Consider the following 144179-nt stretch of genomic DNA (forward strand, 5'->3'; position numbering starts at 1 on the left):
CAAACTTAAAAAAATAATAACTACTAAAATAATCAATACATTTTATATAATTAAATTACTTCCCACCCTATTCCCCTATAAACCCACAACCCGCTACGGAACTAAAAACGCAAAATTCAAATCAAAAAAAATTACTACTAAAATGTTAACACATATAATAAACATACATCCAAATCTTATACAAAAAAGCATACATCACACACTTATAAATTATATACTAAAATACATTAATAAAAAATCGATATTTTTAACAACTATATTTTTGCAAACTATATTAAACACTTCGATATTTTTTACATCGATATTGCTTACCTAAAATTGATGTTCTTGACCACGAGAATTTGTCTGTCGATATTCAGGACCCACGATTTTTAATACATTTATTTTTATTTTCCAACAAAACAAATAGCGCAAGACGGGTGTCACGTAATACAATTGCAGAAATCAATCGCAACAAAGTACAAACAATATAATTAATATCGGGGCCATCTGTCCCCCTCCCTCTCAATCTGATCAAGGTAAGATTCGCCACCAGTGTCTTATCGTTCTGTTCCTGTCTCGTCGCCGTAAACCCAGGAATAGTAATGAGTGAGTCGCAATGAAGGGTGCCCGGACTCCTGCACTCTTTCGTCATGGCAAGGTCCCTTGTGTGGTCTGAGTGTTGGGTTGTTGTGTGTCACCTCCTATTTCAAGTCTGAAGTATCGGCTCTACGGACTCAAGATCCTATGAAATTGTTTTGGGCCTCCTCTACTACGGTATGTGGTATGTTCAGCCGTCATATATAAGTCCATCCCCTTCGTCCATTCCTGGATAGTCGGTTTGTCAACTACCCCCCATTTTCTGGCTATATCCCGTTTGGCCACCACCAACCCCAGGGAGGCAAGAGTTAGTTGCATTCTGGTGATGTCCACTTCACTTGGTATTCCCAGTAGTACAAACTTTGTGTCCACTGGCAGAGCCACCCCTAGGACTGTTCCCAACAGTTCAATTACTTGCTGCCAGTATAACTGTATCTCAGGACATGACCATATTGTATGGAAAAAATCCCTGGTCGCGGCACAAGTCAAACAGGATGGTGATTCCTCCTTACCCATCCTGTGCAACCTGGCCCTGTCGTAATACATTTGGTGCAGTATTTTAAGTTGAATAAAGCGAAGTCTCGCTTTTATGGCGACTTCTCTGGGGTGCATTAATGCCGCCTCCCAATCTCTGTCTTCCATAGGCCCTACTTTCTCTCCCACCATGTCCGGAGTCCCACCAGTCCATCGGGAATATTGTTATTAGTGGTCTTGTATGTGAAGGACATCGCTTTGTGTTTCAATTCTTCCTGCAAGAGTCTGACTTCCAGGGGTGCGTATTATGGGAGCTAATCACAGGGGAGGTTCTCTTCCTGCCAGGCATGGCGCAATTGTGCATTTTTAAGGAATTGGGAATTGTGCATGTCGTATTCCTTTTTGAGTTTTCCTTGTTCGAGGATATCCCCCACTGTGGAGATCCCCAGGGTATCCCAGGTCCCAAACCCCTTAAGCCTGCTTAGCTCCCGAAACCGTACTCCCTCCCATAGCGGTGTGCTTTTCGTGATTTTCCCCGTCTACCCCATAGTATTGGTCGCCCTCTCCCACGCTATCAAGGTCACCTGAGTCGCTGGCAATAAGCGGGAACTACCCTTCCCCCCGTAGAGGTAGTGCACGTATGTGTGTGACAACATTTCCTCTCCAGGCGATATGTGGGGTGGTCTCCATGTTTATGTGTCCAATCATTTATTGGTATCAGGTGAGACGCCTAATAGTAAGCCTCTATGTCGGGAAGTGCTATCCCTCCATTGTATGGATTTCGTTGCAGCGTCCTAAGCGATATTCACGGGTGTCCCCCTTGCCACAAGAGTGTTCGTACTTTGCTAGCTATTTCCACAAAGATAGCCTTGGGGAGGGGATGATACGAGTTTTGCAGGGCATATAAAAGTTGGGGCAAGGTGATCATTTTAAAAAGTGCTGACTGACCGAGCAGGGTAAGGGGGAGATCTTTCCAACTCTCCACGTCTGCCCTGAAATTATGTAAGACTGTTCCAAGGTTTTCCTTCCTGCACAGCTCTGGGTGTGGAGTAAAGAAGATACCCAGGTATTTAAAGCCCTCCTGCACCACCCTTAACTCCTCGGGTAAGGGGCAATCCACTTGTGCGGCTGTGGTGCAGTAGAGCGTGGACTTATTCCAGTTGTTCTTGTAGCCTGAGTAGCTCCCGTACTCTGTGATGGTGTCCAAGAGAGCCAGTATGGACTCTTCAGGTTTGGTAATATATAGCAATATATCGTCGGCGTAGAGCAAAATTTTCTCCTCCCCCGAAGCCCGTGAGGGAGGCACCGAATACACAGATGGAAGGGTTCTGTCTAATAGAATAGTCTAAGGACCCAAGGTTGAGCGCAAAAAGAAGAGGTGACGGGGCAACCGTGTCACGTCCCTCTCTCAATAGGGAAGGGTATTGACCCACGAAATGTTTGACACGATATTTGTGCAATTCGATATTTATTGCTCGATATTCTGTCTTCACCCAGAGCGATCCAGCTGCTTTAGGAGCTTTGTTTGCTTACCATTGCCATCATGCTTAATGAGTCAGTGAAGCCATTAGTTTTGTCCTTTTCATTGAGGAAGGAACCTAGAAACGTATTGCCTTTTATAGCCTTTTTCCGTATGAAAACTCCTAGGGTCTTTTAAACTTTTGGTGGGTGGCACACTAGATCAGCATAGATTATGACCTGTGCTCACCTGATGGTGGGCCCACAGTATCAAGAGATAAAACCACCTGGCAGGGAAATCTGTACCTATAGTGCCCCCAGAGTTACGGTTGCACTGTAGGCAAAGATAAAATACTAAGATGGTGCCATGCTTTATTAGTTGCCTCTGCATTTTATTTTCCTTTTCAAATACAGACCTTGGAAGCTGTGTTTTTTTCTTCCAAAAAGCCAAATACCAAATGGCTTACATGCAGAGAATTATCTTCATGCACATTTAGCTTAGGCGTGGCATACCTAGGCAGAGAAAATCAGTGATGGCACGAAGAAACGACCACCATGACACAATGGTCCTGATGTGGATGGACAGCTGGGTGAAGGGTTTTTTGCACTGGACTCAGCTGAGACTCAGCCAATGGAATCTGTGAGGCAGGGGAACCCCAAGATTGACAGGGCTGGATTTCCACAAATTCATTGCATGGCTCTCACTCCCCTATATTCTCAATTTTGTCTGTTTTTTTCCCATTGATTTTTTCGGATGTCAGATTACTTTTTTTCCTCTTTTTGTTTACCGGGGGAAAAAAGGTTTTCTTGTGTGTTTTTCAAGAAGCCTTTCTTTCACCATCTGTGCTGTTCTCAGTGCTCTTTGACCAGTGGGGCCGAACTGCACAAGTTGCATGTCCACGACTAGTGTGTGTAGATTCACACCATTAAGTACTACATCATCTATTAAGAGGTTCCCTACAGAAGTCTGAAGATATGGGGGAATTTCCTCCTAATCTTCCATTTCACAAGTCCACTAGAGGGGAACAACCTTTACAACGCAACTTTTACAACGCACTACCATTACAACGAAACTGTTACAACGCAAGTGGATTTACAACGCATGCCATTACAACGCAAGTCTTTACATCGACTTGCACTAGATGGCGTGCTAACATTACAAATAGTGTGGTTTACTATCCCAACACCTTCCCTACTGTTAAGTGGACTGGAGTTGGAATAGTAAATTACACTTTTCTAATGTTAGCACGCCATCTAGCGCAAGTCGCAGTAAAGACTTGTGTTGTAATGGCATGCGTTGTAAATCCACTTGCGTTGTAACAGTTTTGTTGTAACAGCATGCGTTGTAACAGCACGCGTTGTAACGTCATACATCGGCTCCCTGATCTCAGTCACCACTGATCTTGTTTGCTGTCAACCTCAAGCATTGCAATGTTAAACATTTCTCAGCCATACATGTCAATACTTTTGAGTGTATATGCTTGACATCAAAGCAGCTTTCAACATCAAACACTTAGCCTTAATTAGACCATCTTCATCTTTAGCCCTTATACCTCTACGATCACCTTTCAGTGAGGTTGATCTGTTACTTTTTCTTGTCTACCCAAGGATAGAACCAACCCTACCATCAACTTCCAGATTACTGTAAATTGTTTTTAGAGAAGATGTCTATTTAACCTGGCCAGGAAGACCTTTTCAGCTACCAACTGTCACCAAAAGTCACCATGGCAGAGACATGTAATCTCTTTTCAAGGATGTCACTAATTGTGGTCAGGGAAAGGTTTATATTGATGACCCATATGAGCAATGTATTTATTGCCTTAATCCTATGCACATACCTTCGAGCTGTGACATCTGTAGTATATTTCCACCAAAGACTCTAAAGAACATAGAAAGGAGATTGGCCCTATATGTATTAAATAAAAAATACCCGCTTGATAGGGGGGCTGCCCCTTCTTCAGGCAAATATTTTTTAGAATGTGGTCATGCAAGCACTTCAAAGAAGGTGGCTAAAAAAGAAAGCATGTGGACTTTCCTGAGCTGAACGTAGAACCTTAAGAGCCTGCAGCCATCTCCTCACACAAAAACACAGAGAGTTACTCAGATAAATGGTCCAAACATGAGATCACAAGTCTGTACAAAAAACTGAACAAAAATCAAGCCTTCTGGCCCTTCAGGATGGCTTCCAATCTGCACCGGTGAATTAATAATTGTTGACGGCGAAAACAAAACTCACAATCGATGACATAATCGAAGACATTGCATTATGGCCAGCTGAATTCCCCATGCCTGCCTCGACGGGGCAACCCGCTAAGAATCTTGGAGTCTGGTTCGAAGAGGATCTTTTATTTTCTACCCAGATTAAGAAACTAGCGGGGAGTTGCTTTGGGATACTTAAGATCCTTAGGAAATGTTTCCCGCTTCTTCCTAGGAGAGCTAAGGAAATGGTGACTCGGGCCCTGATACTTTCATGGATTGACTACACTAACGCTTTGTATGTCGGCCTTCCGGGTTACCTACTCAATAGACTGCAGGTTGTCCAAAATGCTGCAGCAAGACTTCTTTTTAACATCCCAATGAGTAGCAGCGTTAGACAGCTACTGCGTTCACTTCATTGGCTGCCTGTGGCTGAACGAGTCAAGTTTAAATCTCTGACCCTGGCCCATTGTGCTCTGCATACCTGCGGCCCCACTTATCTAAGGAAGCGTTTTCGGTTCCACACCCCTGCTAGACACCTTTGTTCATCATCTCAGCTTCTCGTTCGCATCCCTCGCTTCAGGCTTTCAAGAGTGAGGGGCAGTTGTCTTGCTGTTAGAGCGGCCACGGCTTGGAATTCGCTACTTCTGGCTCTTCACAGTATTCAAGACTTTTGTCTTTTTAAAAAACTGAAGACACATCTCCTTGTTTAATGCTGGCTCTCTTCCCCTCTCTAGGCTCGCGCCGGGACACTCCTTGGAGTATCTGTGGGCGTTATAAGCTTAAATAACATAACATAACATTACCAGTGTTACCTATGACACTGTCATGGACGTTGATATCCTCAAAGACATTGAGACCATCGTCCACTTCGAGACCACCATCGACTACTGCTCCTTCAACATTGAGATCTTCATCGTGCACAAAGACACTTAGGGGTCCATTAGGATGTAGGGTGGTGGGACAACCGCTGCGCTGGCGGTGCGGAAAAATGCCTTTTTCCGCCCGCTAGCAGCGGACATCACACCCGCCATATTAGTATGGTCAAACATAGGCCAATTTCCGACCGCCAATGGAGATCCTCCGCCGTGCGGAATGACGTCTGCCCCGCTCCACAGATTAGGAGGACTCAAGCAAGCAGACACACAGCAGCGGAGACACCGCCCAACCAGAGACTGCGGAAACTCGACAGCGAAGCGCGAAACCAGTGGCCCGGTCCACACCACCCGGACATGACCGCAATGGACCCAGCTCTACATGTCTTTCCGGTGCTGTACCTGCTACATCACCAGGATCTCATGGTACGCCGCAGACGACGCCGCAGGTAACACAACACACAACCCACTGCCTGACACAGGGTCCAAATCCACATAAGACAACCTAGGGGGGACAGGGACACATCCACAAGGGCACCCACACATCACCCACCTGCCACAAAGTCACCCCACTGCATCCCAGACACACAGCTACCGCCACCATGCAGCAATGTCCCGGTCACGTCACCGCAGCGGCGAACACAAGCAAATACATGCGCACAATGCAGAAGGCAGGGCCAGTGCCAGGCATGGGCAGGGCACAAAGACCACAGTAACACACCCACTCCCACCACACACTAGCACACCCCATGAAGGCACATGCCATGTGCCCCCCCCTGTGCACCCCATGCACAAAAACAAGCCCGGACAATACATCCCCTGCACCACACAACAAACAATCATGGAGACACACAATGCAGGAGTGGCTGCACAGGAACACACAGCACAGTAGCACAGGGCCAGGGAAACACACACTACACCACACTCAGGGAAAAAGCTATGAGGACAAGCAACAAATGAACACACACAAGGAATCAACATCCAAATGGACACACAGCCTGCACAGTCAAACATGCATATCACAGACTGACACACACACACACACACACACACACACACACACATACACACCCCACATGCCAACAGCAATGGAGCACAACAAATAGGGAAACCAAAGTGGGCTGCACACAAATTGAAGGCCATGGAGACACACAACAAGCATGTGTACATCACATCAACACAAGGAACAGAGCACAACACCCTCAAAGCACACATGGCTGGCACAGTCAGTGAAATCAAACCACAGACAGCTCAGTGCAACAACACAGGGAGACAGCAAGGCAAACCATGTATAGGCACAATGATGAAAGGATGAAAGGAAGGCCCTGAAGTCAAACTGGGAACATCCACACATCCATACAACTACTTCACAGGAGTACACCAGCAGCACTACACACATGGACCATCTACGCACCTGAGGACTGACAAACTCCAGTAAGAATCTACACACATACCCCCCTCACACCAGCAGCACACAACACCAGTGCCAAACACACTGAAGGCTGCCAATATTTGACAAGCAATACACACACAAACAACCACACACCCTGGGCTCAGCCACAAACATCACACACACACAGAGGGATGCCACCACAAATGTGGAAACAAATACAACATACTAACACATAACCCAACAGAAACACACACAGAGCCACAACAACAACAGACATGCCCTGTGCAGCAAAACTGTGGAAAGGCAATGGGAGCACAGACACAACAGGAGTGCACAACCTCATCACTCAGAAACAATGCACAGACAACATACCACAATACTCACAAGAAGTGCACCATCACAGAACAACACAGCCACAGCAAACAAACAACAGATGCACAGGCATAACAATCACATAACAAACATATCACAACATCAGAGGATGCACATGAGGCAAACACAAGGCAACATACACACACAGCACTGCATGCACAACAAGCTGTGTGTGCACACCAAGCATACCAGACACACACAGACATCAGTGACAGAACAGCAACCCACACAACACCATACAGCACAACACAAAGACAACAGCACAACCAGGAAGTAAAGCAATAACACAAACAACACACATACATCCAACACAACACCCAATAGATGCACAAGTCTAGGACACCAAGGTGGAAACAACTTGACCACAGGACTGGGCAGCACACACAGTTGAACTGCATAGCAGCAACCATGACTGACAAACAGCACCAGAACATCACACATGACCCATTGGGGAAATGCACTGAGTGACACATTGACCATGGCCAAAGAACTGCACCACAAAGCACAGTGGCACAAATGAAGTCATGGGGAGGCACACACACATACAAACCAAGGGGACAGCTCACACCAAAGTGAAGTGTACTGCATGTCAGTAGGGGACATGGCAGGAGTGTACCATACACAAAGAGAGGGAGTGCAGACCCACCATGGGTAGGCAGCTGAAGCACAGATAGGGGATGGCATGACAACACACACAACATGCCACACTGGAGGCAAGAAGGCACCATAGGACAGCAAGGCATTAGAAAACACAACCACAATGGCAGTGTGGAGCAGCAGGTCTGCACAGACCCCACAAACAGCCACCAGACACATGGATGTGCAACAAAACACAACACTGAATTGCCAGTAACACCCTCTGCATACTCACAAGTGACAAAAACAACAAGTAGGAGTCAGACAGAACTGCAAGGACACACCAACACACTGCACAGTGCACAACATACAACTCACACATGGGCATACAACCACATCCACAGGGATGAACAATCAAATTAACAGGCACACAACTCCTGGGTGACATGTGCGTAGTTGACATTGCATAGGCATGCACACATCAACCCTCCCCACAAACTCACCCCCTTCACACTGCACACTACCTGGCCATCCAAGAGCACACATGGAAAGTAAGCCATGGGACTACGGTGACTGGCCATCACAAGATGACCACACATACACCACTGGGCACACATATAGGAAGAACACACACATGATGACCCTGGACAGCCTGCCTGCAATACTGTGTACAGAAACCCACCCTGTACTGACAGTGCCCCCCAACCTGACATGTGTACAATAGAGCCAACATGAACTAATCAAGTAAATGACAACTGCAAACCATTCGAAATTGCCACCGTTGCCACCACAAGCATCTGTGCCAAGAAGAACTGAAGACCCTGTCACCCCTGAAAAAGAGAGAGCAAGTGAGCCCAAATATTGACCATGTTGAAGTGCCACACAGACCATGTGGCACAGTAAACCATTTACACACAGCAAAAGAATCTTATTCAGTAAGGACACTGACAAAATATACAACTGGAGCAAGTGTCTTTATTCACAAATTGCACAGATGGTCACCATGAGAAGAGTAAGGCACAAAATGCAGAGCATGTCGATGAGAAGCTGCACAGGCAAGGGCAAAACAGCAGTGAACAACAAGGCCAGCGGCCAGGGCAGATTGCAGAGCATGTCCATGAGAAGCTGCACAGGCAAGGGCAAAACAGCAGTGAACAACAAGGCCAGTGGCCAGGGCAGAGTGCCGAGCATGTCCATGAGAAGCTACACAGGCAAGGGCAAAACAACAAGGCCAGTGGCCAGGGCAGAGTGCAGAGCATTTCCATGAGAAGCTGCACAGGGAAGGGTCCAACACAGCAGTGAGAAGGCAAGGTCAGTGGGCATGACAAACTGCAGACTGAGTCCATGAGAAGTTGCACAGGGAATGTGCGCAACTGTACCTTTCCATGGTCAGCAACACAGTCAGGGGGCAACAATTTGCAGTACAGGCCCACCTGTGTGAGACACAGGTGTGTGAGGGTGACTAACACTCAGACCTGGCTGTCAGGCGGACTGGGAGCTGGCTGTGTCTCGGGGACTGTCGGTGCACTTAAAGGGGGTGAGAAACAGCTAAGGTAGAGCTATCAGTGGCTTGGCAAGCTGGAGGGCGGTTTGGACCAGGTGGTGTAGTAGCATGTGGAGTTGTGCAAACAGGAGTCACGGTGTGGCTGGGAGATTGTGGAGGGGTGCCTTTCCACTTCTTGGGGATACTAAATGGCTTGCCTGACTTGGGATCAATTGGAATTGGTGTGGACACAATAGGCACACACACCACCACCACTGCTGCAGCAGGTGCAGATGCTGGCAGTCCCTCTGGTGAAGTGCTGGACCCAGCGGAACACTTTGCCTTGCTTCGCCTCAGGCCCCCCTTCCCCTGTTTACTAGGTGTTACCCCTACAGTGCCCTCCGGCCCCTGCTTCACTGGGCTTGGAATGGGAGTCGAGGTGGTTGGTGATACTGCCTTTGAGCCCCTCCTAGGTGTACCCTTGGCATGCACTACCTCCTTGGTGGGCACAGACACTGTACGATTATCTTTGCGCGATGCTTTAGGGGCAGGAGAGTCCTTGGATGGGGATGCCACTGAGGCATGTGTGCCTGAGGTCTGCTGCTTTGCTAATTGTCCACTGGTGTCGCCTGATGGGCTTTTCTCCTTGCGCTCTGGGGTGTCTTTGGTCTTCTGTGGGGATGGTGTCTGCGCACGGGACCGCTTGGGTTACTGCTGCTGTGTGCTCCGTGTACTGTATCGTGACTTTGATGTATGTGGACCGTGGTCACTATCGTCAGATGTGGCCACTGCCCGGGGGTGGGGGGGGACAAAGGGACTGGAGCTGGACTGTGAGAATGTGCCTGTTGCAGGGCAGACGTCACTGTTGATGACAAAGCCTGGACTGTCCGGTGCAGCCCACCCACGTCGGAATGTATGCCCTCCATGAAAGCAACCACCTGGGCCAATTTCTTGTTGTGGTCAATGAAGGCATTGAGGAGAGCTGTCTGGCCTACACACAGCTGGCGCAAAAGGTCCACAGACTCAGCACTGATGGCAGCAGGGGGGACAGGGCAGGGGCAGCGGTGCCAGGGGTGAAGGACACTTCCCCTCTTACTGAGGCGGACACGGGCAGCACCAGAGGAAGTGGCTGGGAGGGTGGGCAATGGCCGCTATGTGGTGGAAGTCGATGTAGAGTCCCCGTTCCCTCCAACATGGACGCATCCCCACTGGCATCGGATGATGTGGTGCTTTGCGTCTCAGGCTCGGACTCCTCCAGCAGACTCCTGTCCACTGTTCCCATTAAGGTGCGCGCACGCACCTCTCTTCCAGTGAGCGCGCACTCCCGTGTGTGGAGCGCGCACACACAGGACATCCCGAAAGACCGAGCGAGAAGTTGCGCCGCCGCTTTAAAAAGCGAGCGGCGCGAAAAGCACTTCTTTGATATGGTTTTGCCAGCAGGAGTGCAGGTAAGGCTGGCTTGGGGCACTTGCTGAATGTTTTGGGAGCGGCGCTGTGCGGGGAAGACAGTGGGCTTTTGTTTAAGTATTCATGTTAATCACAGCCCCTTCACGAGCTGTGATTAACATGAATACTTCAACAAAAGCCCACAGTCTTCCCCGCACCGCGCTTTACTAACAAAAGGGTAGAGCAAGTTTAAAAACACCCTGTGCAGCCTTAACTCTGCTGGGAGACCCACGCTGGCTGTAGGAGCATCGAGCGCACCACGGACGGCGCACTGCCACCCTCAACAGTGAAGCAGCACTTTCAGTGACAGCTGAGACCTGCATATGCGTGGCAATGCATTTCAGTGTGGTAATGCGGAATACCACACTGAAATGCGTTAGTCTAACGTGCGATGCGTGATACTTGACAGGGCTGCCGCTGTGTTTTTAAACTTGCTCTACACTTTTGTTAATAAAGCGCAGTGTAGGGAAGACTGTGTGCTTTTGTTTTAGTATTCATGTTAATCACAGCTCGTGAATGGGCTGTGATTAACATGAATACTTAAACAAAAGCCCACAGTCTTCCCTACCCCGCGCTTTACCAGTGCTTAATTTGTAAAATAATAAGTGCCGGGGCCCAAAAGTACTCAGAAATCGTCCGCCTCCCTATTCTGCCTTTCTATCTCCTGATCTTGGTCAAAGTATGAAATGTAAGAAAAAATAAGTCCCGGTCCAAAAAAATGAATGCTGGTGGAAAACACCTGCAACCACTGGCTCAAATGAAGCACTTCTTCAGCCTTTCCTGTGTATGTGGCTGCATAGACATGGGTGTATAGCTCAGTGTGACTCCTGTAGGGAACTGTTCAGGTATGGGGCTGCGTGCTTTGTAACCCTATACTCCCGGGCACAGACCGCAGGCATGCCTTCTGTGCTGTGCTAGAGTAGTGTGTCTGCATAGACCAGGCTTTATAGCTCAGGGGAGCGCCTGTTCCTGTGGAGAGCTGTCTGGGTAGGGGCTGCTTACTACATAGTGTAGAACCCTGTGCTTCCCGACACATACTGCAGGGCACCTCTCCCATGTGCCCAGGTGAAGAGGTGTACACAGATATCCTGCTGTGCTAGACTGTCTCTTCTCCGGCTGTCCTGTGTACATCGCTGCACATACAGCGAGGCTCCAGTCCCTGTGCAGAATGCTGTATGAGCAAGGAGTATTATTGGCACTCATCTGGGTAATGTTGGCCCAAAAGATTGATTTTCTTTGTCCAAACTAATGCTAACTAAAACCAGTTTAATCTTGTAGCAACTGTCCAGGAGCGAGAACGGAAACAGTGAGGGAAGAGAGAGAGGTAGGGAAATAAAAGGAAAGGAGTGATAGGAAAGGACAGGGCCTCTAGGAGAGGTGAAAGGGAGGTAAAGACTAATGGACAGGCGAGTTAGAAGGGCAAAATGGAGGGAGAGATAAATGGAATAAGGGGCGAGGGATGAGACAAGGTGAGGATAGAAACAAAGATCACCTGTGTGATTGAAGGATCAGGGAAAACTAGAGAAAAGGAAGGAAAAGTAGGAAAAGAGAAAAAACAAGTAAGAGGTGAGGACAGAAGAAGAGAAAAGCAAAAAGAAGAAGCAGAGGGGAGCAATGGGAGGAGACAGAGACAAAAGGAGAAGCAAGACACATGAAAGAGAAAAGGAGAGAAAAAAGGGTTGCGTTTGAAGGAGGCATAGAGTCTTTTGGAGGTCCACTGCCATTGATGTAGTATCTTAAAATAACTATCTTACAGACGGGCCTCCCTTAACCCTCAATCATGTTCTTCTAATGGCTCCTCTGAATCCCCCTCAAAGAATTGTGTCTGTAATTGCACTTCCCTCCAATTATGAAGTGCATTTGAGGTGGCTTGCAAGAAGAGTTTAGCAATTAGAGTTGCATCTAAGCCAGAATCCATCTCACCATATTCCTTCCAGGTGAGTAGATATTGAAGAATTGGGGACTGTGGTATGTTGATAGGCCATGGGCCCAGTTTTCCACGTATTGGGTGCACCAGTAGAGCATGTCTCCACTGTTGGGTATGTGGGATATTATGAGTTTGCACTAAGTCCTGGAAGTTTCTAACTAAAGTATGTCAGTTATCCCTGTCGGTTTACAGGCTCTCCCCATCGCCCATCTAATTTCTTCTCCCCTAATTTCATTATGACCATTCCGTTATAATGGCATTTTCGGCTGGAGAACTACATGTACTTCAGGCAGTCTATGGACCCTCAGCCGTTGGATTCTTGTGCTTTTCTAAACCTAAAGTGTACTTGCCTGTGTAACCAATTCATGTCATGTAATTGCAAATCTGCCTTAAGCCCCCTAACGTGGATTGTATGTGTGGAAATGCACCGTCTTTTCAATTTTTTAAAGCAAAAGTTTGGAGTGATATTTGGCGCTGCGCACAAGCGCGGTCTGGTTCCTGGCACACACATCCATGGCTGCAGCGCACAGAGGAAAAAAATTAGAGGGAACATTGCTCCTGTCCCCCTCTGATGCGCTGGTGACATCTGTGTCACTGGGCTCCTGGGCAGCTGTGGTGCTAGTTTCACCCCCACTGGTGTCCGTCTCCTGTAGGGTCAGGTCAGTCGCAAAAACAGAACAAACATATACAAGCAATGCATGAAAAAAGTAGAGCAAATCTACATGTTGCACACCACCCTGTGCAATCACATCATGCCAACTCATTACATAGACTCAAGCAGTGTGTGGAAACTGGAAACTCAGGCATGCGTGAGCCATGTGATGACCACACAGCACAACACCCTGCTTGTGGCTCTGTTCAAACAGACACACAACTAGTTCTGAGCACATCTAGGGACATGATGGGGGCACAGTACTTGTTGCCAATGACAGAACTGGATGGAACAGGAGGGGACAACACAGACCCAGACTACAACATGACAGTCCACAATGGACATTAGCCCATGCCACCCACCATGTCGTACCTTGGGGACAATAGAATGCTGCACATTGCTGTAAGATGTCTAGCCCTCCCCAATATGGGGGCATGCAATGGACGCATTGATGTATGCACACTCAGATTGGGCACACTGCCGTTCCCTCCCATGGGATTCCCAAGACTACACCAATGCAGAAGAAACCTGAAGAGCACAACTCAGAATGTAATGTGAAGGCAAAGCATCCAAATCTACTTTGCAAGTACAGGTAGGGCAAATGCATGCTTCAGGCACCCAGGCCAGCAGCCACGTACATGCCACAGCATCATACTACCAACATCACAGAGGCCAGCACTGGCACAGGCTCAGTACACATGCAGCCAATCCCATCCAAAGTCAGACTCCCCAAATTCTCACCCCTGGCTTTTTGCTGATGCTCCTTCAAATGTGCATCCAGCTCAGGCTGTGTCACCACCAAGATGTGCCCCATTTATGGTGTCATGCTGCGCCGTGCTAGACGCCCAGTGCGAGGAAGCAGCCCCAGGGTCATCTCCGCCACATACTTTGCCAGCCGGCTGATGTTGTCCCATCTCTTGTGGCAGTGGGGGCGCCATCGGTTTGAGACCCCCAGGGCTCGCACCTTCGCTGCAATGGCCCTCCACACGGCCTTACGCTGGTGTACCTTGAGCTGCAGGCATGGGTGACAAGAGGGAAAAATTATCAGGGACACAGTGCCATGTACTGACATCTATCAGTATGGCAGCAAGATACAACATCATCACATATCCAACGATAGGTCAATCAGAGACTATAGTACAGCCCACATGGGACCCCTGCATGGGAAAAGCTGATGTTAAAGCATGCAGGTGTGAGGGGGAACACAGTCCCTGCACATCTCACACACATGCAGGATGCCAGCGCTGAAACACCCATATAGCCTGCCCACATCTCCAGTCCATTGTTTGCTTGAGCAACACATACATCACATGTCAACCTGTGTTTGTGGGTGGACTCACTGTGTCCAAGACTGCGCAGCCATGAATGTCCCTGTCTTGTGAATATTTGAATGTGTCATGGTGGTCACATGGAAGGACATGAGATCACAAATCCAATATGTCAATCACAAGGGCAGTTGTGTGCAAACCACAGTGCGGAGATGGACCATAGCTGGGGAGGTGTCACTGGCCCTAAAAGGGTGGCAGTGTCCCCAACCTTGCCTGTAGACTGCTTACTGGGGAATGACTTAGAACTCTCAGCTTGGGCTGGAGTTGAACAAGACACCCATTCTAAAATGGTAGGCCTTTCACAAAAGGGTAGTGGGGTTGTGCCAGCCACAACCCCTGTCCAAATAGATTTCCTCCCTGAAAAGGTTGGAAGGGCAGTGGTAGCCACAGCCCAGGCAAAGACAGACTTTCCCTGTAGAGACTGGCAGAGACAGCTCAAACACAAACTGGGTGCCTCCCTGAAAAGGCTGGCAGGACTGTAATGGTCTCAGTCCATACTCAGATTGACATAGGTGTAGTGAAGCCTGAAACTATGGATCACTCCACACAAACAGAGAGTAGTGGAGAGGAAGAAAAGTCTCCCTCTCCCCAGACATTAGGAAAAGGTCAGCCTCCTCAGGGATCTGACCTCACCCCTTGTGAAGGAACTGCCCCAGAGGTAGCCAGGCCTGGCCTGGCAGAGCCTCTGATTTCAGTGGCCCCTTCCAAGGTGGGACCCAGTCTGGTGCAGGTAGCCTGCCTCTCTCTACCCTGCCTCAGTCAGCCCAGGGCTGTAGAGGTCAGGGAGGCCAGTGGACCCCAAGAGGGCCCCTGTCCACAAGAACCCCCCCATCAAAAGAATGAGGATTGCCTGGCTAGTAGCCCTAGCCAGGTGATGGTTAAAAACATTCCTGAGGGATCCCCTTTACAGGTAGTCAGGGACCTCCCCCAGAGGGATTCTGTTGGGCACAGGCAAACCTGGGACCTTAGGGCCCCAAACCTGACCTGTCCCTCCAGTAAGCCCACACAATGGACCCAGCCTCCAGCTTTAGGTAGCCAGAGGCTGACCCTGAGAGCACAGTGCAACTCAGTTAAAGAAAGAAAGGCATCCTTGGTGGAGGATGATTGGAGGAAGCTGAGGCCTCACTTTGAGGACACCCACTTCAGTACTCCATCTCAACACCAGCCTTTTACTTTGCAAAGACACACCAAAGGTAGAGATTCCCTATGGTGGAGACCCTATCATACCTTTAGGGTGAGGGATTGCTTAGTGGACCATGAGACAGGGGGTAACCATGCCAGTGCCTGTTCTTCCTTATATGGCCACTTAGGCAATAGATGCTTACCTTGTCAAGGACAGCCTTATCTCCCTTCGTTTGGGGGGGGGGGGGGTTGTGTAGGAAGGTGGATATCTGACTATGGTTACCCCCAACTTTTTGCCTAGTGTCTAGCTGGTTTTTCGACTTAGTTGGCCTGAGATCCTGCCATTCAGGGTCTCAGGCTGTCTGCTCTCTCTTTAAAATGGACTCCATGTACCCTAGGTACATACACAATTGGTAAGGATCACCTTATTGGACCCTGTACAGTGTACCCTAGGTACCCAGGGCATAGGTGTACCCTAGGCCTCCCAGGGGCTGCAGCATGTATTATGCCACCCCTGGCCTGGCCTTCCAATCAGACACAACTGGCTGATCACTCAGCTGGGGCAAGGTTGTGTAATCACCCCTTGCTTAGATATAGTATACCTATATCTACCCTTAAAATAGACACATGTGTACCTATCAGCCACTCCTATGGCAGGCCTTAACAATCCTGGAGGCAGAGTGCTTGGTAACAGGTGAGATGGTGCTCTAGCATGAGCTGAGCCTGTCTGCAGCTTTCGGAACCATGTCCTTATAGCTGTTCTATGATATAGCCTACCATATACTCTTAAAGTGCCTTATAATCTTAAACGGTTATGGTAACTATGGTTTGGCTTTATCAAAACATGTCGTGTAAGGTGTCTAACACTTTGGAATAATACCCCCATACCATTTCTGGTGATGAGGATATTATTCCCCCCTTCTAGAGGGAGAGACATGTTAAAATCCTACTTTGCTGTTTAACTCTAACCAAAGCCTCAGCATCACAAAATGGATGCTGCTGCCACAGACACAAGTCTGACCTCCTGCTGCTGGGAGTGATCCCAGCAAGGGAGGCTTGGACAATAGGTTTCCTGCTTGAGGAGCACCTCCACAGACAGACTTTAGTGTATTGGGGCAGGGAGGGCTGAAAGGAATGAGACATGCCTGGGGCACACAAGGTGCCCCATGCATAGTCCAGTTCAAACCGGTGCTGGGGCACTCCAGCCCCAGTCCTGGCGCGAAACTGGACAAAGGGAAGGGGGTGTAACCACCCCCCCCCCAGGTCCCACCCATAAGGCATGACCTAGCAGGCAACCCAGCCCCCCAGATTAGTATAAGTGTGGTAGCTGGGCCCCAGGAGATTAGATTATCCTGAACCTGCAACTTGAACAGAAACTCTGGACCTTCGACATTTGACCAAAGAAGAAGACTGAAGAATCTCCCTTGTGGCCAAGGAGTGGCTACCCTGTGCAAACAGGCACCATCAAGAGACTTACCCTTTGCTTTGCTGAAGTTCTACGAGGGACCGACTGCAGAGCCCGACCAGAGCCTTGACTTCCAGACTTCTCCGACCCTGATCCACATTCACAGCCGAGCTGAGATCCGTGGAGGCAACGAGGGACGTTGGACCGGCTACCTGGGAAAAGTGGCGAGTATCTTCCAGCGCAGCTTCTGAGGCACCCTCGAAGTTGTGCACCGGGGATTGAGAAGCCCCAACCCCAAGCATCATCTGCACCGAAGATCAGCCCCCCACACTCCACGAGTCCTGCGTGGGGCCCTTCTGCATTTTCCTGCTTGCCCCGTCAGTCCGGTCGCTTGCCCGTTGGCTAGCGGCCTTTGTGACGACACACCTTTGAATCTTCACTGCTGGTTTGGCTCCTCCAGACTGGCTCCCGCTTCTTTGCAAAAGAGAAGCACCCCAGACCTTCCTGGTCTGCACCAGAAGCAAGTCCTCCGTTCTTCGTGGGTTCTGCTTGCCCAGGCTTGGTGAGTCCTAGTTCGACTTCGACGCCGCCGACAGCAAGAGCCTTCGTGGGACAGCTCGCCTCCTGGTCCTGGTCGTCCTCGACGTCTCCTGGTACCCGTGGCTGCTGCGACAAGCTTCACCCTTCACCTGCAAACTTCACGACATCGCCTGGTTCCTTCCTGGTTCCACATGGTCACTGGCTAGTGACCTTGACTCTGTCCCTTCTGCTTGCAGGTACCCTTCCTTCTTGATCCCGGCCTTGGGATCCACCGGACACTCTGCACTGACTGCCTGTCAGCAACTTTCCTTCAGGCATCCATAGAAGTCCACGACGAAACCCGACGCAAGTTCACACCTATGCACCCGCTGCCCGTGGGCTAGGTAACTTGGGTACTTCGGTGCTCACAAGGATAGGGACTCTTTGCTGATCCACAACGCACTGGACGCTACGCTGTTTGCTGGGGGCTGGACGCTGATCAACTCACCCACGGGACTGCGAGGACCACGGAGCATTGTGCTCCTCTAACTCTGCTCACCTGGTTCCTCTTCCCGCCTGGTTCCTCCCTCCACCGCCACGCCTCGCGGCCCCCGCTGCGCGGGCGCCGCTCGTTGACCCCAAGAGTATAAAACCTTGGCTGGGGCTCTTCAACAGTGGGAATCTTTGCTGATCCACAACGCACTGGACGCTACGCTGTTTGCTGGGGGCTGGACGCTGATCAACTCACCCACGGGACTGCGAGGACCACGGAGCATTGCGCTCCTCTAACTCTGCTCACCTGGTTCCTATTCCCGTTCATGCCCCTTACTCCTCCCCCGGGCTTAACTCAGCCTTCGTCCTAGCGCGCTAGCGGTACGCGCGCGGGACGACGCCCGGGGCGAAGACCGGGCAAAGAGCGGGCCGTTTGTGGCCGTTCGTGGACGGAAGTGGACGGGACGGGCCCATACTTTGTATTCCGGCTGAGCATAACCCTAGCCTACCTGTCTCAGACCCTATTTCTATCTGTTAATTGTCGTATACAGCGATGTCGTCTCTGAGGTCAGGTAGGAAACTAGCACAGAGTAGTACTGGGGGTTGTGTTTCGGGGACGTTAGACAATTTTATTACTAGAGCTGCCCGGATCCTTGAACGCGAAATTGATCTAACAGAAAAAAGACTGTCTCTTGACTTGTCTTCCAAAAGATCCTCTTTGGGCAGCCTTATGACAGTCTCCTCTCCTGTCCCCAGGCCCCCACAACCTATTTCTGATCTTACCGAGCACATCGAGCTTGGTTTGGATACTGGCTTAGCAACAGGTCCACTGGTTAATACTCTAATTACAACATCTGGCTCTCCCCCCCTTGGCTTGCCCCCTACTGTTTCAGATAATCACTTACAGCCCCCATTTGATTTGCCTGGTCCCGCAACCTCGTCACTGGGTGTCCTGTTACCGTTAACCCAGGGGACGAACTCATGTAGGGAAGGGCTTCCCAAGGGCAAATCAGCTAATAATACCAAAGTGCCCACAATCTCTGTTCCCTGTCCTGATTCCATCCTCCCAGCGCCACAGGTTACTTCTGCCGCTGACGTGAGTTCCGTGCCCATTTCTCGCCCTGTGCCCTCATCCACTACATCCCCTTTGCCTGCCGTCCATGCTGAGGTCTTAGAGCAGCTGTTCAAGGCCTTTCTTACTCCACTATTTGAGAAAGTTAATCGTCTCTCTCAAATGGTCGAAAAACTAGAGGTTATGATGCATGCCAACATGGTAATAACTGAGAAGCTTTTAGCTTCCCCATTGTCTTCTGGGCCCACAATACCTCCTGATGTAACCACTGTGGTTGAGGTTGTCCCCAATGACATCACCCCTATGTCTGGAGCTCCCTCAGATCCCCCTGCTCCCACTGTCCCTCCCACAAACACTCCCCACCAGCCATCTTGTACCACTTCCCGCCACGTTCCAGATAGTAACGCAAATAACAATAGAAATCAACCCATCATTAAGCATTCCCTCGTTCAGGGTACTTCTCCATTTTCCGAACTCCCTCGTATTAACCTTCCGCCTGAGTCTCATCCTTATACTGCCATTCTGGTGGGTGTTCCCAGTCTTTCGCAGGATAAGGCTGAGTCTCATAGTGAGTTAAAAAACAAGGTTACTCATTGGTTAAATCGTAATAGGCCTCTGCCCGCTTCTTCTTGTGCTGAAATATTGATTGTTCGTAGGGTTTGTTGGCTGGGCAGTGGGGTTAAGGGAGTAGAGGGGGACTGTGTGCTTGTAAATTTCCGTGATCCCAGGGTGGTGCGTTACCTATGTTCCCACCCTAACATCTCGAATGCCTCAGGAATTTTTGTTACGGACCTGTCTTACTTTTATCCCCCTGCACCTCTCCAACAGTTCAACACCGGATCACTTGGTTGGGAGACGGTCCCTAGGGGTCCTCGTAGAGTACAGGGCTTGGATTGCCACCTTCCACTATTCAACCCATACACCCCGCTGAGTGATTTGGATGGGGTTGATTGACCTCTTTGCAACCATAGCCCCGTGCCTTATAGGTCCAGTGGTCGGGGTATGCATGGACGATCCTATACGGACAAGAGGATCTCACCCCCTGGTTTTCCTTGTGACCGTTTACATACACACCCCTACAAGTCCCATGTTCCACCCGCAGTTTTGGAGAGCTCAGATTTATCCCTGTCATGTGCTCCCATTACCACCAGCCGCATACGCTCTGATGTGGTATCTGACATTGGTGGGTTGTTCCTAGTTCCTCCATCCCCTGTACGAATCGTTTCCTGTTACCCTAGAACCAAGCCTACGGGCTTGGATGGCGTTGAATTCCCTCCTGTGTCTACAATTTCTTTATGCCCCCCAATTCCCCTGGGATCCCCTAGTTCTCCAACTTTACCTTGCACTCCAGTTCCCCTGGCCCCCCCTGGCTCCCCTGTCCTCTCCCTGGCTTCCTGGAACATTGCGGGTCTTCGCAGCAAACTAACCAACGAGGATTGGTCCGCCTGGGTCTCCACCCATGATATCCTGGCTTTCCAGGAGACATGGGCTGTTGACCCTGTATGTTATCCTGGGTACGTAAATTTTTTTAAGGGGGCAACTAGTAACCCCAGGGGTCGTTCCTCTGGTGGTCTCTGTTTCTGGGTTAGGCAAACCTTGAAGTATAGCCTAACAGAACTGTCTATTGACAATCCCGACCTTCTGATCATCTCTCTGCAGAGCAACGATGAACCCTTAATATTATTAATTAATATTTATAATCGGGGTCTTCCAGGAGGGCGTGGAACTAATACATTCCTACAACTGGACGAGTTCCTGGAGACAGTTGACCCTAGCTCCAACGTATTTATTATAGGTGATTTCAACTGTTGTTTTGAGCCATTATACCCAGAATGCGACTCTCTGACCACGGAAATTGATATTACTTGGAACATACCTTTTCTCGCCCTCACTCCTATTAAACGCTGGAGTGAATCTGCTGTTCAGTGGACGAGTTTATGCCTTGAACGTGGCTTTAGAGCAGCCAACGGACGAACCTCCTCGGATCCGTCTGGCAAAGTGACCTTTTCCGATGGCCGAGGATGTAGTAGTCGAATTGATTATGCTCTAATAAAAGTGGAGTACTGGCATACTCTGGGTGATATGATGATATGTGAGCGAATTGAGAGTGACCACAACCCCCTGGTTCTGACACTCCTGCTCAGTCCCCAGTTTAGAAACACCCAATCCGAGATATTGACTGCAAATGCCCTTTTAACCAACAATCATCGCAGAGTGCGATGGGATAGGGTTGCTCTTGACAGTGCTATACTTTCTGAGATTGGTGATAAAGTCTCCTCAGCAACTGTAGCCTTACAGTCACTTAGGCTTGAAAACGGCGACTTTGTCGATGCTACTAACATACATACCAATCTGTTTTTGGACCTAAAATCCATCTTCTCAAAACCCTGCAAGGCCATGCCCCCTAAGATCCCCAAGCAAAGCTCTTGGTATAATAAAAACTGCAGAGATTCTTATAATGCTTTGAAAGCTGCTATCGCTTCTAAGGACCAGGCCACCATAAGATCTACGAGAAAACTTTACACCAGGGCCAAAGTCCAGGCGAAGCGCGACTGGGATAATGACCACTGGAGTGCCCTACTGGCAGCCAGCAAATTAAGGAACCTAACACTGTTCTGGCACACCTTGAAGTGGGGTAATACTTCAAACTCACAGGCTCCCTCCAACAATGTTTCTCCGGACAACTGGGTATCCCATTATGAATCCCAGTTTTCCGATGCTGATATGGCCGTTACATCTTCTGAACCGCTTTGCTGGGATCCGTTTATACCTTCTAACCTTGAGTTCGACGTTGATGAAGTTAAGATGGCAATATCGAGGGTTCCTAATGGCAAGGCCCCAGGTATCGATTGTGTCCCTGCGGACCTTTTTAAATCCGACCCTGGTATTTGGGCCCCATACATCGCCCTCTTGGCTAATGCACTAGTTAAAGGGGCCCCTATCCCCGACTCATGGAAGGGCGCCGAGATCCTGCCCATCTTTAAAAAAGGTGATCGTTCGTGCCCGGGCAATTATCGCCCCATTAGTCTTATTGACTGTGTTCAAAAAATTGTAGCAAGAATGATTTTGGTAAGGATCCAGCTCTGGGCTGAGCAGCTTGATATCATTTCGCCCCTACAGGCAGGCTTCCGATCGTGCATTAGTACCATTGACCAGGCTTTTAAATTCCAACTAATTGTCTGGAAAACGGTTTATCTTTGCAGTGGTACAATTTATGCAGCTTTTGTAGACCTTCGGTCTGCTTTTGATTTGGTCAATAGGACTAAACTCTGGGGTGAATTAGCGGAGCTTGGGCTATCTTCAGACCTCTTAAACATCATAATTAGGTTACATGATAATAACTTTGCCCAAGTCCGCTGGGGTAACCAAGGGCAGGTCACCGATAAGTTCAATGTCAACAGAGGCGTCAGACAAGGGTGTGTCCTCGCACCCACATTATTCCTACTATTCATTAATAGAGTTGTCCAATATTTCTCCAACAAATCTACAGATGCCCCCACACTAGGAGGGTCCAAGGTTCCGCTGCTTATGTTTGCGGACGACACCCTTCTCCTCTCACAAACCTTGTCCGGGCTGCAGTCGGCTTTGAATTTATTTTCTTCTTTTTGTTCCGACTGCGACCTGTCAGTTAACGTTTCAAAAACCAAATATATGTTTTTTAACAAAGGGAAACCTGTGAGGGGCCAGGTGACCATGGATAGTGGTGTTCTGGAACGCACAAATGTTATGACCTACCTGGGTGTTTTGTTTGAAAATAAGTTGAACTGGGGACCTCAAATTGACGCTCTTTCTCTTAAATTTGCTCAATTATCGGGCTGTCTGATCAAGGAGCACAAACAATCCCAGGCAAAAATGATAGGTCCACCCATCAAAATTTTTGAAGCTAGAATTAATTCAGCAATTTTATATGGTGCTGAATTATGGGGTCATACAGATCTTTCCTCCCTGGTTATAGCCCAAAACAAATTTTTCAGAAAGTTAACGGGACTCCCCAGCTCAACGCCAGTGAAACCACTTCTTTTGGACCTTGGTTGTTGTTCGTTTGATGACATTGCCAGGTTTAAACCTCTGGCTTATTGGAGGAGGCTATGGACAGTCCCCGAATTGGCTTCCTTTGCCAAAGCTTTTATGGATGTTCGTTGTATTTTGGGGGCGGGTGACCTCCCCTGGTGTAAACATGTTAGTCTCTTATTGGACTCTATGGGCTTAGATACCCTTTGGTCTGACCCAGCTAACAGTTCTTTTCCCCCGAAACAAAGTTTTAAGATCCTCTATTGGTCTATGATTTCCCAAAAACATATGCTATCTGTTTCCCCTGAGTCCCTGACTGGCAAGTTTTTTGGATTTAAACAAACTCCTGTTTTCGAAGAGTATTGGGATATCATCACCACGCCTAGTGACAGGAAACTATACCACCAATTCAGGGTAGGCTCCCTACCCACCAACTCATTCACTAAAAAATGGAAGGGTGGCTCTCGTGATACCTGTAGGTGGTGTTCGGACTGTGTTGACTCTGTCGGCCGCATATTCTTTGCCTGCCCGGCCTACGTTGCACCACGGGCTAAATGGCTAAAACCACTCTGCCAGAATATGGGCACCCGGCAAGGTTTTGTAGCACTCAACATTTTGCGACTCGATACTAGTGAGTGCGTTGTAATCGCTGTGGCTAAATTCCTTGGCTGGGTCTGGATTATTCGTAATAAGTCTTAATAGTTGCCTGGTATGATGCTGTGACCTTCCTCTTCCTTCTCAGTGTCTTATGGTTTATGTTTCTTCCTGTTTTTAATGATATTGTATTTTAAATTTTATGCCTGTAAAATGTCTTTCATGATGAAATTTAATCGAAATAAAGACTATATGAATTGAATTGAAATTGACTATCCTAGGGTCTAGTTTCCGAGTCTCGACTTTCTAGCTACTCCAGAAGTGTCCTAAAACTGCTTATTTCAGAACGGTACTATTTCTATCGACTATACGCATTACGCGTGAGTGTTTCCACTCTGCACCTGAATCCCGTGGGCCTCCCACTTCCTAACTGTTGGTAGTGTAGTGTAGCCCCAGCGATTCCCTAGGCGAGGCCTATTCTATTTCCGTGACAGTGGTCCTTATACCACTTCTTTAGTATATGGTTTGCGTGGCCCCTAGGGCCTAACTGTATTACTTACCTGTGTGACTTAATGTATTCTTGAATAAGACTGTGCTGTACTTACCTCGAATCTCATAAAGAGTGCTGAGGGTTTGACTAGAATAAATACACTTTATTTTATATATATATATCTGTTGTGGTGTCCTTTCATTTGGTATTCAAGGGATTATATATGGTATCACAGCTGGCTTCACATGCCATTCAGAGTTTAGCCTAAGACTGCTCTTGTCCATGCTACCACTAGGATAGCTGGTCCATAAGGTTGACTTTACAACCAATCACCATAAGGGTTGTTTGGACTGATATAAGGTGTACACTAGAACTAGTGACATCATACATCAGGCCAACTTCTCACAGCACCTCGTCCACCGGGACCTCCAGCTCCTCGCTCGTGAAGGGACTGGCACGGATCTTCTCTGTCCTTGCCATCACTGTGGACGTCAGACAACAGCAGGGGATTTTGGTGGCGAGGGTTCCCAGGCAGCAGTCCCTGGAGGCAGCAGCAGGTGAGGGGTCTCAGGCAGCAGGCTCTGTGAGCAGTGGCAATGTGAGGCTCACTCCCACATATATAGCCCCCTGGGGTCGTTTCAAAGGTGCCAAGCTGCAGCAATTGGTGGTCCAGGTCTGACTCTTTCAAATGCATCCAATGACAGCCTCCGTGGTGGCGGAGCACGCCTTCCGCGATCTTCAAAATTGCATTATGTCACCGCTATCGAGCTGCGCATTGGCTCTAGGATGAGCTCCATGGCGGTGTAACACCGCAGGGGCCCGGTGTGGGCTACCGCGATTTTAGTGGCGGGGCATGCCAACCGCCATTTCCACATGTCTCCATGCCTATGACTATCGCACTTGTGGGAATGGGGGTGCTGGTACACACTGCCGGTGCCAGGCGGTAGCTACCTCGATATGGGTGCCATGCATTGACACGAGGCACCGCCATTCTGGCGGCGGAGCATGCCAACCGCCATTTCCACATGTCTCCATGCCTATGACTACCGCACTTCTGTGAATGGGGGTGCTGGTGACACACCGCCGGTGCCAGGCGGTAGCTACCGTGATATGGGTGCCATACAAAGGCGATGGCCATCTGTCAAACATCAACAGTGCACAGTGCCAACATGTTCAATGGCACATCATTGTGTACACAATGCCAATGTTCAATTTCCTCGACTGATGGCTAAACATGCCATGTTTGTGTGTGTCTAACATAGATTTGTCTGTACCCACTCGCATGTCACTTAAGGATTTGATGTTGGTGTAGGCAGGACAGTGTAGTCCTGGACTGTACAATGTGTACACATGTCAATGTGTTGAGGTCCAGTGACAATCACAGCAATGCTCATCTTGATGAATGTTGATCTATTTAGCATTGCCTCTCATGTCTGCTCATGAACACATTCATCATTCCAGCGCCGACTGTGGTCATTGTGTGGTGGATGTGTGCCAGGTTGTATTGACGCATTAAGGTGTGACCGGTACAGCAGCTAGGTATGAGACAGTGGTTTTGATTAGTTACACATATGCTGGATGCTAGACTCCCAGGCGTGCACATGTGTACTGTGGCCATATCCCTATTTTCATTCACATAGCCAAAGGTGGTGTTTGAGGTACTTGTCTTGTGTAAGTTGACACATGTGCCCTTTGTGTAGCTGAAGGTGTCCCTCCATGTAAGCTGGTCTGTTAGTCACTATAGATGTCAGTCATTGTTGTCGTTGTGTCGTCCAGAACGTGATATGCTGTGCACATCTCATGATGTATTGTATTGATATGTGTCCACTATCATCTCCAATAGGAGGAGGCCAAATTTGACTCGTCACTTGACGGTGCTGGAGGACATGGAGGATGTTGCAATCATACGCAAATGCCGCCTGGGTAAAGCCACCCTGAAAACCCTTTGTGATCTATTGGAGCCCCACCTGCAGCCACGCAGGACATATCCAACAGCTTTCACCCCTACTTATAAGGTGATGGCAGCCCTGCATTTTTTTGCCACAGGATCGGTCTAGGAGACTGTGGCCAGTGCTGGTGGGATGTCACAACCTATGTTCAGCATGGTGCTGCGTGATGTACTGTCCGCCATGATGCGATACAAGGACAGATGCATCCATTTCCCCAGGGGTGCTGAATTGCCAGCTGTGAAGGGAGACTTCTATCCCCTTGGACACATCCCCAATGTTGTTGGGGCCATTGATTGCAGCCATGTCGCTCTTGTGCCACCACAGGCAAGTGAGCACATTTACCGCAATCGCAAGCATTACCACTCCATCAATGTGCAGGTGGTGTGCCTGGCAGATATGACCATCTCGCAGGTGTGTGCCAAATTCCCAGGCTCAGCCCACGACTCCTACATCCTGCGGAACATCATAGTGCCCCAGCTGATGGCTAATCTTCTTCCAGAGCGTGCATGGATTGTGGGTGAGTATGCCTAGTCGTGTGGCGTGCTGTGTGTGTGACCTGCTCCCCTGAGACTCTGCTACGTTGCAATGTCTATTTGTGTTTGTCATACCTAGGTGACTCTGCATATCCCAACCGTCCCTGGTTGCTGAGCCCACTGCGGAATCCCTGGTCCCCGGCTGAAGTCTGCTACAATGAGGCCCATAGGAGGACATGTCGTGTTGTGGAGCGTACTTTTGGCCTGCTCAAGTCACGTTTCTGGTGCCTGGATAAGACCGGAGGTGCACTGGCATACTCGCCCGGGAAGGTGTGTCAGATTGTTGTGGCATGCTGCATGCTCCACAACCTAGCCATGCGCAAGGAGATTCCCCAGCTCCTGGATGATGGTGAGGACCCAAGGCCCCAGCCTGCAAACCAAGCTGTGTCCAGTGATGAGGACAGTGGAGAGGAGGAAGGTGTTGACCTGCGTGAACAGCTCATCATTTGCTACTTCACTTGGCGGTGGGTGTCAATGTGCAACATACCCATTGTCTGATGATATTGCTGTTGTCGTGAAGGGGCATGTGAGAATTTTAGCATCAGCCAGTTGTAGACTCAGTGGTGGTTGGAAATGTTTCTAGGACATGTCATTTGGGATCATCAACGGGACGTGTATGTTCACACTTGGGGGCCATTGTGACATGTGCATGTTGGGTTATCCTGGTGTTAGGGCTTGTGTGATGTCTGTGATGCCACACCCAGACCAGTGGCAGTTGTTCTGTTGTGTTTCCCTAGGTGCCTTCGACTTCTCCTTGCCTACATACAGCCCATGGTCCTGGTACATTGTGATCATGTTGAAGACTGTACACCCTGCAATAAAGACGGAGCAGACACAACATGTGTGTGAGGATATTTTATTTACTATGGTGAGATGCGAGGTGGGTGTACATTTCCATTGAGGGGGGGAGCAGTGAGTTGACAGTCATGGTAGATGAGATGGTCGAGTAGTCACCACATTGCTGTGGTGACCCAGTCCAACAGACAGATGCCATTCACAAGGCAGTGTGGGGAAGGACAGTCCAAAGAGTCAATGCAGTAGTGGAGAGGGTTGCCATCATAGCTGGCTCCGTGACAGGCGTCTGGTAGGTGCTTGGCCTCCAGATACTCCCAGGGTCTTCTTGGGACAGCCCCTTCGTCGTTTGGCAAGGGGGGGGCCTGCTGCGGTGCCAGTGGGATCTGAGAACTCACCCCTCTGTGGGCGCAGGGGAGGATGGTGAACTGTCATTGTGCAGCCCACCAGAGGGAGTAAGTTTGTTTGGTGTACTGCAATGGCTTCCAACTGCTCCTGGGTGTGGTGGGGGAGGGCTCCATCCTGCTGAGGTGTGGAACAGTGGGAATGTTGGGAGTTATAGTGCAGCCCTCCCAGACACATACACCCTCCCAGGGAAGATGGCTTCCTACCTGTAAGTTTGATGCGGGTTGTGTAATGGCTGACACATGTTCTGGGTGGGGTGGTGGGAGGGCTCCATCCTGCTCAGGTGTGGGACAGGGGGCATGGTGGGAGTAGTGGTGCAGGCCCCCCACCCTCAGACACCCTCATTGTGAAGATGGCTACCTACCTGTAAGTTTGTTTGGTGTACTACAATGGCTTCCAACTGCTCCTGGGTGGGGTGGGGGAGGGATCCATCTTGCTCAGGTGTGGGCCAGGGGGCCTGCTGGTTGTTGTAGTGCTGTCTGCCTGTACACATGCCCCCATGGCTATGTTGTTAGCTATGTTTGGGGTGAATGGGAGTGGGTGAATGTTGGATCTGTGAGCCATGTTTTTGTGAGTGTGTGGTGCAGATGGATGGTATGTGTCCTAGGTGGTGTAACTTTGTAGTTGTGCAAGGCAGTACATTACAGAGTGGCGGTAGTCATTTGTTTTTACTTACCAGCCTCCACTCCCCCGGCTACTCCTGTGAGACTCTCTGGATGCAGTATGGCAAGCACCTTTCTCCTCCCATTGTGTGAATGGTTTTGGTTGAATCGGAGGGCCACCGCCAGTCCTCTGAGCCAGCTCACGGTTCTTGCTCCTCCTCTCCTTGACCACCCTCTTCAGATCATGCCAACGCTTCATGATCTCCTTTTTTGATCTTGTGGTGGTCCCTACTGCATTGACCCTTCGGACTATCCTAGCCCACATTTGTGTCCTTGTGGCTAATAGTGTCTGTTGGACCAGGGTACCAAAAAGCTGGGGTTCCACTCTGACTATCTCATCTACCATGGCCTTCAACTCACTCTCAGTGAATTTGGGCATTCTCGGTGTGGCCATGGTGTGCAAAGTGATTGTGTGTGCAGGAGTGTGAGTGGTGGTTGTGGTTGTGCTGTGTATGGTGTGTGTTGTGCAGGGGGTTAGTTGTGCTGGTTTGGAGGTGGTGGTGGTGCTGTGTGTGGTGTGGCTGGTGATGTTGTGTCCTTTGCCTCTCCTGTCAGCTGGGGTATGTGTCCCTTCACGCCTGGAGTTTTGCAAGGGATTGTGGTCAGGGAAGGGGCTGGTTTTATACTCAGCTATGTGGGTGTGTCCAATTGGGGTGTTGCTGACAGGTGTGTTGTCCTGGGATTTGTTTTTTTCGTTTTGCCATGTGATTGTGTCATTGGGGTGTGTTTTGTGTATTTGGGAGGCATGTCTAGTTTTCTGTGTGCACTTTTTGGCCTTCTTGTGGGGTTTTGGCTTCGTCCACCATATTTTTGATTGTTCGTCCGCCGCGGTGGCTGTGCTTCAGCTCTTCCACTGGCTCTCCCATTCATCCCATTGTGCGACCGCGGCGGTCGGAGATGGCGGTACGTACTGCGGGACCGTCGGGGATATACTAATTTCCGGGGCGGTGTCTCTGCTATACTTGCGGCGGGTTGTTGTTTTTCGGCCACGATTCTGTTTGCCGCGGACGGATTTTGGCCATCTCCGCCCGCTACAGGCGGTTATTCTGGACCTCGTACTGTCGCGGTCAGATTATTTGGTCGGTTAATGCTAATTTGGCCGCCGGTTTTCCCACTGGGCCGGTGGGCGGTTGTTTTCCGCTTCCATGGCGGTCAGGGTTTTTTTCCGCCCTATATCCTAATGGACCTCTAAGATTGCCCTTGTTACAGACTCAACCCCACCAACAATGTTCAAGTTTCATGCCTTTTCTGGGCTCAAAAAGAGCTCAGACTTGTAGAATATATTTTCACTTGTATGGAGGACAAAACATCCATACTATCCTCCATAACTGCCTGGATATGAACAGGGTTTTACATTCAACCAAAACATACAAAACTATGGCAGGTATTCTGGACAAAGAAGGAGCTTTTCACAGACGTTCGCCCAGGACAATCAAAAGCTTGCCTTACTTTTTGCAGCTGCACCACTAACATCCCCACATCAACCACTAGGAGGGAGAATTTCCCATTTGTTTTCAAGTGGCGGTCAGCATTACCAATTCAAGTTGCTCCCCTTTGGTCTCAAGTCAACACTATGGATTTTTACCAAGTGCCTAGCACCGGTTGCTTCTGGGTTACCCTGTACATCCCTACTTGGATGACTGATTGATCAAGGCCTGTCAAAGGAAAAAGCAAACAGTTGAACAATTGCCTGCATCAACCTCTTTCTCAAAATGGTTTTGACACTGAACATTGACAAGTCAGCCACAGAACCTCAAACAAAACTACAATATTATTACAAGACCGGAGGCTGCCCTTATGCGACACAATGGAGGAATGGTGTCCTATGCGTCATGAAAAAGAGAGGTGTCCGATGCGGCACAATGGAGGAATGGTGTCCTACGCAACATGAGAAATAGAGTTCTCCAGTATTTGGGGTGTCTTTCATAGATTCACATGCTTGAATATTCCCCGTCGAAGTGGGAGTCCTGAGGAAATATGAATTTTGTGATCAGTTATGTCCCCTATCGTAGACCCCAACGGCTCCATGTACATGCTATAAGTACATGTATGTTCCCTCCTACTCCAGTTTTGAAGACGCAAATATATGTGCGTCCACCGTCAACAAGTCCTCTTTCAGATCCGCCATGAATGGGTCAGATATTCCATTCCTAAGTATGAAAGGCCACCGACTTTATGTGGTTCACTTTCCACATTTTACAGATTCAGGCGAGTAGGCCCTGAATTCTGTCATCAAGCCTTTTCCTGTCTTCTGCCTCTGAAAGCTCCAGTCTGAGCCTGCATCTGTATCCATGAACTTTGTCCTACTCCCTGTGCGGCTAACGGTGCCTGATCCAGCCTATCGCCTGCCAAAAACTGTATTTCACCTTCAAGATTATCTCCTCCCTCCCCACCCGATGCATTCCTGTCTAGTAGTTTAGGTAAACATTCCTCCAGCTACCGTGCAAAGGGGCCAGGCCTCGCTGTCCTCATGCAAGTAATTCATAGCCCCGTTACCATGGAATATTCCTATCCCCTCGCATCTCATGTAGACACTTAGACGCTTGTACACGCACTAACAGTCAGTATAGAATAGATTCTATCCTAGAGACCTTTCCTTTTGGATAACACAGTTCTTTAAACATAGGATATTAGATATGATTTGGGATTAGGTTGACATAACCCCCAGACTTCTGTCTCCACATGTAGAGCTAAATGTCAAGTCTCCTTCACTCTCTAGTTGCACGTCAATCACACGTCATGCGGCTGCGCGCGCATCTCTGCCAAATATTTCTGCTGACATTGCAGGATTCTTCTGTGGATCCACCCACTTGTGACATCATGTTTAATGACGTATTTTAGTTACACCCATGTATACGCCTCTATTAGCTACGTATGTACCTTTTATCTATACTATCAGCTGTTACGCCTCTTGCATCTGTTTCACTGTAATGCATTTTCTATAAAACTGCTTATCTGTCAATAATATATGTCCCTTCCTTCCTGAACTTTCGTGGTGATGGAATAGAAGGCCCACAATTCGAATTGTATTCCTTTGTATAGGAATAAAGCCTTTTAAAACCTCTAATACCACGGATTCTGCCTCTTATTTTTACTGAGTTATTCTCACTAAGACTTTACCGCATAAAAAATAGTACCGGTAACGAAATATTTACCACATAAATTGGCGCCCGAATAGGGACACTTTCTCATCTCACGCGCCGGCGGTGCGTTGCAGGCCCGGTCTCCTGCCACAGCTGAACGGACAAAAAACGTGTACCTGCAGGATTTCCTGTATCTCCCTCCGGCCAAGCGGGGACGACTGAGGCTGCGATCAACACCCAGACGAGGCGGTGAGAAGTGCGAAGTATCCCGACCAGAGCCTAGCTGAGAGAGCAAGATCCGAGGTATACAGAGGCCCACCAGGTTCCGAAGTTCCGAGTCCAGTCGAGTCGAGTCCAGTCCGGTCCAGTTTCAGTTCCGTTCCGAGGCCTTCCGTTCCGAGCTACCCGGTGAGTACCATTACCGGGGAGGCATTTAACGTGCACATAGTCTGTGCCGGTCAAGACGGGTTTGGGTACACAAGTCCGGTCTGCACTGTTTCAGCAGTGTATCTGTACTGTTTAGCAGTATATATAGTATGTCTTGCATATAAATAAATATTATCTAGTGTCAGTATTATGTCAGTAACTAGTTTTCTATTGGTTATCATTGTTCGTTAAAAATGTTAAGCGTTAAATGTTTTAATACGTTCTATATATTGTGGTGTGAATGACTGTTCATTATTTACGTTTATTTGTATTAAGTGTGTTTAAAGATTAAGTAACCAGATCTAAAAATGCCGCTCTTTTCGAAACTAAGACAGATCAAAACTAGAAAAGGGGTACTCGAAGAAGCTGTTCCCATCCCACCTAGGGACACTCCAGGATACTTTATGTATCATAAGCATGGTCTAGATGCCGTATTATTTCTTGATTTATGGGTGGACTACACCAAAGAATTACCAGAGAGTCAGAGATGGCCCGCAACGGGGACCTGGGATGCAGATTGCATCATGAGAGTAGAAGAAGAATTATGGAAAAAGAAAGCCAGACAGTCACAGAAAGATGCCATTGAATTATGGCGTAAAGAATCATACAGACGTACAGAAAAAGCACTCAGACAGGAAGAGAAAGGTAGAGAGAGTTCAAATAAAACCCGAGAAAATCTATTACTTGAGGAAGGTACCCGAGTAAACTCAGAACAAGTAGATAGACAAAGAAACACTCTTATGAATGGTATGTATCCTCTTCTGGCCGAAGGGTTACCTAAGGCTACCCCGGAAATACCAAAAGATTTAACCCCTCCATTGCTCCAGATAAAAGCACATCCCAAAACAGCAAAGGACGTTTTCCTTTCCTCCTATTTAGATGACGTAGCTCCCGAGTATGCTAATGCCATACCACACATACCGCTTGCCGATGGTGTTCAACACCAAGAGCATCCGTCTGTATCCCCACAACTACAAACTCCTACACAAGTTCCCACAGGTCCGTCCGTTTCTACAGTTTTTCCTGCATCTACAATCTCTATCCTACGTCCAACGAATCCTTTCGTGCCTAGCGCCTCAGATGGTGCTACCGGAGGTACGACAGACATGTTTGCCACCCCGCCGCGAAATAAACAGACTCTTAGAGATTTAGCACTCCAACGTACACCCCAATTAGCGACATCCGACATGTTTAAAGAACAGCTTGTGGATTGTAGATACGACCCAGTACCAGGTAGACAGGATAAATTGCTCATATCATCACTACGTATAAGACGAGCTACATTATATTTAATGACAATACCAGGAATGGGTGAACACCTAGACGAAATATATCGCTTTGTCCAAACAGGGCGAGGTCCAGAAAGTATTAACGAAGCTATGGAATATCAGAAAGTGGATGTCCAAAGACAACTACTACGTTTTTTCATAAATTGTGTAATTAGGAATCAAGACAGGCCCGGGGCAGATCACGATACCATGCAAAGACTTGTCAAATGGGGTCAGAACATATCAGAAGAGAAACACGATAGACAGGCGTGTATAATCGCCATGAGTCGAAAGATCCGCAAGGAAGTAGAACGAATACATAAAGAAAGACGAGAAACAGACAGAGTAGAATCAGAAGAGGAGGAGGAGCAAGAATCAGAACAAGTCGAAACAATAGCTTATGTAGGTAGAGGAAGACCCCATAATAATACTAGAGACTTTAACGACCCGATACGTCCAATACGTCCAGAATATAATAGACATTTTCCAAATCCTATGTTAAATACAAAATCCCCCGAACACCTATTCCAAGCCGTTGATAAATTACTCCGAGATCGAAGAGGGTACCATGTGCTCGATTCCATGGACAAACAAGAATTAGCCAGGTCAGCAGTACAATGGGCTGACAGTCCCAGCGACTACAATGATGATGTACTTGCACACACGTTTCTGAATCTTGACCCATACGAACAGCGCTTAGCTAGCATATACATGATTCAACACCTCCTTATATTATATAAAAGCCAACACTCCGATCCAAGATCCTTACCTGACATATTGACAGAACTACTAACGAACATATGGAAAGGGTCAAGTACTGATTTGATTAAAGAAATTCTAGAATTCCGAAACCAATATTTAAATTTCGTATGCTCAGAACACGTTCCAGTTCCCATCATGGGAAGAAAAATGTATCATATAGATAGACAGAACCCGTTACGCGAAGTACACCCAATCAGAGGTGACGGTAATAACTTTACACGCGTGTTTGTGTACACGCCTATAACTAAACTAGAATTATTGGAAATGAAGAAAGTAGTACCCAGCCATGACAAGGACCCAGCTGGTTTCCACCGCGAGATAAAAGACATGTTACTCATGGGAGAGTATACCTATCCCGACATCATGAAAATATTAAAAGTCCTATTACCCGCCGGTGTTTATGAGAAACTCAAAGAAAAAGAATGGGAGGTGGGAGACCAAAAGATAGATTGGACAGCATTAGAAAACGAAGAGAGGGCCCGAGCTGCAGGATCAGGGCTTGGGGAAAAGACTACAGCACTAGCAGGGCTACTAGTACAGGTACTGCCACGTTTATTAACTACGAAAAAGGAAGACTGGGGTGCAATCTCAGCCTGTAAACAAAAGCCAGATGAAGACACTAGTGATTTCTATTCCCGATTTGAAAAATGTTTTGGTATAAATAGTGGTATAAAAGCCAGTAGTGAGTCATATCCGCATCTGTTCGTGACAAAATTAGTTGAAAATTCTCTGCTACAAGTCAAGAATAGAGTATTGAAATTCGAAAGTACCTGGCAAGGTAATACCCCATCACAGATGTTACAGATGTTACAATATCATCACAATAGAATAAGAGAAGAGCAAGAACACGAACAAAGACGTATGAAAGATACAAAAATGAAAATGCTTGTTGCTCAGTCAGTTCCAGCCGATGGTCATCATAAGGGTAATTCCACAGGTCCTACGAAAGGGACATGTAACTATTGTAAACAACAAGGTCATTATATACACGATTGTCCCGTCCTGAAACATAATATTGCTACAGGTAGAACTCAGGAGAGACCACGTCCACCTAGACAGGATCAGAATCAACAACAAATTCCTCAGCATACACAACCTAGGTTAGCTCCGCAACAACTAGCTCCGCAACAGACAGTTCCACAACAGACCGTAGCACCACCACAAGTGCAGCCTATTGCTGCAACACAAGCAACGACACAACAGATGTATCAGTATGCACAAGCAGATTATCCCGATTATCAGCGATACACATGAAATAGCCTAGGGAGGGAATTTGGCTTACCCCTTATAGAGGTTCCTGTAGACCAAGAGGGACCTTATGTACATAGTGAACTATTAGGGGAAGACAGAAAGTTTTTACTTGATACAGGGGCAAGCAGAACAACTATAAGACGCAGTGAAGTTCCAGGGGCACCCCTCTCAGGCTCACAGAATATTTCCCTTGGATTCTCAGGAAAACCTATAATAAATGACGTGACACAACCTCTTCCACTTACGATTGGTCCATTGACACGTACTACAGATTTATTGCTTACTAAATCATGTCCAGAAAACTTGTTAGGTATAAAAACATTGAAAGCTCTAGGAGCTATAATATGTTGTTCTCCGGAAGGAGTACGACTATTTTTACGTGACTTTAAAGATCACTACGTGTCCAGAGACATGGATCACCGACTGCAGAATTTACCTACACATTTATGGGCACAAGGCCCCACTGATGTTGGTTGCATGAATATTACACCATATCGTGTCACACTAAAAACAGGAGTAATACTACCACGAATACGACAATACAAGTTACCACCCGATGCTGTTGTGGCTTTGCTGCAAATCATTGATGAGCTCATTGCACAAGGAGTGGTTGTCGAAACCGACTCCATTGTATGTAATTCCCCGATAATTCCGATTCTTAAAAGAACGGATCCAAAAGCACCACCAGTATATCGATTAGTTATTGATCTGCGCGAATTAAATAAATGTATTGTACCACAATACCCCGTGGTCCCAGATATCTCTTCATTACTAACAGCTATTGACTCAGAAGCAACGTTCTTCACTGTAATCGATCTCAAGAATGCTTTCTTTAGCGTCCCAATAGATCCGGAAAGTCAATACTTGTTCGGGTTCAGTTTAAATGGACGAAGTTTTAAATTCACACGCGCACCTCAAGGATTTACAGAAAGCCCCAGCATCTATAGCCAAGCACTGAAACGAGAACTTGACAGTATCCACATGCCAGTTAACACTGCCTCGCTTCAATATGTCGATGATCTGCTGATCACCGCTCGAAGCGAACCTGAATGTGAAATAGCGTCACTGACGGTTTTGAAATTTTTGGCTGACAAGGGGCACAAGGTGTCCCCTTCTAAGCTGCAATTCTGTGTCCAGCGAGTTGTTTACCTTGGACACTCGCTGTCCAAGGAGGGAAGGCAGCTTACACCCGACCGCATCCAGTTAATCGCTAACATGCCACCACCCAAGACACAAAAGGAGGTGCGGGCTTTTATAGGCCTCACTTCATACTGTAGGCAGTGGATCCCTCAATATGCATTTCTAGCAAAACCACTCATCCAGTTGACAACACAGGAGGCAGCCACATCGACTGTCCTCCCTTGGACTCAAGAACATACACACGCCTTTGAAAGTTTAAAGAAAGCTTTATGCCAAGCACCTGTTTTAGCAACACCATGTTACAGTAAACAGTTTACACTCTTTGTTACAGAACGCGAAGGTACTGCCTTGTCAGTACTCACTCAGGAACAAGCAGGATCACACAAACCATGTGCTTATTTCTCTAGTACATTAGATCCAGTAGCTCAGGCTCTTCCTGCGTGCCTGAAATCGGTGGCAGCAACAGCTTTAGCAATCAGACAAAGCGATGCCATAGTGTTAGGACATCAATTGACAGTACAAGTACCACATGCAGTAGAGGTTCTCTTGAACCGCACACAAACACAACACTTGACTATAGCGAGACTCACCGGTTACGAACTGACATTGTTTCAGCCACACATAGAAATCAGACGTTGCAATACGTTAAACCCTGCCACACTGTTACCAGTGGGCGGAACAGATCCATTGGCACATGATTGTGTCGAAGTTATTACTATCACGACGAAACCCAGACAAGACTTGACAGATATCCCTTTGTCAGATCCAGACTTGACATTGTATGTAGATGGGTCATATATGAGAACAAGTACAGGAGAGTTAGTGGCCGCTTACGCAGTCACAACAGACACTGAAGTCATTGAAACAAATCGTATTAACACTTTGTCAGCTCAAGCAGCAGAGCTCATCGCTCTGACACAAGCCTGTATTCAAGCCAAAAATAAGAAAGTCAACATATACACAGATTCACGTTATGCATTCGGAGTCGTCCATGACTTCGGCGTACTGTGGCGAGAGAGAGGTTATTTAACTTCTCACGGTGCCCACATCCAACACGGACCCCTCATTCAAACCCTATTAGACGCGATTCATCTACCTACTGCAATATCGATCATGAAATGCAAAGCCCATACAAAAGTTACCGATATCATTTCTCAGGGTAATGACCTAGCTGACAGAACAGCTAAACAGACTGCTCAGAATCAGACTCTCACAACTGACATGACAAAGACAATAGTTCAGACACTAACACATTGCATGACAGTTAAGGATCCCGCCCTTGATGTAATTGACATACAGACACATGCTACACCAGAAGAAATAAAGAAATGGACTGAATTAGGAGGGATCCAAACGGATCAAGGATGGATGACGAAGGAAAAATCTATATGGTTTCTTCCCGACTCTATGGTTCAAGTCATCATTAACACAATACATAGTCCAGCGCACCTAGGAGAAAAAGCTATGCTAGACAGCATTCAACACATTTGGTTCAACAAGCACTTGCGAGCAGCAGCTAAACAAAAAGTTCGTACCTGTATGATATGTTGTCAGTTTAATCCAGGTAAAAGCATCCCCGTAGAGCAGGGTGGATTTCAACCTCCCGATCATGCTTTTGAAGTCCTCCAGATGGATTATATCCAGATGGAACGATGTCGAGGATTCAAATATGTTCTCGTAGTTGTCTGTGCTCTTTCCCGTTGGACAGAAGCATACCCGGTTTCAGATTACACTGCTCCGACTACTGCCAAACAGTTAGTTCGAGAATTCTTCCCACGGTACGGTTTACCACGTGTTGTCTACTCAGATAACGGCCAGCCGTTCTCATCTGAACTAATGAAACACGTTTCCCTTTTGCTAGGCTACCAATGGAAATTCCACTGTGTCCGGCATCCCGAGGCCGCAGGTCTCGTGGAACGCCATAATCAAACTCTGAAAATTAGATTGTCCAAAGTATGTAGGGAAAAAGGTGTCGACTGGATAGTAGCCTTACCAGTTGCGCTCTTTTACATGAGAATGGTAGCACATTCTCGAACTGGGCTATCCCCGTACGAGGTGATCTTCGGTAGACCACCAAATATGTGGGGGACGCCTATACCTCGCAAAATAACTGATGTTGACTGTAATATGCTGACAGATTACCTGGCTTCCTTGATGTCTGCACTACAATCTTGTCGTTCACAGGTAACCGCAGCTTTTCCCGATAATACTGAGGTGAAGCCCCATGACGTGGTTCCTGGTGACCTGGTTTTGGTCAGGAATTTCGACCGGAAGACCCAACTGGATCCTAGGTGGAAGTCGCCTAAGTTGGTTCTACTGACTACAAGGACGGCCGTGAAGATTGAGGGTCGCAAAGGGTGGTTGCACTCGAGTCATATCAAGAAATGTTATGGACTACCATCCAGTGTAGATACTCAACCCTGTATTCCCTCACAGACAGACTCAAAGCTCCCCTTGGCTGAATTAACAAAACCAGAACTTTACAAACTAAAATTGAGGTCTAGTAAGTCAGACAATTTGATTGTTTAAGTCCTCTCCAAGGTGAATCGGTTGAATTTGTCTCTGACATGTATCCTCTAGACCGGAATAGAGAAAGAAATCAACAGATGCAGCTGAAAAAACATGTATATTGTAAATCACTTCGTAGTCACTGCATAGTAACATTATTAATTTTGTTTTTTCTAAGTCTTCTGATCATTATTTTTAGCATACTATTGCATATGTATTACCCTATTCTTAAACGTGCTTACAACATAACTGCAGAACATTCGTTTAGCGAATTACCTCCGCATGAATTGTCCTATAGATTTGCGCTGCGCAACAACACATTCATTAGTATGTTACATCATTCCCATCAGACCAGCAATGCCACAAATTGTTGGATATGTGGCCGACTCCCTCCCTATCAAAACTATAAGGGAGTTTTGCCCCTCTTTCCATATCCGTTCACACACAATGGCTCCTGTGGAGCATGGTTTAGTTTGATTAATTCCCTAGATTCAAATTCCGCAGTTTATCAAGACAACTGGGTATGGGGAAACCTGAACCTAGTTTTACTTAAAGTCTGCTACCCTAACAAGGAGGGACTCCCCAAAAGAACAGGAACTGATCTAGAAAATGAAGTATATGGATTAGGTAATTTTACACTTAACCTCATGATCCTGAACGTTGAATCTGAAACTACACCAATCTTGCCCGCCATGTCAGTATTCCCAGTAAAAGGGGAATTATGTATAAGAAAGAATGGTTCCATACACATGGGCCATAGTAAATGCACCACTGTAATAAAATTCAGTGATCAAGGCAAGTCTACATTTAGAGCTTCCCATCATTCCTACTTCATATGTGGCCAGACCGCATATATATGTTTACCTCTAGATTGGGATGGTACTTGTTACATAGCATTCCTTCTGCCACCTGTTTTCCTAGCTCCTCCTGATTATCATAGAAATACCAATTTAGTACACAATAGACAACAGAGAGATCTCCCAATTGTCGATTACACTGAAACAGCATGGGAAAAATACACAGATTTCAATAAAGGATTCTTTCCCTATATAGGTACAGTCACTAATAGTAAGCTGATACGTAGATTAACCAGAACCCTTGAAGCAGTAGTGAACGAGACTATTTCCGCTTTAGGCAATTTAACAGAAGAGCAGTCTGCTATGCGGATTGTTGTGCTTCAAAATCGTCTTGTCCTTGACGTCATCCTGGCTGATAGGGGCGGAGCTTGTAGGGTCATCGGATCAAGTTGCTGTATTTTCATACCAGAAAATTCGCCGTCAGTATATAAAGCCATAACCCGCCTTCATAAGATTATAAGCCAGATACACCAGAGTCCAGGCACCTGGACTTGGTCCGGTTGGTTCTGGGGCGTGTTGTCAGCCTGGGGATGGAGAATCCTATCCTTCCTAGGTATTGGCTTTCTCATACTATTCAGTTGCTGCTTATGTCTACAATGTGGGCCAGCGATTTGTGGTCTGTGTGCCACATCGTGTATCCCACATCCAAGTTTTCGTTCAAGATCCCGGAAGAAGAAAGAAGAACAAATGATGCTATATGAACAGATCGATGGATTGATGAAGATCGATATCTCCTGAGGGTCCGTAGGGGACAAGGAGGGAATGAGGAAATATGAATTTTGTGATCAGTTATGTCCCCTATCGTAGACCCCAACGGCTCCATGTACATGCTATAAGTACATGTATGTTCCCTCCTACTCCAGTTTTGAAGACGCAAATATATGTGCGTCCACCGTCAACAAGTCCTCTTTCAGATCCGCCATGAATGGGTCAGATATTCCATTCCTAAGTATGAAAGGCCACCGACTTTATGTGGTTCACTTTCCACATTTTACAAATTCAGGCGAGTAGGCCCTGAATTCTGTCATCAAGCCTTGTCTTCTGCCTCTGAAAGCTCCAGTCTGAGCCTGCATCTGTATCCATGAACTTTGTCCTACTCCCTGTGCGGCTAACGGTGCCTGATCCAGCCTATCGCCTGCCAAAAACTGTATTTCACCTTCAAGATTATCTCCTCCCTCCCCATCCGATGCATTCCTGTCTAGTAGTTTAGGTAAACATTCCTCCAGCTACCGTGCAAAGGGGCCAGGCCTCGCTGTCCTCATGCAAGTAATTCATAGCCCCGTTACCATGGAATATTCCTATCCCCTCGCATCTCATGTAGACACTTAGACGCTTGTACACGCACTAACAGTCAGTATAGAATAGATTCTATCCTAGAGACCTTTCCTTTTGGATAACACAGTTCTTTAAACATAGGATATTAGATATGATTTGGGATTAGGTTGACATAACCCCCAGACTTCTGTCTCCACATGTAGAGCTAAATGTCAAGTCTCCTTCACTCTCTAGTTGCACGTCAATCACACGTCATGCGGCTGCGCGCGCATCTCTGCCAAATATTTCTGCTGACATTGCAGGATTCTTCTGTGGATCCACCCACTTGTGACATCATGTTTAATGACGTATTTTAGTTACACCCATGTATACGCCTCTATTAGCTACGTATGTACCTTTTATCTATACTATCAGCTGTTACGCCTCTTGCATCTGTTTCACTGTAATGCATTTTCTATAAAACTGCTTATCTGTCAATAATATATGTCCCTTCCTTCCTGAACTTTCGTGGTGATGGAATAGAAGGCCCACAATTCGAATTGTATTCCTTTGTATAGGAATAAAGCCTTTTAAAACCTCTAATACCACGGATTCTGCCTCTTATTTTTACTGAGTTATTCTCACTAAGACTTTACCGCATAAAAAATAGTACCGGTAACGAAATATTTACCACAGTCCCACGGTATATAAAAAGCAATAAGTGTCATGTATATACATAAATATACATAACCACATAATAGCATATACATATCCAAATAAACTTTATATACAATTCAGAAATAACATATCAAGTGAAAATACCATAGGATAGTATTGACACATAGGAAAGCATTGAGAAAAAGAATCACTTTACTGACATATCATTGTCGTTTTACAGTCCAAACTCCAGCCAATCAGGCGCAAGCACCCTCCTCAGAGGCTCAGGCACGTCATGTGAAGGGAGTCTCCCTGAGCTCTGCTCAGTTCTTTGGTCTGGTTTGAGTTTTTCTCACCATGTCTTCAAGTAAGAAGTCTCTTTTCCGTCCCTGTTCATCTTGTGGGAAGTTAAGAGGACCCTCATGAAAAATATATTTATTGTCTTTACCCTGACCATAAGGTGGCCAACTGTAAAATCTGTAGAACCTTCTCTCAAAAGACTTTGAAGGACAGGGAGGGTCGCCTATTATTGTGGCTTCAAAAACTGAAGGATCCGGATAACCCCCTTTCTGAGGTGGAGAGTGTAGCCTCTGTCCGAACAGGAGTCTCCTCCAAGCGTGGTAGTGTTCAGGACTTGCCGTCTCCCTTTTTAAAAAAGAAGAGACTTCATCTTGAGGAAGTGTCTGCAGGCCACGTCTCTGTTACCACGCCAGCGCCCCCGAGACCTAGCTCTCAGGCGTCTCTGACTCCGTCAGCGCATGTTTCTAGTCAAAAACGCGCTAAACCGTCGACGGGCCCGTCGACGGCCCCTCCGACGACGAGATCTGCCACTTCTTCAACCTCGTCGACGACACTGACGACTGTGTCGAGCAGATTTCCTTCGTCGTCGACGACGACTTCGTCGACGTTTTCACCGTCGACAGTGGTGTGTGTTACCCTGAAGACTATTTCGTCGACGATTCCACTATCTTCTTCGTCGACGACTAGGAAGCTGGTGCTTCCGTCGACGTCTAAGACTTCGTCGACGATAATGAAGAAGAAGAAGAAGTCATCGCTGTCGACGCTCACAGCATTGTCGACGACGGTGTCGTCGACGGCAGGCTTGTCGTCGACGGCTGTCTCATTGGCACGGGCTTCGTCGCTGGCACCCTCGTCGACGGCATCGACGGCGGCCTCGTCGACGGCGGCTTCATCGACGGCGACATTGTCGACGATCGTCTCGACGACGGAGGTGTCAAATTTTGCAACGATGCCTTTGGTGCCAATGTCTACACCAGCGCCAGTGTCGGTGGACACCTCCTTGTTGCAGCGTCGCCATGCTGTTCTGGACTCTGTTATGATGCCACCGGTCACTCGGCCATCTCATCAGCTATTCCCCTTGGGTGCTGGGGAGGTTTCAGACTCGGATGACGATGTTCAGTCCTTTTTTCGAGATGCTCGTAGTCCTTCTGAGCTTCACATTAAATGCCAAGATTTTGAAGAGGATGATTATTCGCAGGATTATTACTGTCAGGAGCAGGAGCAACATCCCCCTGCACAAGTTCCCATGGCGCAGCTCCCGTTGTCGCTCATCTCCAACCTTCAATTCATGTTGGAAGATTACAATCTGCGCTTTCCGGCTTCCTCTCATAGCTCTCCACGTGAGATGCCATCTGTTGTTCCGTCTACCCCTGTGTTGCCAACGTTGCCGACACCATCCGCACCTGCATTGGTTCCCCCTGCGACAGATGAGGTGGAGGATAATCTGGATACGGAGGAGGGAGAGATTCATGATGACGACTCTATGGCGGACTGGGATGGCTATCAAGTCAATTCGCCGGCATCACCTCCAACATCGCCAGTAAATTCACCACCTGTCGACATATCAGGATTCCATCAACTGATGGACAGGGCAGCTCAACGTTTTCACCTTCCCATGATGGTTAGGGAGGAGGACTGCTTTCTGTACGACTTCAAGTCCCAGCCACAGAAGCAGGTACGAGCCGTGGCCATTATTGACTTTATCTGGAACAAGGGCATTAAACTGATGAAAACGCCTAATTCCATCCCGGCTGTCCTCCCGCGACTGGAGAAGAAGTACAAGGCCCTGGACTCTTCCCCAGCTTGCTTAGTGTCTCAGCCTAAGCCAGACTCGGTGATCACCCAGGTGGCGCAACGTCGCTCCAAAAATCCATCGTCTCCGCTTTCGTCACCCCCGGATCGTGACAGCCGCCGCCTGGATGCCATTGACAAGAAGTTTTCAACCATGGCTTCAACAACAGTCCGGGCAGCAAAGTCTTTGGCCATCCTCGGTCGTTACGATCGACAGATGTGGTTGGACATGGCGGCTTTGGTTAAGCTTATCCCGGAAGATTGTAGAGTGGAAGCTCTAAAGATCCTGCAAGAGGGTGAGAGGGCATCCTCCGAAATCATCGACTGCTCCGTCGACATTGCCTCCACGGGGTTTCGTCAATTGGCTGGAGCGGCTGTTTTAAGACGACAAGGTTGGCTTCGTTCCACCTTGTTCCGTCAGGAGGTACAGGCCAAGATTCTGGACATGCCGTATGACGGAGAATCTCTATTCGGCCAGCATGTGGAGGACGCTTTGCAAGCCATCAAGAAGGACACGGAGACGGCTCGCTCCCTCGGCACTCTCCAGTTCCGGAAGCAGCCCTTTCGGGGTGCGAGCGGCCGTGGCACCTCCTCCTTCTTTTCGTGGGTCCTCTTCCCAGTACCGCTCCTACAACCAAGGACAACAACGTTATTCCTCACAGCCACAACAGTCTTACAGACAGCAGTCTGGCAATTCTTATAGAGGAAAGTCAAATTACAGGGGAAACTCTTCCAAAAAACAATGACTGGGTACATCAAAGTTCCCCTCTTTCCAGTTTTCCCCTTTCTCCTGTTGGAGGACGAATCTCCCAGTTCTATTCAACTTGGTCCTCAATCACTTCGGATCGCTGGGTTCTGGACATTATTTCAAGGGGCCATGCCCTAGAGTTTGTGAAGGTTCCCCCACACACCTCTCCATCCGGACCTCCTCCCGCTCACCTCAAAGAACTTTTCAATCAGATTCAGATAATGCTCAAAAAAGGGGCCATCGAAGTGGTTCCGAAATCACAAAAGGGGTTGGGGTTCTATTCCCGCTTTTTCCTCATAGTAAAGAAATCTGGGGAGTGGCGCCCCATCCTCGATCTACGGTCGCTCAACAAATTTCTCAAGGACCAATCATTCCGCATGCTCACGCTAAAGGACATCCTACAATTCTTCTCTCAGGGCGATTTCATGACAACAATCAACCTTCAGGATGCTTATTTCCATGTGCCCATAATTCCACGCCACAGGAAGTACTTGGGTTTTCGTGTGGGTCACAGGGATTTCCAATTCAAGGTCCTGCCCTTCGGCCTCCGCTCAGCTCCGCGGGTCTTCACAAAGATCCTGGTCCCGGTGGTGGCTCATTTGAGACTGACGGGCATACAAATATTCCCGTATTTGGACGATTGTCTCATCAAATCTCAATCCTCCCACCAAGCGGCCCTCGATACTCAGCGCTGCCTCAATCTGTTTCAGTCTCTGGGCTTGTCGATCAACTTGCAAAAGTCTCAGCTCACGCCAGCTCTGTTCAAGACCTTTCTCGGCGCTACCATCGATACGAGCACGGCTATGGCCTTTGCCTCTGCGGAACGTCAAGCACGGATTCGACAGCTTGCAAGCTCCATCGCAGCAAAGCAGTCAGTTTCAGTCCGCACATTAAAGTCTTTTCTGGGGATGGTGTCCTCATGCATCGCTTTGATCCCACATTGCAGACTGAGGAGTCGTACCATTCTGGAGGAATTGGACAAGCAGTGGCGTCAGGTCTCCGGTTCCTTCAACGACCAGCTCGTGGTGACACCCCGCATGGCTCAGGCGCTGCATTGGTGGACTCGTCCTTCCAACATCACAGCAGGAACATCTTTTCTAACGACAGCCCCAGAACTCGTTCTTACCACGGACGCATCCATGGAAGGCTGAGGCGGACATCTTCAAGATTTATCCGTCAAGGGCAAGTGGACCACAGCTCAGCGTTTCTGGCACATCAACAGATTGGAGCTGATGGCCATTTTTCTGGCGTTGAAATCATTCCGCCTCCAGCTCCAGGGGGAGTCAGTCCTCATTCGGACGGACAACACCACCTGCATGCAGTACCTGAACAAGCAGGGTGGGACAAGATCTCCGCTGCTTTCCCGTCTGGCTCAGAGGATTTGGAGTTGGGCCATAGTCCACCGGATTACGCTCCAGGCAGTTCACCTGCCCGGCATTTCCAAAACTCTGGCGGATGCACTCAGTCGGTCAACGTCATCGACCTACGAGTGGGAATTGCATCAGCCGACTCTAGACTTTGTCTTCGGCCTTTGGGGTCGCCCGACTATCGACCTTTTTGCAACCCCTCAGAACACCAAATGCCAGTCCTACGCAAGCTGTTTTCCCCACGAAGGGTCGTGCGGAAATGCCCTTTCGATAAATTGGTACAGGATATTTGCGTACGCTTTTCCGCCGATCCCTCTGATTCCTCGAGTGTTGGGGAAGATGCGGCAACAGCCGTGCCAGATGCTCCTCATAGCTCCACGGTGGCCTCGGCAGGCATGGTTCTCGGAGTTGCTCCTCCTCTCCCAATGCGAGCCCATCCTTCTTCTCCCGAGGCCGGACCTTCTAACAATGAGCGACAGGAGGATATGCCATCCGAATCCCAGTTCACTCAGCTTGTCGGCTTGGAACCTGAGCACCTTGAATTTGCTCATTTGAACATTCCACCAGCCTGCAGAGAGGTGTTAGCTAAGGCAAGGGCGCCCTCCACAGTGAAAACTTATAAGCTAAAGTGGAAGCGATTTTGTCTTTGGTGTGCGTCTGCCCACATACATCCAGTGCACGCCTCCCCGGAACACATTCTGGCGTTCTTCCTGCAGTTAGCGCAGTCTGGACTGTCACACTCTACCTTAAAGGTCTTTCTAGCGGCAATATCTCGCTTTCGGCAGGACGGCTCGTCCTCTCTCTATTCATCTAGAGTAATACAGCAATTTTTCAAGGGTCTCCTCCGAATGTTCCCGCCCATTCGGCGTCCTCCACCCATGTGGCGTCTGAACATCGTATTGGCTCAGCTCATGAAGGCGCCCTTTAAGCCAATCCACTCGGCGGATTTCAAATTCTTAACTTGGAAAGTGGCCCTCCTACTTGCTCTGACTTCCTCCCGCAGAGTCAGTGACATTCACGCCTTTACAATACGACCTCCGTTTCTTCAATTCAGATCGGACTGTGTTATTCTCCGCACTAATCCGGCTTTCATGCCTAAAGTGCCATCCGATTTCCATCTCAATGAACGAGTAATCTTAAAAACCTTTTTCCCGCATCCGCAGTCTCCGGCGGAGCAGAGTTTACACTCTCTGGACTTAAAGAGATGTCTTAAATTTTACATCAGCAGAACACAATCCTTTCGCAAGTCGGATCAGCTGTTTGTGGCCTATGTACGCACTTGTAAAGGACAGTTGGTTACCAAGCCCACGATTGCCCGTTGGGTTTCTTCAGCAATCTCCTTTTGCCATCAAAGGGCTGGCAAGCCTCTTTCTTCTGGAGTAAGGGCTCATTCAACGAGAGCCATGTCATCTTCCACTGCCCTGTTCGCTGGTGTACCCATCCATCAGATTTTCCGGGCAGCTACGTGGTCCAGCAGGCACACGTTCACGAAGCACTACTGCCTGGAATCGATTAATGAAGCGGACACGGCTGTGGGACAAGCAGTTCTACGGAATCTGTTTAAATAAGGTGAGCTTCTGCTACTTCCCTCCTCCTTGGGTATTCTCAATTGCGTATTAAATACATTGTCATTGTATTTCATGCAATATTAATACGGCCTTGTCAGCCAGCGGCTGCTTACTGCTCACTATTCTATTCAAGCATGTGAATCTATGAAAGACACCCCAAATACTGGAGAGGACAAATGTTACTTACCTGTAAACTGTGGTTCTCCAGTATTGGTGTCTTTCACAGATTCACATGCGACCCACCCTCCTCCCCTCAGAGGCTCTCTTCTCCTCTTTCGGCTCTTTTGTCACTCTTGTGCTACGAAAATCTGAGAGTCTGAGCCTCTGAGGAGAAGGTTCTAGAGGGTGCTTGCGCCTGATTGGCTGGAGTTTGGACTGTAAAACGACAATGATATGTCAGTAAAGTGATTCTTTTTCTCAATGCTTTCCTATTTGTCAATACTATCCTATGGTATTTTCACTTGATATGTTATTTCTGAATTGTATATAAAGTTTATTTGGATATGTATATGCTATTATGTGGTTATGTATGTTTATGTATATACATGACACTTATTGATTTTTATATACAGTTGGACTCCCACTTCGACGGGGAATATTCAAGCATGTGAATCTATGAAAGACACCAATACTGGAGAACCACAGATTACAGGTAAGTAACATTTGTTCTTATCCGATGCGGCACAATGGTGATTGATGTCCTGAGCGACACACAAGACATGGACACTGAATAAATTGAGTATGTGAAGGAGGAGCTCCATAGAGACAATGATGAGCTTTATGAGGAGTATGTGCTTGATCTCCCAGGGGATGTTAATGGAAATGACCTCTTCAGTGAGGATCAAATTACTTCTACCTCTAAAGATGACTTCAGGAATCCGTTTGGAGAGAATATGTTCTCGCCACACAGTACTAAACATATCAGAAGTGCTGAAAGATGGCTGGTTAAACATGTGGGCAAATTGATTGAGATGTGGATCAGAATTACTCTAGAGAAAGAAGGGTAGTAGGTCCTCAAGGCTGAATGTTCTAGGTCAGTCATCCATGACAAGTATGTCTAATGCCCAATCGGCAGTGACCCCAGGATGGGTATTGAGAGATTCCTCAACCAATGTCTAGATCGCCTACTTGACGTTGTTGGCCCACTGACAAGGATCATTGATATGTCAAAAGAGGCATATTTCAGGGGCCTCTATTAGACCTGGTGACTGGAGCCTGGCGCCTGCGCTCCATGGTTCTCCTGGGGAACGCCGACCAGGACTAAAGGCCAAAAGCGCAAGGCGGCACTAAAGAAACTCCACCCCAAGTTGGGAGATTTAGAAGAGAAAGAGACCACAGAGAAACTTAAGGGGCTCATTTTCACCAAAGACATGGTAAAAACCCTGGGCAAGGGACCAAGGTCACACCGGATACCAGGGTGAGTCCTGTGTTTTCTCATTCTTCCTCTCAGGGAAGAGTGGGTGGTCGCCTCGAACATTTTACTCAAGTGTGGGATACACAGGATCCATGGGTTTTAAGAAACTGTCTAAGAATTCAGATTAGATGTCTCACAAACCCCCCTTTTTCAGTATAATCCTCCAAGGGACTTGATTTTGAATGAAGATAAACAACAAGCATTTGCAATGCAATAGGTCTTGTGTTTGTGAGAGTTAGTGCTATTGGTATTGTAAATAAAATGTATTTTACCCATGTGCTTTTGTTTGGAGTGGAGTGGATGTATGTAGTGTGGAATTGAATAATCTGAGTTGAATTGGAATTGTTTGTTGTGGAATTGAATAGGGTGGAATTGTGTGGTGTGCAGAGTATTTTTGTAGTGGAATTATGTGCCATGGTGAATTGATAGGAGTGAGAGCGGTACAGAATAGATAGAAAAGAAGATAGAGAGGGATAAGTAGTGTGTGCATGAAGTGGTGAATGGATTCCAGACTTAGGAGCAGAAAGAGTATGTGAGAAAGAGAGAAAGAAGGGGAGAGCAGGCAATAGATGCATAAAGAGGGAGTGCCTATGTATACAGAAGACACCCTAAGAAGAGGAGGAGAGCGTGGTTTTGAGGGTCAGAAATCTTGAAAAGGTATGGGGGGAAAACTGCTTGAAGACCTGAAGTAAACCACATGAGAGGCAGGAAGTGTGTGAGAGAGCGAGAGAGAAGTGTTAGAGAGTACGAGAGAGAAAGGGATGTGTGGGAGGGGAACCGGGGAGTGGGTTGAAGGAGAGAGGTGGACCAGTGCACAGCGCAAGGAGGTATAGGAAGGTAGCATATGTGATCAGGCAGTATAGAGAGGAGACAGGAAGTGTGAGGGTGGGATGAGGGGGCAGTGGAATTGCGAGATAAGAAGGTGTAGTAGAAGTGTGAGGGCAAGATGAGACGGGCAAGCGGTGTGTGGGGAAGAGATGACTGGGTTGGTGAAAGTGGGAGTTAGGAATGGATTGTTTTGGAATTGTTTGTTGTGGAACTGTATGGTGTGGAATTGTGCATTGTAGTGTTGAATTGTGGAGTGAAAATATGTGGCATGGTGTGCTTTGGAATTATATGGATAGTAATTAAATGGTATTAACTGTACTGGAATGATGTAGAGTGAGATTGTGTGTTATGGAGTTAAATATGTGGAATGGTGTTGTGGAGTGGCATATTTTGGAGTAGAATTATGTGGTGTGCTGTTACATTTCGTGGCTTGATGTGGAAATATGTGGTGTGGTTTAGAGGTATGTGGTGTGTTGTGTACATGCGTCATATAGTTGAAATATGTGGTTTGGTGTGGAATTATGTGGTGTGTATTGGAAATGTTTAGAGGGGAATTGTGTGGCGTGGAACTGTGTGGCATTGAGTAAAAATATGCTGATTGGCTGGCTCTGTAGTGCCCCGACACCAACAACTGACATGGTACGAGCTACTAAATAAAAAGTTGTAAATTTGCTCACTCTTATATCGTAAGATAATGTAAAGGGTAGGCTTAAAGAAATATGCCAATGGTAAATCAAATTACATTAATGGAAATAATGCATGTTGTTGACATGACCACTTTGTATAACTGGCATTCTGTACACAAGGCACTAATGACTATAATTTTATATAAGTAAATTCTGCCACCTTGTCGCACAGCCTATTGTAATAGCATCCATAAACAAGAAGCGCAAAAAACACCTCCAGACAAATACGACCCCCTATGAAGTATTTTGACAGAACTCTGTTCAAGAATGTAAATGTCTTGAACCTCCCAAACTGGCAGCAACTGCAGATATGTAACTACAGTGCAAAGATATAAGGAAATGTGTAAGTTGTTAGCACAGAAGATGGTGGCCCATGTCCACAGCAGATGATGCTCCTATCGATTATACAAACAAATGGGTCCTGTAAATGTGTTGCCATGAAAAAAAAACTTGCTGTAGGACTCATATTCGGCCCTATACATGAACTACCAGCAAGGCGTTGCAGCTAACCTATGAATCCTTAATGTGAAATATAATTAATAAGCAAGGGTACCATCTGTCAAAGTCAAAATAAGCTTTATTCGGAAAGTTAATTTCAATCCATAAAAGCATGTGCAATATAACATAACATTTTAAATACATAAAACATAAAAAAAGTTTATAAAAACCTGTATATACAAAATATAATTCTAAAAAGCTCATTTCCATGGTTCCGGTTTATGAATATATAAAGATGGTAACAAATGAGCCCAAAAAGATAATGCTTCAAAAAAGAGATAGACGATTCAAGGTAATGAAAAGCGGTGACAACAATACAGCTAATAAATATGCAGGTCATTATTTCAAATTAATCTACCAGATTATTAAGTTATTAAAATTAGGTGAAACTGTGGATCAAGAACGATGAAACGTACGCCCCCTACTGCATTATTAGGATGCATTGGGGGATAAATCCAAAACAGCGTTTGGAACTATATCTTTGTATCAATGGTACTATTTGTCCCTCTGTTCACCTCGTGCCTAACTAAAAGCTATTACTTTGTTTGATCAAATACGTGCAAAAACAGAGTGCGTATGTGCATAGTAAAAAAGAACATTTCATTTTCGCTGAAAAACATTTAGATGTAATGTGTACACGATAAAGGTAATCCACCCAATAGGTATACAAGACAGTGTTACCAAGTTTAAATATCCATATGTAAAAATGATAAAATAAGTTTACAGCTTTGGAGCAAAAAAGAAGAAACATATGCCCCCTACTGCGTTATTAAGATGTGTTGGGGGATAAATCCAAAACATCGTTTGGTAACAAATGTCTACCGTTCTTCTAAAGTTTGCTCTATTCACAATAAACCTAAATCAATACTATTTCTATATTTAATCAGATTTTTTAAGAAAGCGATAACATTATAATTTATGCAATCATTATCAAGACATTGAAGAGCCAAGAATGCTGGTCGACATTGACGAATTCCCCATAATTTAAAAATTGGTTTTAACCATTTCCCTTCTCAATTCTTCATAGAATTTACAAAATAAAATGACGTGAATTGTTGTTTGCTCAGAAACGGAGTCACATGGGCAGTGTAATAATTCGTTTGACCAATTGTTAACGGTTGGAAAAGTCACCAGCCTATGAAAAACATTCAGTCGAAAGCGGGTGAGCACAAATCTATCGTATCTTTTGTCTGTTTTTTGTAGATACGGTTGCATACCAAATGAAGTTGATATCATTAGGTTATGACTCACTGACAATTTTGTGACTTCACTGGTTAGTCTCAGACTCTCCATGTGGTTCATGCAGCGTTTCTTAAAATCTTTCCTTACGATTGCTGACATGGAAAAAGGATTATTAAAATATTCAGGATTACCAATATCTGCCATAAAGTCCTTCACATACTTGATCCATTTTATTTCGAGGCAGTAGTCCAGTTTGAGAACATCTTGGAGCACTAACTGATTAAAGTGGTTTATTTCTGACTTCCAAATGCGGTGCCACAAAGTTATAGGTTGAATTTTTATAATGTCCGTAATGTGGGGGACTTCCAACTCAGCGTGGCAGACAAAAGTGGATGTGGAAGCCGGAACCGCCAATAAATATCTAAAAAATGCATTTTCCACTTTCTGCAGTTCGGAAACATTCCGGTGTCCCCAGATCCCTGCTCCGTATGTTGCTACACTCAAACATGTTGCGTTATATATTTTGATCATTTCCGATGGTGGTCTTTTTCCTAATTTTTGGGAAAAATTGACAAGGGCAGTGGTGGCTCTCATAAAAAGGAGTTTTCTTAATGTGATTGCTTGTTTCTGTGAGAAGTTGGCCTGATGTATGATGTCACTAGTTCTAGTGTACACCTTATATCAGTCCAAATACCCTTATGGTGATTGGTTGTAAAGTCAACCTTATAGACCAGCTATCCTAGTGGTAGCATGGACAAGAGCAGTCTTAGGCTAAACTCTGAATGGCATGTGAAGCCAGCTGTGATACCATATATAATCCCTTGAATACCAAATGAAAGGACACCACAACAGATATATATATATAAAATAAAGTGTATTTATTCTAAGCAAACCCTCAGCACTCTTTATGAGATTAGAGGTAAGTACAACACAGTCTTATTAATGCATACAGTAAGTCACACAGGTAAGTAATACAGTTAGGCCCTAGGGGCCACGCAAACCATATACTAAGTAAGTGGTATAAGAACCACTGTCACGGAAATAGAATAGGCCTAGGCCTAGGGAATCGCTGGGGCTACACTACACTAGCGTTAGTTAGGAAGTGGGAGGCCCACGGGATTCGTGTGCAGAGTGGAAACACTCACGCGTAATGCGTAAAAGTCAATAGCAATAGTACAGTTTAGAAAACGGTAGATTTAGGACACTTCCGGAGTAGCTAGGAAGTTGAGACTTGAAAACTAGACACTAGGATAGTCACTATCCTGATGAGCACCGGGGTACCCAAGTTACCTAGCCCACAGGCTGCGGGTGCATAGGGGTGAAGATGCGTCGTTTTCGTCGTCGACTCCTATGGATGCCTGAAGAAAGATGCTGACAGGCAGTCAGTGAAGAGTGTCCGGTGGATCCCAAGGCTGGGATCAAGAAGAGAAGAAACCTGCAAGCCGAAGGGACAGAGTCAAGGTCACTAGCCAGTGACCACGTGGAACCAGGAAGGAACCAGGCGATGTCGTGAAGATTTGCAGGTGAAGGTGAAGCTTGTCGCTGCAGCCAGGAGGACCAGGAAGCGTCGAGGACGACCAGGACCAGGAGGCGAGCTGTCCCACGAAGGCTCTTGCTGTCGGCGGCGTCGAAGTTGGACTAGGACTCACCAAGCCTTGGCAAGCGGAACCCACGAAGAACGAAGGACTTGCTTCTGGTGCAGACCAGGAAGGTCTGGGGTGCTTCTTCTTTGCAGAGAAGCGGGAGCCAGTCTGGAGGAGCCAAACCAGCGCAGAAGATTTCAGGGTGCGTCGTCACAGAGGCCACTAGCCAGCGGGCAAGCAACCGGACAGACGCGGCAAGCAGGAAAATGCAGAAGGGCCCCACGCAGGACTCGTGGAGTGTGGGGGGCTGATCTTCGGTGCAGATGGTGCTTGGGGTTGGGGCTTCTCAATCCCCGGTGCACAACTTCGAGGGAACCTCAGAAGCTGCGCTGTAAGTTACTAGCCACTTTTCCCAGGTAGCCGGTCCCACGTCGCTCGTCGCCTCCACGGATCTCAGCTCTGCTGCAGATGTGGATGAGGGTCGGAGAAGTCTGGAAGTCAAGGCTCTGGTCGGGCTCTGCAGTCGGTTCCTCGTAGAATGGTCGCAAAGCAAAGGGTAGTCTCTTGATGGTGCCTGTTTGCACAGGGTAGCCACTCCTTGGCTACAAGGGAGATTCTTCAGTCTTCTTCTTTCGTCGAATGTCGAAGGTCCAGAGTTTCTGTTCAGTTTTGCAGGTTCAGGATAATCTAAAGTCTTGAGGCCCAACTCCCACTCTTATACTAATCTGGGGGGCTGGGATACCTGCTAGGTCACGCCTTATGGGTGGGACCTGGGAGGGGGTGGTTACACCCACTTCCCTTTGTCCAGTTTCGCGCCAGAGCTGGGGCTGGAGTGCCCCAGCGCCGGTTTGAACTGGACTATGCAAGGAACACCTTGTGTGCCCCAGGCATGTCTCATTCCTTTCAGCCCACCCTGCCCCAATACACTAAAGGCTGTCTGGGGAGGTGCTAGCACCTCCCCAAGCAGGAAACCTATTGTCCAGGCCTCCCTGGCTGGGATCACTCCCAGCAGCAGGAGGTCAGACTTGTGTCTGTGGCAGCAGCATCCATTTTGTGATGCTGAGGCTTTGGTTAGAGTTAAACAGCAAAGTAGGATTTTAACATGTCTCTCCCTCTAGAAGGGAGGAATAATATCCTCATCACCAGAAATGGTATGGGGGTATTATTCCAAAGTGTTAGACACCTTACACGACATGTTTTGATAAAGCCAAACCATAGTTACCATAACCGTTTAAGATTATAAGGCACTTTAAGAGTATATGGTAGGCTATATCATAGAACAGCTATAAGGACTTGGTTCCGAAAGCTGCAGACAGGCTCAGCTCATGCTAGAGCACCATCTCACATGTTACCAAGCACTCTGCCTCCAGGATTGTTAAGGCCTGCCATAGGAGTGACTGATAGGTACACATGTGTCTATATATAAGGGTAGATATAGGCATACTATATCTAAGCAAGGGGTGATTACACGACCTTGCCCCAGCTGAGTGATCAGTCAGTTGTGTCTGATTGGAAGGCCAGACCAGGGGTGGCATAATACATGCTGCAGCCCCTGGGAGGCCTAGGGTACACCTATGCCCTGGGTACCTAGGGTACACTGTACAGGGTCCAATAAGGTGATCCTTACCAATTGGTTATGTACCTAGGGTACATGGAGTCCATTTTAAAGAGAGAGCAGACAGCCTGAGACCCTGAATGGCAGGATCTCAGGCCAACTAAGTCGAAAAACCAGCTAGACACTAGGCAAAAAGTTGGGGGTAACCATAGTCAGATATCCACCTTCCTACACAACCCCCCCCCCAAACGAAAGGAGATAAGGCTGGCCTTGACAAGGTAAGCCTCTATTGTCTAAGTGGCCATATAAGGAAGAACCAGCACTGGCATGGTTACCCCCTGTCTCATGGTCCACTAAGCAATCCCTCATCCTAAAGGTATGATAGGGTCTCCACCATAGGGAATCTCTACCTTGGGTGTGTCTTTGCAAAGTAAAAGGCTGGTGTTGAGATGGAGTACTGAAGTGAGTGTCCTCAAAGTGAGGCCTCAGCTTCCTCCAATCATCCTCCACCATGGATGCCTTTCTTTCTTTCACTGAGTTGCACTGTGCTCTCAGGGTCAGCCTCTGGCTACCTAAAGCTGGAGGCTGGGTCCCTTTTGTGGGCTTACTGGAGGGACAGGTCAGGTTTGGGGCCCTAAGGTCCCAGGTTTGCCTGTGCCCAACAGAATCCCTCTGGGGGAGGTCCCTAACTACCTGTAAAGGGGATCCCTCAGGAATGTTTTTACCCATCACCTGGCTAGGGCTACTAGCCAGGCAATCCTCATTCTTTTGATTGGGGGGTTCTTGTGGACAGGGGCCCTCTTGGGGTCCACTGGCCTCCCTGACCTCTGCAGCCCTGGGCTGACTGAGGCAGGGTAGAGAGAGGCAGGCTACCTGCACCAGACTGGGTCCCACCTTGGAAGGGGCCACTGACATCAGAGGCTCTGCCAGGCCAGGCCTGGCTACCTCTGGGGCAGTTCCTTCACAAGGGGTGAGGTCAGATCCCTGAGGAGGCTGACCTTTTCCTAATGTCTGGGGAGAGGGAGACTTTTCTTCCTCCCCACTACTCTCTGTTTGTGTGGAGTGATCCATAGTTTCAGGCTTCACTACACCTATGTCAGTCTGAGTATAGGCTGAGACCATTACAGCCTTGCCAACCTTTTCAGGGAGGCACTCAGTTTGGGTTTGAGCTGTGACTGTCACAGCTCTGCCAGTCTCTACAGGGAAGTCTGTCTTTGCCTGGGCTGTGGCTACCACTGCCCTTCCAACCTTTTCAGGGAGGAAATCTACTTGGACAGGGGTTGTGGCTGGCACAACCCCACTACCCTTTTGTGAAAGGCCTACCATTTTAGAATGGGTGTCTTGTTCAACTCCAGCCCAAGCTGAGAGTTCTAAGTCATTCCCCAGTAAGCAGTCCACAGGCAAGGTTGGAGACACTGCCACCCTTTTAGGGCCAGTGACCCCTCCCCAGCTGAGACATACCTCTGCCATGGGATGACTGTTCTGTTTGCCATCAATGTTAGTTACCTGGTATGAGAAACCAGGCAAAAGCTGCTCAGAGGGAACTAGCCTATGGGCCACCATAGTGATGCTAGCTCCAGTGTCTCTGTAGGCCTCAGCTTTTCTACCATTGATGTAGGGTTCCTGTCTGTACCTACCCAAAGTGTTGGGACAGGCAGTGAAGTTGGCAAACCCCATGCCACCATCACAGACAAGAGTAGCTGCTGTAGGGGAATTGGCTAAGCCAGAGTCCCCCTGTGTTCCCCAAGAAAACCCAACCAAATTTTTGGGGGCACTCCCACCACCTGGGGGATTACTGCTGACAGTAATAGGTGGTGTGACAGGAGTAGTTGGAGGAACAGTTTTGTTTTTAGCCTGTGGGCAACTGCTGTCAGTTTTCCAATGCCCAGGTGTTTTACACACATGGCAGTAAAGCTTTTTAACTGTGGTAGAGGAGGGAGCTTGGGACCCACCACCCTGTGTGGAGTTTTGGGGCCCTGAGGAAGATTTCTCTTTTGTTTTATCCCCACCCTTCTCTTGAGGCTTGGTGGTATCTTTCTTTTGGTCACCACCCTGATTTTTAGGCCTAATCCTGGTCCTGACCCATTTATCTGCCCTCTTTCCCAATTCTTGGGGAGAGGTCAAATCTGAGTCTACCAGGTGTTGATGGAGAAGCTGGTTCTGACAATTACTAAGGATCTGCTCCCTCATAATCAAGTTGTACAATCCTGTATAGTCCTGCACCTTGCTGCCATTTAACCAACCTTCCAAAGCCTTAGTGGCACAATCCACAAAATCAGACCAGTCCTGTGTCTGTGTCTTCTGGGTGTCTCTGAACAACAACCTATATTGCTCAGTGGTTAAGCCAAACCCATCTATCAGAGCACTCTTCAGGACTTTGTAATTGTTTGCATCCTCATCACTGACTGTGAGGAGCTTGTCTCTACCTTTGTCAGAAAAGGAGAGCCACAAGATTGCTGCCCACTGACTCTGGGGAACCTGCTGTACTTTGCAGGCCCTCTCCAAAGCAGTCATCCACTTGTGGATGTCATCCCCATTCTGATATGGGGGGACTATCTTGCTTAGGTTTCTATGGTCATAAGACCTATCCCTATCTCTAGGAATGTTGCTGCCACCAGTGGGTTCTAACCCACTTAACTTTTGTTCTCTAGCCAGAGCAAGCTTCTCTTTGGCAAGGGCAAGTTCTTCCCTCTGAATCCTCAGATTAGCCTCCCTCATTCTGGCTGCATGCTCCTTTCTCTCAGGTGAAGTCATTCCCCTGTGAGAGGAAGCATTAGAGATGCTAGAGACATGGGAGTGGATGGATTCCCTTGAAGGGGATCTGTCCCTCCTGCTTCTCTGTGTAAGCCTACTTGTGGGTCTGTATGGGGGGACCCCATGCAAACTCCCATGTAAACTTAGGTTAGCCTGGCTAAGTCTTCCTACTTGGCCCTGGCTGTCTACCTCTCCATCTGAAGCCCCATCTGACTCCTCTGTGGTGGGTAGACCCTCCTCTGTGCCTAGGGCACCTGCCTGAGATGCCCTAAGAGCATCATACTCCTCTAGGAGTTGTCTTAACTGAAGGAGGGTAGGGTTTGCACCCTGTTTTATTCCTCTGGAGGTACACAAGTGTCTCATCTCCTGGAATGTTAAGGTATCATATCTAGAGGGGATCTTTTGCAGACCTGATCCTCCTGAGAGAGCATCTACTTGATCTCCTCTCAGAGACATGATCTAGTGAGGGTGTGGTGTGTGCACCTACCTACACTAGTTGTATCTACTAAACCTCTCTAGTAGTTGTAGTCAGGGTGTGTTACTCCCTTCAACCTACAACTACAAAGTCCAGTAGGACTTAAGTATTATAATCTATGTTATATGTACCTAGACAATATCTGTGTGATCTTTCAATTTAGTATCTCAAGATTACAATGGTATTACAACAGCAAGCTCAGATCCCAACCGCTGCTCACCAATGTGAGAAGTTGGCCTGATGTATGATGTCACTAGTTCTAGTGTACACCTTATATCAGTCCAAATACCCTTATGGTGATTGGTTGTAAAGTCAACCTTATAGACCAGCTATCCTAGTGGTAGCATGGACAAGAGCAGTCTTAGGCTAAACTCTGAATGGCATGTGAAGCCAGCTGTGATACCATATATAATCCCTTGAATACCAAATGAAAGGACACCACAACAGATATATATATATAAAATAAAGTGTATTTATTCTAAGCAAACCCTCAGCACTCTTTATGAGATTAGAGGTAAGTACAACACAGTCTTATTAATGCATACAGTAAGTCACACAGGTAAGTAATACAGTTAGGCCCTAGGGGCCACGCAAACCATATACTAAGTAAGTGGTATAAGAACCACTGTCACGGAAATAGAATAGGCCTAGGCCTAGGGAATCGCTGGGGCTACACTACACTAGCGTTAGTTAGGAAGTGGGAGGCCCACGGGATTCGTGTGCAGAGTGGAAACACTCACGCGTAATGCGTAAAAGTCAATAGCAATAGTACAGTTTAGAAAACGGTAGATTTAGGACACTTCCGGAGTAGCTAGGAAGTTGAGACTTCAAAACTAAACACTAGGATAGTCACTATCCTGATGAGCACCGGGGTACCCAAGTTACCTTGCCCACAGGCTGTGGGTGCATAGGGGTGAAGATGCGTCGTTTTCGTCATCGACTCCTATGGATGCCTGAAGAAAGATGCTGACAGGCAGTCAGTGAAGAGTGTCCGGTGGATCCCAAGGCTGGGATCAAGAAGAGAAGAAACCTGCAAGCCGAAGGGACAGAGTCAAGGTCACTAGCCAGTGACCACGTGGAACCAGGAAGGAACCAGGCGATGTCGTGAAGATTTGCAGGTGAAGGTGAAGCTTGTCGCTGCAGCCAGGAGGACCAGGAAGCGTCGAGGACGACCAGGACCAGGAGGCGAGCTGTCCCACGAAGGCTCTTGCTGTCGGCGGCGTCGAAGTTGTACTAGGACTCACCAAGCCTTGGCAAGCGGAACCCACGAAGAACGAAGGACTTGCTTCTGGTGCAGACCAGGAAGGTCTGGGGTGCTTCTTCTTTGCAGAGAAGCGGGAGCCAGTCTGGAGGAGCCAAACCAGCGCAGAAGATTTCAGGGTGCGTCATCACAGAGGCCACTAGCCAGCGGGCAAGCAACCGGACAGACGCGGCAAGCAGGAAAATGCAGAAGGGCCCCACGCAGGACTCGTGGAGTGTGGGGGGCTGATCTTCGGTGCAGATGGTGCTTGGGGTTGGGGTTTCTCAATCCCCGATGCACAACTTCGAGGGTACCTCAGAAGCTGCGCTGTAAGTTACTAGCCACTTTTCCCAGGTAGCCGGTCCCACGTCGCTCGTCGCCTCCACGGATCTCAGCTCTGCTGCAGATGTGGATGAGGGTCGGAGAAGTCTGGAAGTCAAGGCTCTGGTCGGGCTCTGCAGTCGGTTCCTCGTAGAACGGTCGCAAAGCAAAGGGTAGTCTCTTGATGGTGCCTGTTTGCACAGGGTAGCCACTCTTTGGCTACAAGGGAGATTCTTCAGTCTTCTTCTTTCGTCGAATGTCGAAGGTCCAGAGTTTCTGTTCAGTTTTGCAGGTTCAGGATAATCTAAAGTCTTGAGGCCCAACTCCCACTCTTATACTAATCTGGGGGGCTGGGATACCTGCTAGGTCACGCCTTATGGGTGGGACCTGGGAGGGGGTGGATACACCCACTTCCCTTTGTCCAGTTTCGCGCCAGAGCTGGGGCTGGAGTGCCCCAGCGCCGGTTTGAACTGGACTATGCAAGGACCACCTTGTGTGCCCCAGGCATGTCTCATTCCTTTCAGCCCACCCTGCCCCAATACACTAAAGGCTGTCTGGGGAGGTGCTAGCACCTCCCCAAGCAGGAAACCTATTGTCCAGGCCTCCCTGGCTGGGATCACTCCCAGCAGCAGGAGGTCAGACTTGTGTCTGTGGCAGCAGCATCCATTTTGTGATGCTGAGGCTTTGGTTAGAGTTAAACAGCAAAGTAGGATTTTAACATGTCTCTCCCTCTAGAAGGGAGGAATAATATCCTCATCACCAGAAATGGTATGGGGGTATTATTCCAAAGTGTTAGACACCTTACACGACATGTTTTGATAAAGCCAAACCATAGTTACCATAACCGTTTAAGATTATAAGGCACTTTAAGAGTATATGGTAGGCTATATCATAGAACAGCTATAAGGACTTGGTTCCGAAAGCTGCAGACAGGCTCAGCTCATGCTAGAGCACCATCTCACATGTTACCAAGCACTCTGCCTCCAGGATTGTTAAGGCCTGCCATAGGAGTGACTGATAGGTACACATGTGTCTATATATAAGGGTAGATATAGGCATACTATATCTAAGCAAGGGGTGATTACACGACCTTGCCCCAGCTGAGTGATCAGCCAGTTGTGTCTGATTGGAAGGCCAGACCAGGGGTGGCATAATACATGCTGCAGCCCCTGGGAGGCCTAGGGTACACCTATGCCCTGGGTACCTAGGGTACACTGTACAGGGTCCAATAAGGTGATCCTTACCAATTGGTTATGTACCTAGGGTACATGGAGTCCATTTTAAAGAGAGAGCAGACAGCCTGAGACCCTGAATGGCAGGATCTCAGGCCAACTAAGTCGAAAAACCAGCTAGACACTAGGCAAAAAGTTGGGGGTAACCATAGTCAGATATCCACCTTCCTACAGTTTCCATGAGCCCTTATCGTCTACGAGTATTCCCAAGTATGAGTAGGTAGATGTAGTAGCCAGTTTGTTCCCATTTAGGTAGATATCTTTACTCTTTTTGCTACCTTTGCCACAGTTCATCACAAAAGTTTTTGAGATATTAATATTTAAATCAATGCCTTGCATATATTTATTATACAATTCCAGTGCCTTCTGGAGAGCTATGGGCGTCCTAGCTAGAATCACAGCATCATCTGCATACAGTAATGCTGGTATGCGTCTAGGGGTCAGAATTTGTTGTACCTGGGGAACGTCCTGGGTTCCATCCAATAAGGCCTTCTCAAGACCATTTGTGTACAGAGTAAAAAGGAATGGAGCCAGGACGCACCCCTGTCTTACCCCTCTAAGTACTTTAAATGATGAAGTACATTCTCCCGCTCTTCCAAATCGGACTCTCGCTGAGGCATTGCTGTAAAGGGCTTTCAAAAAATCTATTAGGGGTTCCTTCACTTTCATTTCCTTTAAAATACGCCACAATTTACCATGAGCAACACAATCGAAGGCCGAAGAGAGGTCAACAAACGCAAGGTAGAGTTTTCCTCTCTTCGCCCTCGTGTATTTGCCCAGCAGAATGGCAAGGTTGAGTCCCTGGTCTATTGTCCCCAGGCCTTCTCTAAAACCAAACTGTAGATCAGACAGTATGTTCTTGTCTGTGGCCCAAGTTTGCAACCTCGTAAGTGTCATGCTCCTGTACTCACGGAGCCGAAAACAAAGACGCGAAGGTCGATTCCTCCCGTTCCGTCACAACCAAGGCGGAAAAACTACAATTCCCAGAGGCTGGGCCGTTTCCGGGGCAGGACTCTGTGACGTCGGAAGCACATAAAAACACTTCCGAGGCCTCGGAACGGCGCTTGACATTCCGTTCCGGACCCTGGCTTCAAGCGGACGCTTTCTTTCCCGCAACCCTGAGAGAGGAAGCGAAAACATCGTATATCCTGAGAGGACTTCACAAGGGCGGAGAGTTCCACCGGAACCTCCGATTTCCAAGTCTCGTCCTGCCGAGGTCATCTGCCATTTTTTCCCTGAGGACTTCAAAAGAGCGGAGGGATTCCAACCGGAGCCTCCGATTTGCAAGTCTCGTCCTGCCGAGGTCATCTGCCATTATCCCTTGAGGACTTCAAAAGAGCGGAGGGCTTCACCTGAGCCTCCGATTTTCTTCATGCTGCGAGTCCTGCCTTCCCGGTGGAGACGTGAGTACTTATAGGAATTCAGTGTCTTCCTTAGAATTCCCCAGTCCTGGTGAGTTACTCGAGTCCGAGGGAATCCCCGTATAATTTCAGACCTGACTATTGTTAATTTTTCTCAAAGTTCAGCACATCGGCCTGCTTCCTAGACACTGTGGAAGTTGGGGCAAACTAATTGTCGGTCGCTGTGACTACAACAGAGACGACGTTGCTTAGAGGAGTCACTCGAGACTGTGTCGAGAACAACAGGTTCGCTGAAGGGGTAAGCCTTTCAGGTACGTGTCTGACAAGAGGCAAGTAGGGAAGGAATGAGATTGAGTGCCCCCCCTTTCTAATGTGAGTTTCCTATTGTTCTTACAGGCAGCTTGCAACTCCTCTTAGACCAGACCCTCTGACCCAAGACCCCGAAGACCCTTGTGTTGTTCCTTGTCCCCCGGGTGCGTTCCCTCAGAGCTGTAAAACCATTACACTTTGGGGTTAAGGTGTTCGGTGGCGAAGGAATCCTATTCTTCACGACATCGTCCCTGCTGGCTGCTACGCAGAGGTTAGTGGGCTGTATATATTCCTTTGTTGAGCTGCTGACAACCTGACAGATTGTCAAGCCCAAGAAAGACGCCCAGCCCGGACGATGGACACCAATGTTGTGATGTCCTCATTGTTGGAGAGTCTAACCGCTCTTCAACAAGAGGTACAAACTTCACGGTTAGAAAATCAAGAAGTACGTAAAGAAGTGAATTCCTTACGTAGGGAAGTCGCTGGATTATCCCGTAGGGGTCCAAGTTCCTACATCAAGGAGGCAACCCTACAACCCCCTTCTCACTCGACCCGATTCCCTTCCGTAGGTGATCCTCGAGGGGGTGGTATCTTCACAGCCTCTCCTAGTCCCCCATCAACCTCCGAGACTGCTCCCACAATCCATGTGATCCAAAAGCTCAGTATACCCTTAGCGCCACCAGAACGCTTCTATGGAGAACCAAAAAAGTTTGAAACGTTCCTCAATCAATGCCGTCTGCACTTCTTATGTAAACCGACAGTCTTTCAAGAGGACTCGGCCAAAACCGCCTTCATGATGTCCTACATGGGAGGAAATGCGTCGAGTTGGACCATACCCCTAATGGAACGAAACGACCCAGTCTTGCATCATTTTGGGGATTTTTGTGTGGAGCTGAGGAAACTATTTGATAGAAAGTCCCATATGATGTCCCTGGATCGCGAACTCCTTACACTGAGGCAGGGGTCACAAGACCTCTTAACGTACATTACCTCGTTTAACAGGTTAGTGGTTGAAACGGATTGGCCACCAGAGAAACGAACCACCCTTTTTTACCAGGGGTTAAGAGGAGAATTGAAGGACGTTTTGGCACAGGTGGTTCAATTGCCTTCCACGTGCGAAGAACTAATAGATCTAACAGTCCAATTGGATCACCGACTGCTGGAGAGAAAAGGGGATCGGAGTCGTGGGGAGATGCGTCCCTTCGTTCCGCGCCCTAGAAACACCTTAGAAGAACGCCCCAAAGGGACCGACGGACCTGAACCAATGCAAATAGGGGGGATCAGAGGTCCCTTAACGACCGAAGAGCGAGAAAAACGGAGAAAACTGAAACTCTGTTTATATTGCGGCAAAGGAGGACACTTCATACGTGAATGCCAAGCACGAGCTCAACTACCCGAACGGAGCAGCTCCCCAAAGACCGTGGCATCCATGGAGAGCCCAGAACCATCGGAAAACTAGCAAACCCGAGCCAGCCAGAGATCTCTGGGTCGGGTCCTTTACATTTACCGATCTCCTCCCTCATAGCAAACACTCTCCAACCTGCCGTAGCACATCTGTATGTAGGTGTTTCCTTGTGGATTATAGGGTCAAAACCAGTGAAAGTAGAAGCCTTAATCGACTCCGGGGCAACAGGAAACTATATGGACCAAACCTACGCAAAACACCTTGGAGTAACAAGTGAACGAAAGAAGATCCCTGACAACGTGAGAGCTGTGGATGGCTCCGAATTGACATCCGGACCCGTTGTAAGCCATACACATCGCCTTCTGATGAAACTCGGGAAGGAACATTATGAACGCATCTCTTTTGATCTAATTGATGCCCCCCAGTTTCGGCTCATACTAGGCATACCGTGGCTTATTCTGCACGACCCCAAGATTAGTTGGGCCGATCGCACGGTCTCTCTGAATTCCCAGTATTGCAAGGTACACTGCACAGAAGAGAATTCCGAACCAGAGACCAACACCGTGTCCCTCACAGTATTGGTGGCCCTCGCATGTAGCCCATCACTCCCAGCGAAAACCAACCGGCTACCCGAGGCCTATCAGCAGTACCAGTCTCTCTTCAACAAACAGAAGGCCACGCAACTACCTCCGCACCGGACTCACGACTGCAGGATTGACTTAATTCCCGGCGCCGACATTCCGTGCAGTCGTGTTTACGCTTTGACAGAGCCTGAAACACTATACCTAAAGAAGTATTTAGAAGAAAACCTGGCTTCTGGATTCATCACACACTCTTCCTCACCAGCCTCGTCCCCTCTTTTCTTCATTCCGAAGAAAGATTGTGCCGAATTGCGGACTTGCATAGACTACCGCGCGTTGAATCGAGTCACAGTAAAAAACCGCTACCCTCTCCCTCTGATCCCGGTTCTCTTGGACCAACTGAAAGGGGCCCGAGTTTTTACTAAGTTGGACTTGAGGGGTGCCTACCATCTCGTCAGAGTTAAGAGCGGAGACGAGTGGAAGACCGCCTTTAGAACCAAATTTGGACTGTTTGAGTACAGAGTGATGCCGTTTGGGCTCTGTAACGCCCCAGCGGCGTTTCAATATTTCATGGACGAGGTGTTGAGAGGCCTTCTGGAAGTCTGTTGCGTGGTGTACATAGATGATATCCTCATCTACTCTCCCTGTCTAACTGAACACATCAAGCATATGACAGCCGTCTTGGAAAGACTTCAACAACATTCCCTATACGCCAAGCTGGAAAAATGTTTGTTCCATGTCCCTGAAGTAGCCTTCCTCGGCTATGTGATTAATGCAGAGGGTTTTCAGATGGATGACACTAAGGTGGAGGCGATCACCCGCTGGAAAACTCCTCAGCATGTCAAGGCAGTCCAAAGTTTCTTGGGATTCGCGAATTATTACCGGCGTTTTATCAAAGATTTCTCCAAGGTGATCCAGCCCATAACACAATTGCTCAGAAAACATGCCCCATTTGTGTGGGGAGAGGAGGCCGAAAATTCATTTCGAGAATTGAAATCCAGATTTACCCAGGCCCCCATCCTACGACATCCTGACTCTTCTCTCCCATTTGTGGTAGAAACAGACGCGTCCCAGTACGCCCTAGGAGGGGTATTATCCCAGCGACACCCCCAAACGGGACAGTTGCACCCGGTGGCCTACTTCTCAAAAAGACTGACAGCCAATGAACTGAATTATTCTATTTCGGATAAGGAATTACTCGCCATCAAACGGGCTTGTGAAGAATGGCGCCATTATCTCTTGGGGGCACAACATACCATCGAGATATACACTGATCATCGGAATCTGTTGTTCCTTAAGACAGCGAGAGCTCTTACACCCCGCCAGCTTCGCTGGACCTTGTTTTTTGCTGATTATGATTTTGTCATCAAATATAGACCTGGCTCCCAAAATGGGAAAGCAGATGCGCTCTCTCGCTTTGAAGACCTTGAGACACAGGGAGACCTGGAAACGCAGGAACCTCCCTTGATCCTAGCAGAAGGTACCATAGCGGACTCCTCCCTCGCAGTACTAACCTCCCAGAACTTTCTCGAGGAAGTTAAGACGGCCCTGGCAGCTATGGATGAACGGGGTTGGATTCAGGAGGAACCTGAACTCAGAGTCATAAATAATAATTTATGGTACCACTCGCAAGTACTATACATACCCACGACGGGTTTACAGAGACAGGTCATGGCCTGGGCCCACGATACAGCGTTAGGAGGACACTTGGGAACCTCAAAAACCATTGCCAGTATAGAACGCTCCTTCTGGTGGCCGACGGTAAAGAAAGATACCAAGGAATACATTAGTGGGTGTTCGATATGCGCTCAAGGAAAAGCGATACACCTGAAACCCGTGGGACTCCTACACCCTTTACCGATCCCTCCCAGGCCATGGCACACAGTCTCAATGGATTTTATAGTGGAAATGCCCCCCTGCAATGGATACACAGTAGTGCTGGTAGTGGTGGACCATTTAACTAAAATGGGGCATTTCATACCCTTGAAAGGGCTCCCTACCTCTTCCGAATTGGCCTTTGCTTTCCTCCAGCATGTCGTGCGTCTCCATGGCATACCCAACGTTCTAATCACAGACAGGGGATCCCAATTCACCTCTAGGTTTTGGAGAGAGTTATGCAAGGTCATGGACATCGACGCCAGGCTCTCTACCAGTTTCCATCCTCAATCGGATGGGAAAACAGAACGCCTCAATCAGACAGTGGAACAATACCTTCGTTGTTTTTCCCTTCAGAGCGCTACCAGCTGGACTACCCTTCTCTGGACGGCAGAGTTTGCGTACAACAACTCTGATCATTCGACGTTGGGATGTTCTCCATTCTTCTGTTTGTACGGGTACCACCCAAACATGCTCTCTTTTGATTGGCCGATCCAAACACCAGTCCCTAGCATACAAGAACATCACACACATCTGCGCACTGTGTTACAAGAAGCGAAACAACACCTAAAGAAGGCACAGGAAGCGCAAAAGAAATTTGCAGATCGCAAAAGAACAAAAGAACCCGAATATCAGGCGGGGGACATGGTCTGGCTGGCTACAAAGAACTTACATTTAAAAGGGGCCAACAAATTCAAACCGAAATACATAGGTCCTTATAACATAGTTGAAGTAATCAACCCTGTAGCCGTGAAACTATCCTTACCCCCGTCATGGAGAATACACCCAGTGTTTCACGTATCCTTGCTCCAACCATGCCCTACTCACATTCGATTGCCAGAACGACCCCCCCCGATTGCAATCGACGGGCAAGAGGAATACGAGGTGAAAGAAATCCTAGATTCACGATTGAAAAGGGGTAGGATTCAGTACTTGGTGGACTGGAAGGGTTATGGAGTGGAGGATAGAACCTGGGAACCGGTACAGAACCTTAATTGCCCTGATCTCGTAGAGAAATTCCATGACACTCACCCTGGTAAACCAGGACGACCGCCGAGACGACGTTCCTTAAGAGGGGGTTCTGTCATGCTCCTGTACTCACGGAGCCGAAAACAAAGACGCGAAGGTCGATTCCTCCCGTTCCGTCACAACCAAGGCGGAAAAACTACAATTCCCAGAGGCTGGGCCGTTTCCGGGGCAGGACTCTGTGACGTCGGAAGCACATAAAAACACTTCTGAGGCCTCGGAACGGCGCTTGACATTCCGTTCCGGACCCTGGCTTCAAGCGGACGCTTTCTTTCCCGCAACCCTGAGAGAGGAAGCGAAAACATCGTATATCCTGAGAGGACTTCACAAGGGCGGAGAGTTCCACCGGAACCTCCGATTTCCAAGTCTCGTCCTGCCGAGGTCATCTGCCATTTTTTCCCTGAGGACTTCAAAAGAGCGGAGGGATTCCAACCGGAGCCTCCAATTTGCAAGTCTCGTCCTGCCGAGGTCATCTGCCATTATCCCTTGAGGACTTCAAAAGAGCGGAGGGCTTCACCTGAGCCTCCGATTTTCTTCATGCTGCGAGTCCTTCCCGGTGGAGACGTGAGTACTTATAGGAATTCAGTGTCTTCCTTAGAATTCCCCAGTCCTGGTGAGTTACTCGAGTCCGAGGGAATCCCCGTATAATTTCAGACCTGACTATTGTTAATTTTTCTCAAAGTTCAGCACATCGGCCTGCTTCCTAGACACTGTGGAAGTTGGGGCAAACTAATTGTCGGTCGCTGTGACTACAACAGAGACGACGTTGCTTAGAGGAGTCACTCGAGACTGTGTCGAGAACAACAGGTTCGCTGAAGGGGTAAGCCTTTCAGGTACGTGTCTGACAAGAGGGAAGTAGGGAAGGAATGAGATTGAGTGCCCCCCCTTTCTAATGTGAGTTTCCTATTGTTCTTACAGGCAGCTTGCAACTCCTCTTAGACCAGACCCTCTGACCCAAGACCCCGAAGACCCTTGTGTTGTTCCTTGTCCCCCGGGTGCGTTCCCTCAGAGCTGTAAAACCATTACACTTTGGGGTGAAGGTGTTCGGTGGCGAAGGAATCCTATTCTTCACGACATCGTCCCTGCTGGCTGCTACGCAGAGGTTAGTGGGCTGTATATATTCCTTTGTTGAGCTGCTGACAACCTGACAGTAAGAAGGATCCTTCCTACTACTTTTCCTAGTGAATCTAGGAGTGAGATTGGTCTGTAGCAGGAAGGATCCTGTCTATTACCCTTTTTGTAGATAGGGACCATGATGGATTCCGTCCAGCTGTTAATGAGGCCCTGCGAGGAGGTTGCATTAAGAACGCGAGTCAAAATTGGGGCCCAGAGATCTGTGTTGTGTTTATAGATGTCTACCGGGACCCCATCGGGTCCAGGGGCCTTAGAGCCTTTACTTTCATTAAGTGCTACCAGGACTTCCTCGAGTGAAAAAGATAGCTCGATAATGTGAGGAATGGAGTATACATGTAGAGATGGCGGTAATGCGGCTATGCTATTTAACGGCTCTGAAGAGCCAAAACTTCTTGTAAAGTGATTCACCCATTGGGCCTCGTCTATCGCTATCTCTATAGAAGGAGAATTATCAGTTAAAAGAAACGGAGACCTAATTACTTTCCAAAATGCTTTGGCATCATTCTGGCTGCTTGCCCTGTGTAGATCTTCCCACAGTGATTTTTTTATTGCCTTTTTCCTGGTCGCGATAGCCTGATTATATGATTTCCTTGCTTGCTGGACAGCTAGTCCATCTTTATCCCTGTTATGGATCGCTTTTTTTAGTGTACGGTAGGCATTTGTGCAGTTTGTATCAAACCATTTTGTACTCTTAAGATCACTCTTTTTCCTATTTACGGACAGTGTGCTTTTTATAATGGCTGTAATGGAAATAAAACTGTCTAGGATAGATGATGGCGAGGAATTCTCATCCAGACAAGACAAAATATGGGGTAGAGCCTTGGCCACTACTGAAGATGTAATGGTTTCTGGATCTACTAGTTCCCATTTTAAAGAAAAACCGTTCATGCTGTCAATGGCAAGGTTGGGGCAGGTATGGCAGAATTTGTTTGTTTTGCGTTTATTATGGGAGTTGGAACTTTTCCTCTTGATGGTTACAGTCTGTGGGAAGTGATCGCTGATAGCGATCTTATGGGTAATAAATTGCTTTACCCTATTCCCAAGTTTATTTGATGTCAAAATATAATCTATTACAGAGCCTGTCCCTCTCCCGTTATGAGTTGGTAAGAATGCGATTGGAGGGATCACTAATTCGTTTGCAAAACTCAAGTTCAACATAAATATAGTTTCGTTCAAAGCACTCCCGAGAATATTATGGGGAAAATGAGTAAGGTTGTAATTGTCCTCATCGATCATGCCACAAATCCTGTTATTACTATTGGGGCACAAATTAGCATTAAAATCCCCTCCCCAGATGATCTGGGCATTTCCTGAGCTGACCATCTGAATTCTATGTACGACTTGTCTGAGTTGATCAATAACTTAAAATTCATTCTCTTTTGGGATGTTGTTGTAGAAATTGACAAGTATTAAGATGTCATTCCTATCCCTTGTGAGAGTAAGAATTTGGTAATAGGGGTTCGAATTCTCAAATGTGAGTTTTTTTGTTATCACAAGATTGGATATGTATGTGCATAAGCCTCCCTTTGGTCTTCCATGAGTGGAGGGAGAAGCTGGGGTGTGAAAGGTTTTGAAACCGTTAATGCTGATTTCATTTAACGACCAAGGTGCCGATCACGATCCGGTAAAAAATTACCCCGTGCGACTCGTATCCGGTCTTTTTACCGTATGAATCGTACAAGTGCCGTACGAACTGGCAATCACGATTCGCATGGGAAAAAGTCCATACAAACCGCATTGGGAATCATTCCCCACACGTCCTCGGGTCGGAAAATGTGTCCGACACGTCCTCGGACGATTTACCGTACAAACGTGAAAAGTCAAGTCCGACCGAGGAATCACGATCCATCCCGTGCGTCCGAGGTCACAACCGTATGGAAAAAACATCGTCCGCACCGAACTCCTATAGCAACCATAGAGACATGTGCCCGCATACGCGCCCAACACTCCCCCCAGCCCCCGTACGTCCGACACGTACCCCCCCGTGTATGTACACCCCCACCCGTCTAGGTACACCCCAGTACGTTCGAGTCCTACCCCCACCCCTGTACGTGTCATACCACCGTCCATGTACACCCCAGTATGTTCGAGTCCTACCCCCACCCCTGTACGTGTCCTACCCCCGTGTACCCCCACCCCAGTACGTTCCAGTCGTACCCCCACCCCTGTACGTGTCCTACCCCCGTGTACCCCCACCCCAGTACGTTCCAGTCGTACCCCCACCCCTGTACGTGTCGTACCACCGTGTACCCCCACCCCAGTATGTTCCAGTCGTACCCCCACCCCTGTACGTGTCGTCCCACCGTGTACCCCCACCCCAGTACATTCGAGTCCTACCCCCACCCCTGTACGTGTCGTACCACCGTGTACCCAGTACGTTCGAGTCCTACCCCCACCCCTGTACGTGTCCTACCCCCGTGTACCCCCACCCCAGTACGTTCCAGTCGTACCCCCACCCCTGTACGTGTCGTACCACCGTGTACCCACACCCCAGTACGTTCCAGTCGTACCCCCACCCCTGTACGTGTCCTACCCCAGTGTACCCACACCCCAGTACGTTCCAGTCGTACCCCCACCCCTGTACGTGTCGTACCACCGTGTACCCACACCCCAGTACGTTCCAGTCATACCCCCACCCCTGTACGTGTCCTACCCCCGTGTACCCACACCCCAGTACGTTCCAGTCGTACCCCCACCCCTGTACGTGTCCTACCCCCGTGTACCCCCACCCCAGTACGTTCCAGTCGTACCCCCACCCCTGTACGTGTCGTACCACCGTGTACCCCCACCCCAGTACGTTCCAGTCGTACCCCCACCCCTGTACGTGTCGTCCCACCGTGTACCCCCACCCCAGTACGTTCGAGTCCTACCCCCACCCCTGTACGTGTCATACCACCGTGTACCCAGTATGTTCGAGTCCTACCCCCACCCCTGTACGTGTCCTACCCCCGTGTACCCCCACCCCAGTACGTTCCAGTCGTACCCCCACCCCTGTACGTGTCGTACCACCGTGTACCCACACCCCAGTACGTTCCAGTCGTACCCCCACCCCTGTACGTGTCGTACCACCGTGTACCCACACCCCAGTACGTTCCAGTCGTACCCCCACCCCTGTACGTGTCCTACCCCCGTGTACCCACACCCCAGTACGTTCCAGTTGTACCCCCACCCCTGTACGTGTCGTACCACCGTGTACCCACACCCCAGTACGTTCCAGTCGTACCCCCACCCCTGTACGTGTCGTACCACCGTGTACCCACACCCCAGTACGTTCCAGTCGTACCCCCACCCCTGTACGTGTCGTACCACCGTGTACCCAGTACGTTCCAGTCGTACCCCCACCCCTGTACGTGTCCTACCACCGTGTACCCCCACCCCAGTACGTTCCAGTCGTACCCCCACCCCTGTACGTGTCGTACCACTGTGTACCCACACCCCAGTACGTTCCAGTCGTACCCCCACCCCTGTACGTGTCCTACCCCTGTGTACCCCCACCCCAGTACGTTCCAGTCGTACCCCCACCCCTGTACGTGTCGTACCACCGTGTACCCACACCCCAGTACGTTCCAGTCGTACCCCCACCCCTGTACGTGTCGTACCACCGTGTACCCACACCCCAGTACGTTCCAGTCGTACCCCCACCCCTGTACGTGTCATACCACCGTGTACCCAGTACGTTCCAGTCGTACCCCCACCCCTGTACGTGTCGTACCACCGTGTACCCAGTACGTTCCAGTCGTACCCCCACCCCTGTACGTGTCCTACCACCGTGTACCCCCACCCCAGTACGTTCCAGTCGTACCCCCACCCCTGTACGTGTCGTACCACCGTGTACCCACACCCCAGTACGTTCCAGTCGTACCCCCACCCCTGTACGTGTCCTACCCCCGTGTACCCACACCCCAGTACGTTCCAGTCGTACCCCCACCCCTGTACGTGTCGTCCCACCGTGTACCCCCACCCCAGTACGTTCGAGTCCTACCCCCACCCCTGTACGTGTCCTACCCCCGTGTACCCACACCCCAGTACGTTCCAGTCGTACCCCCACCCCTGTACGTGTCCTACCCCCGTGTACCCACACCCCAGTACGTGTCGTACCACCGTGTACCCAGTACGTTTGAGTCCTACCCCCACCCCTGTACGTGTCGAACCACCGTGTATGTACATCCCAGTACGTTCGAGTCCTACCCCCACCCCTGTACGTGTCGTACCACCGTGTACCCAGTACGTTCGAGTCCTACCCCCACCCCTGTACGTGTCGAACCACCGTGTATGTACATCCCAGTACGTTCGAGTCCTACCCCCAACACAACCTCCTAACTACGGAGCGCACCCCAGGCCCCAACATCACAACCGCATGTACGAGTCGTACCAAGCCACACACAAGGACAGCACCGTACAACCAAATGGCCCATGTACACACCGTACACACGCTCAAAACGCACGGACACAACCAGGACAAAACAAAACAACACAACAATACACCATTCGAATGGCACAAAGCCACTAAACATGGCCAAAAAACACTAAAACAACACCTTCACTGACCTGCAACTGCCAAAAACAAACAGAGGCCCAATACACCACCACTCCTTATAACCAACCCACCCAAAATTCAAACACAGCCACACCCACCAATGGACCAATAAAAAGGGCCCACACACACAAACCATGAGCCTTTGCAACAGACCCACTGCTGCCAGACCCCACAGACAACCCACAGCACTAGACCTCAACCTTTACTACACCTTACACTTGCACACCTTCCCACAACCACCTTCACAAACACACCCTCATCACATTCACACACACACGCACCTGCACAACCACACCCACACACCCACAACCATCCACACACCACCCCCACCATCCACACCCCCCCCACCATCCACACCCCTCATCATGCCCACTACCAAGAATCCAAAGTTCAGTAACCGAGAGTTGGAGGTTCTTGTTGATCAAATCCTCAGAGTCGAGCCACAGATCTTTGGAACATTGGTCAGAAACACCAGCCAGGCAGCAAAAACAGCCATGTGGCAGACCATCGTCGATGCTGTGAATGCTGTTGCGGACACCAGACGGACCAGGCAGGAATGCCAGAACAGGTGGTACGATCTGCGGAGGAGGGTCCGAGCCAAGAGGCAGGATGAACACGACCAGGCCAACGCCACCGGAGGAGGGCCCTCCCGCAGACCCGTACACTACCATCCCTGGGAGGAGAGGGTGATGGCCATACTGCCGGTGGAGGCAGTCGAAGGATTAGAAGGACTCCGAGACCCGGGTGAGTACACAAACAACGCACCTCACATGGGGGGAACGGCATCCACAACCAACATCACTAACAGGCACGCAACCACCACAAGCCATCGCATGACTCAACCACACTCCATGAGCACGCACATGCCACTGCTGCCACCATGCCCCATGCACCCAGCTGGACAATGTCAAGTCACAGGCCACAGAAGACAACAACACATGACACGGTAACCCGGATGGCGGGAGGCTGGGCCCCAAAAAGCACATAGTGCAACTCAGAAGCAGACAACAATTCACTCTACCCATATGGCCTAGGTCACAGCCAGACAGACAGTGTGTCCCAACACAGGAATGACTTGCCAGCAAATGGCGGACGCCTTGCATCAACACATGGGGGTGAAGGCACTGTTTTGCACATGACAGCAGCTAATGAACAGCCAACATTGTGAAAGAGTGGCAGCACACACCACCACAGCAGCAGCGCACAGACACACATCACACCCAATGGGTGCCTGGAGATCAGGAACAAACTCACATCAACAAGCCAAGGGCCACTCAAAGATCTGCTAACAGTGTGTGCCCAGGAAGCTGGGCCGAGGTGACAGAGGGTGACACACGGAGGGAGGGAGAGGGGGACACAGAGGGAGGGAGAGGGGGACAGAGAGGGAGGGAGAGGGGGACAGAGAGGGAGGGAGACGGACAGAGGGAGGAGGCTGACACACGGAGGGAGGGAGAGGGGGACACAGAGGGAGGGAGAAGGCGACAGAGAGGGAGGGAGAGGGGGACAGAGAGGGAGGGAGAGGGGGACAGAGAGGGAGGGAGACGGACAGAGGGAGGAGGCTGACACACGGAGGGAGGGAGAGGGGGACACAGAGGGAGGGAGAAGGCGACAGAGAGGGAGGGAGAGGGGGACAGAGAGGGAGGGAGAGGGGGACAGAGAGGGAGGGAGACGGACAGAGGGAGGAGGCTGACACACGGAGGGAGGGAGAGGGGGACACAGAGGGAGGGAGAAGGCGACAGAGAGGGAGGAAGAGGGGGACAGAGAGGGAGGGAGACGGACAGAGGGAGGAGGCTGACACACGGAGGGAGGGAGAGGGGGACACAGAGGGAGCGAGACACAGGGAGAGCTAATCAGCCGTGTTGCGTGTGTGAATGTCTGCTCGTCAGCAGGTAGACTGCGTGCATGTAGACAAGGGTGGCCAGTGCCAGAACCCCCCCTCTTCACCATGGCAAAACACAGGGCCATGTCACAACCTGTTCACGAGCACAAGGACAGCTACCTGGATCATATAAGTGTGTGGATCCACTCCATGTGCACATGTACAGTGCTACACGGAAGGCGCCAATGCATGGCTCGCCACACCTGCCCACTCCACTGCTGACTGCAGTCACACTTGACGCAGCAAGTAAGACTGTGCCACACATAGTTAAAGGGGCCAAAGTGGTGCCCAAGGGACACACCCATGCACAAGTGCACTGTGAGTGGAATGCAAGACCGATCCTAATTCCAAGAGGAAATGTGCCAACTTTGAAACGGATGAAACATGGATGTTGCATGGACCAAAATTAACATTGTCTCTCTCACACACAGGTCAACGTCGTGGTGCACCCCCCAACACTGGGGGGGAACACTCACAGGACCCGGATCTGCAGGAGCCCGATCCCACCGGCAGCGACCACTCTCACCACTCTGCGGACGACCCCGACCGACCTGGCCCCTCTGGTGTCCAACCACCTGCAGCACCTGCGTCAGGTACAACTGTGCCAACCACCACCCCCACTCCTGCCACATCCCAGGAGACACCCAGGATCCCTGCCCCAACACCACAATGCAGCCAGGCTCGCCAGGAGGGACACGGTGTCCCGGGCACCCAGGAGGAGGCAGGCGACAACACCAATGCCACCCCTCAGGGGTCCCGGAGACCCCATGTGCCCACAAGTGCAGGCCAGGTGCAAGTGGGCAGGGGTGGTGGGAGTGGAGGACGGCGGAGGCGCGAGCCTGACCAGTTGGCTGGGGATCCGGTATTTTCCCATGTCCGTAACATCCTGGACTCATACCGGCAGGACACCACGGGCATGGCCCAGGTTGTGTCCGTCCTCGAGGGGATCAAGGCCCAGCAGGCCCAGCAACATGCGGAGCTAATTGCCTGTCTACTGGTACACCAACGGAGGATGGAGGACAGACAGGCTGAGCAAGTGACGGCATTCCAGGGGATTCACGCTACACTCCGTCGGATGGCCGACACCATGGCCGACCCTCCCTGTGCCAGAAGGCGGAGAACATCACCACCCACAGGGAGGGATCAGGAGGAGGAGGAGGAAACATCCGACGGAGCATCCCAGACGTCGTCACGGCCTGCTGGTGAGGTTCCCCGCAGGAGGCCGGGTCGTCCACGGAAAGGACCGTGAGGGTGGCTGCTACATCACCATCTCCCAGGACACCTGGCCTGGCACCTGGCCCACTGGAGCAACAGCATCACAGCATCAAGAGACATTCTCTGCCACATGGCCCTGCTGGTCACTGGCTGACCAATGTTGACAAAGACTGTGGCATGGACTCTGAGGATTTCCAATGGCAAGGACACCAACTCCCCTACTGAACTTTGGATTCCATAATCCCGGAAAGCCCCTCACTTTGTCCCCCCCCCCCCCCCCCCAATAATAAATCACACTATGAAGAGTAGATGCCTGCTGGTAGCATTATTACCTAACATGTGTCTTGTAAAGTCTAAACATGCCTGAGTCATCTTTTCTCTTCAACCATCCACACCCTGGGGCCTGAGTCTGGCACAGGACACATGGGTCACAGTGTATTAGGCAAGACAGACATGGAGCACCATACACACCCGTGATGGGCACAACCAGCTGAGGGGGTGGCCGAACAACCGTGCTGACACACACATTGAGTACACCAACAGTCATGCGCAGAGGTCAGGGATCAAGTCCAGTGTCCTGGGGTGCACCCAGGTATGTGTAGACAGGTGGCAGAACCATGTCCTGCAAGCTTGAGTCCGGTGGATGCAGAGAATGGGGGCCTGGCCAACGTTGGATGCATGGGGATGGCACATGTCACAATAGCCACGCAGTCATGGACATCATGCCCAATACACAGTCTCAGCCCACACACACAGCTTGCATCTTGCCACTCGACACATTGACACATAGCCACAATCAGGGAATACCATGCCAGACATGCAGGATGCACCGTGCCAACACACCAGCATTGACTGAGAAGAGGCACCTTGGAGGCATAGGGACACCTTTATTAGTCATGTATTCGGGATTGCAGAGGCAACTCGAAGTACACATGAACACATCATGTGGAGTGACATGTGGGTCCAACACTGGCACCCCCCTTCTGCAGCACAAATGCGTGATAGCCATGGTACTGGCACACAAGCGTCGGCTAACAGCTAAATACCCACAGCTGCACACGGAGAGCCTGCCATACACCATAGATCCGCTGATGTGGAAGTCCCACACCATGTCAAGCCAATGCTAACCGTATGCGTCCGAGGGCAGTGTCACACACATTGATGCCATCATCACAATCCACTATCCCATCACTGATGACTGTCAACCAGGCAGACCATCTATTCAGGTGTACACAGCTGCATGTCGTGTCCCATGGGGATGCGACATGGCTGCAGAGGAACAACACATCGACAGGGGCAGTGTGCATATAACGTGAACAACTGCCACAACCAATACACCCCAGATGCATCCCTTACCCCATGGAGACTTCCAAACGTGTCCGTGCCTGTAACGCTGAGTCAGCCCACGATGTCATGTCCATGAGGAATAGCAGTGGCACAACAATGCAACCAGCAAACGGCATGCGCAGGTACCTGGGGAAGAGAGACACACAAGAAGTCAGCCACAAATAACACAGCCACTTGCATGTGCATTTACTCGACACATGTATGGATGACAACATGCTAGGTCATCATTGTGACTGGGGAAATACTACCATCACTGCCACCATCACTCCAGTGACACACCCACACACACCTCTGACTCACGTGCCATACATGCAGGTGGAGACACACATCACAACGCATGCCACACGGGGACCAATGCGTGCACACTCAGACACTGGTACTCACCACTAAGCAAAGAAGTCGCGTATGAGCCGAGTCCGGATGTCCTCTTGCGGCTCCACATCCTCCACATCACTAGCCCCATTGCCAAGCCCTTCGTCCTCCACGGGTGGATGGTCCTCGTCATGTTGATTCAGGATGAGTGGCACAGCTCTTTCAACTGCCATGTTGTGCAGCATGCAGCAGACCATGAAGATCTTGCAGACCTTCGCCGGGGCATAAGGGAGTGCACCGCCGGTCTTGTGGAGGCACCGGAATCGGCTCTTCAGCATGCCAAACGTCCTCTCTATCACTCGCCTTGTCCGGCCATGGGCGGTGTTGTAGCGGAGCTGGGCCGGCGTGATGGGGTTGCGGAGAGGTGTCAGCAGCCAAGGCATGTTGGGATAGCCAGCGTCCCCTACATGGGAAGCACATGGACATCGTTAGAAGTGGTGAAGCGGTCGTGCTGGTAGGCTATACAGAATACAGGACAGACAGACTGTACCCACCAACAACACATGCCCGTTCGTTGCGCAGCTGCATCATCATATCAGGCATCCCGCTACGCCTCATGATGTAGGCATCGTGTGCTGATCCTGGAAAACGAGCACAGACATGTGAAATCACCATGTTGGACAGACACACCACAAGGGCATTGATGGAGTGGTAGTGCTTCCGATTGCGGTACGCCACTTCCCGTGCGTGTGGTGGTACCAAAGCTACATGTGTCCCATCTATGGACCCAATGACATGGGGCATCCCTCCCAGGGCATAGAATCCACGCTTGACCTCAGTCATCTGTTCAGGGGTTGGGAACTTGATGAAGTCATCCAGGTGAATCAACATGGCCTCCAAGAAATCATGCAGCACACCGCTGAACATGCTCTGGGACATGCCACCAACATGAGCTATGGTATTTTGGAAGGTACCCGTGGCAAGAAAATGTAGGGCAGCCATTACCTTCAGCTGGGGTGTCCGTGCCGTAGGATACCTGTGCTGCGGTTGCAGGTGTGGTGCCAGTCTCGCCGTCAGCTCCAGAATCAACGGTTGGGTGAAGCGGTAGAGCCGGATCCTGTCATTCTCCTGCATGGCAGCCAAGTGTGGAATTCTTCGGGCAAGAGGCGGCGCTCTGCAGTAATTTGGAAGTGACAAGGAAGAGTGAGTGCACTCCGACAACAACTCATGTCTACTGAGCACATGTAAATCTGGCAATACACACATGCTACATAGGGAGTCAGGTATGTGCTACATGCCCAGGACACGTATGGATGCAAGGTGACACTCCTTCCAAGACCCAGCTACACACGGAGATTGAGAACCTCCCCATGCCACGCCATGGGAATAGCTGTGTCCCAGTGCAAGTGAGCAGCCAGACGCAAGACAGGAGTGACATACACCCACACATCAGCAGAAGTAGGATGCCGATTGCAGAGACTGGTAGCGGAACACCGGAGCCACAGGTCACATGACATTACACTAGGCCTGCCCACACACCTTGCCATGAAGGTGCACATGTCATGACTTACCACACATTCCTTGTGAGGATGCTGACATGGCCTTGTCACGCTACTCCGTGTCCCATGCATACATGTGCACCTCACATCCGATAACACATGTGGCATGGTGTGCGGAACAGTGTGCAATGACAATCTACACACAGACACATGTTGGTTGCTGCAACGGCTGCAGCTTTTGAGGGTGCTACAACATCAACCTGATGGAAATCCCGCACACATAAATGACATAGTCACATTGTGCACTGTGGGTAGTGACAAGTCATGTGTCATAACCCCTGTACCGGGCATCATGGGACACTTCCGTGTGTTGGTGTCCGTGCCATGCCAGTGACGCTCACCCCAAGTGCGCAGTACGACATGCACACATGTCAAAGGAGTCAAGGGCATGCCTGGCACACATTGCACCGTCACACAGTACACCTATACACATCTCATCATACATCTGGTGCCTTCTCCACTCAGGAGTCATGTTCCACATCACAGCCTGTCACACCTGTGCCCCACACATGTAGTAATGCACAGACGATGCCTTGATGTCCATTCCTGGACAAGTATGTCAATCCATGGACAAGTATGTCCATCCATGGACAAGTATGTCCGCCCTATTCCTACCTGTGTGTCGCCTATCACCACTGTGATGTGTAAAAACCGCCGTACTGCTGCTAAGAGGGCCTGTGTATGTTCCCAAATCACTGTGGGAGTGCTGCCGTATGTGTACCCATCGTGATGGCGAGCGTACAGGCATTTGTACGGTCCGTACCACTACGAGTACGCATACGTGTGCCCATAGTGATAGTGAGCGTAGATGCGTGTGTACGGTCCGTACCACTACGAGTACGCATACGCGTGCAGACCCATAGTGATAGTGAGCGTAGATGCGTGTGTACGGTCCATACCACTACGAGTACGCATACGCGTGCAGACCCATAGTGATAGTGAGCGTAGATGCGTGTGTACGGTCCGTACCACTACGAGTACGCATACGCGTGCAGACCCATAGTGATAGTGAGCGTAGATGCGTGTGTACGGTCCGTACCACTACGGGTACGCATACGCGAGGACACCCATAGTGATAGGGCCGTACACACGCATCTACGCTCACTATCACTATGGGTCTGCACGCGTATGCGTACTCGTAGTGGTACGGACCATACACACGCATCTACGCTCACTATCACTATGGGTCTGCACGCGTATGCGTACTCGTAGTGGTACGGACCGTACACACGCATCTACGCTCACTATCACTATGGGTCTGCACGCGTATGCGTACTCGTAGTGATAGTGAGCGTACATGCGAGTGTACGGCCCGTACCACTACGAGTACGCATACGCGAGGACACCCATAGTGATAGTGAACGTAGGCATGCATGTACGGGCCGTTGCCATGCATTTGGGGTGCCCTAGGGCCCCGAAACGCACCGTACCTGTGTGTGATGCTCCAAATTACATAGGGGACAAGTATTAAGGCCTACATGCATGCTGGTTGTCATGGAGACCAAGTTCAAATTTCGAAATTGTTCTGGAAGGTACACAGCAGAAGTCAGTTGGAATTCTTCTACTTTGTTGCAATGTGTTTGTGGGGCTGACATCATGCAGGAGAATGAAACCGATAGAGAACCCACAGACTGCTAGGTTTGAAGGGATTGGTGGAAACATAGGATGCAAATGTGAGTGACCAATCACTCTGTACTCCTGTGCATGAGACTGGGCAGAAGGGCACATATAAGGCAGCCAGGTCCCATGAGGGAGTACTTGCCTGCACATCTTTGCATTCGTCGACCCAGCTGCTGCTACTGATTTCCTGGAACCATGTCAAGGGCTGTGGAGAGGACACAGCCATTCACCCTGGAGGAGAACATGGCTCTGCTGGATGTGATCCTCCCACAGTACTCCATGCTGTATGGGCGACCAGGGTATCAGGTGAGTGCCTAGGCCACTGGCACAGACTGTCCCTATGTTGTGACTGTGACTTCAGGCATTGTGTCCTGGTGTGACACACATGCCATGTACTGTCGGGGGGGTCCCAGGGGGGGGTGCCTGATGTCTCCCAGCAGTGCCCTGAGACAGGAGGGGTGGGGGCCTATCACTAACAGCAGTGCCCTGAGACAGGAGGGGTGGGGGCCTATCTCTAACAGCAGTGCCCTGAGACAGGAGGGGTGGGTGTGGAGTCCTCACAGCAGTGCCCTGAGACAGGAGGGGTGGGTGTGATGCACAGTGTGAGCCTTGATCATTGATTGTGACATTGCCACCATTCCACCTGTGTACCCACTATGGCACGTACTGCTTTTTCCCTCACCAGGGGATGATGTCCCTATGACAAAGGTGCAATGCGTTGACTGCATGACATGCCTTGTTGTAACCAGATAATTTGTACTCATATGTCTCTCTGTGACATGTGGCTGGTGTATTGATGTGGTGTCACTTGTTCTTCCTCACAGGTAGGCGCCACTGCCAAGGAGCAGATCTGGCTGACCGCCGTCAGTGCCGTGAGGGGTGTGGATGGTCGGAGGCGGAGCCTGCCCCAGGTGAGGAAACGCTGGCAGGATATCCGGTGCTGGACGCGGAGGATTGCACGGCTCCTGCTGGGGGACTCACCTGAGAGCCACAAGAACCGCGGCCGCCGCCGTCTGAGCCACCTCCACAGGCGTGTGCTGCCGGTGGTCTTTCCAGACCTGGAGAGGCGCTTACAGGCGATGCAGCAGCCGGAAGGGGGTAGGTACATGTGTGTTTGTTGTGTGTCACCGGCATTTGTAAGGGCACAGTAGCATGAATTCACTGGCAGGGTTTAAAGGTGCTGTGCAGATCCTGTTTGCCCCAGTATAGCGCTGCGCCCCTGCCACCCTTCCCCTCCTTGCAATGTGTTCCCTGGTCTGTGTGTAGTCACTCCTTCACAAGGTAATGTAGGCTGGCGCTTTGTCCACGAGAACAATGACTGTAGCATCATGTGTGGGGGTGGTGTGTAACAGGTTGTGGGACCTTGCCTGTGCACTGTCAAGTTCACTGCATGTGGGTTCCATGTCAGTTGGCACTGATGCTGACTCCAGACATGGGAGTTGGTCTCTCATGTGTCATGCCTTACAGCGCGCATGTCCTAGGTAGTGGCCTGTGACATGATGTGCATGAGTGTGCGATACGCATAGTGCAGGGATGGTGACGTGTGTTGCAGTCATTACCATTCAGTAGCATGTAGTTGCGTGCCCACTACTGTCCCCTGGGGCACCTTTTCCTCAGTGGTGTATGTGTCATCATAAACGTGGACACTCTCAGTGTCTACAGCGTAGGTTGTGCTCTGTGCCATTGTCCCCTGTCACCATGTATATAGACGTGCTATTTTGTACAGGTGTCCACTGTGCAGCCTGACCTGATTGTCCTTCTTCATACTCACAGTTGCCAGTGCCTGTGTGTCTTGTTATACTCATCTGAGGATGGGCACTGGTACCTCATTATTTGTACAGGCGCACCTTGGCTGTTTGGCGTCCAATCTTGCATTTTGCCTGCCCCTGTGTTTATCACCCAGACTATGAGATGTTGGTGCCACCTGTGTCTCAACAATTTGCCTCGTGTAGGGGTTTGTTGGGGCGGGCAATGCCTATGTGTCAAATCCTGATTTCTACTTGCTGGGTCTGGGCAGTGTGTGATGTTTCTGGACACACACGCAAGGTGCAGTGACCGAGTCATGTTGGGCATGTTTTCAGCATTACCTATGCAGCATGTGTCTCAAGTTCATGGATATGGTCCCTGGTCATCGGTATTTTCGCCAACGCTGTGTGGTGCAGATGCAGTGCTGGATTGTCCCCAGGGCCTGGGTGCTATGTCAGACTCCGTTTCCTGTCTTTAGCTATTGTCTCATGCTCTCCATGGTATTTCAGTGGCATGGTGGCTCAACCAACTGTGTGTTTCATGCCCTACATCGGTACCTTGTTTAGTAGATGTTAGGGATCTTCCTTTTCAGGCTATGTAGTGTTACCTATGTCGATTGGACTCATGTGACTGATGTGTACAGCTGTCTGATTAATTTCTGTCTCTCCACCCTGCCCACAGCATCGTCGGGGGACACAGAGGGAGACATGGACACAGGCAAGGCGGAGGGACCGAGCACCAGTGCCAGCCGTGACATCGGGGCTGGCACATCGAGTGGGACAGAGGTGGAGGATAGTGCGGCCGAGGACCTGTCGACTGGCACGTCAGAATACGAAGCTGACAGGTCCGAGGAGGATGTCTCCGAGTGGGCGGTGGCTGCACCAGCAGCTGACAGCGGAACAACACCTCGCACCGCCCCCTCAGTTCCCATCAGCCGCCTCCCACTTGCTCGTGTCCCTTCCCAGCGTGCCCGGTCACCGCATGTCTCCTTCCGGCCAGGCACCGCACCCCCTGCCCCTGTCTCCACTGCTGCCGCCAATGCTGAGTCTGTGGACATCCAGCGGCAACTGCAGGTTGGTCAGGCTGCGATCCTTAATGTCCTCCATGCCCACGGGAAAACCCTCACCAACATCGAGGCATTCTTGGAGGGCATTCATTCATCGCAGGCTGACCAACGCAACTTGCTGAGGTCCATAGACTCCACACTGACTGCAGCAGTGGGTCTCCTGCAGCGCGACCTCCCCCCACCTACCCCTGCCCCATCCACACTTCCCACTCCCATGCCTGTCCCACGTACACCCAGACGTCGGCATGCACCCACATCAACAGACACAGGCACCACACCAGCAGGGAAGGTCCACCGCACTCCTCCTGACACGCACACACAGGGTGAGGTAGGCACACCCACTGGGTCGGGGGGCAAACGTGTGACACGCAGCCATAGTGGGAGTCCGCATTCCACCCAGTCCACTCCCTCCAAATCCCCTCCCCTCAGCTCTCCTGGCCACATCTCCCCCAAGGACTCCTTCATGGCCGCTCTGTCCCTGAGCCCCACAGTTACACCACCACGCAAGCGGTCAAGGAAGTCCTCGGTCAGGGTGGTTGAGTCTCCCCCCCTGTCTCCACCCTCCCCCGGTGGCGCTGCGACCCATCCCTCTGACCCCCCCCCCTCCTTGGGGCCTGAGGTCCCTTCGGGTGCAGGGGAGTCCCTGGAGGACCTTGCTAAGGTGTGTAGTGCCATCCTGGCCTCCGCCTTTGGCCATGACACACCCCCTGTGGTTGAGTCCTCCATCCCTGCACCCACAACGCCGCCCCTTTGCCCTGATGTCCCTGCGGTGCCTGGTGCTTCCCCCCCCTCCTGATGCCCTCACCAGTATGGAAGACAATGCCATTTGACTGTGCAGGCAAGGTAGGGGACACGCATCCCACTGTGTCCCCCATCCAGCTGCAAATCATTGACTGCCCTATGGGCTTTGTGAATATTGAACTGCCTGCGATCCACGGACATTGTGCTCATGCTGAATAAAGCTTAATTTTGTTTTCATTATCACACTACTGCTATGGTGGTATTGGTGTTGGTGGGGCTGCTACATGGTTTTGGGTGGTGTTTAAGGGTTTGGGTGTGTGGGATATGTAGTAGTGTTCTGCTCATTGGGGGGACCCTGGGATCTGTGTGCCATCACAAGGTGTTGGCTAACTTCCTTTGGTCATGTAAGCAGTTACTGCATGGTGCAATTGTCCCAGGGTGTATTCCTTCCTCTGTGTACCCAGATTTCTTCCCTGCAGGGTGTTCCCAATGTTTAGCGCAGAGCAGTGTCTACATGAGCTGTGTGTGTGACGGAGCCCTTCTACTTTGGCCATGCATGCATGGCCATGTCTCCACCTGCAACAATCGTGGCATCCTTGGTGATCACTGTACTTGTGTGTGGAGTCTGTTGACATGAGTTCATGGGGACATGTTCCCTTGTAGGCAGTATGGATGTGGGTAATACCGGCCTCACACACATGTGTTACACCCCTCCTGTCTCTGGGCACTGCTGGGAGGACTCCACACCCACCCCTCCTGTGTCTGGGCACTGCTGGGAGGACTCTGCACCCACCCCTCCTGTCTCTGGGCACTGCTGGGAGGACTCCACACCCACCCCTCCTGTGTCTGGGCACTGCTGGGAGGACTCTGCACACACCCCTCCTGTGTCTGGGCACTGCTGGGAGGACTCCACACCCACCCCTCCTGTCTCTGGGCACTGCTGGGAGAACTCTGCACCCACCCCTCCTGTGTCTGGGCACTGCTGGGAGGACTCCACACCCACCCCTCCTGTCTCTGGGCACTGCTGGGAGGACTCTGCACCCACCCCTCCTGTGTCTGGGCACTGCTGGGAGGACTCCACACCCACCCCTCCTGTCTCTGGGCACTGCTGGGAGGACTCTGCACACACCCCTCCTGTCTCTGGGCACTGCTGGGAGTGATAGGCACACACCCCTCCTGCCTCTGGGCACTGCTGGGTGGACTCTGCACACACACCTCCTGTCTCTGGGCACTGCTGGGAGTGATAGGCACACACCCCTCCTGTGTCTGGGCACTGCTGGGAGTGATAGGCACACACCCCTCCTGTCTCTGGGCACTGCTGGGAGGACTCTGCACCCACCCCTCCTGTCTCTGGGCACTGCTGGGAGGACTCTGCACACACCCCTCCTGTGTCTGGGCACTGCTGGGAGGACTCTGCACACACCCCTCCTGTGTCTGGGCACTGCTGGGAGGACTCTGCACACACCCCTCCTGTGTCTGGGCACTGCTGGGAGGACTCCACACACACCCCTCCTGTCTCTGGGCACTGCTGGGAGGACTCTGCACACACCCCTCCTGTCTCAGGGCACTGCTGGGAGTGATAGGCACACACCCCTCCTGTGTCTGGGCACTGCTGGGAGGACTCTGCACCCACCCCTCCTGTGTCTGGGCACTGCTGGGAGGACTCCACACCCACCCCTCCTGTCTCTGGGCACTGCTGGGAGGACTCTGCACACACCCCTCCTGTCTCAGGGCACTGCTGGGAGTGATAGGCACACACCCCTCCTGCCTCTGGGCACTGCTGGATTGACTCTGCACACACACCTCCTGTCTCTGGGCACTGCTGGGAGTGATAGGCACACACCCCTCCTGTCTCTGGGCAATGCTGGGAGTGATAGGCACACACCCCTCCTGTCTCTGGGCACTGCTGGGAGGACTCTGCACCCACCCCTCCTGTGTCTGGGCACTGCTGGGAGGACTCCACACCCACCCCTCCTGTCTCTGGGCACTGCTGGGAGGACTCTGCACCCACCCCTCCTGTGTCTGGGCACTGCTGGGAGGACTCCACACCCACCCCTCCTGTCTCTGGGCACTGCTGGGAGGACTCTGCACACACCCCTCCTGTCTCAGGGCACTGCTGGGAGTGATAGGCACACACCCCTCCTGCCTCTGGGCACTGCTGGGTGGACTCTGCACACACACCTCCTATTTCTGGATATGTACGCTTGGAACATACACGGTGGGGGTGCGCTCCATGCATTCGAGGTGAGGGTACGAGTCTAGTTACACTGGTGTGGTGGGGGTACGGTCCGTGAGTCCGCGGGTGGGGGTACGGGTCGTACTAACACTGTTGGGGTGGGGGGTACGCTCCTTGCATACGCGGGTGAGGGTTCGAGTCGTACTTACACTGTTGGCATGGGGGGTACGGTCCGTGAGTCCGCGGGTGGGGGTACGGGTCGTACTTACACTGTTGGGGTGGGGGGTACGCTCCTTGCATACGCGGGTGAGAGTTCGAGTCGTACTTACACTGTTGGTATGGTCCGTGAGTCCACGGGTGGGGGTACGGGTCGTACTTACACTGTTGGGGTGGGGGGTACGCTCCTTGCATACGCGGGTGAGGGTTCGAGTCGTACTTACACTGTTGGCATGGGGGGTACGGTCCGTGAGTCCGCGGGTGGGGGTACGGGTCGTACTTACACTGTTGGGGTGGGGGGTACGCTCCTTGCATACGCGGGTGAGGGTTCGAGTCGTACTTACACTGTTGGCATGGGGGTACGCTCCATGCATACGCGGGTGGGGGTACGGGTCGTACTTACACTGTTGGGGTGGGGGGTACGCTCCTTGCATACGCGGGTGAGGGTACGGGTCGTACTTACACTGTTGGGGTGGGGGTACGGTCCGTGAGTCTGCGGGTGGGGGTACGGGTCGTACTTACACTGTTGGGGTGGGGGGTACGCTCCATGCTTACGCGGGTGGGGGTACGGGTCGTACTTACACTGTTGGGGTGGGGGGTACGCTCCTTGCATACGCGGGTGAGGGTACGGGTCGTACTTACACTGTTGGGGTGGGGGTACGGTCCGTGAGTCCGCGGGTGGGGGTACGGGTCGTACTTACACTGTTGGGGTGGGGGGTACGCTCCTTGCATACGCGGGTGGGGGTACGGGTCGTACTTACACTGTTGGGGTGGGGGTACGGTCCGTGAGTCCGCGGGTGGGGGTACGGGTCGTACTTACACTGTTGGGGTGGGGGGTACGCTCCTTGCATACGCGGGTGAGGGTACGGGTCGTACTTACACTGTTGGTGTGGGGGGTACGCTCCTTGCATATGCGGGTGAGGGTACGGGTCGTACTTACACTGTTGGGGTGGGGGGTACGCTCCTTGCATACGCGGGTGGGGGTACGGGTCGTACTTACACTGTTGGGGTGGGGGTACGATCCTTGCATACGCGGGTGAGGGTACGGGTCGTACTTCCACTGTTGGCATGGGGGGTACGCTCCATGCATACGCGGGTGGGGGTACGGGTCGTACTTACACTGTTGGGGTGGGGGTACGCTCCATGCATACGGGGTGGGGGTAGGGTCCGTACATATCCGTCCCCACGCTATGTGATGCTTGTGCGGGCCGTACCCAGGCCTTTGCCACGTGGGTACGATCCGTCCCGCCATTGTTGGGGTGACGTGTGTGTGGGCGTGGTACGACTCGTACCCACGCTCTTCAGGCGTGGGTACGGGACGTACCTGTCTGGTTGTGTTGCCGGTTCGCGTGGTGACGGACTTCCGTTGTGGCGGTCGCTGGCTTATCAGGACACGCCCCCACCCCCTCGTGGTGACCAGGGCATGGGAGTCAGGTATGTCCAGGCCATGTGTGGTGTGTGACTTATGTGGTTGTTTTGTGGCCTGCCCTGGTCGTGCCACCCCCACCCCACCCCACTTTCCCCCCTCCCTTAGTTATTCTGACCTTCTGCGGCGTCTGCGTCGTAACCTGTAGAGGAGGTGGACTGCTATGAGGGCAGGGATGACTCGTAGGTTCGGGTCCATGTCTGTCCGTCGCGTACTGGTACTCCTTGATCGCGTCGTCCTGTCGCGTACGGGTCCTCCTTGATCGCGTCGTCCTGTCGCGTACGGGTCCTCCTTGGTCGCGTCGTCCTGTGTGTCCGTCGCGTACTGGTCCTCCTTGTTCGCGTCGTCGTCTGTCCGTCGCGTACTGGTGGTCCTTGTTCGCGTCGTCCTGATTTCCCGGCAGTTTTTGGCTGCCGCAAAATATTCACCGTGCGGGGTGACGTCGGTGCGAATCGTGATTCCTGGGTCGTGAATGGCTGGCTGCGAGCGTCCCGACGTCAGGTCGGCGCTTTTCCGGATCGCATTGGTAGGTTTTTTTTGGTCGGTCGGGCTTTTTTACGATTCGTACGGTACTGGTGTACCCGTGCGAATCGTAATTCCTTGTTTGTAAAAATTGACGACCGGGTACGCGTCGGACGGAGATTATGCTCCGTCCGACGGTTCGTACCCGGTTTTTGCCGGATCGTGATCGGCACCCAAGTCTCTTGCAGACATAGAATGTCCATATTTTTAACAAAATCAAGGAAAAGGTCGTTGTGGATTTTGGAATATAAGCCCCATATATTCCAATATGTGATGTTAATATGTCCTTCCTCTTCCCTAGGTATTATAAATGATTGATGAGCTAATCCTGGTACCTCTATTTCCGCTAAAATAGGATTCATGATGCTTTTTTTGGTAGAGACAGTAGCATGAATATCCTCCTGCGTTAACTTATTTTGCGGCTGCCTCTCAGTATCATGAACTCTAGCTACTAATTCAATCTCAGTCTCAGATATGCTCCTATGAGGAGGGGTAAACAAGCCTGTATCGGGGTTCCCAGCCAGGATCTTGGCTCTATTTGTTGGCTTTAGGGGTAGTCAATCTGGGTCTTCTAAAGAAGTGAGTGCGCCAAAACGATTATAGACAGGGATATTAAATTTTTGGTTAGGCAGGAGCTGGTGATGAACCGAATTCGTTAATTCAGAGGGAGGGCGATAAAAGAAGCCTAGAGGAAGTATGTTAATCCCTAGTTCAAATATATTTTTGGCCGCAAACCCCAACATTTTCCTGACTAACCAAGGAGATCTGAAAGTCAATACCAAACAGTCACCCGTAAATAATTTCCTAGATCTTCCAATCCATCCTATTCTGCGTATCATTTTGAATTCTTCAAACAAGATATTAGTGTCGCCCACTCTGTCCCCCAGCCAATGTAGAGCTTTGTTCCTTAGTGATTCATTGCTCTCCTGATCGTTTTGGCCTAAGTGAGGAACATTTCCCAAAATCACTGTATAGGGAGTGCAGGCTGGAGGAAGATCCAGATGTAAAGAAGGTGGTGCCTTTACAGATGTTGGTTTAAAAGCAAAAGAGGAATGTTTATCAGTGACTGTATGAGACGGCAAGACTAGATTTTGTTGTGTCTTTGTAGCCCTAAGATGGTTGTTACTTTCAGTTATGGGGGTATCTCCAAGTGAGTCAATGTGGGAAGGAAAGTGTCGAGATTTCCTGGTGTTATTCGCGCCATTACTAGTGGGCCTAGGGCTGAGGGATAGGATGGTCTTGTCGTCGTTACACGAAAGGAATTTGGCTACCTGGGACTCGATCCGATCTAATCTAGATCCGATCGCCTCGACTGCTCCTCTCACAAAAGCGTCTAAAGTTTTTATAGAGGAGAGGATGCAGTCCAGATCAATCCCCTTACTGTGTTGTTTGGTGATATTTATTGCTGTTGGAGATATAGCACTATGATATCACTTGTAATATTTTGGACACAGCCATTAACTGGTATTCCGGTGTCAGCGAACGCAGTCGGAGTAGTAGATTTAATAGGAGTGGGTTGGTCGTCCCCCACTCTAGCTTCTCCAGTCGCCAGGGTACCAGCTGCTAGTGTTTGTTCTACTGAGGATATTTGTTTTTCAATTGCCCCCATTGCCCCAGTCAGGTATGTTAGAAGAGTTTGCTTTTTTGGCTTCTTAGTGTCCATTCCCTCTGGTGGTTCGCAGCTCAATGCTTTCCTTTTGCCCATAATCAGAGAAAATTAAAATTAAACGATGCTTTAAACCACTTAAATTGCACACAGTCTGGTAAATTTTGTAGAAGTGATCAGGGTAGTTTCGATCAAAAGCTATTTCGAGAGTGACTAGAGTTACCTGCAGATGTACTCCAATCCTTGCAGGGAGGTCATGATAGGAGGGTGTGGAGAACTACCACGATGGAGGGCCTGGTCCGGTCCCACACGGGCACAGACGGGCAAGGACGGGCCCGCCCTTGGCCCTGGCTTCGCCCGGGCGCTGCCCGCGCGCGTCCCGCGCTGCGTGAGCGCCCGCTCAAATTTATGGCAATCCGGCGCTGAGTAGGGTCGTCATCAGCATGCGCTACAGTGGGGAATGCTGTGAAATGGAGTTTACTCGGGCCGTTTCCCTCACGGCGATGTTACTCCTCAGAAGCACAGCCCAGCAGCCCTCTGCGAGCCGTTCCCCTCACGGCGGGTAAGTGGATTGTAGGTCTCAGTTACTGAACAAGCGTCCCGCGCTGCGTGAGCGCCCGCTCAAATTTATGGCAATCCGGCGCTGAGTAGCGTCGTCATCAGCATGCGCTACAGTGGGGAGTGCTGGGAAATGGAGTTTACTCGGGCCGTTTCCCTCACGGCGATGTTACTCCTCAGAAGCACAGCCCAGCAGCCCTCTGCGAGCCGTTCCCCTAACGACGGGTAAGTGGATTGTTGGTCTCAGTTACTGAACAAGCGTCCCGTCTGTCTAAGGCGCAGCCATGGCGCACACTCTGGAACTATATGTAACAAAATACAGAAGAAATGAAATGTGAATACATTAGAAAATAGCAAGGCTTTTACAGAAACTGTGATCAAAAAGTTTTGTTTTGGATTTTAGCATTGTCTCACACAAAAAACATGGTGCAGTGTATACTTATGTACACTGTTAAAGTTAAAGGTAAATAATGATAAAACTAGAGAATAGGAACGGCCTACACGCGTGTTTAACGTATTCAAAAGCCACATAGAACGAAATACTCTCAAATGAACACAAGTATTTTTTTTAAACCCATGATGCAGTTGAATATTTCATCAGAAAGCAAAAACGCACAATACAGCTGATTATTACATCAGTGGCAACTAGCATTAGAAAAAGCTATGATTCTAAGGCAGTGGCTGCTTGCCGAGGGAGTGCTGTGGGGCGGGGCGGTGGAGAGGGACAGGGTGGGGCATAGTAAACTCAGGCATACGGTGGATCCGAGTTAAGTAAATAAATAAATAAAACAATTTTCATTGCGCGCGCTGCAAAGCCAACTCAGCGATACAGCGCGCACAATGTAAACCCGCCCCACAGCACTCCCTTGGCGAGCCGCCACTGTAGGCCTCGCATTCTGCTTTTTATGATGTCCTGCATTCCAGGCAAAGCAAACATTAGAACGTGAGTAGGAAACACTGCAATGTCGAGCATAGTGCTTCAGTTGGCAGCGTTACCAAAAAGCAGATAAAAAAAAATAACTAACCTCTAGTTAACGAATGGTGATGCCAAGATAAAAAAAGAAATCATGTATGTTGAGACCCACCAGAACCGAAGCAATTTATACTACCAGCATTTTCCTACAGCTTACAGTTATATGTACATATTTGTATTTGACAACATGAAAACTGTTCTTCAGTCACTTAAGACCTGTGGAGAATGAATGCGACAAGCCTCTGCTTGACCGATGCGGCTGGTGATAAATGGTCTGTTCAAGGGGCATTGTAGCTCTAATTTCCTAACCACAATGCACTTAATTTGGGTTCAGTGACTAAATATCGAGGGACACAATATCGAATGCACAAAATATCGACACCAAAATATAGAAGGACAGAATATCGACTCCCTATCTACAAACAGGTAAGTACTAAAATATCGATTCCAAAATATAGAATGTTAAAATATAGTTAGCCAAAATATCGAATTTTTTTAATGTATCAAAAATAATATAAAATTAATTAAATATTAAAAACAATTAAATAAAACATACATAATATAATATAAAAAAGCTTAAAATGTAAACATAATTAAAAAAAAGTAAAAAAAAGTAGAGATTTTGGTGCCGATTCCAATCCTGGAAAAACCGGGTACGAACCGTCGGTCGGAGCGTTTTCTCCGTCCGACTCGTACCCGGGAAAAAAACCCTACAAACTTGCAAGTACGATTCGTACGGAAACACCATTTCCGTACGAGTCGGAAAAAACACCGACCGACTGAAAAATACATATGAATGAGATCCGGACGTGATGTCCGGACGGAGGTAGGCTTGTTTTTACGTACCAGCAAGTACGATTCGTACCCACAGCAGTCCGGACGGCAATATTTTTACGGCACCCAAAAAGTGCCGGAAAAGCTAAGTACGCCGCGATGCCAGCGGAATAGGGGGCCCGGTACGCGCCGTACTCCCCCAGCCCCGTATGTACGCCCGAACACCCCCCCAGCCCCCGTATGTACGCCCCGAACACCCCCCCAGCCCCCGTATGTACGCGCCGAACACCCCCCCAGCCCCTGTATGTACGCGCCGAACCCCCAGTCCCCCCGTGTAAGTACGGACCGTACCCCCCCGTGTAAGTACGGACCGTACCCCCAGCCCCCCCTTGTAAGTATGGACCGTACCCCCACCCGTGTATGTACGGACCGTACCCCCACCCGTGTATGTACGGACCGTACCCCCACCCGTGTAAGTACGGACCGTACCCCCACCCGTGTATGTACGGACCGTACCCCCACCCGTGTATGTACGGACCGTACCCCCACCCGTGTATGTATGGACCGTACCCCCAGCCCCCCCGTGTATGTACGGACCGTACCCCCACCCGTGTATGTACGGACCGTACCCCCAGCCGTGTATGTACGGACCGTACCCCCACCCGTGTATGTACGGACCGTACCCCCAGCCCCCCGTGTAAGTACGGACCGTACCCCCACCCGTGTATGTACAGACCGTACCCCCACCCGTGTATGTACGGACCGTACCCCCAGCCCCCGTGTAAGTACGGACCGTACCCCCACCCATGTATGTACGGACCGTACCCTCAGCCCTCCGTGTAAGTACGGACCGTACCCCCACCCGTGTATGTACGGACCGTACCCCCAGCCGTGTATGTACGGGTGGGGGTACGGTCCGTACTTACACGGGGGGGCTGGGGGTACGGTCCGTACATACACGGGTGGGGGCACGGTCCATACTTACACGGGGGGCTGGGGGTTCGGCGCATACATACGGGGGCTGGGGGGTGTGCGGGGCGTACATACGGGGGCTGGGGGGGGTTCGGCGCGTATGCGGGCACATGTCTCCATGGTTACTATGGGAGGTCGGTCCGTACGGTGCTTTTTCCATGCAGTTGTAACATCGGACGCCCGGTACGGATCGTACTTGCGCGCTCAGACTTGAGTTTTCACATTTGTACGTAAAATCGTCCGGGGACGTGTCGGAAACGTTTCCTGACCCGAGGATGTGTGGGGGAATTTTCCCAATACGATTCGTATGGACTTTTTCCCATACGAATCGCACTTGCCAGTTTGTACGGTACTTGTACGATTCGTACGGAAAAAAATCCGGATACGATTCGTACGGGGAAATTTTTTCCAGGATCGGAATCGGCCCCTTTGTTGGATAGTGAGAGCGTAAAAATTACTATTCCCACTCCAGTAATTGCAACAGTAGGGAAAACGTTGGATAGCGTAGGGGTAAAAATTACTATTCCCACTCCAAAGAGTGCAACAATAGGGAAAGCGTTGGATAGCGAGAAGGTAAAAATTACTATTCCCCCTCGAGTGAGTGCAACAGTAGGGAAAGCGTTGGATAGCGTAGGGGTAAAAATTACTATTCCCACTCCAGTGAGTGCAACAGTAGGGAAAACGTTGGATAGCGTAGGGGTAAACATTACTATGCCCAGTCCAAAGAGTGCAACAGTAGGGAAAGCATTGAATAGCGGGAGAGTAAAAATGACTATTCCCACTCCAGAGAGTGCAACAGTAGGGAAATCGTTGGATAGCAGGAAGGGAAAAATTACTATTCCCACTCCAGTGACTCCAACAGTAGGGAAAGCATTGGATAGTGTAGGGGTAAAAATTACTATTCCCACTCCAGAGAGTGCAACAGTACGTAACGCATTGTATAACGGGAAGAGAAAGATTACGATTCCCACTCCAATGAGTGCAACAGTAGAAAAAGCGTTGGATAGCGTAGGGATAAAAATTACTATTCCCACTCCAGTGAGTGCAACAGTAGGGAAAACGTTGGATAGCGTAGGGGTAAAAATTACTATTCCCACTCCAAAGTGTGCAACAGTAGGCAAAGCGTTGGAAAGCGGGAGGGTAAACATTACTATTCCCACTCCAGACAGTGCAACAGTAGGGAAACCATTGGATAGTGTAGGTGGAAAAATTACTATTCACACTCCAAAGAGTGTAACAGTAGGGAAAGCTTTGTATAGCAGGAGGGTAAAAATTACTATTCCCACTCGAATGAGTGCAACAGTAGGGAAAGCGTTGGATAGCGGGAGAGTAAAAATTATTATTCCCACTCCAGTGAGTGCAACAGTAGGGAAAGCATTGGATAGCGGGAAGGTAAAAATTACTATTCTCACTCCAGTGAGTGCAACAGTAGGGAAAGTGAGGGATAGCGGGAGGGTAAAAATTACTATTCCCACTCCAGTGACTGAAACAGTAGGGAAAGAGTTGGATAGCGGGAGGATACAAAATACAATTCCCACTCCTCAGAGTGCAACAGTAGGGAAAGCATTGGATAGCGGGAGGGTAAAAATTACTATTCCCACTCCAGTGAGTGCAACAGTAGGAATAGCGTTGGATAGCGGGAGGGTAAAAATTATTATTCCCACTCCAGTGAGTGCAACAGTAGGAAAAGCGCTGGATAGCGGGACGGTAAAAGTTACTATTCCCACTCCAGAGAGTGCAACAGTAGGAAAAGCATTGGATAGCACGAAGGTAAAAATTACTATTCTCACTCCAGTGAGTGCAACAGTAAGGAAAGTGTTGGATAGCGGGAGGGTAAAAATTACTATTCCCACTCCAGTGACTGCAACAGTAGGGAAAGAGTTGGATAGCGGGAGAGTAAAAAATAATATTCCCACTCCTGAGAGTGCAACAGTAGGGAAAGTAATGCTTTAATTTTAAAATAAGATTACATTAATTATCAATACCAATAAAAAGCTAATTAAAATTAATTACAATTATTAAAAATTAATTACCATTGGTAAAAAAATAATTACCAATTAATAAAAATTAATTACAATTAATAATTAGTATCAATTAATTATCAATACACATTAATTAAAAAAAAAAAATTTACTTTATTACAATTAATTTACTTCCCACCCAATTCCCCTATAAACCCACAACCCACTCACAATACTAAAAAATACAATTAACATTATCAATTAATCAATTGATAAAAATCATTTAGCAATTAATCAAAATTCATTAGCAATTCATACAAATTAATTACCCATTAACACAAATTAATTACCAATTAATAATTAATTATCAATTAATTATCAATACTCATAAATTAAATAATTAATATTTACTTTATTACAATTAAATTACTTCCCACCCAATTCCCCTATAAACCCACAACCCACTCCCAATAATAAAAAATACTATTAACATTATAATCAATTAATAAAAATTAATTAGCAATTCGTACAAATGAATTACCCGTTAAGACAAATGAATTACCAATTAATAATTAATTATCAATTAATTATCAATACACATAAATAAAAAAAATAATATTTACTTTATTACAATTAAATTACTTCCCACCCAATTCCCCTATAAACCCACAACCCGCTGCTAATAATCAAAATTTAAATTAACATAATAATCAATTAATATAAATTAATTATCAATTAATAAAAATTAATGACCAATTAATAATTAATTGTCAATCAATTAATTATCTAAACATATAAATATAATTAATATTTAATTTACTATAATTAAATTACTTCCCAACCTATTCCCCTATAAACCCACAACCCGCTACTGAATTAAATTACGCAAAAATTAAATTACATAACATTCATTAGTTTAAATAAATTAAACATACATTACAAAAATAATACATAATTTTAACACATATACTACCATACATAACTCTATAAAAAAAAATCGATATTATGGGATTCTATATTTTTAAAGTCGATATTATGGAATTCTATATTTTTACATTCTATATTATGGAAATCGATATTTTGTACCCCAATTTCGATATTCTGACCTATCTATATTTTGATTTTCGATATTCTGTCCATTCTATATTTTGGAGTCGATATTCTGTCCATTCTATATTTTGGAATCGATATTTAGGTCATTCACCCTTAATTTGCGACAGCGGAGCTTACGGGGTGTGACTTAGCCAGTCCCATGTATTTAGTCATCCTGCTGGGGTATTTCAAGCCGCATTCTCAAGCACAGAGAAATGACCAGCTGAATAAAGTAAGCACGCAAAGTAACTCCACGGAGCAGTTTTCAGAATTTTGTTAACTTGCCTGCACCTCAGAAAAGCGTGCCAACATTAAAAATACTGGTATGCATTTGTTTGTCTTTCATGTGTTGTCAAAATTACTGGGAGGGTTCATAACACCAATACGTTTGAAAAATGGATAACCTGCTCCACCCTTACCATTAAAATAAATAAAATGAAGCGAGACGATTGTGGAGCGGGCGAACGTTAAAAATGAAACATAACACAAACACTTCTGGGAAGTGCTCGTCCTCAGCAAAGTAAATAAAAGTAGATAAAGCACGGCAATCTTGTAGCGGGAGCCGCGTTAACAATAAAAACAAATAGCAGCGACCGGTGGATCTTAAATGTTAATGAAATGTAAAAATTAGAACAAGCAAAAGCATTTGCAGCCCAATATATGCACGAAAATGCAAATACATTTTAATATAATTGTATAACCTGCCCCACAAGAGCGTAATGGGGCGCTTTTACAAAAAAAGGCAGTTGTTTTTCAAGTTGACAAATGCTTTTTTATGTAAAAGCGCCTCATGCACTTCCACTTTAATAGCTGCCGCACACATTTCTGTAGACCGGAGGTGTTCAAAGAAAGTGGCACGTCCACAATTAAGGTAAAGCGCGGAATGAGGCGCTTGGAAAAAAAGAATAAGTAGTCCATACAGAAATAGAAAAAGACTTACAGCGTAGAAAAACTGTAGTTGGCCGGAGCTTCTGGCTTAAAAACAGAAGTGATGTATTGGGAGCACCGGCCAATAAGTATCCAGGAAATCAGAGCGATGGAGTTGTGAGCCAATCCAAAGTAGCAGCTGTAATTACACTCCATAGAGTGATTACAGCAGGTCTTGCCGACAGCGCATGGGCTGATACTCAATCTAACAAGTAGTACACAAAGAAGTAAAATTTATGTTGTTAAAGTGAGTGATTTTAAAAGTGTGCAAAGAAAGAAGAGTTTTCATAAGTACACTTTTCCAAGTACAGAAAAATGGCAGGGGAAGAAGATCTGTTTAGAACGAAGGGATTTGAACCGAATCTTGGTGTACAGACACTACAAGAAAGAAGGGATCCACCTTTTAAGAGGGATGTTGCTGAAGAGACAATTAGTTGGTAAGTAGGATCTGAAGGATGCCTATTTTTACAATCCATGCCGCATCGGACACCTCTCTTTTTTGTGCAAAGAGCAGAACCAGAGCGGTACCTGGTTCTTTCTGTCCAAACCCCAAAATCCTAACAAACAACACTTTGCCACATGTGGGGTACTAAGAGGAGCAATAGGCCCAGAAGAACAGTCCTTCAAATGCCATCAAATTCTAAGCATTCATCACACAGCAGCCCCAGTAGCTCCTAGCTACACGAGGCAGGTTTCTCTACTATTACAGGGGGGACCATCCCAACTCAAGAGGGAGGCATGATTACAACAGCACATGGCACAAACAATTAGCCCATACAAATTCTGCTCATGGAACATCAACGGCCTTAGCAGCATGGTGGGGGAGACTGACTTTAACTCCTTACTCGAAGGCTTTGACATCTCACTACTCCAGGAAACATGTGCCGAGCAACCATCGCTAATCTTGGGCTTTAAGGAGTACCATCAACCCGTTAAGAAAGAAAGAAGAGAGCAGAGCCTCAGGAGGTCTTTCAATATTCACAGCAACTCATCTAAGATGGCAATAAGAACAGGCTGACTTGGGCCTAACTTGGGCGCAATGCATTAAACTGTTAGCTCGGCAAGATCAAACAACTCTCAGATATAGCTGTAAAGATAGCTTACTAATTTGCAACGTGTATATTCACCCCAGTCAAAAGAGCAAAGCAGAAAAAATAAAGTCATTATTATCAACCTTAAAATTGCTACTACACACTTTTCCTCAAACAGGTATAATTCTGTCAGGGGATTTAAACATGCACTTACTATAAACTAACAATCATCAGTTGGATAAAGACCACAAGCAAGCCGCACAGTGCATACCCCCAGTCATAGCCAATTATCACAGAACAGACCGCCAAGGGAAGGAATTCATTGCAGGCCAGGTAAACGTAGGCATTTTTATGCTTAATGGTCGAATACCACAAGACCAACCGCCAGCCACCACATGAACATCAAATACAGCTCAATCCATACTGAACTTCACATTAGTAGACACAGAACTGTTCCAATTGATCACAAGCATCCACATAACATCCAGAGCAGAGAGCAATCACTTCCCGCAGCTTATTGAACTCCAAATATGCCCGTCAAGAGCACCAAAAACCAACATTTTAATAGTTCCACTGAGTGCCTACAACCTGAAACGGCTCTCTTGGAATGGAATGCTGGCATCAACCATAATGGATTTCATAGCTAGTTTTTCGACCCAATCGAGTGATACTCACCAGCAGCTACTGTGGTAATGCTGGGAGCCTTTAACAGCAGCACTAATAACCAACTTCCAACCAAACCGATCACCTAACTCAAATACATCGAGTAAAGCAGCAATCTGGTTTACCAAATCTCTCTTATGGAAAAAGAGAGCCCTGAATAAGGAGATCAGGACGCTACGGAAAAGGGACCCATCACATAATTTCTTCACTAAGAAGCAAATTAACAATCTAAGGCAAAAAATACAAAAAAGCAATTTGGTCGGCAAAAAAAGTCACAGAATAACCATTTGGACTAAGCTTCTGCACGCAAGCAAAACAAATAACAACAAACGTTCTGGGCTTAAATTAACACATTGGCCAACAGCAGACATCGATACCTCAGCGCTGATATATCAGAAGAAGATTGGATAACTTATATTGAATCGGCCAATCTTCAGGCTATAAACATCCCAAATGAGACATACACAACTACAACAAAACTCACGTTTCAGGATACCCATTCTGAAGGTCAATGGTTGAAAGAAACATAACTCTGGAAATCAAAGAGTCTGAGAGCAGATGGGGTGCCCGGCCCAAATGGCCTGCCGAACTCGCTTAAGTATAAGCAACATTTCTGGGCAACACATCTCACCCAGCTATTCAATCACGCTTTTAGCACTAACATCATTCTGGATTCCTGTCGAGGCAGTGTGCTCCACCCCATATTCAAAGCAGGTTGTCATTCCAACCCAGCAAACTACAGACTGATGGCTGAAGCAAAACTCTATGCCACTAATTTACTAAAAGACCTGGAGGCCTGGGTCTAATCCAGAAAATATTTTACCGTTCACCTAAACAGGATTTAGAGCTGGTATGAGTACCACGTCCAATCTCCTTGCACTGAGTCTTCTTGTTGAAAAATGTAGGAAAGTAGGATCTGCTTTTTATGGTTACTCCCACTTTTTGCTTGATGTTACACTGTTTTTGACTAGTCTGACCGGGATCCTGCTAATCAGGACCACAGTCTATCTGCTTTCTCCCTAAAATGTATTGACATGTACTTAGCTACACTCCAGATTGGATACTGGGGTACCCTTAGAAGTCCCTAGTATATGCTACCCATGTACCCAGGGCATAGGTACCCCAGAGGCCTCCCATGGGCAGAAGCATGTATTAAGCCACTCATGAGAGGCCACGCAAAATGGAACTACAGGTCTGCCATTGCAGCCTTTTTAAGCTGGTGCATGCACCACTTATGATAGATATAGGTTTACTATGTCTAGAGATCACTACACCTGAAACCTGTAAGTCACCCTTATAGTAGGCCTTAACAATCCTGAAGGCAGGGTGCTGGGTTTTACATGAGGGTGCCCCTGCATGGGCAGAACCCCTCTGCAGCCTTCAGAGACCATTCTCCGGGTTGTCTGTGTCACAGCCAGACATATAGGTAGAGGTGCATTCTAACCTCGCGGTAAATGCTATCCCGAAAACGGCTGAAACAACATGTTGTGTTTGGCATCAAACACCTTGGAATCATACCTCCGCACCAGGAACCGGTGTCGGAGGTATGATTTCACCCTGGTCTTCCCGGTACCAGCCTTCTCGACCCCGACAGCACAAAATGGTTGCTGCCGACCAGAGACACATTTCCGCCCCCCTGCTGCTGAGCCAAGCTCGAGCAGGGGAAGGCAGCACAATAGGCATCCTGTCACAGGTAGGGGTGACCACCTCTCAGACAGGATTTAGTGTATTGGAGCTGGGTGGGTGTACTTCCAAAGTGCCTGAAAGTCTGCCCGAGGGGCACACTTGGTGTCACTGTGCATAGTCTAGCTCAAACCAGTACTGGGAGCCGATGGCTCCAGCTCTGGCACGAAACTGGACAAAGGACATGGGCGTAACCGCCCCCCTTTCCTGACCCTCCTCTGGGAGGGTCCCCTGAATCTGTCCAACCCTCTCCCGTGGGTACAAAAGGGCTTACCTGGCTGTAGGACCCTAGATTCGATGTGTACAAGATTATGAACAAGAAACCACTGACCTTCGACCTTCCGGACACTCTGGACTTCTACTGGGCCCGACTTCATCTCCCTCTTCGTCCAAAGCATCGTCTGTGCCTGTGCACCATGCAGGCTCTGTGTACGACCAGTGGAGCATCAAGGACAACTGAAGTATCTTACTTGGGGTGAAGGAGTCACTCCCCTGCATTCGCAAGCATTGTAACGCAACTGACCGGTATGCTGATCCTGAGCTGCTGCGGACTGAAGGCTCCATCAACACAGGAGGTGGGTTCCTACATACCTTGAGGTCGAGATGCCCTATCGGCAAGTTTGAGGCCAGTATCCCTGGTGGGCACCGCGTAACCCGAACCCCTGTACACCGTGTACATTTGCAAGTACATATGCTTGTTGGTGTTCCCCAACTTCGTGCATTGGGCTATTGATAGCTGTAATCTCTGCGCACATTTCGTACCAAGGACTTTGGCCTTCTTTCACTTTGTGCCCTCCAAAGCTGTTGTTTGGTGAAACTGCTAGAGGTCCCCTCGTAACTCCTGTACCTTCGACCTGTGGGTCCAATGAGGGACAATCTTGATTTTCTTGTGCTCCACTGGTTGCTCCAGGCCTGCCCTGATTCCCCTTGGTGTGGTAAGTCCTCTGCTCCTTGCTGGTCCAGACCATAACCTTTTTTGACCTTCTTCGTGGGTTGCCGTTGCCAAGGCTTGTTGGTGCTCCCGCCGGACACCGACCCCTCAGCACTCGACATCCTTTGTGGGACAGCCTAGCTCCTGGTTGTCCTCGACGTCTCCTGGTCCTTGCAGCTGTAGAGTTAAAGTCTCCTTCTTCGCACCTGACATCAGTGGGCATTCATCTACCGTGCCCCTGGTCACTCTTGAGTGACCCAGACTCTGTCCCATCTGCTTTCAGGTTCCTTCCATCAAAAATCCACCTGCGGATTCCACCGGACACTTTTCTTCTTTCCAGCAGTGGCATTTCTTTGAAGACTCCCATTGAGAACGACGGCACTTTCCAAAAGCCAATTCAGCCTTATGCACCTTGCTCCTCTGGGATAGGTAACTCTGGTACTTTGGTATCCACGGGTGGGGTGGCTCTCCACCCTTCTATGTTTCAAAGGGTTTCCTCGTAATCCACTGGGAAGAGTCCTTAAACTTTAAAATTGCAACTGCGACTCTCCCATTGAATTGTACGTAGCACGCAGTCGTGTTCTCACACTGCACCCGTCCTCCGTGGGGTCCCTACTTACTCACCTTGAGTGGTTCCTTCAGGTCCCAGCGATTCCACACATTCTAGACATTGTCTTGACTCGAGTCATGGTTCTTATACCACTATTTTAGTAAATGGTTTGGTCTCCCCCGGGAGCCCACTGTGTATTAGTGCTACTTTCAATTGTTTCTGTGCTACAGTATTGTGTGCTTTGTGTTCATCTGCGTGTGAGGTATTTAAGGTGTTATAATAATAAATATATATTCTTATAACTGCTGAGTGGTTCTTCTTTCATTTAACCAATACAATAAGATTGCATTCTGGTAAAAAAAGCTGCTTAACATTCCTTCAAGACTTTAAGCCTGAAGGCTGCTCTCCACAGCTACCTCTTGGATAGCTTTCTAAGGTTATCTTTGACCTCTTAAATCACCATAAGGGTTGTTTGGACTGGTGCAAGGTGCCCACTTTAATTAGTGGACATCGTATACCAGGCCAACTTCTCACATTGGTGTGCAGCGGTTGGGATTCAAGCCTGATTTGTTTTAACAGATAAATCTTTGTATTGATTAACTGAAAACCACTAAGTACTAGGTACATATAATACTAGCTTAGAATAAGTAAGTTCTACTGACCTTAGGGTTGGGTAAGTCAAGGGTCTAGCACACCCTTTCACCAACCTCAGAGAATTTGGTTCCCACTAGGTTAGGTAGGTACAACACCACACCACACTTAGTATGTCTTCTAAAGGAGATGCCGGTGGCTCTCTGCCCTCTGCTCTCTAGATACAGTGAGCTTTCATTCCAAGCATTGAACGCCCTGTGTGCCTCTAGAAAGCTGAAGACAGGGAGAACTGCAAACACCCACCGCCTCATAGACGCCTTACTGCTTGATGATCTTAGGAAGACCCCTGGTTAAGATGAATAGGAGAAAGTGGGTGGGACAGGTCAGGAGGTGACACCTTCTATGACCTCGACTCAAACCCTGGTCAGGAGGAACAAGATGATTCCCACCTGGACAACTCAGATCTTCAGGGAGATGGTGAGGAAGGCCAAAATGGCCCTCTCTTCACTCCTCCTGGAAGAGTGCAGAGTTTACCAAGGAGATCAGAATCTCCCTCTGCATTACTCAGGACAGTCTGTATCTAGCAAGAGGGACCATTCCTTGGACAGGGAGTACCAACTGCTTGAACTTGAGAAAGCTAGGTTTAGGCTCATGCAAGAGCAGTTGACCCTAGACAAGGAATCCTTAGAAGTTCAGAGAGCTAGAAAAAAATTGGGATTAGACTCCCATGGTGGCAGCAACAGTGAACCTGAGCAAGAGTGTCCCTCCCTACCATGTTGGGGATGACATCCATAAATGGATAACTGCTTTAGAGAGGGCCTGTAAAGTTCAGAGGTTCCCTCAGGAGCAGTGGGCATTTATCCTGTGGCTCTCCTTTGCTGACAAAGGTAGAGATATGCTCCTCACTGTTAGAGAAGAGGATGCTGACAATTACTCAGTTCTGAAGAGTGTTCTCATTGATGGGGTTGGCTTGACCACTGAGCAGTATAAGATTAGGTTCAGAGACACCCATAAGGCACAGAATCAGGACTGGGTAGACTTTGTGGATACTGCTATTAAGGCTCTGGAAGGCTGGTTGCTTGGCAGCAAAGTGAATGATTTCAAGAGAGTGTACAATATGATTATGAGGGAGCAGATCCTTAATAATTGCCAAAATCAGTTGTTGCCTTAATACCTGTCTGACTCTGATTTGACTTCTCCCCAAGAATTGGAACAGAAGGCAGATAAGTGGGGTCAGAACCAGGGTGAAGCAGAAAAAACAGAACTCTGGTGGTGACCAGAAGAAACAGCATTCCAAAACTCCAGATAAGGGTGGGGATAAGGGTAAAGATCAAAAGTCTTCATCAGGGCCCCAAAAACCTGCATCTTCATTTTATTTATTTATTTATTTGCAGAGTTTTATATCGCGCTGGGTAGAGCCGGAGGTATCAGAGCGCTTTACATGAGGATCAGCGACTTAAAAGTTACAAAAGATTACATCAGTTACATGAGCCAAGTATAACATACGAGAAAAAAAACAGTGACTAAACAATATCAGTTATGAGCGCCTAGCATAGTCAAGACACACGTCCAATGGGGCATGGAAGGGAGAGGGGGAATGGTAAAAAGGGGTAAGGAATACATATCAAGTCAGGCAGACTGGCAGGAGGGCAAGTACTTCAGGGGAACAGAACAGTCAAAGTGCAAGAATAAACAAACAAACGGGCTGGGGACAAACAATCCAAAAACATCCTGTGTATCTGTGAAAATAAAGGAAGGGAGGGGTGTTGGAGACCTAAGGGGGGGTTGACTAGAGGAAAAAGGTCAGTCAGGAGAACAAAGGAGCAGTCCAGCAGGGCAGGAAGGGGGAGGAAGCAATAGGATCACAGAGGAAGGAGGCGGGCGAGGGAAGGAGACACAGCGTAGAGACGAGGAAAAACTATGTCCAATGTCCAGCTGGGTAGGTGACGGCCGAGGGGCTGAAACCAGAGCCAATCTCCTCTATAGCTGCCTAAACCACCGGGCCATCGACCATGCTAGCTTGGGCTCCGTTGTCAGTACAACATTCGTGGTTTCCGCCCAGGGGGCATTGTCAGAGTTCCATCGGCCGCACCAGTCACGGTGTTACTGGCAAATGCCGCCCGCCTCACCCTCCAGCTCACCCCCAGGAGGGCTGAGTTATGTCCGTCAATGTCGGGATCAAGGAAAGTGGACAAAAGAATGCGGCGGGGAAATACCGTGTACAGCCAGAGATGCAATGTAGCCCCAATCACCTGGAATCAAAAAACTGACTAGCCCTCAGATACTAATTTAGGCCACAAGGTGGTGCTCAAGGTTTAAAACAGGAGACCACTAACTCTTCTGCATTAAACAGAGCAGTGGAGGACGAAAGGGAGAGATAGAAGATGGTGGCCAATTGGGGGGGGGGGGTGTAAGAGATAAAGGGATTAGTAAGCAAAAAGGCTGCAGAGTGAAGGATTAAAGGGGGAGCAAAGAGAGTCGAGGCATTTATAGGCAGGGGATATGTCCAGAAAGAGCCAGTTAGATAAAAAACATTCCAGTAGCAAGTAATCAACAGGAGCTGCCAGTTTGAGTAAGGGCACAAAAAGAAAGTCATGAAATGGCGGGCACTAGACCGGTAGTCAGGAAATCCAGAGGAGCAAGAAAAAATCTAATGGGTGCCACCTCAATCAGGCAAAGTCAAGGCCCATCAGGCTGTGAGTAGCGAAGAGCCACGGCCTCAGCTCAGCGACGATGGGAAACCTCCGTTGTCGTCATAGGGTCAGAGTGTCATCTCAGCTGGCTGGGCTAAGCAGCAGAGACCGTCTCATGTCTGCGACCATGCTCAAAAAGGGGGGCGATCGCCAGCCTCAGAGTTAGGAGATCAGGGTGGCACTTACCCTGTGAACCAAGCGTGCCTGTAGAAAATGCAGCAGAGCTGGCCACAGGATGCCCGGTGTGCCGTGTGCCATGGGAGGACATGGACCGCAGCGCTCCTCGTCGGTAGGCAGACCGAGTCAGTAGGCTCAAACAGACAAACAGAGCTGGAGCGTCTCGGGAGGCCGTGGGCTGCAGGCCTCCCCGTCATCATCAGAGAGCAGCGAGGCTGCGGGCTCACAAATAGCAGAGCTGGTGCGGCATGGGAGGCCGTGGGCTGCGGTCCATCAAAGCAGCCTGTTTGGGAGCAGCAGAATCCGGCCTGGTCACAGCGCCAGGCTAGAGGGCGAACCTCCCTTCACAATAGGGCCCCGTTCTAGGCTGCAGGTCCCAGCTGGGGCCGTCTCACAGCAGCAGCCTCAAGAAGGTCGGCAGCAGGGCACATCGCTCACTAGACGAGGCGAGGCACACCCGTCTTAGGGGAATCCGTCCTGTTGTGTTCAACGCAGCAGAGGAGGAGGTGAGGGTCGGCTGTCATCGGGGAGAGATCCATCTTGTCGAGAGCGTCGAAGCTAAAGAGGTGAGGCTCGATGGACGAAAAACGATTCAACAGGTAAGCAAGTTTAGATTGTGTTGAGTGAAAGTGTGAGGAAAGTTGGATGGCTGGGTTATCAAAGGGATAGCAACCGATAAGGGTAATCCCCAACCCGGGAGCTCCAGGGATGAGCTCCTACTCGGTGGCCATCTTGCGGCTGGGGGGGGGGAGGGGGGGGGGGGGTCATAATCCAATAAAGGAAAATGCAAGAGAAAACCTCGGTGTTGCTTTTGTAAGGTAAAGACCCATTGGACAAAAGATGCTGATTGTCCAAAAGCCAAGTAAAATCCTCCTACCACCACTTCCCCTAAGGCAACTGCGCCTCCTAGCGCAACTGCAGGTGGTGGTACAGGGAACAAGGGATTAGTAGGGTTAACCTTGGGCTCTGAGGTGGGTTCTAGCCTAGTCAGAACTCCAGCTCAGGCTGTGCTTGTCTGAGATGGTGGCATGGATATTGCCACCTTATTTGTCAATCCCAGTAACCTGGGCAAATAAAGACAACAGCCTCTGATAAATTGTAAGGAGGCCATGGCATACAGGGACACAGGTGCAAGTGTCACTATGGTGACAAAGGATCCTGTGGACCCTGAACTGATCATACTTGGTGAGATATACCAAGTGACCAATGCTAACAATGTCAGGATTGATTATTCCTTAGCAGTTGTTAATTTCAACTGAGATGGGGTAACTGGTCCAAAGAAAGTTGTGGTTAGCTTAGACCTTCCAGTGGAATGCTTATTGAGCAATGATTTGAAAACTTCAGCCTGGGCTAAAGTGGAATTAAGGACTCATGCTGCAATGCTGGGCATCTCTGCAGATGTGTTTGCTGTGACTAGGTCACAGGCTAAACTGATGTCTACTGAACAGGCCCTGGATTCTGAAAAAATGGATCAGGTGCCTTCCAAGAGTAGGAGCTGGAGGGGTGAGGCTGTGTTCCCCCCCCCCCCCCCCCCCCCCCAGGCTCAGAGAGAGGATCCATCTCTTGAGGGAGATGATTCCAGTCCTTGAGAAGGAACTGTCGCAGATAAACTGGAACCTGATCAGGTTGAGTTCTTGGGGACAGGGAGCCCTTCCAGAGCAGAGCTGAGCCAGGAGCAGCAAACATGCCCCTCTCTTGAACAAAGCAAACACAAGGAGATGATAGACCGAGCGCTGAAACTTTTCAGACACTCGCCCCCAGTCACAGATCTGGGTTGAATCCATCATCATTCTTTAGCTCACTTTGCCACCTCAGTTCAGACCCAGCTATATGCAAAGCAGCCTTGACCCTGTGCCTCATGGGAACAGTCCAGCCCAAACTGCCAAGCCAGGTCTTCTCTGAACCAAAAACAAGCATCCTCCTGAGACTGGTTTCTGGGTAACACCCTTCATCAGCCAGGCTAGCTTGAATCCAGTGGCAAAGTGAGCAAGGGTCTCACGTCTGGGCATACCCTGGCAACTTAGGGCGAACAAAGCAAACACAAGGAGATGATGGACGGAGCGCTGAAACTTTTCAGACACTCACCCCAGTCACACATCTGGGTTGAATCCATCCTCATTCTTTAGCTCACTTTGCCACCTCAGTTCAGACCCAGCTATATGCAAATCCGTCTTGACCCTGTGCCGCATGGTAACAGTCCAGTCCGAACTGCCAAGCCAGCTCTTCCCTGAACCTTAAACAAGCATCCTGGGACCAGTTTCTGGGTAACACCCTTCATCAGAAGAGGCCTTCCAGAGCAGAGCTGAGCCAGGAGCAGCAAACATGCCCCTCTCTTGAACAAAGCAAACACAAGGAGATGATGGACAGAGCGCTGAAACTTTTCAGACACTCACCCCCTGTCACTGATCTGGGTTGAATCCATCATCATTCTTTAGCTCACTTTGCCACCTCAGTTCAGACCCAGCTGTATGCAAATCAGTCTTGACCCTGTGTCTCATGGGAACAGTCCAACCCGCACTGCCAAGCCAGGTCTTCCCTGAACCGTAAACAAGCATACTGGGATTGGTTTCTGCGTAACACACTTAATCAGGCATGCTAGCTTGAATCCAGTGGCAAAGTGAGCAAGGGACCCATGTCTGGGCATACCCTGCCAACTTGGGGCGAACAAAGCAAAAACAAGGAGATGATGGACGGAGCGCTGAAACTTTTCAGACACTCACCCCAGTCACACATCTGGGTTGAATCCATCCTCATTCCTTAGCTCACTTTGCCACCTCAGTTCAGACCCAGCTATATGCAAATCCGTCTTGACCCTGTGCCGCATGGTAACAGTCCAGTCCGAACTGCCAAGCCAGCTCTTCCCTGAACCTTAAACAAGCATCCTGGGACCAGTTTCTGGGTAACACCCTTCATCAGAAAAAGAAAAAATTCCCTTGCTTTTATGGTTATATCATCAATACGTTCTGACTAATGATGAAACACACAATGATAAACTCAATTAAATTAAATAACGGACCAGTCTTTTTACAAAGAAAAAGAAAAACGGAAGGACGGGTGAATTACGGCTGTTATAATCCCCCTGTGCAACATAATACGAATGATAAAAGTCCACTAAAAGCAAAGGTGAGCAAATATGAAATGTTGATATTAAATAGGTAAACTAGGAGAACAAAAGCAGCTAGATATGCACTCGTTTAAATCAAACTGAAACTATTATATCAATTATTTTGAAAAATTACTCTATACTATACTCATTTATGTGTGCACCTGAAAAGTGGCACTGCCAGCCACCTTAGTGAAATTCAAACAGAGAAAAATCTGGACGAGTGTCCAGAAACAACAAGTGCACTACTGATGCCCTAACGGGGCGTAATCACATTTAAAGTACAACTTTGATATGACACATGTAACAACAGTGAATGATCAGTTGGTCATAAAGCAAAAACAAAAATTAAACATAGAATACATTGAAATGCGTTGGTAATAATTAGAATAATGAATGAGTTTCCCATGAACAAAATGAATTTGTGTATCTTTTAATTCTTTATAAATCAAGATGAAACAATTCGACAGAACGTTGCTTATTTTCAGCAGTGGTCTGTGCTTCCAATTTCACATATCAAATCCCAATGCATTTCGGGCTTCTACCTAAGCCCTTCGTCAGGGGAATCTATGAAAACGAACAATGTTTTTATGAGTTTAAATATATACATCAAGATTGTCATAATATCAACATGTACAATACTGCGGCTCACGGAAAGTCAGGGTTATAGAGGATAGCATTATGGTCATTGCAACAGAAGCAGAAAACCACCACCAAAACAACGTAGAAGAAACAAAAAACTAAAACCCTCATTTACACATCCGTGAACTGCGAAGTGTAACAATATGTGGTCTGAATACAAGCAAATCATACCTTAGTGTCCTACGATGCGTGGAGAAACGAAAACAGCTAGAGAACTTATTACGAAGACCAAAATGTATTTACAAATCATCTGCAGTTGCGCTATAGAAAATGAAAACGAAAAATCAGAAAACTTGAAACCTGTCCCAAGTGAATCTACATAGACTGGACAAGTGAGATCCGCTTACCGGCATTACACCTCAACCAAAGGTCAAACACCAGAGTGACAACTAGATGACCGATTAATCTCCGTTTCCCGCCACTGATGGCCACAAGTAAAAGCCTCAAAAATGCGGTAGCAATATTCGTCTGGCGTCTACAATGAAAAAATAAAAAATGTGTCAGAATACCTATATCGAAAGCAGATATAGGCTAAGCTATTACCAAAATGACGCAACGCTTACCAGATCTAACTGCAGTCCACGATAAACCCACACCAACAATAGCGTTTGGAGAAACGTCTGTAATCACATGCTTTAAAACAAAACCGAACATAGAAACAGGACTATAGTTTTGGCTGCAAACGAGAAAAGATCGCCATCTTAGATATTAAATAGGTAGACAGCTCTAGAGTGGCAAATTAATATAACATAATAATCAGTCCCTTACTGATAGGAAATGCTGTCGTATTAAGCAGACGGGTGCGGGAGAGTACACAACCCGCCTTCAGCAATTATTATTATAAATAACGGAATGCTGAATAGAATGTATTTCGAAAATTCAAAGATAGTTTTTTTTTTTTATAATTCCTTCTATTAAAAAGTAAGATTTGGGAGGTAACCACTCTCTGTAAAATCAGTAACACAAAAGCTGATAGGAAGGATTGTATCATCTCCGGGACATATAAAATAGTACAATGAGAATGTGATATTGCCTCTATATCCCGGATAAAAATATATATAAGAAATGAGGGGTCTGACTACAACATAAATCAGACGGGCTGACTAGTAGTGGGGTTAAACAAATTTGTTGTTATCAAAAACTGTATATGTCTTTTTGGATTAGTAATCAGAACTTATGTTTGTCCTATTTAGGAATAAGGAAATAAAACTGACGACAATGGGAGACAGTAAAATTGTGTCTTGATAAAGATGGTACGATTAATGTAAAACCATCGAAACGCGTCGACGCCTTATCTGAAAGCACAATCCTATGACCGACACAGATAAATCAGTAACAGATTTAATAAATGTACAATAAGCTGTGTTTTTGAGTCTATTGAGATGTGCATCTGTAAAGAATAAGAATCGTGTCTTACATATTGTCTGTCTCCATTATGCTTGTCATAATTGTGATTTTATGATGTTATGTTGAATTGTAACTAGATTTGATTGATATGTACTGTATATTGTTTTCAATTAATTGTGGTTTAATGATTGGGGTATGAGATGTAATTTTATTGACAAGACAACTATAGATAAATATTTGTCTAAATAAAGTAAAAAAAGAAATTTTATTTAATTGAGTTTATCATTGTGTGTTTCATCATTAGTCAGAACGTATTGATGATATAACCATAAAAGCAAGGGAATTTTTTCTTTTTCTGGTTGTAAGGACCTTATTTCCCTTGTGAGTTTCAAGGGGTCCCTCTCTCTTTTGTTTTATTGCTAACACCCTTCATCAGCCAGGCTAGCTTGAATCCAGTGGCAAAGTGAGCAAGGGACTGACTTCTGGGCATACCCTGACAACGTGTTGCATTACATTACATCCCATTACTTAGGGCGAACAAATCAAACACAAGGAGATGGACGGAGCGCTGAAACGTTTCAGACACCCACCCCCAGTCACAGATCTGGGTTGACTCCATCATCATTCTTTAGCTCATTTCGCCATCTCATTTCAGACCCAGCTATATGCAAATCAGTCTTGACCCTGTGCCGCATGGGAACAGTCCAGCACAACTGCCAAGCCAGGTCTTCCCTGAACCGTAAACAAGCATCCTGGGACCAGTTTCTGGGTAACACCCTTCATCAGCCAGGCTAGCTTGAATCCAGTGGCAAAGTGAGCAAGGGACTCACGTCTGGGCATACCCTGGCAACTTCCGGCGAACAAAGCAAACACAAGGAGAGGATGGACAGAGCGCTGAAATTTTTCAGACACTCACCCCCGTCACAGATCTGGGTTGAAAACATCATCATTCTTTAGCTCACTTTGCCACCTCAGTTCAGACCCAGCTATATGCAAATCAGTCTTGACCCTGTGTCTCATGGGAGCAGTCCAGCCTGCACTGCCAAGCCAGGTCTTCCCTGAACCGTAGACCAGCATACTGGGACCAGTTTCTGGGTAACACACTTCATCAGGCATGCTAGCTTGAATCCAGTGGCAAAGTGAGCAAGGGGCCCACGTCTGGGCATACTCTGCCAATTTTGGGCAAACAAAGCAAAAACAAGGGGATGATGGACGGAGCGCTGAAACTTTTCAGACACCCACCCTAGTCACAGATCTGGGTTGAATCCATCATCATTCTTTAGCTCACTTCGCCACCTTAGTACAGACCCAGCTATATGCAAATCAGTCTTGACCATGTTCCTCATGGGAAGTTGAAAGGTTCAAAAAAACCCTAAAGGGCATGATCATGGGCCTTCCAGAAAAGCTTAGGTGAAAATGACATGTCCTGTTGCCCTGCCTTCTTTTTGCCTACAGAGAGGTCCCACAAAAGGGGGTTGGCTAACACCCTTTTGAACTTGTTGGGGCATCCAGTTAGGGATCCCTTGTGTTTGGTGAAGGAGAGATGGGAGTTACCTCTCAAACCTCCCATGCAAGACATAGTGGACTATGTACTTGGTCTCCACTCTTAGATGGCTGAGTGCGTGAGAAGGCCAGCAAAAACCTTCATGCAAGTCAAGAATTCCGAAAAGCATGGCATGCCCAAAGGCTGTACTGACTGTATATCGGCCAGGACAGAAGTAATGGGTGTTGGAGCCTGTGGCCTCAGCAGCTCTCCAAGACAAGTGGATTGGACCCCATACCATACTTGAGCAGAAGGGAGAGGTCACCTACCTGGTGGACCTTGGAACTCCCAGGAGCCTCCACAGGGTGCTCCATGTAAACAGGCTCAAACCCTATGTGGACAAGGCAGACATGGGTTTGCTCATGGCTACTGATGAGGGACAGGAGGAAGAGAGTGACCCACTCCCTGACCTCCTCTCAAAGAACCCTGATGATGGCTCAGTAGATGGTGTAGCCGTGGTGGCAGGCAGCCTTACTGAACAATAGCATGTTTTCTTTGACTCATAGTCAGACCACTTGGTGTACCCATGAAGTGGACACAGGTGAGGGTCTACCTGGTAAAAATAAGATTTACAGGCAGCCTGACCATGTCAGAGTTTGCATAAAGACTGAGGTCCAAAAGATGCTGGAATTGGGAGTGATTGAACCCTCAGATAGCCATTGGGCTAGTCCAGTTGTCCTGGTACCTAAACCTCATATCCAGGGTGGTAAGAGAGAAATTATGTTTTGTGTGGACTACAGGGGGCTCATGCAGTCAATAGAACTGATGCTCACCCAATTTCTAGGGCAGATTAACTCATTGACACTTTGGCCTCAGCCAAGTTCTTGAGCGCATTTGACCTCACTGCTGGATATTGGCAAATCAGACTAGCTGAGGATGCCAAACCAAAAACAGCATTCTCAACCCCTAGTGATGCCCTTTAGTTTGAAGAATGCACCTGCCACATTCCAAAGGTTGGTGAACAAAGTCCTCACAGGCCTGGAAACCTATAGTGCAGAATATCTTGATGATATAACTGTCTTTAGCGCCACCTGAAGGGATCACCTGGTCCGCCTAAAGAATGTTTTAGAGGCTCTGCAGAAAGCAGGTCTCACTATCAAGGCCACCAAGTGCCAGATAGGACAGACTAAGGTTGTGTACCTGGGCCACCTTGTGGGTCGAGGCTGGGTTCAGCCATTGCAGAGCAAAATCCAGACCATCATGGACTGGGTTGCTCCTACTACCCAGACTCAGGTCAGAGCTTTCTTGGGCCTGACTGGGTACTACAGAAGATTTGTCAAAAAATATGGGTCTATAGTGACTCCCTTGAATGATCTTACATCACAAAATGTGCCCAAGAAAGTTCAGTGGACAGTTAGCTGTCAGAGGAATTTGATGACCTCAAGCAGGCCATGTGCACTGCTCCCATTCTGCAAAGTCCTGACTATTCCAAACAATTAATTGTCCCAAACAGATGCATCTGAGTTGGGGATAGGGGCTGTGTTGTCACAACTTAATGCAGAGGGTCAGGATCAACCAGTAGCTTTTATTAGCAGAATGTTGACCCCCAGAGAGAAACGTTGGTCAGCTATTGAGAGGGAAGCCTTTGCTGTGGTTTGGGCTCTGAAGAAGCTGAGGCCATACTTGTTTGGCACTCACTTCATTGTTCAGACATACCATAAGCCCCTCTTATGGCTAAAACAGATGAAGGGTGAAAACCCCAAACCTTTTCGGTGGTCAGTTTCCCTACAGGGGATGGACTATACAGTGGAACATAGACCTGGGAGTAATCATGCCAATGTAGATAGACTCTCCAGATATTTCCACTTAGAACATGAAGACTCAACTGGGCAAGGTTAGTCTCATCTCCTTACATTTGGGGGGGTTGTGTAGGGAAATAGATCTGCTTCTTATGGTTACCCCCACTTTTTGCTTGATGTTACACTGTTTTTGACTAGTCTGACTGGGACCCCAGTCTATCTGCTTTCTCCCTAAAATGTATTTACATGTACTTAAGTACACTCCAGATTGGATACTGGGGTACCCTTGTCCGTCCCTAGTATATGGTACCCATGTACCCAGGGCATAGATACCCCAGAGGCCTCCCATGGGCTGAAGCATGTATTATGCCACCGATGAGAGTCCATGCAAAATGGAACTACAGGTCTGCCATTGCAGCCTGTGTAATCTGGTGCATGCACCACTTACGATAGATATTGCTTTACTATATCTATAGGTCACTAAACTTAAAACCTATAAGTCACCCCCTATAGCAGGCCTTAACAATCCTGAAGGCAGGGTGTTGGGTTTTACGCGAGCGGGTGCGCCTGGTCATGTTCTCACCCTGCACCCGTCCTCCGTGGGTTCCCTACTTACTCACCTTGGGTGGTTCCTTGGGGTCCCAGCAATTCTACACATTCTAGACATTGTCTTGACTTGAGTCGTGGTTCATATACCACTATTTTAGTGTATGGTTTGGTGTCCCCGGGAGCCTACTGTGTATTAGTGCTACTTATGATTGTTTCTGTACTACAGTATTGTGTGCTTTGTGTTCATCTGCGTGTAGCAGATACTGTGAGGTATTTAAGGTGTTATAATAGCAAATATATATTCTGATAACTACTGTGTGGTTCTCCTTTCATTTAACCAGTAATATTGCATTCTGGTAAAACAAGCTGCTTAACATTCCTTGAAGAATAAGCCTGAAGGCTGCTCTCCACAGCTAGCACTTGGATAGCTTTCTAAGTTTATCTTTGACCTCTTAAATCACCATAAGGGTTGTTCGGACTGGTGCAAGGTGCCGACTTTAATTAGTGGACATATACTAGGGCAATGTCTCACAAAAAAAGCTTTAAAAAAACCTACAAACGTTACACCTGCTTTGTTGACCTAAAAGCTGTATTGGACATGGTCCCGACAGAGCGACTCTGGGTGAAGATGCCTGGATGGGGTGCTCCCCCAAAGCTACTGAGGGCCATAGTTAACCTGTACTCAGAGACCTGAGTGCAAGTCAAAATAGGCAAGGGCGATAGAACAACTAGCAAGATCCCTACACACATCAGCTTGAAGCAGAGGTATGCTTTCGCCCTTTGCTTATTCAACATCTACATGGTGGATTTCGATGCACGCCTATCTGAAGTACAAAGTGATCCACCTAAACTAGCAACGACCCCAGTGCTGTCCCTGCAATATGCGGACGACCTAGTTCTATGTAGCAAAACTCCAATTGGCCTCCAGCATCAGATAAACAAATTACTGCCGTACACAGAAACACTGGGATTGGAACTAAATTACAAGAAAGCCAAGGTCATTTGCTTTCTTAAAAGCCCAGCCTCCATCATATCAAATTCAGGTGGAAAGCTGTAGAGAGCAACCTAGAGTTGGTCAGATCGTATAAATACCGAGGTGTGGTCATCGACTCGGGCCTAATGTTTAAGGAGCACTTACTCCAAAGAAGAGCTCTGGCACACAAGCTGCTCTCTGCTTTCAAGATTCTTCATAAAAAGCTGGGAGGTACATCTCATTCCCATTTACTGCAAGCAATAGGAGCCAAATTTCTTCCCTCACTCACGGCTCAGAACTGTTGAAGGGAAAGGATGTAACCACCCTAAATCAACTGTAGTCCGTCTTATTTAAACTTATTTTCATCTTCCTCAACATATTCCCAAAGCACAAGTCCGCCTAGAATTTGGGCTATTCCATCAGTCCCCAATAAGGATGACTGCACTCATTAAATTATGCTGGAAAATGAGATCTGCTTCACCTCATTCACTGGTTGCCTTGTACTGGACAGAAATGAAGAACCTGCCTACTCATAAAAACAATTGGCAAATGGCGCTTCAACAGTCACTAACCACTGTCAATCTGTCCAAGTGTGGGGCCTAAGTATCAGTTTCACAGCATTTTTAAAAAAGTTAACAAAGCCGGCAAACTAAAAGCCTGGACAAGGGATATAGCCGAGATGGCACGAAACAAGCATGGATGGTCGATTCTTCAAACCTACAATAATTGGGGTCCACAACCCTATCTCATAAGTCATATAGCTCCATCAATTCTGCACCTCTTGCTTTTAATCTGTCTAGGAGCCTTTCTGTCAAGAGACCAGGTGCCAGCCTGGAAATAAACCTGGTCGGACCACTACTGCCATTTAGGTTGACGTTTTGAGGAAAGTATATTACACTTCCTATGCATCTGCCCCGCTGTTAGTCAGCGCAGATGGAAATTCCTATTGCCAGTCCTTCGGGTCCTCCTGATAAGATCCTGTCACCCGCTGTGATGACTCTTATAAAATAGCCATTACCTCCAGCACTCTTGGAGGCCAACAAAGTTTTTATTGCAAGTAAAAAGACTGCTATCTGCACAGCAGGGTCACAGTGTGGACCCAGTGAGGCTCAGTCCAGTTGACGGTATAGCACCCCTGCCTTGGCTACACAACAGTTTGACTAGTAAACAATGTATTGCCCCATAGCCCTGTCGAGACTTCCAGCCACTTGAGGGCAACAACCCTTTTATGTGTTTCAACTAATTTACACTGCATACTGTTTAAATAGAATTGTGTTTTATTCTCATGTAGACTGTTAAAAAAAAAGGGTTTTTGTAATGAGTCTTTTATTTATTTTGCAATGATCTTAATAAATCAACAAATAAAGATTTACTTACTTACTTACAACATAGATATTTTCAACATCGATATTACTTACCGTAAAATCGATATTCTTGTCGACGATATTTTTGCACACAATATTTGTGCATCACAATATTTCACGCTCGATATTACTTAGTAATTTGTTGAGTAGGTTTTTTCAGTGTTCTGTTGAAGTCCTTTTTGAGGTTTACTGCCTGGCTTGGCAGAAATGTAATCAAAGAAGGCCAGCTTCAAGCCTTGAGGCGCCTGTCGCCGGCAGATGTCTGTGACATACTACACCTTGTATACCTCTGGTGTCTTGAGCCCGACAATGACCAGAAGGCCTGCCCCGACTGCCACGCCATGCACCCTCAAGCTTATGTCGGCAGGAAGCGTGACGCCATGACAATTGAGGTCTCATTCGAGAGGAAGTTCCCGGGAGCAGATGCAGAGCTCCAAGTCGTCAAGCCACTCAGGTAAGTCAAAGTCTCTTAAGAAGAAAAGGAAGTCGAAGCATGCTTCAACTTCACCTCGTCTGTTGGCTGACAAGACGAGGGAGCCACTCGAGGCCTGCCTTTGCAGTTAAGCCATCGCTTGTGTTGGCTCTGCGCCTCCCTGACTTTCCAGGAGGTGGAGCGTTCCCCCCAGTTGAAAGAATTATGAGGCCATTCACCTCATTTTTTGGTGGCCCCTTCCCTCCAGCGTGCCTTCGGACACCACAGGTCCAGGAGGTACCCCTACTGGATCTACACCAGCAGCTCTGGCACCAGTCAGGCTCCAGGGATCCACAGATGGATTCGGATCCGTGCCAGTCGTGCCACCTCCACTTTCCCTGATGCAGATCCCAAGGCCGATGCTCCAGGGCTGCTTGTGCCCACCAGCGGCGCCATCCGCATCCTCATCCCTGACTCTGACATGAGCAGGAGGGGCATCTGGTGCCAACTGGATCCATGTCACCCAGGCCGGAGCTGAGTCCTATTGTTATGGGCTAGGACCCAGAAGAATACCAGCCTTATGAAGAACAAATGGAGTGGTGAGTGGATCTGGGTGAAGACAGTGAACTGGATACTTCTCCAGATACTGGTATGCTTTCTCTCCCTGTCGTTGCAATGGAGAAAGGATCTTTCTTCACAATCGTGGTGTGGAGGGCAGCTGAGGTCCTGGACCTTAGCTTGCCCTCAGTGGCAGTCAAGACTAATGTTTTGATAGAAGTGTTACAGCTGGGAATGTCCCCATCAGAACTGCTTCTCCCTTTCAATGAGGCACTTACTGATGTCCTGCTTAGGATTTGATCCAAGCCCAACACAGGGGTTCCTGTGAACAGGCTGATTGACCGTCGCCACTGCACTGCTTCACAGGACCCAACCTTCCTCACCCAACACCCCACACCAAAGAGCTTAGTGGTCAGGCCTCCACACCTCATGTAAATCCTGGTGTAAGAGACTGGACAACTTTGGCAAGAAATTTAGAATTCTTTTTTTCTGCCTGCCTGGCATTGCGGTCAGTGTAATTTGCATGCCTTTTGGGACCCTATCCCCATGCTTTGTGGGATACGGTTGCACAGGTGCTGCCAGCCGTACCTGTGGAGGCCCTGGGTGTGCTATGCCAGGCTGTTGCCGATGGGAGGTATGCAACTAAGTTCATCATTCGCTGTAGACTAGACACCAACGACTCATTGGGCACCGTGGTTTCATTGACAGTGTCCCTCCAACGCCATGCTTGGTTGACGACTACTGGCTTGTCTGGGAATGTCCAGCCCTCATTCACTGTTTTGACGCATGTTTCTGCCGTCTAATCTACCTTTTGCCCATACTTGTCATACCTTGTAAATATAAGATTCTGTATGGTTAGGCACCATTGTTCTCCTTCATCCTAAAGAGGTATCATTGTTTTGTCTGATTCAGATAGCTCTGACCGGTTGCTACTATCTACTTTTGTCAAGTAGTTCCTACAAATCCATATAGGATCTGTGCGTTTAGACAACTTAAACTAAGGGATTGGTGTCCAAACTGAGTCCAGACAACTCCAAAGGATATGTTTGCCTCTAGACCAGCTATCTCACAGTACCACCATAAGTCCCCTAACCTTACCAAGGAGCGAATAGTTTCCGGCAACTATGGAACATGACAACCCTGACCCTTCAGGGATCGTAGAAACAGTACAGTACTTTTCGCTCAGTCACTCATGCTCACTTCCTCTCAGAGAGATAGACAGAATAAAGGAAGGGGACATTTTCAATAAGCATTTATTGTACCAGTGTCATTCTAGTATAAAATACATGTGCTGCGACAACCATTAGACAGAAACAGATATATACAATTAAAAGCACCAACAGAGTAAACAAAATCTACCCTGGTGCTAAAACAGTGAAAATATATGCAGGTATATAGATACGTGGCAGCAATCATGCGTACTCCTAAAATGCTAACCCTAGCGAAGTGTACCGAAGTGTACCTAGCATGTAGGTAAGTGTGAAGCCAAGAATCCCCTAAGAAAAAGCCAACCCCATTACCTGATGAGAGAGAACGAGGGACCCCGTCTTGTTCTCGAGTTGGACACCCCGCAAGGAATGTCAGACCACTGCGTGCTGGTGTGTCTGTGTGCAGGGACTTCAGCATCACGTGTCTGCATGGGAGCTTCTCCTCTGGTTTGCCCAGTGAAGATGTGGTGTTTAAATACCCGAAGGGGTTCTACCTAGATGTGTCATGGTACTGTGAGCCTGTCGTCCAAGGATGATGATAGTGATTACTTTTGTACAGAGTTATTATACAGAAGATGGTAATCCTGCTGTGTGATACTAAGAATCCTCATGCTTTATACATGAGGCTAGTTTTCAATGAAAGCCACACAACATTTATTCAGCACATCACTAGGTAAAAAGTCAGCGCCAGAGCAATTATGTAGAGCAAGGTAGGACAAGTGTAGGTAAAAGAACATGCAGCTACCTAGGCCTATTTTGGGGTACATTGGGGATCATAACAGCCACTCCTCATCCGAAGGATGATAATATAAACTACTGATAAAATATGCCTGTCAAAAAAGCATTAAAACATTGTTAAAAAACGAACGGTATATGTAAAGATGATGTGAAAAGTGAAAAAGCTCCTCATAGAAAGTCAATCTACTGTTTAGGCCAACTGAGCACAACTGAGCACATCGAAAGCCATGGGGCCCAATGAGAGCAAGACAAAAAATATAACAAAAATTAGGTTTCGAATTCCAATTTGGGTTGTTTTGGAAAAAGGCTGAATTGTTCCCATCACATGGAGAGCCAAATCTTTATATGTCCTGTATGGGAGACGCAACATCACTGTTGCTAGCCTTCCCAGACGACAGTCTCTGTAACACCTCTTGGATCAGGTCAATAAAGCAAAGGTGATCTTCTCCGGTTCCCACAGCAGACGCTGAGGAAGCACTCAATCAATCAAGAAATTTGTATTGCGCACTACTCACCCGGAAGGGTCTCAAGGCGCATGAGGGAGGGGGTCTGCTACTGCTCGAACAGCCAGGTCTTGAGCTGTCTCCTGAAGGCGAGGTGATCCGGAGTCAGTCGCAGGTGGACGGGGAGGGAGTTCCATGTCTTAGCCGCCAGGTAGGAGAAGGATCTTCCTCCGGCGGTGGTTCTCTGGATGCGAGGGACGACGGCGAGGGCGAGGTTTGCGGATCGTAGCTGGCGGGTGGGCGTGTAGAAGGTCAGGCGGTCGTTGAGGTATCTTGGGCCGAGGTCGTGGAGGGATTTGTGTGCGTGGGTGAGGAGTCTGAACGTGATCCTCTTGTTGACGGGGAGCCAGTGCAGGTCCCTCAGATGGCTCAAGATGTGGCTGCGTCGGGGGACGTCCAGGATGAGTCGGGCGGAGGCGTTCTGGATACGTTGAAGTCTTTTCTGAAGCTTGGCTGTTGTACCGGCGTAGAGGGTGTTTCCGTAGTCTAGTCTGCTGGTGACTAGGGCCTGGGTGACCGTCTTCCTGGTCTCGGTCGGGATCCAGCGGAAGATCTTACGGAGCATGCGAAGGTTGTGGAAGCAGGCTGACGATACGGCGTTGACTTGTCTGGTCATAGATAGGGAGGAGTCCAGGATGACGCCCAAGTTGCGTGCGTGGTCCGTAGGCTTGGGTGCGGTGCCTAGGGCCGGGGGCCACCAGGAGTCGTCCCAAGCGGAGGGCGATGGTCCCAGGATGAGGACTTCTGTCTTGTCCGTGTTCAATTTCAGGCGGCTGATGTCCATCCATTTGGCGACGTCTTTCATCCCCTCGTGTAGGCTGGTTTTGGCGGTGTCGGGGTCTCTGGTGAGGGAGAGAATCAGCTGGGTGTCATCGGCGTAGGAGATGATGTTGAGGTTGTGTTGGCGTGCGATGGCAGCGAGGGGTTTCATGTAGATGTTGAAGAGAGTGGGGCTGAGCGATGATCCTTGCGGGACGCCGCAGATGACTCCGGTGGCCTCAGAGAGGAAAGGAGGGAGGCGTACTCTCTGTGTTCTGCCGGAGAGGTATGAGGTGATCCATTCCAGGGCCGCCCCTTGGATGCCGGTGTCGTTGAGGCGTTGGACTAGGGTGCGGTGGCAGACAGTGTCAAATGCTGCAGAGAGGTCTAGGAGGATGAGTGCCGCTGTTTCACCGTTGTCAAGCAGGGCTCGGATGTCGTCGGTGGCTGCGATGAGGGCGGTCTCGGTGCTGTGGTTGGCTCTGAATCCGGACTGTGATGGGTCGAGGGATCCGTTCGACTCGAGGAAGGCGGCCAGTTGCTTGTTGACGATCTTCTCGATGACTTTGGCGGGGAAGGGAAGGAGCGAGATGGGTCGGAAGTTTTTGAGGTCGGTGGGGTCCGCTGTTGGTTTCTTCAGTAGGGCGCTGAGCTCAGCATGCTTCCAGCTCTCCGGGAAGGTGGCGGTGTTGAAGGAGGTGTTGATGATGTCCCGGAGTTGGGGTGCGATGGTGGAGTCGGCCTTGTTGAAGACGTGGTGGGGGCAGGGGTCGGTTGGAGAGCCGGAGTGGATGGTGTTCATCGTGCGGGCTGTGTCTTCGGTGGTCACCATGGTCCAGGTGCGGAGGGTGGCGGTGGGGTTCGTTGGTTCGGTGGTTGGGTGCGAGGATGGTGCGCCGAAACTGTTGTGGATGTCGGCAATCTTGCGGTGGAAGAACGAGGCGAGGGAGTCGCAGAGATCTTGTGAAGGGGTGATGTCGTTGATATTATTAGTGGTGCTACTGTGGAACCCTTTATCTGTGGACTGGTGTCACACTTAAAGACAAAGCCTTTGGTCTGTTTGGTAAGACCTGGCCACCAATAACATTGTTTCAGTAGTGAAACCATTGCAGTGATGTCTGTATGTGCTGAGCCCAGACCCTCATGTGTAGCTAGAGTTAAACCTAATCTGCGATCCATGTTTGGTATTACTCTATCTCCCACTCCTGGAATTTGAACATACTGTATGTTTTGCGCCACTAACTTGTAGGAGTACTTGAGTGGAAAACCTTTTGGCGAGGCCGAGCTGTTGTTGCGGGTGGCGTTCACAGGTATCATTATCTGTCCGTCTATTCTGATATTAGAACGAGTAATTGCAGCAACAGCAGCAGTTCTCACTGTCGCCTTGGCGGCTTCATTAGCCAGTGAATTCCCTTCAGTGTGCACGCCAACACGCTGATGACTCAATGTGTGAATTACATGATCTTGTAGCAAGCCTTTTTTTTCAGCTCTGCCACTTGTTCCCAAAGCAACTTGTGCTTTATTGTGCAACCTTTTGAATCTCTAAACCCATTCTGTCCCCAATAGCGACGATATTCATTCTAAGACTGGACACGGTAAAATGAATCGCACACAATGAGTGTGGGGAATTCCAGATCCGTATTTATTAGTGCCAGTATCAGGGCTTTTAGTTCTGCCAGCTGTGCCGTGCAATCTCCTAGAGACTGTGTATGCTTATTGCTAGGACGGAACTTGCCGTCCCACATACATCCCTTTACAATCGCACATGCAGCGCTGTATTGCTGTTTACTTCCAACAGCAGGCTGGGCAGATCCGTCAGTTTAAATTATATATTCATACTGATCTAGAGGCATTATTTCATTTGGGAGAGGATATTCCTGTTGTTACTGCAGTAATGCTTGTGTTTTTAATGTAGAATCAAATTTGTAGTCTACATCAGTTGCAGTGAGAGAATTAGCCCATTGTATCCATCGTGGATGCAGTGCTTTCATGTTTCAATCAATCAGGGGGTTTATAAAGTGCGCTACTCACCCGTGAGGGTCTCAAGGCGCTGGAGGGGGGCGAGGAGGCGGGAGTGCAGCTCCGGTCAGTTGATTGTTTGGAGCTTGTGTAGGAGAGTTCTGTTGATTCCGGCGTAGAGGGTGTTCCCGTAGTCCAGTCTGCTGGTTATGAGTGCGTGAGTGACCGTCTTCCTGCATTCAGGGGGTATCCATTTGAAGGTCGTGCGGAGGATGCGAAGGTAGTTGAAACTGGTGGAGGCGACGGAGTTGATCTGACGGGTCATTGTGAGGGAGGAGTCCAGGATGATGCAGAGGGTCCGTGCGTGGTCTGTAGGGGTGCGAGGACTTCCGATGGAGGAGGGCCACCAGGTGTTGTCCCAGGGGGAGGTGGAGGGTCCGAGGATGAGGACCTCAGTCTTCACCGGGTTGAGCTTCAGGCAGCTATCTTTCATCCAAGCTGTGACGTTCTTCATTCCTTCCTGGAAGCAGAGGCTGGTGTCTTCGGGGTTCTTCGTGAGGGAGAGGATGAGCTGGGTGTCGTCGGCGTATGATACTATGCTGAGCCCATGCTGTCTGACGATGGCGGTGAGGGGGGCCTTGTAGATGTTGAAGAGCGTGGGGCTGAACGATGATCCTTGGGGTACTCCGCAGTTGATCTCTGTGGGTTTGGAGAGGAAGGGGGGGAATCTGATCCTCTGGGTTCTGCCGGAGAGACAGGATAGGATCCAGTTGAGGGTGGTTCCTCGTATGCCGCTGTCGTGGAGTCTGGCTGCGAGGGTGCGGTGTGAGACGGTGTCGAAGGCTGCGGAGAGATCTAGTAGGATGAGGGCCGCAGTGTGGCCCTGGTCGAGTAGCATGGGGATGTCACCGGTGGCGACAAGGAGGGCGGTCTTGGTGCTGTGGTTGCTGTGGAATCCGGACTGAGAGGAGTCTAGGATAGAGTTCTCCTCGATGAAGGCGGTCAGCTGAGCATTTACAAGTCTCTCTGTGACTTTGGCAGTAAAAGGGCGGAGAGAGACGGGCCGGTAGTTTTTCAGGTCCTTTGGGTCGGCCGTGGGCTTCTTGAGGAGGGGTTTAACCTCCGTCCGCTTCCAGCCATCAGAGAAAATGCTGGATTCGAAGGAGGCGTTGATGGTACGTCCCAGTTTGGGTGCGATGGCGACGTTGGCCCTGTCATAGATGTGCGGTGGGCAGGGGTCTGTTGGGGCTCCTGAGTGGGTGTTCTTCTTTGGTCGCGGAGGTGAGTTCAACGGTGGCTGGATTCCAGGTTGTGATGCTCAGCTTGTTATCGATGGTGGGGTTGGTGGTGGTGTCCGGCGACTGTTCGCTGAAGTTGTCGTAGAGGGTCTTGATATTCAGATGGAAGTATGAGCTGAGCTTGTTGCAGAGTTCCTGGGATGGTGTGACGTCCGTGGCTTCGCTGGGGGGTTTGGTGAATTGCTGTTTGACGTTGAAGAGTTCTTTGTCATTGGTTGCGTTGATGTGGACTTTGTTCTTGATGAAAGTCCTCTTGGTATCTCTTATGCTCTGGTGGTATTCCTTCAGGGCGCTCCTGTACCTGTTCAGGTCTTCCTTGGATATCCGATTTCACCAGGTTTTCTCGAGGCGTCTGCAGGAGCACCTGGCTTCTTGGAGTTGGGTTGTGAACCAGGTGGCCTTCAGGGGGCGTTATTTGGCAGGGAGGCGGAGGGGCGCGAGGTTGTCTGGGCAGCTGAAGATCCAGCGGTGAAATTCTTTGGCTGCGGAGTTTGTGTGGTCGTGGCGCAGGGTGGGTCTAGGAGGAGGGTGGTGGTGAGGTGTTCCGCGGTGATCCTGCTCCAGTTCCTTCGTGGTGGGTGCAGGGGGGGTTTGGGTGCGGTGGAGGTGTTGAAGGAGAAGTGTACGCAGTGGTGGTCCATCCAGAGGGGCTGCGAGGTGTGGCTGAAGTGGATGTTAGTCCCTCCTGCAAAGATGGGGTTGAGGGTGTGTCCTGCTCTGTGCGTGGGGGTAGTGACGAGCTGCTTCAGTCCGAGGTTGCCGAAGTTGTCAAGGAGGGTGATGAAGTCGGGGTCGCTGCTGTTATCGAGTGGAAAGTTCAGGTCTCCGAGTAGGATGTAGTCCGTAGAGGTGATGGCATGGGGTGCGATGAGGTCTGCAATGGTGGTTGCGGACTGGGTGTGAGGTCCAGGGGGTCTGTATGCGAGGGTGCCGCGCAGTGTGGTCCTGGGGCTGGTCTGGATCTGGAAGTGGAGGTGTTCTGTGTTGGAGTTGGGGTCGCATGTGCTGGAAGTGGAGAGATGGAAGGAGGTCTTGTGTGCGATGGCGAGTCCTCCTCCTGGGCGGTGGGGGCGGTCCTTTCTCTGGATCTTGTATCCGTCGGGGGTGGCGATGTCGGGGCTGGAGGTGGCGTTGGTCCAGGTTCCTGTGAAGAAGGCGATGTCGGGCGAGAGGGTGTCAAGCAAGTCCCAGATCTCTACGGCGTGTCTGTGTAAGGAGCATACGTTGAGGTGGATGCATGTCAGGTTATCGGTGGTGAGGGCGTCCAGGGAGCCATCGGCAGTCATGGGGGCGTTGTTGATGGTGAAGGATCGTCAACAGTGTCTGCAGAACTGTCCATGGGTGGTGTTCAGTGTGGAGCTTTGGCAGTTGTTGTGCCTTCCGGTGTTGAGTGCGTGGAGGGCGGTGGAGTTGTATCGGCGGGGTTCCGGAGATCCAGGGTTCCTGGCGCTGGCCACGGTCGGGTCGTGGATGGTCGCAGATGGGCTTGCCTTAGGTGCGACTGCACAGCGGCCGCCATTAAGTAGGGGGAGGGGCGTGCAGCTGGGAGGCGGGAGAGGGGGTAGGAACGGCAGGAAAGATGAGCTGCAGACAACGGATGGGCAAGCAATAAGAAGGGCACAGAAATACAACAATGTGGGCGTCAAAAACTATATGCAGTAAAAGTGAGCAAAATGTGGGCAACAAGGCAAAGAAAGCAATCCAATACTATGTGGGCAACAGTAAATAAATACTTAGCAGAGACAAAGCAGTCGCAGGGCGGTATTGAACCCTGCCTGAAGCGTGGCCGCAGAGCACAGCGGAGCTGCTGGGGAGAAGGAACACTTGCTTTGATAACAGCCTCTAAGGTTGGTACTGGAGTTACCACAATTATGTTTCCCCTGAGCCAGTGCTCTTTCTCTCACTACAGCAGACTGTACTGCTGTCAGTATTTTTTTAGTTGATGCAAAATGCATTTCAACGTTTGTGTACAAATGGGATTTGTATGCAATCGTTACCGTTTTGCCTTCATTGAAGGTGCGGTAAGTGTATCCTGGTTGACCCGCTATTATACGGATCACCAAGTTTTTAGTGTTCACGTGTGTGTAAGTGTTTAGAAGCTATCATGTCAGCTTGTAAGGAATGGAGAATTTCTGTGTGTTCCTGTGTCCAATGTCAAACTGAAAAATCAGGTCTAATTAAATCGTAGAAAGATTTGACTTTTTCTGCGTAATCCAAAATGTATGTTATGCCAAAATTTAGAAATCATAAAACGGATTGTATGTTTTTCAGAGTCTTTGGATGTTGGTCCAGCACAGAATTTTCTAAAAAATTAGCTGCCAGTCTTTTCCTGTCACTTGACAGCTCATATCACATAAATAGGACACTGAGGTGGGCAATTTTTGATGTTTAAAGTTAAATTTGTAGCCCTCAGCAGTGAACCCCAAAATTATGTTGTACATCCTGTTCAAGTGATCCAATCATTCTTCGTCCATCAGATAAATATCATCCACATAGGACAATGCATCCTCATCACAATTTTGAAGCAGCTCCAATACTATTGCTGAGAAAAAGCCGGGGCTATTCTTATACCCTTGGGGCAATTTTCAATAACACCTTGATATTCAAGTTGGTCTAAGATCTCCGACTTGGTTCTTTGCATCATGTTTTATTGAGTACTGTCTCTGTGGAGATGGAGTTGTTTTTACTGGGATTTCATGTTGAGCTGACTCAGCATCACACCCTACATGATTTCTGTATAATGTAGGAGCTAGTGCTACCGCCTACTCCTGCGCGTATTAATGTTTTAGTGAATCTAGAACGAGGTCAGAGAAAGCCGGTAAGACTACCTCTTCCCCTTTGGGCAATCCATGATGAACTCAGGCGACCAATCTTTTCAACCAAAAGGATATCGTATCCAAAAGTCAGGTTCTCCCAAAAGAGACGCTTCACTTTTCTCAGTATGTCCCCCTCTATTTGGAGTGTTATTTTGTGTAACAGATGTGGGACACTTACCCTTGTATCAGGTGTTTCCACCGTGATATGCTCATTCAATGCTGCTGTCAACAGAAATTCCATCAGGGTCTGGTGAGCTATTGTTACTTCTGCTGCGCTGTCTAGAATCGTCAGAGCCCAGTCCCCGTTCAATAGTTGAGTCCTCTGGAGCCTGGGCATTTCTTAATTTAAGGCCAGCTACCTTCTTCTTTTTAAATTGAGGTTTAGATTTTGATTTATCTTCTTGTTTGATAATGTAGTCTGAAGTACGATGTGTGTCTCTTGGCTTGACTCGCTCTTTTGATCTGCGTTCTGACCTTCCTTCCCTCTTTTTTTAATCAACCCTGAAAGGAACAAGATGAACGTTTATCAGTATCCTGATACCTGTCAGGTTTTTTAATACTGGCACGGTTTCTAAAGTTATATTTTCTGTCAGGGGGCTCCTGCTGAGGAGATCCACCCCATGATTGTGATGCATTCTGCTCGTTTTTTGGTTATTATTATCCTATTTCTTTTTAGAAAAATCTGGTGCTTGCTTTGAGCAATCCTTTTCAGGTGTACCCATTAGTTGTGGTTTCACTGGTCTCAATCAATCAATCGATCAGGGATTTGTAAGTGCGATACTCACCCATAAGGGTCTCAAGGTGCGGGAGGGTCTGCAGTTCCGTTCAGCCGAAGAGCCAAGTCTTGAGAGCCTTCCTGAAGGTGTTCAGGGAGGGGGCGCGTCTGATGTCATTTGGGAGCTCATTCCAGGATTTGACCGCGATGTAGGAGAAGGCTCTTCCCCCTGTTTTGGCTCTGCGGATGCGTGGGGTTTCAGCGAGGACGAGGTTGGCGGATCGGAGGTTTCTTTTGGGTACATGGAGGGTGATTCTATTGTTGAGGGATTGGGGTCTGGTGTTGTGTAGGCATTTGTAGGCATGTGTGAGTATTCTGAAAGTGACTCTTCTCGACTGAGAGCCAGTGGAGGTCCCATAGGTCTTGGCTGATGTGCTTGTGTCGATGGATTCTGATGACGAGTCTGGCTGCGGTGTTCTGTATCGTCTGGAGCTTGCGGAGCAGCGACTTGTTTATGCCGGCGTAGAGGGCGTTTCTGGAGTCCAGTCTGCTGGTGATGAGTGCGTGGGTGACTGTCTTCCTTGACTCAAGGGGATCCATTTGAAGGTCTTATGGAGGATGCGGATGGCGTTGAAGCAGCTGGAGGCGATGGCATTGATCTGTCGGTTCATGGAGAGGGAGGAGTCGAGTACGATGCCTAGGTTTGTGGCGTGGCCCATGGGGGTCGGGGGGCTGCTGAGGGCTGTGGGCCAAAAGGTGTTGTTTCATACCGACGGGGTGGTTCCGAGGATGAGGACTTCTGTCTTTTCCGCATTGAGTTTCAGGCAGCTGTTGCTCATCGAGGTTGCGACGTCCTGCATTCCTTCCTAGAAGTTGAGTCTGGTAGTGGTGGGGTCCTAGGTGAGGGAGAGGATGAGCTGGGTGTCGTCGGCATGAGGCTGTGCTGCCGGACGATGGCGGCGAGGGGGGCCATGTATATGTTAAAGAGGGTAGGGCTGAGCAATCATCCCTGGGGCAATCCACAGTTGATTTTCGTGGGTTTGGAGAGGAAGGGTGGCAATCTGATCCTTTGGTCTAGCTCCCAAATTATCTTTACCCAGCGAAGCATAGGTATTGTTGGAAATGGCCCTTTTTGCAGGGTCATTCCTAAGCTTTTTGCCTTCCTCCTGGATTTGTTCTAACCTGTTTTTGTTGGCTTTAAGATTCTGGGCACTTTACCACTGCTGATCAGTGCTAAAGTGCATATGCTCTCCCTGTGTAAATATGATATGTGAATTGGTATATCCTTGATTGGCTTATTTGGTTTACCTGTTAGTCCCTAGTAGCATGGCCGGTGTGTGACCAGGGCTGGTAGACCAAATGCTGCTGGTGGGCCTGCAGTGCTGGTTTACGCCACCCACAGAAGCAGCTTGTAAAGTGTGTCTCAGACCTGCCACTGCAGAGTCTGTGTGCAGTCCAGAACTGCCATCTTGGCTGTGAAGTGCACCCACTTCCCAGCCCCTGAACCTTCCCTTGGCATCATGCGAGTCACTCCTATGGTAGGGTGCATTGTATGTGTAAGGTAGGACATGCCCTGATGTGTATAGCATGTCCTGGTAGTGAATTACAACCAATTTCGTTTTTCACTACTGTAAGGCTACCTGTTCCCCATAGGCCAGAATGGGCAGTTTAACTATAACATTCTATAGTCCTAACTGACCCAAAGAACATGGTAGAAAAACGATTTTAGTATGCCTGAGCTCTGAACATTAAAATACATCTTTTAGTGAAGTTTATTTTTATATTCTGTGTTTGAAAATACCACTTTTAGACAGTAGGTATTTTCTTGCCTAAGCGTTCAAGTGTGCTCTGCTGTTATGTGTATTGGCTGTCTGGTTCTGGAGTGACAGAGCTGGGGAATTCCAGGAGACAGGGTGAGGTGTCCCAGTGGTGAATAGAGAGATCTGCATCTAGATGGGTGGGAGGGAGGAGTTGCACCTGGGACCTGAATAGGGCTGCTTCCCTCCACAATGCTGGCTCCACCTCCTGTGGTGCGTCTGATGTCTCTGCCCTGCACTCTGGAAGGAAGGATGTAGCCTGGTAAACAAAGTGCTCCAGGACTGGGCAGAACTGGTTCTGGCTGGGTTCAGTGACTTGTAGCTTCTGAGAACAAAGACTTTTGGGGTATAAATATCTGTGCTGAAACTCCTACAATTTGTATTGCTCCTGTACAACAAGAAGAACCTCTGTCTGTGTAACTGAAGAAATCTGCAGGAGAGGACTGTCCTTGTGCTTGTGTGCTGTTTCTTGGTCTGGCCTGCAGTGGTTACTTCTGAACTTGGAAGAAGAGGAAAAGGACTTTGAAGGAACTTTTATTTTTGCTACAGCAATCACCAAAGGGCTAGAAGAGAGCTAGCCTCCTGCTGGAGTCTCAAGCACATCAGACTCCACCACCAGCCTCCTGTTTCCTCCCAGCGAGGATTTCTATCTGCAGGTGAGGCTCCTGAGAGTTCCAGGGCCTCTAATCCTACTGTGGAGAAGAGAGTGCTGAAAATCGTCGCTAACGCCCGTTTGCGAGCCGCCGCAGCTGGTGCACGTACGAAAAATCATCGCGCTGCTGCCGCTGAGTGCTCGCTACAGGAGATCATCGCATCACATGTTTGTGGGCTGCCAAATGCTCGCTGACCTCAAGATTATCGCATCACCTGTTAGCGGGCCGCCAAAGGCTCGCTAACCAGAGATCATCGCATCACATGTTTGCGGGCTGCCAAATGCTCGCTGACCTCAAGATCATCGCATCACCTGTTTGCGGGCTGCCAAAGGCTCGCTAACCAGAAATCATCGTATCGAGTTCATCGCTTCACGACATCGCAGCGCGGACGCCGAGCGGCCGCCATTTTCATCGCATCGCATCAGGATGGTCGCTCCCTCGTGGAGCGCCATTTCTTTTCATCGCAACAAGATCGCACACGCAACAGGCTCCGCGCATAATCCTCCCTTGCGGCAAGGATTTCAACGCATCACCAGCTTAGCGTGGAGAAGTTTGTCCTGCACACAGATCAGGGCATCATCCTCCCTTGCGGCAAGGATTCAACGCATTGCTGGTTACGCTTGAGGAAAATCATCGCTACAACTCCTTAGCGACATTTTGGTTGCTTTGCTACTGAATCTAGGTATCTTGTGAGTAAAATGGTCGCAGAGACAACTCCCTTGAACTGAACTCCTCTTTGCACACTTTGGAGCATTTTTGCAGCATTTTGAGAGTAACCCTATTTTCTAGTATTGTGGCTTTTTACTGTTATTGGTCTTGTGTTAAGTCTACATATAAAGATACTTATTTTTTATAACTACTTGTGGGGTGTTCCATTGTAGTGTTCTTCACTGTGTTACTGTGTATGGTCATAAATGCTTCACACACTGCCTCTGAGATAAGCCTAGCTGCTCGTGCTACGTTACCACAGAGTTGAGCAGGGGTTGTCAAAGGGTGTAGCCTGCTTACTCTGACTTAGGAAGAAGGGTCCCTACTTGGTCAGTGGCCAGCCATTGCCAACTAGAGACCCCCTTTTCTAACATTGGTGGTCAGCGGTGAGGATCTGGACTTGCATTTATGATCGCATACAGTAATTATAGTGTACACTACTAGTGAGTGCAGACCATAACATAACCACGTACGTTTTTGAGGTTTTGATTCTTTTTTTGATTGATATTGCCAGTTATTGCTACAATGGGTCTTGCTGAAATGAGACCTACCTTTAACATAGATGACCTGTTGACCTACAGTCTAGAGGAGCTAAGGGGGTTCTGTGAGGAGAGCGGTTTAGCAGTGAGTAGGAAGGAGACTCAGCTATCCTTGCAAACATCTCTGAGGCTTTGGCAACAAGACAGATGGAGATTCTTGAAGTCCCAGTACACCAACCAAGAGGGTAGTTGGTTTGAGGGTGGCTCTGGAGAGTCAGAAGAGGAGGGAGAAAATGTTATGTAATATCTCATAGGTAGGGAGTCCCTTGCTGAGTCTAGTGCCTATGGTAGTAACCGATTCCCTTCATGGTCCCCAGAGGAGTTGGACAGACAGAGGGAGAGGGAGAACCAGCTGGAATTAGAGAGGCTCCAAATGGAGATTGCCCAGCTGGAGGCACACCTAGCGCAGATGGCAGTAAAGGAGAAGTTAGATTGGGAGGGTAGATTGTCCTCTGAGCGCAGTTTTAATTGTCTGGACTCACCAGTGAGGGTGAGGTCCAGTGGTGGCAGCAAAATTGAGTTATGTATTGATGACAGTGTAGTACACCCACCCAGGGATGTGGCACCTGACTCGGAGAAGGGGGTTGATCTACACCAGAGGATTCAAGGATATGACGTAGCTCCATTGGTGTGCAGTGTCCCTGAGGTGGATTGGGGAACAAGCGCAGGGGCCCATAGTCCTAGTGAGGGGAAGGACACCCTACCGACTCTAGATGTGAGGTGCAGGGAGAGGGGTTCCTCCGTGGTTGAAGTCCTGGTGTATGAGTGTGAGAACCGCCCAGAAGAGTGTGGGTTGAGTGATAGAGACAGTCATGTAATGTCTCGCCGATTTCAGGAGAGTGATGTGGGGTACGTATGTGAGGCACTGGATTGTGAGGTGAAGGTTAGCACCTGCGTGGAACTGTGTAATCCAGTGGTGGGAGAGCATATTGTGAGTTCCTGTTTTCCAGAGCTAAACCAACACCTGTTAGAGCGCGAGTTCTCTGATCATAGGGAGCTTGCACAGGAAGCAGACCTCTGGGTGGGTACCAGAGGCTCTGTAGAGGCATTAGGGAATGACCCTAATAGGAGTGGTTCAGAGGTCATCCAACCCAGAGTGGTGGGAGAGGTCCGGAGTGATGCCGCTAGGTCCCCTTGTTGTGAGGAGGTTGTAGGGCCTCACATCCTGTCTCGTGGGAGCAGGAGTGAGACTGGGATTGGTCGTGAAGTGCCCCAACCTCAGTCTCCAGGACTGGATGATTCCATGAGGGAACACCAAGTAGGGAATCTAGTTTGTCCGGATGGACCGTCAGTTGTGGGGAGTCTCCCCGTGTTAGGTGAGCTGGGAGTGCCTGTAGTCAGGCCTCCAACAGTTATTGTGTCTGACAGTGCCACTCCTAGGGGGAGGGTGCAGAAGTCCAGCTTGAGGGGTGAGAGGGGGAAAGAGCCCCCAGTGGGAGAACCAGTGGGTCAAGGGCCAGTCAGGAGGGCTGAGCCCCAGAGGAGTGACCATGGTGACACCACTTCTGGCCTGGGAGATCTTCGCGCACTGTCAGGTGGACAGGGACCGGGAGAACAGCACCAGGCAGACTGTCACGCAACACAGGAGTCCTGTGTTACCCTCGGGTAGGGTGGTTGTACTCCCCAGGAAGTCCTGGTTGGCCAGGCAGTTGTTCCGCCGCAGGGGTTGGTCCCTGGGTTGGTAAGTCAGGTCCAGGTATTGTCTGACCTGGAGGGAGGGACAAGCAGTGTCCCGACCATTTCGTTTTCTGAGAGCACCACTCCAGGTGGGAGGGTGCAGTATGCTGGAAGGGGGTGCAGAGGGAGGGAGTCCTCGCCTCTGACCCCGGTGCCACCTGAGGGGTTTTCCAGGTTGGGAGATCGGTTGCAGGGTCAAGGCCCTGAACTGGTGGAAGGGTATGTTTCCCTCGAGGGAGGCCTGTGTGCTCCCCAGGAAGTCCTGGGTTGCCAGGCACAGGTCCAGCCTAAGGGTACAGACCCTGGTTTGGAGGATCAGGTTCAGGGTATCCACCCCGACCTGGAGGAAGGGGCCACTGCTAACAGTGCCCCTACCGGTTTGTGTTATGGGGGCACCTCTCCAGGTGGGTGGGTGGGTGCAGGGCCCCAGTAAGGGGGGCAGGGAGAGGGCAGCCTCACCCCTGACCTCCGCCCAGTCTAAGGGTACAGACCCTAGGCTGTGATGCCAGTTGCAGGATAGAACCCCTGAACTGGTGGGCGAATTGTGCAAGACACCTGTCACAGGTGCCCTGACAATTCTGGAAGGGGGTACCGCTCCAGGTGAGAGGGTACCGAGCCCCAAGGAGGAGGACCTGGTGTGGGAAAGCCCACTCCAGTCTCTCGCCCAGCCGCTGGGTACAGACCCAGGGCTGGTGGGTCAGTGTCAGGGTGTCTTGCCTGACCTGGGGTTACTGCCACATGTTTGCGGGCTGCCAAATGCTCGCTGGCCTCCAGATTATCGCATCACCTGTTTGCGGGCCTCCAAAGGCTCGCTAACCAGAGATCATCGCATCGAGTTAATCGCTTCACGACATCGCAGCACGGACGCCGAGCGTCCTCCATTTTCATTGCATCGCATCAGGATCGTCGCTCCCTCACGGAGCGCCATTTCTTTTCAACGCAACAAGATCGCACACGCAACAGGCTCGGCGCATCATCCTCCCTTGCGGCGAGGATTTCAACACATCACCGGCTTAGCGTGGAGAAGTTTGTTGCTTTGTCTTGCGCACAGATCAGAGCATCATCCTCCCTTGCGGCAAGGATTCAACGCATCGCTGGTCACGTGTGAGGAAAATCATCGCTACAACTCCTTAGCCACATTTTGGTTGCTTTGCTACAGAATCCAGGTATCTTGTGAGAAAAAGGGTCGCAGAGACCACTCCCTTGAACTGAACTCCTCTTTGCACACTTTGGACTATTTTTGCTGCCAGAGGCTCGCTAACCAGAAATCATCGCATCGAGTTCATCGCTTCACGACATCGCAGCGCGGACGCCGAGCGGCCGCCATTTTCATCGCATCGCATCAGGATGGTCGCTCCCTCGTGGAGCGCCATTTCTTTTCATCGCAACAAGATCGCACACGCAACAGGCTCCGCGCATAATCCTCCCTTGGGGCAAGGATTTCAACGCATCACCAGCTTAGCGTGGAGAAGTTTGTCCTGCACACAGATCAGGGCATCATCCTCCCTTGCGGCAAGGATTCAACGCATCGCTGGTTACGCGTGAGGAAAATCATCGCTACAACTCCTTAGCGACATTTTGGTTGCTTTGCTACTGAATCTAGGTATCTTGTGAGTAAAATGGTCGCAGAGACAACTCCCTTGAACTGAACTCCTCTTTACACACTTTGGAGCATTTTTGCAGCATTTTGAGAGTAACCCTATTTTCTAGTATTGTGGCTTTTTACTGTTATTGGTCTTGTGTTGAGTCTATATATAAAGATACTTATTTTTTATAACAACTTGTGTGGTGTTCCTTTGTAGTCTTCTTCACTGTGTTACTGTGTATGGTCATAAATTCTTCACACACTGCCTCTGAGATAAGCCTAGCTGCTCGTGCTACGTTACCACAGGGTTGAGCAGGGGTTGTCAAAGGGTGTAGCCCGCTTATTCTGACTTAGGAAGAAGGGTCCCTGCTTGGACAGTGGCCAGCCATTGCCAGCTAGAGACCCCCATTTCTAACATTGGTGGTCAGCGGTGAGGATCTGGACTTGCATTTATGATCGCATACAGTAATTATAGTGTACACTACTAGTGAGTGCAGACCATAACATAACCACGTACGTTTTTGAGGTTTTGATTCTTTTTTTGATTGATATTGCCAGTTATTGCTACAATGGGTCTTGCTGAAATGAGACCTACCTTTAACATAGATGACCTGTTGACCTACAGTCTAGAGGAGCTAAGGGGGTTCTGTGAGGAGAGCGGTTTAGCAGTGAGTAGGAAGGAGACTCAGCTATCCTTGCAAACATCTCTGAGGCTTTGGCAACAAGACAGATGGAGATTCTTGAAGTCCCAGTACACCAACCAAGAGGGTAGTTGGTTTGAGGGTGGCTCTGGAGAGTCAGAAGAGGAGGGAGAAAATGTTATGTAATATCTCATAGGTAGGGAGTCCCTTGCTGAGTCTAGTGCCTATGGTAGTAACCGATTCCCTTCATGGTCCCCAGAGGAGTTGGACAGACAGAGGGAGAGGGAGAACCAGCTGGAATTAGAGAGGCTCCAAATGGAGATTGCCCAGCTGGAGGCACACCTAGCGCAGATGGCAGTAAAGGAGAAGTTAGATTGGGAGGGTAGATTGTCCTCTGAGCGCAGTTTTAATTGTCTGGACTCACCAGTGAGGGTGAGGTCCAGTGGTGGCAGCAAAATTGAGTTATGTATTGATGACAGTGTAGTACACCCACCCAGGGATGTGGCACCTGACTCGGAGAAGGGGGTTGATCTACACCAGAGGATTCAAGGATATGACGTAGCTCCATTGGTGTGCAGTGTCCCTGAGGTGGATTGGGGAACAAGCGCAGGGGCCCATAGTCCTAGTGAGGGGAAGGACACCCTACCGACTCTAGATGTGAGGTGCAGGGAGAGGGGTTCCTCCGTGGTTGAAGTCCTGGTGTATGAGTGTGAGAACCGCCCAGAAGAGTGTGGGTTGAGTGATAGAGACAGTCATGTAATGTCTCGCCGATTTCAGGAGAGTGATGTGGGGTACGTATGTGAGGCACTGGATTGTGAGGTGAAGGTTAGCACCTGCATGGAACTGTGTAATCCAGTGGTGGGAGAGCATATTGTGAGTTCCTGTTTTCCAGAGCTAAACCAACACCTGTTAGAGCGCGAGTTCTCTGATCATAGGGAGCTTGCACAGGAAGCAGACCTCTGGGTGGGTACCAGAGGCTCTGTAGAGGCATTAGGGAATGACCCTAATAGGAGTGGTTCAGAGGTCTTCCAACCCAGAGTGGTGGGAGAGGTCCGGAGTGATGCCGCTAGGTCCCCTTGTTGTGAGGAGGTTGTAGGGCCTCACATCCTGTCTCGTGGGAGCAGGAGTGAGACTGGGATTGGTCGTGAAGTGCCCCAACCTCAGTCTCCAGGACTGGATGATTCCATGAGGGAACACCAAGTAGGGAATCTAGTTTGTCCGGATGGACCGTCAGTTGTGGGGAGTCTCCCCGTGTTAGGTGAGCTGGGAGTGCCTGTAGTCAGGCCTCCAACAGTTATTGTGTCTGACAGTGCCACTCCTAGGGGGAGGGTGCAGAAGTCCAGCTTGAGGGGTGAGAGGGGGAAAGAGCCCACAGTGGGAGAACCAGTGGGTCAAGGGCCAGTCAGGAGGGCTGAGCCCCAGAGGAGTGACCATGGTGACACCACTTCTGGCCTGGGAGATCTTCGCGCACTGTCAGGTGGACAGGGACCGGGAGATCAGCGCCAGGCAGACTATCACGCAACACAGGAGTCCTGTGTTACCCTCGGGTAGGGTGGTTGTACTCCCCAGGAAGTCCTGGTTGGCCAGGCAGTTGTTCCGCCGCAGGGGTTGGTCCCTGGGTTGGTAAGTCAGGTCCAGGTATTGTGTGACCTGGAGGGAGGGACAAGCAGTGTCCCGACCATTTTGTTTTCTGAGAGCACCACTCCAGGTGGGAGGGTGCAGTATGCTGGAAGGGGGTGCAGAGGGAGGGAGTCCTCGCCTCTGACCCCGGTGCCACCTGAGGGGTTTTCCAGGTTGGGAGATCGGTTGCAGGGTCAAGGCCCTGAACTGGTGGAGGGGTATGTTTCCCTCGAGGGAGGCCTGTGTGCTCCCCAGGAAGTCCTGGGTTGCCAGGCACAGGTCCAGCCTAAGGGTACAGACCCTGGTTTGGAGGATCAGGTTCAGGGTATCCACCCCGACCTGGAGGAAGGGGCCACTGCTAACAGTGCCCCTACCGGTTTGTGTTATGGGGGCACCTCTCCAGGTGGGTGGGTGGGTGCAGGGCCCCAGTAAGGGGGGCAGGGAGAGGGCAGCCTCACCCCTGACCTCCGCCCAGTCTAAGGGTACAGACCCTAGGCTGTGATGCCAGTTGCAGGATAGAACCCCTGAACTGGTGGGCGAATTGTGCAAGACACCTGTCACAGGTGCCCTGACAATTCTGGAAGGGGGTATCGCTCCAGGTGAGAGGGTACCGAGCCCCAAGGAGGAGGACCTGGTGTGGGAAAGCCCACTCCAGTCTCTCGCCCAGCCGCTGGGTACAGACCCAGGGCTGGTGGGTCAGTGTCAGGGTGTCTTGCCTGACCTGGGGTTACTGCCACATGTTTGCGGGCTGCCAAATGCTCGCTGGCCTCCAGATTATCGCATCACCTGTTTGCGGGCCTCCAAAGGCTCGCTAACCAGAGATCATCGCATCGAGTTAATCGCTTCTCGACATCGCAGCACGGACGCCGAGCGTCCTCCATTTTCATTGCATCGCATCAGGATCGTCGCTCCCTCACGGAGCGCCATTTCTTTTCATCGCAACAAGATCGCACACGCAACAGGCTCGGCGCATCATCCTCCCTTGCGGCAAGGATTTCAACACATCACCGGCTTAGCGTGGAGAAGTTTGTTGCTTTGTCTTGCGCACAGATCAGCGCATCATCCTCCCTTGCGGCAAGGATTCAACGCATCGCTGGTCACGTGTGAGGAAAATCATCGCTACAACTCCTTAGCCACATTTTGGTTGCTTTGCTACGGAATCCAGGTATCTTGTGAGAAAAAGGGTCGCAGAGACCACTCCCTTGAACTGAACTCCTCTTTGCACACTTTGGACTATTTTTGCTGCCAGAGGCTCGCTAACCAGAAATCATCGCATCGAGTTCATCGCTTCACGACATCGCAGCGCGGACGCCGAGCGGCCGCCATTTTCATCGCATCGCATCAGGATGGTCGCTCCCTCGTGGAGCGCCATTTCTTTTCATCGCAACAAGATCGCACACGCAACAGGCTCCGCGCATAATCCTCCCTTGGGGCAAGGATTTCAACGCATCACCAGCTTAGCGTGGAGAAGTTTGTCCTGCACACAGATCAGGGCATCATCCTCCCTTGCGGCGAGGATTCAACGCATCGCTGGTTACGCGTGAGGAAAATCATGGCTACAACTCCTTAGCGACATTTTGGTTGCTTTGCTACTGAATCTAGGTATCTTGTGAGTAAAATGGTCGCAGAGACAACTCCCTTGAACTGAACTCCTCTTTACACACTTTGGAGCATTTTTGCAGCATTTTGAGAGTAACCCTATTTTCTAGTATTGTGGCTTTTTACTGTTATTGGTCTTGTGTTGAGTCTATATATAAAGATACTTATTTTTTATAACAACTTGTGTGGTGTTCCTTTGTAGTCTTCTTCACTGTGTTACTGTGTATGGTCATAAATTCTTCACACACTGCCTCTGAGATAAGCCTAGCTGCTCGTGCTACATTACCACAGGGTTGAGCAGGGGTTGTCAAAGGGTGTAGCCCGCTTATTCTGACTTAGGAAGAAGGGTCCCTACTTGGACAGTGGCCAGCCATTGCCAGCTAGAGACCCCCATTTCTAACAGGTATCTTCGATAATTTCAGGTAATTCTCACTTCTGTTGTGCAGTAGTGCATTCCTTCGGGCGTTGGCATACCCACCGCTGCTGCCTCCCCTTTTATGTTGGGTAACACAATTGGAGGTTCCTGGGCAAAATTGCCTATCAATTTCACCCCTATGTCCAGGGCAGGTTCTGCCCCATACTCGTTTTGTAATTGTTTCAATACCTCTAGTATTACTGCTATTGAGAGGGTACCATGCGTTCTGGTATAAACGGCAGCAAAAACTGAACCCCAGGTGGTACGATCTTCTATCGGGGGAGCTATCCACATTGGCAAGTGAATTGTCAGTATTCTATGTTTTTCTTGCGGGCCAGTTTGTGGACAACTGCCTCAAGCTGAGCTATTTTCTGTGCTATCCAGAATGGCATTTGCTCTGGTTTTGTGGGCATTCTTCCCATGATTGCGTTAAGCTTTTGTGGGGTGATTTTTGTTGGGGTCCCTTGTAGCTGACCAGCTTGAGTGACTCTCGTAGGTTGAATTGTAAGTGTTCGCATTATGATCTGTGTAAGATTTCTTTATAGCTTTATGATTTCTTTGTGAAGTGGACTTAAGTCTGCTGCTGGCAATGTATCAATCTCTGGATGCAGTGTTTATGCAGCTAGGTCCGGCCAAGTCGCTCCGTCTCTACTGAGCGGACTGAGTTTCACTTTATCTGTGGTATGGAGGAGGGCACCTTTAAACCAGTTTATATGCACTTGGTAAGTTAATAGGACTTCCATGTCCTCGTATGGAGAGTATTCATCTGGTATTTCATCCGGAGTATAAGAATGAAATGTATGTTTCCCTTCATCTGCAGGTGGGAATTTAACCCAAGAATAGAACACCTCTGTTCTGAATGCTTTGTGTGCCTCAATCACGAAGGTAATGGTCCCACCTAACGATGAGAGACAATAACTTTCTAATTTTACGGCAAGTGCATTTCTGCAATTTTCCGAAATGTTTATAGCACTTTCCTGCTCAGCTTCCTCCCTACTAGTACCAGTAGCACTGTTAGAACCACTAGCACCAGTGTCTGTGTTCTGAGTCATTATGGGTGGAAGTTCTATAGGTAAAGAGAAAAGGTTTTTCAAAGTGTGGGGAACTAAAAGCTTTCGAGCTTAAATAAACCTACAGCCAATGCATAGGATATACCTACTCAGCTGTGGTGGATTACCCCTCCCCACTCCAGACATCTCTGGGTAGATGTGAGTAGGGGTCTCGAAGAAAAGCACAACTGAACTACTCAGATTTGACTGTTAAATAAGAACCACTCCAACTTTGGTGGTGCCATGTTGTGTAGTTCCTACAAATCTGTATAGGATCTGTGCATTTAGACAACATAAACTAAAGGATTAGTGTCCAGACTGATTCCAGACACCCCCAAGGCATATGTTAGCCTGTAGACCAGCCAGCTCACAGTGCCACTATAAGCCCCCTAACCTTACGAAGGAGAGAATAGTTTCTGGCAACTAGCGAACATGACAACCCTGACCCCTCAGGGATCATGGAAACAGTACAGTACTTTTCGCTCAGTCACTCGGGCTCACTCCTTCTCAGAGAGATATACAGAATAAATGAAGGGGGCATTTTCAAGCACCAACAGTGTAAATAAAAGGTAAAATTCTACCATGGTGCTAAAACAGTGAATATATGCAGGCATATAGATACATTGTAGTAATCATGTGTACTCCTAAAATGCAAACTCCAGCTAAGTGTACTGAAGTGTACCTGGCATGTATGTAAGTGTGAAGCCAAGAATCCCCCTAGGAAAAAGTGAACCCCATTACCTGATGGGAGAGAATGATGGGCCCCCGCCTTGGCCTCGAGCTGGACACCCTGCAAGGGATGTCAGACCACTGCGTGCTGGAGTGTCTGCGTGCAGACTTCAGTGTCTCGTGTCAGCATGGAAGCTTCTCCTCTGGTTTGCCCAGCGAAGATGTGGTGTTTAAATACCCGAAATGTACCCTGAGGGGTTCTATCTTGATGTGTCATGATACTGTGGGCCTACCATTCAAGGATGACGAAAGCGATGACTTATTATACAGAAGATGGTAATCCTGTTGTGTGATACTAAGAATCTTCATGCATAATACATACGGCTAGTTTTTGAAGAAAACCATACAACATTTATTCGGCACCTAACTAGGTAAAAGGTCAGTGCCAGAACCGGTATGTAGAGCAAGGTAGGACAAATGTAGGTAAAAGGTCGTGCAGCTACGTAGGCCTATATTGGGGTACAATGGGGGCTCGTAACACCTTGAATGGCTTATTTAGTTGTCCCCCTCTTTCTTGGTTCATGTATTTCCAGATATCGTCTTTATCATCTGGATATACTGCTGTTTATCACACATGCGCTTTATTTTGAGGTAGTCCTACCTCTACAGTACCCAATAATAAGTATAGAGCTCGCAAATGGGACCATGTCCTTGATATTTCTTTATTTGTTTGTCTCTTATCATTTCTATTTCTCATGTTGTACAGTAATGTGAGTGACTGTCTGAGGGGGGTATAAGGTGCACATTTTTAGTTGTGATCTTTATTTTATTTTATTTTTTGTTTTAAACATTTTTGGGGGTCGCAATTGTTTTTTAGTCTCATTTGGGCACTTTTCCTTTCCATTTTTTTCCTAAAAAACTTTATTCACATTTTTTTGCACCACTTGGTGGGCTATAGGAGATCTACTTTTCATGCACAACGTCTTTTATTATTAAGGAAGTATATATATTTTAAAAAAAATCATGCTAGTAGGAGGAGCATACATGTGTCTTGTTTCTTAATAAACAAAAACCTTCACACACATATATATATATATATATATATATATATATATATATATATATATATATATATATAATTTTACATTTTCGTTTTAGAGACTGCTCTTGATGTACCCCATGCCTTTTCTCTGTCTTGTATGATCTAGGGCCCTGAAGAAGGTGTGACCAGGATTGCGGGTCATCACCGAAACGCACGTCAACGCATTATTAGGAAACAAAACATATTGATTATGATATTTGTCTGAGGATTTATTTCAGTGGATTATTGTGATAATCTAAAAATGTGACGAATGTATGTGCAATAATTAAGGTACACATTACTCTTTTTTCTTGTTATGCCTTTGGATTAATCTGTTTTTATCTGTAAGGTCTCTTTACCTGTTTGTTATATGTTTTTGTTCTCCTTTTTGTTTAGTCATTCTGTTTATGTGTCAGATAGTGAACAATTGAGATGTGAATGCTATGGATAATGAGTTGAGCATGTAGAGGTTGTGCATTTTGTGTTTTCAGAGCATGTAATACTTTTTTTGTTGCCATACATGGGTTTGAGATACCTGGCGGTCTGATGCCAACTATGTAAATATATTTATGGTTATCCACATTTGTTTGAATATGATTATAATACTTAATATAATTTTTTGATAAAAAATGGTGATTTGATGACTATCATTGCTCTTGAATTATTGTAACTTTATATATTTATGTGCATATATGATGACTGATTTTCAGCATCATTAAAGTAAGGTGAGTTACTCCACCTTTAAAGAAGACCAGGCAGGGTCCTTTTTTTTTGTTTTTTTTGCACAGTCCTCACTCAAGGACATGCCATTTGATGGCTCCCGTATCTTAGGAGTCCAGGCGGATTTGGCGCTAGACCACTTTAAGGACAGCAGGGGTATGTCCTCCAGTTCCTTGGGCCTTTCTATGGCTCCCGTCACCCTACATTCACCTTTTGCTCCTTTTGTCACCACAGAAGAGGCATACAGCTATGTCTTACCCACCCAGCCACCATGGCCTGCAAGCTTTCCAGCCTCTGCGTGGCGGTGGATGCAGTTCATACTGGCCCCATAGGTCGGGTGGCCAGCAGTTGGGTCAGTCCACCAATCCCCCAGCAGCCACAGCCTCCAAGCC

General features: G+C 48.8%; 1 long non-coding RNA gene across 1 annotated transcript; it reads right to left on the bottom strand.

The window, feature by feature from the left end:
- Nucleotides 1-13408: 13408 nt before the first annotated feature.
- LOC146772989 (uncharacterized) lies at nucleotides 13409-111127 on the bottom strand. The gene is made up of 5 exons (XR_014972326.1): nucleotides 111097-111127; nucleotides 110881-111008; nucleotides 110705-110794; nucleotides 14173-14443; nucleotides 13409-13426 (listed from the first exon to the last, which is right to left on the bottom strand). It is a non-coding gene; the product is annotated as an uncharacterized LOC146772989 (long non-coding RNA).
- Between the last annotated feature and the right edge of the window lie 33052 nt (nucleotides 111128-144179).

This window comes from Triturus cristatus, chromosome 12 (genome assembly GCF_964204655.1).
Source record: "Triturus cristatus chromosome 12, aTriCri1.1, whole genome shotgun sequence".
NCBI classification, from domain to species: domain Eukaryota; kingdom Metazoa; phylum Chordata; class Amphibia; order Caudata; family Salamandridae; genus Triturus; species Triturus cristatus.